Source organism: Oncorhynchus keta, chromosome 35 (assembly GCF_023373465.1).
Source record: "Oncorhynchus keta strain PuntledgeMale-10-30-2019 chromosome 35, Oket_V2, whole genome shotgun sequence".
Classification (NCBI taxonomy): Eukaryota; Metazoa; Chordata; class Actinopteri; order Salmoniformes; family Salmonidae; genus Oncorhynchus; species Oncorhynchus keta.
In genome coordinates, this window is record NC_068455.1 from 36,591,504 (window position 1) to 36,735,682 (window position 144,179).

The following is a 144,179-nucleotide window of genomic DNA, read 5'->3' on the forward strand; positions in this document are numbered from 1 at the left end:
CACCTTGTTTAAACACACACCCAAGCACTGCTCATAACTTTGCTTTCAATTCTAAGTGTCTTTGACGGGTACATCCCTGTTCCAAGTCTGCATGTTTTGTTTTAGTTTTTCTTTAGGGGGTAGATCAGCTTTAATATTGCAGATAGATTGTAGCTTCAATCAATGTAAATGTCTTCATCATTTCTAATCAATATAATCAATATATTTATTTATTTATATACACTACCGGTCAAAAGAACACCGACTCATTTAAGGGTTTTTCTTTATTTTGTACTATTTTATACATTGTAGAATAATAGTGAAGACATCAAAACTATGAAATAACACATATGGAATCATGTAGTAACCAAAAAAGTGTTAAACAAATCAAAACATATTTTGTATTTGAGATTCTTCAAATAGCCACCCTTTGCCTTGATGACAGCTTTGCACACTTTTGGCATTCTCTCAACCAGATTCATGAGGTAGTCACCTGGGATGGATTTAAATTAACAGGTGTGCCTTCTTAAAATGTTATTTGTGGAATTTCTTTCCTTCTTAATGCGTTTGAGACAATCAGTTGTGTTGTAACAAAGTAGGGGTGGTATACAGAAGACAGCCCTATTTGGTAAAAGACCAAGTCCATATTATGGCAAGAACAGCTCAAATAAGCAAGGAGAAATGATAGTCCATCATTACTTTAAGACATGAAGGTCAGTCAATATGGAAAATGTCAAGTTTCTTCAAGTGCAGTTTCAAAAACCATCAAACGCTATGATGAAACTGTCACTCGTGAAGACCGCCACAGGAAAGGAAGACACAGAGTTACCTCTGCTGCCCAGGATAAGTTACCAACCTCAGAAATTGCAGCCCAAATAAATGCTTCACAGAGTTAATTTAAAGCACTCCAAAGCTTTTTTCCATCATACTTTATAGCATTTATTTTAGTTTCATAATCCAGTTTCTTATTTATTTTTTACTCAGTTTAGTCACATAATTTCTCAATGTACAGTAAGTTTGCCAATCAGCTGTACAGCCAGACCTATTAGCCACTTAATTTGCTTCATCTCTCTCAACCTCAAATGTTTTAAATTCCTCATCAATCCATGGTGCTGTAACAGTTCTAACAGTCATTTTCTTAATCGGTGCATGTTGATCAATAACTGGGAAAAAGCAATTTCATAAAGGCATCAAGTGCAGCCACTGCACACTCCTCATTACACACATCTGACCAATAAATATTTTTTACATCTTGAACATAGGAGTCATTACAAAACGTTTTGTATGATTTCTTATAAACTATTTTCGGCCTGGCCTTGGGAACTTTTCTGGATATAGCTATTATAATATGGTCACTACATTTTCTACTCATGTGGTACGGTATGGTATGCCTGTTCTTGTACAGTATGTGTGCCAATCTTAATAGTGCAGTTAATATTGTACAGTTGTGGACCTTCTCCTTCAATTGCATGTTCCATGTGATCTTTTCATATTAAGTGTTCCTGTACCTATAGGCCTATGTGTAGCTATAACCTGGATTTGGGTCTGCTCTTATACCTGCATATTAATACTCACTCTACTAAATACATTTTGGGAGGGATTGGCATCTGCCATGTGATCATACTGTATCTACTGTTTGCAGCTACAGTGCACACCACAGACATGAGACTGAAACAAAATATACATTTTCAGTAGTTTTATTGAAAAATGCCTCTTCTGTTTCAGAAATAAATAAGAAAATAAGGCTGTGGAGTTCACAATGTGCAGTTAAAACATGAGAAAAGCAATTCTATGTCCATAGTCTTGCAAACAAATTCCAACTGCATTTGGTACTGATACAAAACAACTATATATTTTTTTTCTTTTTTTTTCTTTACTAAATATACAACACAGACATGCAATTCCACCTTCGGTAAAAAAAAATCAGCTGTGAGTTGGTATTATAAAAACAGACACACATTCGGTCTAAAGTAACTAATTGAAAGCCGGATTTACCATTCGTTGAGAACCTTAATGGAGCTGGAACCAGTAACCCTCTTTCTGATGAGGAGGGTGGCAAACTATATGATTTCAATAGAACAGACTGCTTGACATTGTGAAATTTACAATGAATTGTGAGGGACAGGGGTAATGTGGATGAGTACAGAAACATACATACAGTGGCAAGAAAAAGTATGTGAACCCTTTGGAATTATCCGGATTTCTGCATAAATTGGTCAAAAATTTTGATCTGATCTTCATCTAAGTCCCAGCAACAGACAAACAGTCAATCTTGCATAAAGCTGGAAAGGGTTACACAAGTATCTCTAAAAGCATTGATGTCCATCAGTCCACGGTAAGACAAATTGTCTATAAATGGAGAAAGTTCAGCACTGTTACCACTCTCCCTAGGAGTGGCTGTCCTGCAAAGATGACTGCTAGAGCACATGCTCAATGAGGTTAAGAAGAATCTTAGAGAGTCAGCTAGACTTAAAGAAATCCCTGGAACATGCTAACATCTCTGTTGACGAGTATACCATACGTTAACACTAAACAAGAATGGTGTTCATGGGAGGACACCACGGAAGAAGCCACTGCTGTCCAAAAAAAACCATTGCTGCACATCTGAAGTTCTCAAAAGAGCATCTGGATGTTCCACAGAGCTACTGGCAAAATATTCTGTGGACAGATGAAACTAAAGTTGAGTTGTTTGGAAGGAACACAAAACACTATGTGTGGAGAAAAAAGGCACAGCACATCAGCATCAAAACCTCATCCCAACTGTAAAGTATGGTGGAGGGAGTGTCATAGTTTGGGACAGCTTGCTATCATCAACAGAAAAATGAATTCCCAGGTTTATCAAGACATTTTTTCAGGAGAATGTTCACCAATTGAACCTCAACAGAAGTTGGGTGATGCAACAGGACAACGACCCAAAACACAGAAGTAAATCAACAACAGAAGGGCAACAACAGAAGAAAATATGCCCTCTGGAGTGGCTCAGTCAGAGTCCTGACCTCAACCCAATTGAGATGCTGTGGCATGACCTCAAAAGAACTGTTCACACCAGACATCCCAAGAATATTGCTGATCTGAAACAGTTTTGTAAAGAGGAATGGTCCAAAATTCCTCCTGACCGTTGTGCAGGTTTGATCCGCAACTACAGAAAACGTTTGGTTGAGGTTATTGCTGCCAAAGGAGGGTCAACCAGTTATTAAATCCAAGGGTTCACATCCTTTTCCACCCTGCACCGTGAATGTTTATATAGTGTGTTCAATAAAGACATGAAAACGCATAGTTGTTTGTGTGTTACTAGTTTAAGTCGACTGTGTTTGTCTATTGTTGTGACTTAGATGAAGATCAGATCACATTTGATGACCAATTTATGCAGAAATCCAGTTAATTCCAAAGGGTTCACATACTTTTTCTTGTCACTGTATACTTCCAACCAATGTATTTGCCGATTGTGACATGATTATTGCATTAAACATTGGACTCTAATAAACACTTAATGCAGTTATATTACAAGCAGAGACACTTAAGGGAACAGTTAGCAAGCACACAGATTTGTAATGAATTAATGTCTAGATTCTTTATATTTTTCACTTAATCTTCCTAAACTTAGCTTGTTTATGCGTAAAGATATGCACAATAAAGCTAGGGGTATCAAACCCATAGATTTCATTATCTGAGTTTCACTGATACTCGCTCATGTAAAAACGTAGATCAATTCAAGATAAGAATTCTTTGTTTTGTTTTTGTTTATTGTGATATCCTCTCTGCATCATCTCTTGATAGTGACCTCTTTCCTCTCTGGGTTCGTGAGTAACCAGGCGACTGCATAGCCTCAGATCCGTCTTCCGATTCTTCCTCGAGTATAGGGACAATGTAGGTTTCAGGATCGAGCTCGTAGCCGTTGGCTAGAAATATTTGTTTGGCCAATCAAACAGGACTTTAGTTGGCAGTCTGAGACTTGATATGCACAATGTACAACCGAAACATCTCCTAAATATGGACCGAAGAACTGGACCTAAGAACTGTTATTTATCTGTTAAATTCTCTGTTTCTAAGAATGTTAGTGATTCCATGCACTCTAGCACTTAATGTTATTGACAACTATCAGCCATATTTAACACAAGAGTAATAAAGCTGGGATGGAATTTGCATCAAAACACTAAGACGACACTGCCACTAGTGTCTAGCTCTTGCCTATATCCCTTTGCCAGTCCTAAAACCCACTGAGGTATTAGACAACACATGTTCTACAGCAAAGGAACTAATATGATGTATATATATATACATGTTTTTTGTTTTAATTGAGGAAAATGGCAAGAAAATCACATTTAGCATAGATTAGGCAAACATACAAAGAACATCATTATTAAATGTACAAATGGCACATGCTTCAGTTTGGATGGGAGTACAAGCTGTGTAAATCACTCAGGCATCATAATAAAACAGAGGGTTATGCTGGAAGTAAGTCAGTAGGAAGCGGGGTTATAAGGCACGAGCTCAATACAGATGTCAACTGATTTTAGTGGATTGTGTGGTTCAAACATAATTTACAAGGCACAATTAGTTTATTTACAGATATCACGTCTCCATGTTAACACTGTTGTTCTTTTGTTATGAGATCCAATTTATGAGTCGTTTTTTTTTGTGTGTTTTTTTTAACATGCTCCTTCCTGCGCAGAGAAGCTCTCTCTCTTTCTCGGTTTGCTGGGGTTTTTGCTCAAGATGCAAACAGGCCAGTAGGGTTGCCATCTCTGCAGCTTGTCTGATAGAAGCTGTGAAGTGGTGTTAGTGCCAGTCCACTCCTTTCTTTCTCGTTTTTGGGTTTTTAATGTTGTTCATTCGTTATGTCCACGATGGTTATCCTTACGGGGTCATTAGCCAGTGAGCTAACATCTCAGAAACAGGACTTCAAAGTGTAAGGCGGCTTAGAAAGTTTACTAGGACCGACCTGGAAACAGTTCAAACAGGGGGTTAGATCTCTCTGTTGGAGAAAGTTATTTGCCATTTCTATTTGTTTTACATGCTATTCTGAAAATTAACTCTATGACAAACATATTGAGAACTTGGAAGTAAAGGGTTTATAATGTTGTGAAAAGCCTGTTGTGGGCACTAAGATAAATCCACTGTTCCATTTGCATATAATTTGTTGGATCAAAAGGAAATGGGTACTTATACTGAATATCAACATTGCACTTTTGTTAAAAACCCTTGAAACCCATGGTCTCCATACATTGAACCAGAGCAGAAAGTTAGCTGTTGAGTACAGTATCTCTCTGTAAGTTGTATATACATTTGTGTGCATACGTTACATTCGTACATTCACTATGTATTCAGCTATCCTGCCATGCAGATAGAGATTCAGTCAGTCGTGGAGACATACCTGGGTAGCCTTGTCCATTGTAAGGAATGCCAACACACTGGGAGGAGTCACAGTAGCCAGGGGGCCCGGGTGGTCCCCTCACTCCTGGGGTTCCCTGGCGACCAGGAGGGCCACGAGGCCCAGCAGAGCCCGTAGTACCTGTGGGGCCAGTCCGAGCCTCACCTGGTGGCCCTGGGATTAGATAAAGGAAGGTAGGGTATGGGAATTAAATAACAAATACTCAGACTCAGAGCGAAACCCCACTGACATTACCCTTAAATCGCAACTGGAAGTGGGGGGGGATTGGTTTCTTACCACTGTAATTTAGATATTTAGACAGCTCAATTAAAAGTCTGAAAAAAAGCAAGCCAGTCAGACTGTGGAGTTACCCCCTGCCCCAGTCTGTCTAGACAGTACAAACCAAGGATGGAATTTCCCCCCACTCTCTCTCGCTCTCTTAAGTGAGCACACATGTGTTGTCAATGAAGGAGCCACCAAAGCAATGCTCAATGTACAAAAATCTGATTCTCCATACTCAACAATGAGTAATCATTGCTAGCTACCTTCCTCCCTCTGCTGCTAGGTTGTCTCACTTCATTCACAGAAACAGACTTGGCAGTGTTCGACTGAAGGGGAAAAGTAGACATCAATGACTGGCCTGATATCTCCACTAGCCCATGATAGGAAAGCTCCTGGGGACTCAGGGCCTTCACATGCTGAATTTCAATTAAAGGGGAATGCTATGTTAAAGGGGCCTCTATGAAGACAGAATAATATCAACATTGAATAAGACGGCTATTAGAGACTAATCCTCAGCCATTTCTAGAATGGGTTTGGGATCACTGGTGAATGATTAGAGGTAGGAGTAAGATTGTTTTGATTAAAGAAAATAGCATCTATAATGCATCAGCACATGTTAAATCCTTCATTCAGAAATAGACCCAGGCCCTCAGTCATTTGATGTATATTACTGTGTGTCGATCTTGCATCGTCAGACTTGTGGTATGTTGATCAAGAGGAACTTTAATTCCCTTGGAAAACGTGTGAACACATCTATGTGGACCGATCCCATGAAGAAGAAACATACATTATCTCTAGAAAGGAGAAGTGTTTTGCTGGAAATACATTTGATCGTTCACTAAGAATTTATGAAGCACAGCAGCCCCAAACAAAGGTTCTTGAGACACACAGCTTGGCAAATCTTGGCCTGCCCCTCAGGTCTGTCATTTAGATCGCACTGGGAGGAGTTCTAAAGGTCACAAAGAGAGGTCCAAGTAAAGGATGTAGAACAAATGGCTGCCATGGTGAAACTAGGTTCAAACTGTAGATCAGGAACTAATGAATGGGAACATATTGTCTCCAGCTGTTGAAAATGACCGTTTAGAGTAAATATGTGTGAATATTCTTATGTTCCATGCCTCGTTGTTAAGGTACATGAGCTGAATTACAGTCAGGGCCTTGCATTAATGGTCCATGACTTCTAGTGAGATGGGTGGGGGGGGGGCCTTGGAAGAGGCATAGTTGTGCAATAGGTTATTGTACATGAGAAGTGATGTCCGAGGTCTTACCAGGCGGACCACTGAGTCCTCTCTGTCCTCTCTGTCCTGTTCCAGGGGATCCTCTCTCGCCCTTCTCTCCTGGCGTCCCTGCAACAACACAATCAGACACAGAGAACGGGTTATTAGGAATGACAAAAGGTCCCAATGTACGGTACAATGTATCTGTAACAGAAAATAACTGCTCTTGAAACCACAAATGAGCACGTTTGAGGATGGAGGAAATTGTAGCATAGATCAGATTTACTGTAGGAAGTGAAGCATGATGTCAGATGACCATCAGGTCTTAGCATGATGTCAGGTTCCAACTTCAACCCTATATGTTCAGCCTACTGTAGATGGGGGTTTTGCACAATCGCTTGCAATCAAAACTGCCATTTGATCTTTGAGCTCGTCATTATTTAATTATACCATCATTGTAAAAGTTTCAATGCTACTCCAGATGATTTGCTATGAGGTTACATGGGATGAACAAGAGCACAGACTGTGTCCTACATGTAAGTCACAACTTGAAGTTCTGCATCTCTGCAGAATTTGTCATTTACAGACAGGAAGTAATACAACAGGCAAACAAAAAACAACACATATCACACTCACCTCTCTCTCCTTGGTTTCCAGGTAAGCCGGAGTTTCCAGGGAAACCGTTTCGGCCAGTCTGTCCAGGTTCTCCAGGGGGACCCGTGTTGCCAGCAGGACCAGCGGGGCCGGGAGGGCCCGGGTTGTTGCTACGGTAACCAGTGGGGATCTGGTTGATCATATTATCAATTCTGCTCATCTGACCTGAGAGGAATGAATAAAGATATGACGTCAGACAATGAATCCAGTGTGTGTTTGTGTACCCAACCAATGCTGGCTTATGAAGTTCGAAACGGCCACTCACTGTTCACAAGCTGTTCGCAAACTTGTCGGGCAATGGAGCGCATCAGATTTTGAGATGCAAAGTCTCCCTGGGAAACAGACACATTTTGGTGAGACAAGGTAATGCTACTCAAACGTTATGAAGTGTCCAAAGATACAGTACTGTACATACCCTCTCTCCCTTTTCTCCCTTTATTCCAGCCAATCCCTGTGAAAGAGAGGAAACATGGATTTTCTCAATAACAGGAATGGCATTCATTTGATTGAGATTTGCAACGTTTTCCAACTGAATCGAATGCAATCAGGGGTAAATGTTCCGAATAAGGTCATCCAGTCAGAACCAGAGTAAAATCCCTTCATGCTTCCACAAATGAAGTTTAGAACTTCATTTCAGGAGTGGGAGGAAATTCTGCCCTGTTTTGGCACATCTTGGCCATTGCCTCCTTGAGGACCCATGCAAATCACCATATGACCACTTGTATTTGTACATACTGGGTTTCCTGTGTCTCCTGGTTTTCCTTGGTTGCCTGTGTTTCCTGTGTTTCCTGGAGATCCTGGGCTTCCCTGGATGATGGAAAGATAACAGCATTATTGTTAGATCCACTTACCAACGTTACCAAGGAGTAAATAGAAGAACAACAACCACTCCCGGTCTCTGTTATATAACATGCTGTATAATACGGTCCAGCCTTATATTGTGTTGTATATCCACAGTCAAGGCACCATACAGTATACTATGCCAAGAACACTAAAGTGGGTGGAAACACTGCCAACAGGGATAGGATGCTTAACGGTCCTCAGATCAGTCCTTATGGTAAAGTAGGCCCTCTTCCTATTGGAATGGTGTGGCCATTCATTAACTGGAGGCAGGCCTCCACCAGAGTATAGGGAATGAGATGCATGCTTGATCGTCAATACTTACTGAAGGACTGAGTTTGTCTGTGGTTTGACCACGTGCTGCAGGCTAACAAACAGACTAACTATCAGGTATTAAAAGACACCCCCAGGAGGTTTTACTTCTCTTGACTGAAATCCAGTACTCACCATCGGTCCCGTTGGGCCTCTAGGTCCCGAGGGTCCTTCCTTCCCTGGTGGTCCCTGGGGAAAAAAGACGGGCAATCACAAACAGGCAACAATAAAAGTTACACTTCATTATAAAGAAGTTGGCAATAAGTTTTAGTTGCAGTCCTTAAGCTGTTGGTATAAAGTTGTTGTTGTTTCCAAGTTATGTTGTCGTTCCAAGAGATGAGTATATAAAGATTTAGTGAAATAAACCAGGACCTCTCTGATCTCCCTAGCGACCAATCTCTGTTGTGTATTTTACTGCACCCATCCTACGGAGCCAAACTACGTCATCTGACAAGGGTAGTAACATCATTAACATGCAACAGAATACTATGAGCACACAACATTTTAACTGCACACTTTGAGTTAAGTAGGTGATCACATGCTTAAGTAGGTGCTGGCTCGATTAATGGCCTTTCAACGGTGCGGGTACACTAAGCATGCTCTGTGTAGAGGTCCAGAGAGGCAGATCTTACCCTCACTCCACCTGGTCCAACAGAACCCATAGGACCAGCAGCACCAGCAGGACCCTGCAGGAACACAACACACTCAATCAAACTGTGATAACCAGTAATAACACACCCACATCGGACTTCTCCCAAATGGCCCATAATTGCATTTTCATATTGCCAGAAAGGTACTCGTTTTCTCTCTGTTTCTCTCTAGGTTCCCTGTGATTTAGTGAGAAAATGATGCACTTAGCTGATGCATCTTAGTGCCAGTACCTTAGGATACGTGTATTGGCTGTTGAAATGCATGTTGTTAACAGGAGCTTTTGACAGATAAGGCTGCTATAGCCATAATCATAACGCAATGAGAAACTCTCAACAAAATGTTTCTTTAGTATTAATAACTTCACAGGGTAATTGTTAGGGTTCAGGGGAGTCTCATATTCCCAACGTAAAGCCGTCCTTGATGGGACGCGAATGACTACGTAAATGATGCTCATTACTGACGTTACAGAATAATCCCTCCGATCATTCCGCACTGGAGTTTTCAGTTTGTAAAGTCCCTGGCCATGGTGGATGTTGTGTGGAGGACCAGTACCAACGAATTATCACAGTATGTTGTGGTCCCCTTCTAAGATGGGCAAGGTGTCCATCTATGAGAAGAAGAAGGATATCTTCCAAGACAACTCATGATCTTTAGTCCCATTGTCTCCAGAAATGGCTCTTTGGGCTTTTGATGCAATGTAGGCTCCACATACACTTTGAGAACATAATCATGTGGTCATTGGCAACCTTGAAGGATTTACTCATCCAATGCTGAGGTTGTTCGTCTTCTCAACACATTCTTTCCCAGCTATTTAAATCCAATTAGTGGTACCCAAGTAGAGCCACGAATAGTCTGCAAATACCTATTTTTGGCCTTGACTACAGGGTTTAGAGTAAGTGCAGTTGCAGGACAGTAGTGTCATTTGTTTTTAAACATGTTTTATTTCTTTATTTAACTGGGAAAGTCAGTTAAGTACAAATTCTTATTTACAATGGCGGCCTACACCAACATGTACAGTTCATATCAATCCTCCACTCCCATTGGCAAGACCATTCTGTTTCCCATAATATCTTAACTGGTGGCCGTCCACTGAGTGTCAAACAGCAGGTTGATTAGAGAGTATACCCCACTCTGGGGACTGTATGGTCTACCTCCTACTTTGAAAGTGGTTGCAGCGTTGCCATGTGGACAGATTCCAGGCTCCAGTAGCAATGTTTCTCTCAGTGAATCACCTCCGGTTTCCTGTTCCAAACCACAGCTAATGAAAAAGAGAGCTGTACTCACTTTCAGCCCAGTCAGGCCTGAGTCTCCGGGATCTCCCTTTGGTCCGGGGCGTCCCTGAGAAGACGAAGAGGGGAGGATTAGAACTATGAGTACAAAGGGAAGTCCAACCCTGAACAACTACAGGGATCTGGTGATTCTCTTTGTCATGTAGTCTGTAACTGAGAGTGAATTTACAGCCCAGCTTTAGGAGACTTTCTAAAGGAAGAACGTTCTAGAATAAATAGGATCTTAACACTCGGTGACTGTGTGTGTAAATCATAAGTCAGGGAGGACGTCGTACAGTCCCCACACACTGTGAATCCAACAGAACATTCCAGATGAAGGATAGCTGCAGTGACGGTTGCAATTGTATTTTTATGTTCACTAAACATAGTTTAGTTTTCCTCGTAATCTAAGGGGGTGTTACTTACAGGTTCTCCTGGCAGAGACAAGCCGTTAGGGCCTTGTGGACCTGGAGGTCCGGATTGTCCTGGAAGTCCTTGTTCTCCACGGGGGCCCATTGAACCCTATGGTAGAAGCGGAATGACAAAACCAAACATAGTCCCATTACTTTTCAACTATTCACACCATATCTCCCTGTAGACCTCTCCACAGCAGGGCTGAGAGAATGAGAATGAACTGTTGGTGAGAAACAAGTTCTATTTCTCATCAGACCTCTCGACACTGGCCACTGTAAATCAAACTGGGGAGAAATACACAGTACAAATCAAGCTGAAGAATATACAGTACGTTCAATAAGTGAGTTCAGATGTGAGCAATCTGTTTTGTCTGATGGGGCATGCAAATGGTGGACTGTACTGTTCAGTGGTAACTGCTTTGAGATCCCTACTGCATTATGCTGAACTCTGCTTTACTGTAAATGAGTTGGGCCTTGGACTGTAGCCGAGTTAGCTCAGTTGGATATGGCTTGATTCAACGTTTGATTGTGGCTCGGACCACACAACACCATAATATCCAATGACTCAGACTCATTAATTCGCTCTGGATCCAAGTGTGTGTTAAATGGCTTGATAATGATCCAAAAATCTTGACTTACAGTTGGGCCTGAGTCTCCTCTTTCTCCTCTGGGTCCTTTAGTACCTGGTCCACCCTGGGAAAGTCAAGACAGAATGAAAGACAGAGTCAGAGATGGAGAATCAGAGCCATCCCCACAACAGGAGCTGCTTCCAGACCTAAACCCCAAGCCTTCAGGAATCCCCTGAAGTAGTGAGGTTGCAAAGTGAAGCATACATATTCCAGACTCCTCTTCAAGGTTTTTCCTGTGTTTTTATTTTGTCAGATGGGCATTTATCTTTTGACACATCTCTAAGCCTGATAGCCCACACCTCATCTCATGCCATTCATCTCATCCCACTCTATTTCGTTTTCCATGGGAAAAACACAGACACTCACATGAGGGATGTCCCCACTCTAATATCCACATGCTTAAACGTTAGAGCACGGCAACAATTATGAAGAAAAAATAATACCCCCGTAACACTATTCCTATATGTCCACATCATCGTAGTGGAGACAGAGTGGTATCATCATCATCATTATATAAGAGAGTAGACAGAGAGCTTTGCTGCCAGGCGAGGACAGACCGAAGTTGAGAGAACCCTGCCCCAAGACAAGGCGAAATGGAGGTATGGAGGGATGGTTAATGTCTTTACCGAGGGGCCGGGTGGCCCCGGAGGGCCGACACTGTCCTGTGCACACGTGCACGCGTGGGGAAGAGCTGGGCACTTGAGCTCATCTCTCTGCAATATGGAAAGGAAGGAGAGGGGGAGGGAGAGGAAGATAATGAGAATGTAAAAAATACTTTACTAAAATACAATATTAATAGTATGACCCATTGGGCATCTCGTGACATATGTGGGCCTTTCTGATAACCCACAAAATACAGATAAGTGCAGATAGGAGTATTTGTATTGAAAATGAGTGCCACTGCTCTGACAACCCAAAACATAAAATGGTGCCTTGAAGTTTTCCTTAAGGAAACCCATTAGAAAAGCTGATCAAGTTTTTATAAAACTGGTGTGCATACTGAAATATGACTAGTGGAATGCATGGCCTACACACAAATACTCTGACAACTGAAACCCAACTGTTTTGTGGAAGGAAATATGTGACACGATATATGAATATATCATGCAAATTACACAGAGAGGGAGAGATGGGTAATTGGCTACAGTCAAGTAAGTAAGTGCACATGCATCTGGTAATAAACATATCACAGATGAGTACTATGATTCATCTGTTCACCACATGATCAAAAGGACCAGTTGTTTTGGTGGGACTGGAATTGTAAAACTGTACACAGATTAATCCAGTTAAAGAGGAATACAATGGTCTATTCAGGCCTGCCAACGCAATCATTTCATTTGAAACTTTTCCCCAGCTAGGCTTCAGACAAAGTCTATACAGCACGTGCACACTTTAGAAATAACACATAACCTCTGACACATGCATGCACGGAAGAATGTAATGGCTCTCTTAACTTATAGTACGTGCTAGAGGGCGAGTCAAAGTGCCAAAGGTTTGATGGTACTGTACAGGTATGAGGCCTTTGCTAGAAGGCCGTCCACGGCGAAACTGCTCTTACCGTGGCCGGGAGGTCACAACATTTGTCTCTGCTGGTCCAGCTCAAGCTGCACACAATGTCAAACATCTGGAGCTGGAACTGCACAACAGAACAGAGAGAGGAGAAGAAGAGAGATTAGAACACAGATGGGCGTTACACATGGCTTCCATTGAGCTCCAGCGCTGAGGACTCAACACGGCACGGCTCCAGACACAGACCAGCACCCACAGAGAGCTGGAGCACAGGTGAGATGAGAGAGAGCAGCGTCTTTCATTCCTCCAGCAATGGCTGAGTTGTAGCTCTTACTTGAGCATCAGCAGATGAGGAGCTAGGAAGTAAAACCTGGGCACTTTGCACTTCACACTTAACACCAATAGCTTGTGTGTGAGTGACGGATGCATTTCCTTAGGGGTTTACCAGTTTGAATAAGGGTTGTACATTTTCCACCCACCGTTGCCGACTCCCTTTTTGATCCTCCTGACTTGGCCATCTTTCCCAGCACCTCATAGCCGTCTGTGGAGATGTTCTTGGCCTCCTTGATGGGTTTCTCTGCCACCTCCTGGCAGTCCACGTTCAGTTTGACCCTCTCGGGAGAAACACTGATGTGAAGCTGTAGCAGGAGGAGGAAGAGGAGAGGATTATTAGTCAAGACCACTCTAATCTCAATATGAACCACGACAGCAACGGGTGGCAGGTAGTCTAACGGTTAGAGCGTTGGGCCAGTAACAAAAAAACACTAGTTTGAATCCCCGAGCCGACAAGGTGAAAAATCAGTCGATGTGCCCTTGAGCAAGGCACTTAACCCTAATTGCTCCAGGGTCACCTTGATAATGGCAGACCCTGGCCGTGACCCTATACTCTCAGAGGGCGTCTCAGGGGGAGTTGGGATATGTAAAAAAAAAACACATTTCCAAAGTGAAGCAGGCCAAATATAAGCACCCACCATGTAATTATTATTATCTCATTACAATGTTTGGACATCCACGCTTGCGTAAGATACTGAGAATGTCCAGAGTTTTTCACATGCCATTTCCCTATTAAAAAAGAGCCTCTCTCTACAATGGAAAGACCTAATAAGGAACACGATTCGATAGTCTCGTAACATACAACTACTTTTTTTGTTGTTGTTTTGATTTGATTTGAAACTAAGAACCCAGTTGAACCCATGTGGAGTCGAAACTGATGTTTATTAAGATGCTGATACTGTATTTCACTAAATCACCACTATTGACATGATTTGTTATTCAGTCCTCCTTATAATTAATTTATTATATATATGTTTTATTTCACCTTTATTTAACCAGGTAGGCCAGTTGAGAACAAGTTCTCATTTACAACTGAGACCTGGCCAAGGTAAAGAAAAGCAGCGCGACAAAAAACAACAACACAGAGTTACACGTGGGATAAACAAAAGTATAGTCTATAACACAATAGAAACATCTATATACAGTGTGTGCAAATGGAGTAAGGAGGTGAGGCAATGGCTTAGAATCACGTAAGAACATTCTGGTTGTAGGTCCCTTGGAAGACAGTTGATGTCAGAACATAAAAAAATCTAAAAGATTAAACAAGCTATGGCTATTTTTGAAACAACACACACTGTCAGAATATGGGCCTTTGAAACGATGTTGTTTGCGGTAACCCATCAAAAGCGCTACACTTTTACACACTTTCCTGTGCAGTTACATTGTCTTTTAACAGTCTGACAAGCTTTCACCCTGACAGAGAGAGCAGGCTATAACATTACTGTCCTATAGAGCAATAACAACTGCACTTGGCAACCACTCACAAAATTACAGTGGACTTTCTTGGCAAGAGAACAGACTATCTGGCCAACCACAGGAGAGGGGTCTGATACCTCAGGATACTGGCATGGACATAGATACTATGATGCACTTGTGGGCTTACCAAAAATAATGCTCAATGATGTACTGCAAGTGCAAAGAATGCGCACTTATACATTACTGGAAAATATTACTGGAAAATTAGGATTCGCCATAAAACGGTCAGTGTTTTCTCTCACCATTTGAAAGCAAAATAGAATTCCATCAACTGAAATAGGCTGATGTTGGTGAACAGGAAGCTTATTCAATTGGAAACCAATCATGGAATCGCACAATGGCCCATTCTCTAACAAAAGCCTGAGAAAACTATCACACTGACACAGATGATTAACATCTTCTGAATGGATCAAAAACCACAGGAGTCAAGTCAGACCAGACCTCGACTTCCACCGTGACCAGCCAAGTCACAATTACACTCAATTAATCCTCCCTTCCTCTGCCCGTAGCTCTTCTGGACATTGACACATCTTGGACACATCTCTTTCACCGCACTCCATTCTCCCATTGGTCTACTGTAGACACCATACTGTAGGCTGTATCAGAGTTTGGTGTCCAGTCCACAGACATAGTACAGAAACAGTTCATATAGTCATATATTGGCTTCTGTTTCCCCCTGATTCCCCTGACATACGTTCATGATTTCTATCGGACTCCATTTTCATAGTATTGGCTGTGTCTTCGCGGCTCCTCCTTTTTCTCCGCCCCGAGCCCTGATCGCCATGAAATCACAGTTCACATCCAGCCTCACTACCTAAGATAGGATTCCTTAATTAGATTGACATATCTGAAATGCTTTGATGCAAAGCTAAATTGCATTCACAGGTCTCAACTTTTTTCAGAAAGAGACAAAATCCTAGTTTAGCTATACTACTGCCACCATATCATTCCAGACATCTATGCTTCCATGTCCAGTCCTGGAGGACAATGGCATATACCCATCCAGGCTTCCGAAGGAGCTTGCTTAGGATTGGTTGTAAAGTCACCATTTCATTTCCGAGTGGCTTCCTCTGGGGGCTGGAATGGTAGTATGCTTCATTAAATCTGCTTGACTACCTCACGGAATGGAAGGCTTTTAAAAGAAGTCATCAGAGAAAACACTGTAGTAACGAGAGTACAAAGAGGGCAGTCAGGGCTATGGCAAAGTATCAGTTAGAGATTGACCAAAGACCAATGTTTTAAACAACTTGGGTTCTTTGGAGCATTCTCTTCTCCCACTCATTCTCAATGAGTGCATGCAAATACTGGCAAAACCTAACCACCCAATCCCCGAATGGAAAGTTTGAGAGAGTTTGGGTCCTCTCAGAGAATAATAGCTGCATTTGTGAAGCTTTAAGTATGGGCAAACTGCAGAGTGGGTGGACTGAATACAATCTAGCTATGACAAAAACCACTAAAAACTTTAATATTTCCACTTGATCGCAACAAAATGCAAAACCCCCCCAATGGCACCAATGATACATACAATATATGAGTTGATGAAAAAAACGTTTACCCTGCTATTAAACTATATGAAGTAGCTACACCCTGCACATTTTACTACACTTGGCAAACATCAGGACTATAGTTCAAATGAGAGCATGGGTCAGACTAGAAATAAAGATGAGGGTTGGTTTGGATTATTGTCTCATATTTTCCCATGGACATGTCTAATCTTAGAATGAACAATTCATTTTGTGAGTGAAATAGTCGAGAGGAGGGGAAAACCTCAACTGCATTATGAGTCTCATAACCATCTATTCTGAGTTCATATCAAAAGATATGAAGTGCTCTGAGGTAGGGTACACTATCCATGCTACGGGCTACATTTGAGCATTTGTGGAACAGCTGTAGGTAAGTCCAGCTGTCCTTTCTGACGTCACTGGTCAGATAGGTTCCAGCGCCACACGCTGAGGTCACTCCAAACCACCCATGGATGAACCATTGGGAAACCACAATACACACAAAAACTCCAGTCAGTAACTACAGTATACACATGCACCAGTCCAGCAATTAATCTGGTAGGTAGACCGCTATAGATTCCTATTCCCTCAGCGCAGTAACCGCAGCACCACATACTAGCCACTCAGAACACTCAGACTGCAGGCACCACCACAGCAATAGACAAGAAACACAGACATGTAGGCTGGTACCCAACAAGAGCTCTGATGATGTCATTGTGCCGATGTCACTGACGTCATCGGATATAGCCCTGACCCAACATTTTCCAGGGTCCCATTCATAACACTGTCCTGTAATTAGCTTTGCTGCTTAGTGGTCTGACTGAAACGACATTCATTTGAGGTTCTATGGGCAAACCATTCTCCCTCATAACTTTTAAGTGTTCAGAGTGGACTCATTGACCTTAGGAAGTACATTTGATGTCAGATCAGAGTAGACTACACTAGAGGGTCCTCACGATTTTGGAGGACCCTCAGAAACATGGATACACTTGAAACATTCTTCAAGTCCATTGGAAACAATAACATCTACATCTTACATGTATCTTACATCTTGAACCGTTCATAAAATAATATGAAAATATACTGACGTTCATTTTTTAAATCCTTCTCATCTGTTGATAGCTGAGCTTAACAGAGGATGTTTTACATTGTGCCCTGCTTTGAGTTGGGCCTAGCGTTTGATGTCCCATGTGAGCTCCTCTACTCCAGCTGTGACTTTGCGGTACCCAAAATGTGGCAGAAACACTGTATATGACGAATTTAAAACTTGGCATGTGACAAAATCATTCTATAGAAACAAGGGCTTTTAAAAATCAATTACGGCATTGTCTGTAGTGTTATTTCAACAGGGTTGAAAAGCCTTGAGTGGCTAATGACTGTAGGTATGTACTCAATGACCCCCACTCAGACTTGACATTGTAGTCCCACCATAGGAAAGTAACAGAGGCGGCAATGGGAATCCAGACTCAGAGGCAGGAAGATGTGAAGTATAGGAGATGCAATATATGTCCAAATATCTCCATTCATGTTTACAGATGTTTGTAAGTCTCTTTGGGCTTGTTGAATTTTTTTGGTCGATTACATCAGTTTATTCCACAGGCTGCAAACATGGCGTGTGATAATACTTTGAGAGGATTTTCTCTGACTTTTAGAAACCATTTGTTGAAGCAGGAAATTAATGTTATTAACATATAATTTGATTCAAGCAGCAAGTAGTCTTGAAAATACTTCATAGGGCACACTCAGCTAGCTTTCTGTTTTGCGTGGTAAAAGTACGACCTGGTGATTTTCCCAATGTATCATGTTTTATTTATTGTAAACGAGGTAAACCACAACAAACACTGATCCAATAACAGCCCACTTCCTCAGAATGTTCAGGAATTCCCACCTGACCGCCGCCAGGACAATGGCCAATCAGCACACTGTAAGCCTCCATCGCTAGGCTAACTGGTTGCACATTGTGCAAGGTGACCATGGGTCACCAAAGTCTCCTCCAACCTTTGGAAAGATATTTATAGTCCTTCCAAACCATTCATCAAAATAACTGCCTAAAGTCTCCGAAAACAAAGCTAAACGCCAGATTGTAAAAAAGGCCTGAACTCCACTTTGGCACCGAATCCATATCGCATTCAATGTCGTGAGAGGTAGGTAACCAGATCCTAGCTAGACCTTAGTCTTGGCATTGATTATCACCTCAGTAGGTGAACTCAATGAGGCAAAACACTAATCCACAGAAACATCAACTATGAACAGACATAACCGCTCATAAAGACTGGAAACAGACAAATACATCTATCATAGGTGGTGACCATTTCAACTGTACACATCCCAGACAGGGATAATCTCCCCTGAACATCAATCTAAACAAATTTACCACAGAAATCCATTATTCATGTGAAAAGGCTTCTTTGGAAGTAATTATCCCAAATTATTGTAGATTATTGCTGATCTGTATGTCCTCAGGAAATTCAACCAGAAAAATAAGACAAGATATGGGATTCCTTTGCCAAGCCAGAATGGTGTTTACCTTGTGGAAGCTTCCGTGGAAAACTCTCTTCACTTGATCCTCATTAAACGTGGCTCTCTGGATCTCCCCTCTGGTGTCCTTGTTGTAGAACGTGATTGTTTTGCTGGAAGCTGAAAAGAGGGAACGATGGTTTCAGATGGCCCCCATACATTACAGGGAGACGTCACGCAACACACATGGAAACAGACACAGAGAGTGAGCTACAGGGGAGATAGCCCTCACAAGTAAACACTTATGGACAACTAAACACTTACGTAACTAGCGAATACTTAGGTACAATACTTGATCACAAACTTAGGCACACAAGGGAACACTTATGGACTTGGAAATACGCACAGAGTGTAAAAGTCAGTGTCAAATCAAAACACTTTCCTATGAGAGAGAACTTGATACAGCCAAGTCTGGGGGTTGATGCTTTTGCATTCAGAGGTCTACATCTCCTTTATCCTTCATTTACCAACAGAGGATCAATGGACCGTAGTGGCCTACAGGTCATTACACTGGTCTACGTTTCTAAACACTGTTATCTGATGCAGTAAGGAGGGGAATCAGACCACAGCTGTTGGGCAGCCACAGCTTTACCCCATAAGAGAAACAAAGCACAGTGGGGGCTTACGGTTGACGGTGATCCCAACCTCAGGGTTGTTGTTGCTGTCAGCAATCTGCCAGACATCAAATGCCTGGTTGGGGGTGTCGGGGAGGAGACGGAAGAGCAGGATTATGGTGTAGGATGGAGGAAGACCCTCTGGGTGGATCTCCCTGGCAGGAACAAAAATACAGGATACAGGTGTCATGGCAGACCTCTTTCATGGAGCTAAAGGATTCTACTTTTGTAAGATGGTCAACTTCATAGACACCAGCCATGAGAATATCTGATCACTAGTTTACCCAGTGGGCACAGATGTCAATTCAAAAGTCTATTCCACTGTGATTCAGCGTAATTTCATTGAAATTACATGGAAACGTTGACTCAACCAGTGTGTGCCCAGTGGGTATAGATCATCAGATAATCATAAATATTTGAGCAACATGAGAGAGTTCACAAAAACCTGTTTGGATTAAGATGGCAAATCGAAACCTATAGAGCCTTTGGCCAGGATGAAAAACTAGATTCTTTGTAACTCCCTGAAGACCAAAGACACAGAGCAACAATGTTGGCACCTTAAAAACCACACCATAAACTAAAAAGACACACAATATCCACCCTGTCACGTTGGCCACACAACCTGAAAATGGTTGCCAGTTTGAGCCCAGCCTTGAAAGATTACTGACATATTGAAATATTTGTCTGTCCCTACATTACGGCTGGAAGTGTTTTCACATGTGCACATTGAGTCAATGGCTAACCCACGCACAAATACAAACCATTATGGACAAATTAACAAAGCATGCTCGTGCCTTAGAGGTTAGAACAGAATTCTTGAGCAGCTCAGCAATTGCTTGAAGACATTTTAATGGGCTCAATAAAGACCTGGGCTTTTGACCTGTGGCTGCTTTGGTTGCTCCCTCTATGACATATGTGGAAGAGGGCCCTACCCCGGGAGCTTTACACTCCGAACCAAAATGATTTTCTCTTACTAACACTTCATATTCTACAAGCTGCAACAACAAACAGAACTGGCAAGGGGCTCTGTAGATGCTGGATGGGCGCTGGGGGGACCGCAGGCTGCCGAGCCTTTGAAGGTCATTAAAAATAATTACACAGGCCAGCATTTACAGTACGCAGGAGAGGAGCAGGCCGCGCACGAAGGAAACAGGCTGCAAGCACGGACACACACTTACTTTGTGGGCGCAGTGAGGAATGCGTCCTTGTGAAGCCTGTAGGTTATAAAACTGTTGAAGGAGCCAGATTCCATGGACACGCCATTCATGGCAGCAAAGGTCCTGTCTGTGATGTTGAAGCCCTCAAGCATTCTGAAGCCTGGAGAATACACATCAGGTCAAATACACAATCATGAGAAAATACAAGTCAATGCAAAGGAAGATTCTGTACAGTACTGACTGGCCCGTAGGTGCTATCAGTATCTGTCAGTTTATTCGGAATATATACTTACCAGGGGACGTAAACCCGTTAATGTAGATCAAAGGACAAGCTGAAGAGGGAGAAATGAAACAACATGACAGGCTGTTAAAGGCTAGAGGACAACAGACAGCGAACGTCAATCTGGTTTAACTTGTGTCTTAAGGCACTGCGTCATGCCGATGCTACTCTTACTGGATGTGGCCGTTTCACAGATGAATGTGATGAGGTTGTCCTGGATCTTGGCGAACGCGTCAAAGTCATCCACAACAAAGACGTGTCTTTCGCTTGGCTTGCTGCCGATGTTCCTCAACTCTGTCATGTCCACATCGGCCACACCGACCACAAACACGCTGTAACCTGGAGTGAGATGAGTGCAAAGACAACCTTTAGAATCCATACGCCATGGCCTAATCAAGCCTTAGTGGCTGTTCACATCTATTTCACAGTAGCTGATTAGATCTGCCAGTACAGCACTCCAATTTGGAAAAAAACTACCCCCCCCAAAAAGAGGTAAACAATGCTATACCTCAAAACAAGTTACGTAGCTAGCTACGCTAAAATGACGTTTAAAGTCTGAAAAAATCCCGTTTCTGACTTCTATAAGGACAAATCCCAACTTTGAACACTTACCAGAGTGTATCAGGTTGGAGGCACTCTTCTGGACCTCGTCTTGGGAGCGACCATCGGTGACGACCACCAGAACCTTAGGCACGTGCTTCCTCATGCCGTTGTCTGAGGTGAACACCTTCTCGCCAACGTGCTTCAGAGCAGCACCTGTACACAGAGGGGTCGGACATCAGTCTCAACCTTTAACTCTGGACTCATTCAACTCCACCAGCACGATGAAGACACTATGATGACATTGTCGCTGAGTGAATGTCTCTCGACTTTTCTATTAACTCAACATTATGCATTGAGGGTTAAGGATGTCAGTCACATTGAGACTGGCAGCCAGTCAGAGTGGTCAGTGGGCGTACCGGTTTTGGTGTTTCCTCCCATGTAGCGGACGAGCTGCAGCGCAGCCAAGGTCCTTCCCTTGTCTTGGTAAGTGTTCAGTTTGAACTCTGTCTTGGCACTGTCACTGTATTGCACAAAAGACACCTGTTTCCAGAAGAAGACAGGAGAGTGAGAGTAAGAGAACATGAAGCATTTACATGAATCCACTCTAAAAAAAGGAAAGGAGAACAGAATATGCTGTAAACAACCAGAGACTCATCACTCGTTTTGAGGCGTTATATCTCAGAGGATAGTCTGCAAGGCGATGTACCTGCATGCCGCCAGGGTGGATGATGTCGAAGGCGCCGATCATGCTGAAGACAAACTGGATCACTTTACTGAAGCTCTCGTCTCCGATACTCCAGGAGCCATCAATCAGGAACACCAGGTCAGCCTTGGCTCCTCTGCACACTGTGGAGCACATAGAGCAAAGTTAACGGACATGTCAGGTAGGAGACGTTTAAAGAGTTTCTCCTCTGTGTTAGCTTCACGTCACTCCACAGCCTGCTGACTTGAAGCCTCTCCTTACCGTCCAAAGCAGGGGGGATGGTGGCAGGTGGAGGAGGGGTGGGGGGCTCAGTTGGGGCCTCTGTGGGCTTGATCACTGTAACAAAGACCAGAACATAAGCTTTACTAGCATGCCATGTTATCCACCTGCAAAGACACTGATGTGTTTTCTTACACCCTGAGTGTGGTGGTGGTGGGGTGGGGGGGGTGTACATGCGTGTGAACACAATGGAAGTGACATGTTACAGGACTGATGGTTAGTGGGGTTTCTTACGCGTCCTCTCCTTGACGCTGACTCCGGGCCCCTCCATGTTGGGGGTCTGTGTGTACACTGTGGCGTTGTAGAGGGCGTCAGGAGTCAGGCCGTCCCAGCAGTAGTGGCTCTCAGACCCAGTAATGGTGGTCTCCTGAGCTCCCTTGTTAGAGGCTGCAGGTAAAGAGGAAAGAGTTACCCACATCGGTAGTGGATCAGGTGATTTATCCCCATACACTCTAAACGTATTCCCTCAGAAGGGTTACAGCCAGTGGTACTGTAGCGCTTGGACTGAGGCAGCAGTGGGCTTACACAGTGATTTCTGTTATTCAACAGATACCCTTTCAAATAAACAAGAATTTACTTAATGTGGCAAAGTGCACTGCTTCCATCAGTAATGGCTGCCATACTGTAAACAGACTTAAATACTCCAACATTTCTTCACATCTTTTTTCCTCTTACATAACTCTAGCGTCGGAGAGTTAATAAGAAACAGATGGATCAGTGGGAATAAGTCATTTTATCAACTACACCTTTGTGATAGGTTGGTAACTTTGGCTACATATCTGATCGACACTAGACATTCTGAAATAAATCTAAAACGAGAGCCAATGTATAGAAACAATCCGTCTGGTGGGAGGAGCTACAGGAGGACGGGCTTGTTGTAATGGCTGGAGCGGAATAATGGAACGGTATCAAACACATAAACATATGGAAACCACATGTTTGACTCTGTTCCATTTATTCCATACCAGCCATTACAATAAACCTGTCCTCCTATAGCTCCTCCCACCAGCCTCGTCTGGCTCCCAACCAGGAATAGTACTTACAGTCGAAGGGATTCAGTTTGAGTCTATAGGAAGTGGCAGCCCTATGCGGGGTCCATCGCATGCAGAAGGTGTCGTAACCAACATTGTAGGTGGTCAGGTCAGTGATGTTCAGGTACACTGTGAAAGACAGGAACAGTCAATCAATCAACTAACCAATCAATCAACCATTTGATCAACCAAAACAATCAAACAACCAATCAATCACTTACGCGTGGTTCCTTGTCCAATGAGAGGTCCGCTAAGGCCAGCGTCATACTGGGCCAACACCTTGAGGTCATAGGTGGTTCCTGGCTGCAGGTTGTGCAGCTGGTAGGTGGTCACATCTCCAACGAAAGTCTCCATGGTCTGATCAGTACCTTCAAGCGCAGACAGGAACACTCCAGGTCAATAACAGCAGGCAAGCAATCACATCTTCAAAAGATCTGTGACTTTCTTCTTCAGCAGGATAGGTATATTAAGCAAGTCAAGTGATTTGTCGTCAGACAATGCTCTTTCACGGCTGAATAGAATAGAACAGTAGCTATCTGACCTGCAGGTGAGTAGACCAGTTTGTAGCCCACCACTCTGGAGGGGGCGGGGTCCCAGGACACTCTGAAGCGAGTGTACCACTCATCTGACACTCTCAGGTTCTGAGGCCCCAGCATGCCAACTGTGGGGCAGGAAACACAGACATTCAAAACATATTAACAACATATTTAAACACTTTGAACATGAATATCATAGCCATGCGATCCTACGCTATGTATTTGCTTTGATGTGGTGTAATTTGTTAGGGGAAATGAGACTGAGTATTGGGCAGCTCCCGTATGAGTTCTCCCATTGGAGGACAGCCAGTTCACGTCTCTGGCATAAACAGGCAGACTGAGCTGAAGCCAAGTCATGCAGTTTCTATTGTTTCTTAGATCTAGGATAATAATCAGTGGCTGAGTTTATAAAACCCCTCTACTGTCTCCATTAACTTTGTGTGTGTGTGTGTGTGTGTGTGTGTGTGTGTGTGTGTGTGTGTGTGTGTGTGTGTGTGTGTGTGTGTGTGTGTGTGTGTGTGTGTGTGTGTGATTATGACTTCCAGTATGTAATAATATATAATAATAATATATGCCATTTAGCAGACGCTTTTATCCAAAGCGACTTACAGTCATGTGTGCATACATTCTACGTATGGGTGGTCCCGGGAATCGAACCCACTACCCTGGCGTTACAAGCGCCATGCTCTACCAACTGAGCTACAGAAGGACCAATAGCTGTGCATTTGTGGAGCACCGTGTGGGTCTGTTATTCTATCATGTTGCATAGAGGACAAAGCATACAATGTCCTAGCATACCTGTGTGTCCGTCTCCATCCAGATCTCCTCCTGGTCCGTCAAGGTAGATGGCCTGCACGTTGATCTTATAGGGAGTGTCTGGATCCAGGTTGGGCAGGATGACAGTATTTCTGTTCCCAGGAACCATAGTCTACAGGACATACAGGCAGGACACTGCATGACTATTTGAAATTACAGGTACTTCAAACAAAGGATAAATAAGGACTTTGGGCCACACGTGCCTTGGGCCACATAAAACTTTGGTGGTGTTTGATGAGAATTTCCTGAGACATATCAGCAATATGGGTGCTTACATGCTCCTCAATGGGGTCTCCAGTGGTGGGGGCGTAGGTGATCTTGTACTGCTGCACTGGACCTTCAGCATGTTCCCATGCCACGGTCAGAGAGCTGGTGGTGGCATCATACACACGCATGTTCCTTGGGCCACTGCGGGGAACTGGAACCGGGATAGTAAGGAAGTTAGCACGATATCAAGCGAATAGGTGGACGTGGATAAACCTGTAAAGGCCACAGGATCTTATGTATGATTTAGTGGATCTTACGTGTTTTGCCCTTGTCTTCGGCCGGTGGTCCTTCTCCGTCAGTATAGATGGCGACCACTCCCACGTTGTAGGACGTGTCTGGGACCAGCTGCTCTAGCAGGGTGGTGGTGGATGTCCCAGGGACCAGGATCTGAATAGGGACAGGGAAGAGAGAGACACAGGGGTCAATGATGAAGGACTGGGGTCAATGATGAAGGACTGGGCCCAATGGGAGGATGAAGCAAACAGCAGGCCTTACAGGGGGATGGATTCAATCAAACTACTACCCTCATACCCACAGAATGAACAGTAATATCAAGGAGATCTGTAGAAGAACAGTTAGGCTAGCCTTCACTGCAATATCCAGATCGGGAAGGAGTACTTCCTGTTTTAAAAATGTGTCATCTGTATGGGGAAAACAACAAGCATGCCATTATGCTGTTATGACCCGCATGGTCCTAGCAGCTATGACCCTCCCAGCCTGACAGCTGTTTCATGTGACAACCCTGACAAGCTCGTCCTCACCTCACTCAACAACCTCTTGTGTTTGTCACTGCTCAGTGCTCACTGAAAGGGGGGAACAAAATGATGCTTTGATGTCAATGTTGTAGGACCCATCCAGACAGTCAGGGAAATAACACACTGAGTAACTAACGTAATGTGCTGACAGTTCCTTACAGCCGCCTGGCTCTTATGACCTATCTGACTGACTATCCGTCATCTGTATGTGTCTGTGTTAGCTCACCCATACTGGATACCAGACACCACTTGCCTGTGTCTTGCCAACATGATCTCAAAGGGAAACTAGTCTCTTCTCATCTACCTGCCATGTCCTAGTCACCTAGAGTCACATACTATACAAAATATACAGGAGTCCTGTCCACAGCCATCTGGTTTCACTCTCACTTCTGACCCAAAGCACCATTGCATCATGCTCAATGTGTGCTTTTTTTATCTCTCTGTTTCACATGACTGTTTCTGACAAGCATCATCAAACCCTTTCTTCAGTCTCTGCTCTGGGTTTAATAGCAACATATTCCTCTCAAGAGGTAAACCCAATATTACAAAGCTGCTTTCCTAATCTGGTTAAAGCATACACCAAATCTCCCAGTGTTTAATTTGATGGTTGGCCGTGACACTGGCCACATGCTGACATGGAAAGCTGGCTCTGGCACTGGAAAAGCCCAACCCTGAGTCCATCATAATATTCCCCAAGAAACAAAATGTGATGAATTTATTTTAAAAACGAGAGCACCTCTAGCTATCAATCAAATGGAACGGCATCACTCTTCAAAGAACTAATGTTCTTTGACTTTAAATAAAAACAGGGTCTCAGTGTCTCAATGCTTCTCACAGATGTGGCTGTTTGCGCAGTGTCAAGTAAAGCTCGACTAGTTGTTTGTGGGGCTTCTCCATACATACTTCATAACTCCAGAGAGGTGGGCACAGCCATGCCAGATAAGGAGGGAAAAAGCCCAGATGGGGTTTCCTGTTTTAATGAACAAACATGAACATCTCGCCTTAAACCAGTACTAGACTGTTAAATAAAACTGCCACCAGAGAGAGAGTCCATGAGGAGCACAGACAGACAGAGCATTCTTTAACTAACATTAAGTCAGGGCGAGGTTGATGTTGCTCCGTTCTGTCCCTTCACAAAGGGCTGTAGTGCTGCAAATTAACTGAAGCGTTGGACTCGGACACCCTTGCACACACCCCAAGTCCCTGGACTCTGACATTTGACCTCTGACCTGGGGCGGGGTCAATCAGAGGCCCTGTGGGTCTCCTTGGTGGTGACTCACCGACTCGGAGGGCTTGGTGCCGCTCAGGGGGGCGTAGACAACCCTGTACTGCACGACCTCGCCAGAGGCGGGCTCCCAGCGTACGTTCAGGGTGTTAGTGGTGGGGCCGAAGACTTGGATGTTCCTCACTGGAATACGCTCCACTATAGAGAGAGACACAGAGATGGAGGGACGGATAGAGGGACAGGGGAGAGGGGGAAAATACGAGAGTTGGGTTGAGAACAGCAGCTGAAAATATAAATTAGAGAGTCTGACTAAAGATTTATTGGTGCCTGAATGAGACACTAGGGAAAGTTCGCCTTGAAGCCATCAAAACTTTCACTGGGCCTGTGTACAATACATACTAGTTGACTCAACCATTAAAACTGCAGCAAAACACAACATAGTTGGCCAGTCTTCAATACCACACAGACTCTGCTCTAAACATACATCAGCTTTACACTGTACACCTTCAGTAAACAACACTAAAATACCTACAGTAGCTAACGGTTGCTCAGAAGAAGAGGAGAGTAGGTCTGAAGCCCCCTGAGAATTGCCTTTAAAACTAAAGCAGATGTTTCCAGGCTTTGTACCACTCAGCAATGTACCCTCATAAAGACAGAGTGGGAAGTACATGGTGAGCCTCTTTACTTAGAGACCGGACAGTATTGGCCAGGGACAAAGAAGGAAAGGACTTCACCATGAAAGCACATCATCAACAGGTAGCCCATATCGATGGCCTCCGTCAGAGCAATACGTCAATCTCTGAAATTGAACGAGATGACCCAAGGCCACCGTAAAATGTATCTGTTAAGTTTGATTAACAACGTTTGTCAGACTGCCTGAAGAGACATAGATTCCACTGAGAATGGAGAATGCAGATGTAGAGTCCCACACTTCTGATAGAGATCAAAAACTTCAACGCTGTCATTGCTCGGTGTCCCCTGGGGTACGTTCTGATGGGGGGGGGGTAAGGTTTCCAGTAACAGTAATGACATAAATATAACCAGTCTAGAGAAGACTGTTGAGTTGAATGTCGAAAAAAGACGTCATGCCAGCCCTCTCCCCCCCGTGGTGCTACCACCACCACAACCAGGCATTACACCCCATAAATGGACCCCGTTACGGTAAGGCTGGAGACACCACTAGTGTTGCCAACGCAGAGGAATTCCTTTGCTGTGCAATCAGACCCCTAAGGACTGAGTCATACTGAGGGGAGGCCCAGCCTTATAACTGTGGGAAAGTGAAAACAGCTAATAAACTAAATATAGTGTCTACAGTGAATCCCTCTATCAAGCATTGAAGTGGATATTTCAGCTGTAAACACATGAGAAGCAAACCATGTTAGATATTTTTGGCATTGCCTTCAGATATGAAAGGGGTTTGGCTTATTTTACCAGGAAAATTCAGGTACAATAAGACTGGGACATATTTTGGACATCTAAGACTTTATTGGCAAAAGGAATAAGCAAGTCAATACAAGGCCTGGGAGTGTATGCTCTACAGATAAGTCAATACAAGGCCCGGGAGTGTATGCTCTACAGATAAGCCAATACAAGGCCCGGGAGTGTATGCTCTACAGATAAGCCAATACAAGGCCCGGGAGTGTATGCTCTACAGATAAGCCAATACAAGGCCCGGGAGTGTATGCTCTACAGATAAGCCAATACAAGGCCCGGGAGTGTATGCTCTACAGATAAGCCAATACAAGGCCCGGGAGTGTATGCTCTACAGATAAGCCAATACAAGGCCCGGGAGTGTATGCTCTACAGATAAGCCAATACAAGGCCCGGGAGTGTATGCTCTACAGATAAGCCAATACAAGGCCCGGGAGTGTATGCTCTACAGATAAGCCAATACAAGGCCCAGATACAGATAAGCCAATACAAGGCCCGGGAGTGTATGCTCTACAGATAAGCCAATACAAGGCCCGGGAGTGTATGCTCTACAGATAAGCCAATACAAGGCCCGGGAGTGTATGCTCTACAGATAAGCCAATACAAGGCCCGGGAGTGTATGCTCTACAGATAAGCCAATACAAGGCCCGGGAGTGTATGCTCTACAGATAAGCCAATACAAGGCCCGGGAGTGTATGCTCTACAGATAAGCCAATACAAGGCCCGGGAGTGTATGCTCTACAGATAAGCCAATACAAGGCCCGGGAGTGTATGCTCTACAGATAAGCCGTATACAAGGCCCGGGAGTGTATGCTCTATAGATAAGCCAATACAAGGCCCGGGAGTGTATGCTCTACAGATAAGCCAATACAAGGCCCAGGAGTGTATGCTCTACAGATAAGCCAATACAAGGCCCGGGAGTGTATGCTCTACAGATAAGCCAATACAAGGCCCGGGAGTGTATGCTCCACAGATAAGCCAGCTCTCAAAGAACGACGAAACGACTCCCAACTCGTAATCTGATATTGTAGCCTTAGCATACTGTACAATCTTCTCCTCAGGAAATTCTGAACTAATAATGGTAGAAATACAATCATGTCGTATTGAACACCGGTTCTTCGTTACATTCCAGAGTGACCATGGTGTAGCGTGACAATTACCATGAGAAAAGGGTTGTTGAAGCTGTACTACAGAACATTAACCATCCTCACAGTAAACCTGTACGTGGACTCACGTGTCTTGCCGTTCTCAGACATGCGTTTGCCCTCTCCAGGGGGGTAGACAGGGACCACAGTGACGGTGTAGAGGGTGTCAGACATCAGGTTCTTCAGCACAGTGCTGGTGGTAGTACCAGAGACCTGGGCCTGTGAATACACATACCCACACAACAGTCATATTAGCTATACAGAGCTGATCTGATATAAAACGTCTGGTTAAAGAACAGTATTTCTGCATGTGTGTTTGACTGTCTGAGTGAATATGCCAAGTATCAGTGTGGTATTCTTTTAGTAGTAGATCATGGATTTGGTAATGGATGTGTGTGCATTCCATAGTGAGATTCAGTAGTGATTGGTTAGAGGTGGCTCAGCCTACCACATCCTCAGCTCCTCCAGCAGCAGGTACATAGTAGATCTTGTACTGGCGGACGTTGCCCTCGGCAGCCTCCCATTGGACGTTCAGGGTGCTGGTGGTGGGGTCAGTGACCTGGAGGTTCCTCACTCCTCCCAGAGGCTCTGGAGAGAGAGAAGGGAGGCCATAGGATTCATACTATGTGGAATGAGAACCCTGAGGTTCTGATGTTCGAATGCACGTGGAGGTACAGACGTGGCATATGGTAGGTGTGCATCTATGTTTTACTAAGACAGTATTTAGGGACCCTTTAACGTCTTCCTCTAGGCATCAAATGTAACCCTGGTTCCCTGAGGGAGGGAAGGTGCAGCTGAGAGGCCAAAAGGGAACATGATGTAATCGCGAAGGCCTTCGACAGGCCACAGCAAGGTCACTCACTTGTCTTTCCGATGCCAGAGATGTCCTTGCTCTCTCCGCTGCCGTAGATGGCTGCCACGGTGATGGAGTAGGGAGTGTCAGGGGTCAGCTTGGGGAGAAGCACCGTGTTCTTCTTCCCTCCGATCTGCGTCTGTTGGGGGGATGAAGACAGATTAAAATGACTGTTCTCACCTGGTCAATGATTGCACTAAGGACCTAAGGGCTGACTCATTTTTAAATTATTGGATCAAACATGAATGGTTCTTATATTCCCTTCAGATTACAAGTGCATCAAATCATTTCTTCAGCGTGGCCTCAGAAGACATGAACAGGAAAAAATATATTTATTTTCTCATTAGATGTGGATGCCTATGATTCTATCCTCTCTCCCTTGACAGTTTTCTGTCAGTGTCGGCAACTTGATCGAAAGAATTCGGGTTGAGCAATAGCAGACTGTCAACATCTTGGTCCGAGGATGCAGCGAGCATTTTTGCACTTTGTTATTGTAAGAGCCAAGGTAAATCTATTCTCCAGTGGGATGTGTTGTCTTAGAGGTATGAGTGGGAATTTAGTGCATTGTTTTTTAAAGTTTTTTATTTATTTGATTATTTTTACCAGGGAGACACTGTATTGAAAGGAACACTTCTGGGTTGCTTCGCCTCACAGAGACGGCTGATTCAGTAAACTCTGTGTGTGTGTGTGCGTGAGTGTGGATTTTCAAGTTATGCTTTGTGTTGCCTGGGGAAAACGCTTATCAGCAGGCAATGGGAAACCGTATGATGGAAGTCATGTTATTTGGCACCAAGACAATTTTCCTTGTACACAAGCATGGAGCGTGTGTCTCCCATTTCCTACACAGACCGGTTGTCACAAATGAAACAAAACGAGGCCTCCTGAGCTCTCCATACTTGTTGAAAAGCTGTCAGTGAACCAGAAACACTTGGCTAAGCTTGGCTCATTAGCTTCAAGCTTTTCAACAATGCCTCAACGTTTAGCGCGTGACATCATCGCAGAAACCGGTGGACGAATGGCCGCTGGACAGAACTAGGTTTCCCCTCCTCTAATTAAAAAATGGAAAACATTCCGTCTCGCATTGCAATGGAAACTCTTAATGGACAAAAAACTCACATTACGCTAGCTACCCTTGAACTCCAACATGTCAGACCTATCATACATTACAGACAAGTCTGATAAGAGAGAGAAAACATCTCAAACGGCCTCCATCCATTTGCTGTATCTCTCTCTCTCTGTGTGTGCCTTTGCATCACGCAAACTCTAAGCGCCTAAACATCTGGCCTGATGAAAAAAGCCTGTCTGACTAAACTACTATCCAGTTCTAGAGTGGAGCAGCAGCAAGGCCAGACAGCATTGTGTAACACTGTAACAGTCTGAGGTCAACGACCCCTGGTCCCACCATCCTGTCCCATCCTGTTACATAAACACACACACACACACACACACACACACACACACACACACACACACACACACACACACACACACACACACACACACACACACACACACACACACACACACACACACACACACACACACACACACACACACACACACACACACACACACACACACGCACACACACACACACACACACACACAGAGAGAGAGAAACACACACTCACAACCCGGCTGAGCCCAGGCATTCCATCTCCACCTCTCCCTCTTTCCTCACTGATAACACTCACTCCCCTGAGGCTCTGGTCAATGTCCCTGACCCACATGTGCTCCTACAATGTACCCTGTCATCTTGATGTTTTACTGGGGGATTTCAGTGGGAGACTCTCATAGGTTTATATGATCTGTCTATCACACGAACAAGGTGATTGTGTGTCGTGCTACAAGGCCTCCATGGACATGATCCTCAAAGAGTTGCTTTTCCTTTCATCATCCGGAGGATGGTTAGAATTAAACAATTAGCACCAGGAAAGGCTTGGGACTTGGGACTGTGATGCTTAAGCTGAGCCATGTGGCGACTGGCTGGTTCTTACCGACTGGGTCTTGCCTCCGGCGGTTGGGACGTATGTGATCTTGTAGTTCTGGACACGACCAGGGGCGTGGTCCCACTTGACGTTCAGAGTGGTGGTGGTGGCATTGAACACCTGCAGGTTCTGGGGAGGGCCTGTGGGGGCTGGGAACAAACACAACAACATAAACAAGCACTTAAACACACATCCAACCAAAATAGATCATCTTCACATTTTACCTTCTGGATTGTGATAACCTGTGTAAAATTGGCTGAACAAAATGGAATGTATTTGATTCAAATGCATGCTCTCTCGGAGTGCTGTATGGGTTTTGCTTGATTGCAAAAAACAAACTTACCAGGCGTGATGATGACCTTGGACACTGGAGAGAGAAACAGAAATATAATGAGCTCTTATTAGTAAATCTCATCAGGCATTGATAGGGAATCTACACCTATGTATCTTGATTGATGTGTTGCGGTGGCATTAGATTAGATGATGGACTTACATGTTCTCTGGCTGCCAAGCAGGTCTTCACTCTCAGACTCGTCGGGGTAGATGGCGGTGACGGACACGTCGTACAGAGTGTCTGGCTCTAGGTTCTCCAACACATTACTCGTCTCATCACTGTTCAGGATGGCCTGGGAGACACAACACAATGGACCTTAAGGAGCTAGAACACCCGTAAGACTTTAAACTACCCAAAGCCATCAATTGCTTTGCTTGTAAGGGTTTGTTGACATTTTGGGCCAAATGTTTTTCCTCATTCGACAGGTTTTGTTGTATATTAAAAGATGAGAACCAGTAATACTAGTGCTCTTACATATTGGAAGTTGGTTTCTCCCTTCTTGGTCCAGCCGATACGGTAGAGGGCCACATCAGGGGCACCATAGTCCCAGTGAGCTCTGAAGCTGGTCTGGGTCACCTCAGAGAAACGCAGGTTCTTGGGAGCAGGAACAACATCTAGACAGGAGAAAGGGAAAATTATATTGGTGAGATTGCCATGCCATCAATGATGTTTTTCCTGGTCAGGCCTTACCTACTATATAGTAGTGAGTGTGACTTCCATGGAGTTTAAACCCAGTGTGTTGACCCTGTACTAAGCTGTGTAACTGTACTGTACCTGTGATCGCTGTGTTGAGCATGGGGTTGCCAGCTCCCTCGTCGTAGATGGGTGTAACAGCAAGGTCATACTCAGTCTGAGAGATGAGGTTGTCCAGGGCTTTGGCGGTCACGCCTCCGCCCACTTCAAGCTGCAGACCAAGAAATCATCCTTGTTAAAATCAAGCTTCTTTGTGTGACAGATATTAGGTTTTAAAGTGTGCTTGTATCAACAGCTTGAATGACTCGTTTTTTTTTGTTGTAAATGAAGGGTTATGGTTAGTAATAATGAGTAATAATGTCATCATCAAGGCCACGTTGAATGGCTTCCAAAGTCTCATTCTGGTCTCGATGATGAGTTCCAAAGAATCTGTGAGAAAACTCTGGGCGACCTTGTAAACATCCGGCGAGACAGTCTGTAAACTTCACTTCCTTCACAGGAAATGTTTAAATCCTCAGCACATCCAGAGGTGGAGAGGGATAAACAATGAACAAAACAAATATTCGGTCAAAGTAGAAGCAGTAGTATGTTTTTGTTTCTTCAAAATGCACCAGTAACTTCTCCATTGCTTTTCATGCCTCTGGAATCCAGTGGTGTAAAGTACTTAAATAAAAATACATTAATGTACAACTTTTTGGGGGCATCTGTACTTTACTTTAGTATTTATATTTTGACATCTTTTACTTCACTGCATTGGTAAAGAAAAGTATGTACTTTTTACTCTATACATATCTGTAAATAAAAAAAATAAAAAAACATTATTGTGCAGTCTGGTTTGCTTAATATAAGGAATTTTAAATTATTCATAGTTTTACTTTTGATACTTAAGTATATTTAAAACCAAATCATTTTAGACTTTAACTCAAGTAGTATTTTACTGGGTGACTGTCACTTTTACTTGAGTCATTTTCTATTAAGATGACAATTGAGAATTGAGTACTTTTTCCACCACTGCAGGAACCTCATGACCACACCATTCCTAATGTTCCTTAGTCCGGAATCTCTGTCTTTCTTTTGGCTTATTGGTTTTGCATTCAGAGTTGTTTGGGGAGAAACTTCTTTGCGAGGGGCTCTGGATCATAAAGCCACAGCAAATGTTCTTTCTTGGATGCAGAAGAAGAGCCCTTCCTGTTTTCTCAGTGTCAGGAACAGTGCTGGAGCTGCTAATCCAGGCCTGCGTCATCATCCATCAGCTAGCCCAGACCGCTGCCACTTTCTGGGCATGAGGTTAGCCACCGCTCCCCTCCCCTCCACCACCGCCACGGCATCCCAATCAGACGCGTAGATGTGCTTTTCATCACTTAAGTCCAATGGAGGGACATGTGATTTGCGTACCACCATGTGATTTATACCCCAGGATGTGGGGCAGGGACCTGCTCTCCCCATCTCCTGCCGACAGTGGTGTGATCATTCCACCAGGTACCTGGTCCAAAAGCAAAGCCCCAGAGGTCCCCTGCATACCCCTCTCACCAGCTGCCTTTCACATTATGCTGTCTAATGTCATACCTCAAATTATCTGTAAAAAGTATCTAGCTCTCTATCCAGGATCACTATCATGGCTTATTATGGCATAAACAGAGAACGGGCTAAGCACAGGAGCTGGATTCTGCTGTCACCAGTAGGTGGGCTAGCTAGGCCTATACCTCAGTCCCAGGGGGAGTATCTATCTAGGGTGCTGAGTATTGCTTTCACTACCGTCTGTATCCAACAGATGTATTGTGACCATTGAGTCTCACCTCTTTGGCTTCTCCCTCGTCAGGCTTGTAGGTGATGATGTATTTGAGGACGGCTCCAGGTGCTGCGTCCCAGTTCATCTTCAGGGCGCTGTGGGTAACGTCTCTGACCCTCAGCTCTCCAGCAGGGGGCATGGGCACTATGGAGGGGACAGAGGGACAGAAAGATGAGGATTACTAAATTCCATATTTTATTCCTTTAATCACTTCAGTTCCATAAACTTGGGAGTGAGGAGCCCGGGTTTACTCTGTAGGAGTAAGGACCTGTCGTCCTTTACCGTCCATGAAGCACAGATAGTAAAACATGAACATGAATGTGCATGTAGAGGAATTCTTCACTGCACGTACGTGTGACTCCTTGCTTGGTGAGGGGGTCGCTGGCTGACTCTCCATGCAGGGCGAAGATGGACAGAGTATAAGCTGTGTTGGGGATCAGCTGCATCAGCTGGACATCAGTCGTGTCCTCTCCAACTCTTATCTGCAGGGGAGGACCATAACGGAACAAACCTTAGAAACAAACCTTTACAAGGCTTACTGTCATTCAGACAGGCAGTTTAGATGAACAGATTACAAACCTTTGGTGGTGTCCAGTGTGCTGAAACGATCTAAGTGTTGCCAATACTACAGACGATCTTACCCTCTGGATTTGACACCTCCGGGACTAATATCCTGTCACAGTAAGCAAATAAATCCTCGCATCTCTCTGAGTCTCAATAATTGTGTGTTTTGTTGACTCGGCGTCCGTAAAACGAGAGTTAAAACACGGCTCACTTTGTAACTGACATCTGCATGCTGTCAGGAGACATTGGCAGGGGACCGGTGTATTTGGTCATTGGCAGCGTGTGTGTGTGTGTGTGTGTGTGTGTGTGTGTGTGTGTGTGTGTGTGTGTGTGTGTGTGTGTGTGTGTGTGTGTGTGTGTGTGTGTGTGTGTGTGTGTGTGTGTGTGTGTGTGTGTGTGTGTGTGTGTGTGTGTGTGTGTGTGTAGTAGAGACTTTGACTGTGTCAGTTCCACAGCTGGTCTGGCCTGGAGTCCCAGCCAGACCTCTCTCTCTCTCTGGCCCGGCCTTCTCACCTCTTTGTCCACAGAGGGCTCGGTGGCATTGATGGCACTGTAGAGCAGCATGTAGCCCGTGGCGCCCACTGCCTCCTCCCACTTCACCCTCATGGTGGTGGGACGCTCCTCGTAGATGGTCATCTTCCTCACCGCGCTGAGGGGCACTGGACAGGGAAACAGGGAGAGGTGAACACTGTGAGATTCTAAACACACATGCACACAAACACACACGCGCCCACAATACCATCCAAAAAGGCATGTTCGCAGTGAGACGCAGTCATGCAGATTTCATATGGTGAGAACTAAACAATGAGTTATTTTATGGCCGCTTTTATGGAGAAATGACTTGCTTCATAAAATCACGCTATTCTAGAGTACAAATAAAGTAAAGCTGAAGAACAATGTTAAAGAAACACTTAATTCTCACTGCAGAGAGTGAGTGGGCGCATATATATATATTTGTTATTACAATGATGCTGTCTTTAAGCCTCACATGGTATCATAAACAAAACAGTTTTGTTTTTTCTTTAATGTTGAACACAGGGACCACACAAGCATCACAGGAACAGGGTGTGCTTAATATACAGGAAGAATGTTTGTTTTACAGTCCCAAAGATGTCCATTAGTTGATCCCACAGGGATTACGTTTGGGACACAGGTATGTTGAAGCACAGTAATGGACAGGTACAGTATAGTGCAGGGTTTCTCAAACTCAGTCCTGGGGCAACCCAGGAACGTTTTTTGCCCGAGCACTATACAGCTGATTCAAATAATCAAAACTTAATGATGAGTTACTTGGATCAGCTGTGTAGTGCTGGAGGGGGGTAGAGGATCAAAGGAGAGCACAGAAAAACAGGTGACTCACAGGTGGTTTCAGTCCCCTTCAGTGGATCACTGCTCTCCTCTCCAATGACAGAGTAGACGTTGACCAGATACTCAGTCAGAGGGTTCAGGTTGGGCAGCATGGCTGTGGTCACTGAGCCATCAACAAACATCTACAACCAGGCAACAAGAGTGCACATGAACCAGGCGAACACAGCATGAATATGGAGAATGACTTGGAATGTCTATTTTACGTAACCCATTCACTTGCATTGGAAAGGTTTGTTTCTATTGGCGGATAAACAAGACAAACAAGACAACAAACTACAGCTATAAGTGTTTCCTGGGTTGATGCATCTGGTTTCAATTGAACCACAAATTAAGTTGTAGAACTCTGACCAAACTCTACCGTTTTCAACCCAGTGTGCGTTTCTATAAGAGCCAAACACAAAAACAACTTAGATCACATACTAGACCACTGCCTCACCAAACCATGAGAGCTGGACTAAAACACTCTTGAAATGAAATTGGAGTCCCAGGAGTGGATCTAGCAGCTAGCCTACCCCATGCTAGTACACTGGAGCCAATACCCTGCAGTCAAAGTTAGGTGTGGGGTAACGATGAATTCTAATGTAATCTCTTTCATCTTTATTCAGCCAAGTAAGTCACAGAACATAGGCTTTACTACAACTTGCTTCCATCCTCAGGCCCAGGGTTGGAGTGACAGAGGGGTCTGGGAGGCTGATAGAGGGGGATTGGCAGAGGAGTTTGGGGTTGGTCGTGTTTACCGCTCGGGTGGACGTTAGGGGTACTAACCTTCTGAGGGCGTCCAGACAAGGTCATGTACTCCACACGGTACTTCTCCACTGGACCTTCAGGGCCTGTCCAGCTGGCACGGAACGAGTAGTGGGTCACCTCCGAGGTCACCAGGTCAGTGGGCGCATCGGGGCCACCACCTATCAGGGAAAAGAGGGGGGTCAAAACAACCCTAAGCATAGGATCTCATGGCATCTTTCGCAGATCTGGAAACAGCTCCCTAGCAGAAAATCCAGGAGACAGACATATAGACAGTCTAAGCCTTTCCTAAAAAATGTACCCTACATAGTATTCAGTTACATCTTTTGGATTTGATTAAGGAGCAGACTATTTCTCATTTTAGAGAGGAAAAATAAACTATCGGTGGGGAAAAGAGGGCTTTAGATTCTAAATGATTTCCAGTGGTTGGCTGACCTTCAGCTCCTTGTGTTGTCTCCCCTGGTGCACCAGACATGCTACTCTACTGAGGGTCTCCTCTAGCCATGACCTAAACCCTGTTTACATAACTACAGCCTCACACAACACAACACAGCTGGCTGCAGAGATCATCCCCCGTATTCACAAAGAGTCTCAAAGTAAAAGTGCTGATCTAGGCTCAGTTTAGCCTTTTAGATCATAATGATTAAGATTATATGGACAGATCCTAGATCAGCACTCCTACTCTAAAATGGTTTGAGAATATGGGCCAAGCCCCCCCCCCCCCCTCTTATTCAATGATTTAAAATGCAAAACTGATCCTAGGTCAGCACTTTTACTCTGAGACACTGTGAATATGAGCCTTGAAAGCATTGGTAATAAGACTGAGGGATAACCTACATAGCCTATTTAGACTGCCACCTTAACTGTCACGGCAGGGAAAGTACAGTAATTCCGGCCTGAATGTACCTGGTCCCTTGACGCTGTTACAGAGGTTGTTGGTCAGGTCGTCCACGATGTCCAACAGGAAGGAGAAGTCAGCCACGTTGTACATGTGGATCTCATCCGGGTCAGTGGCGATGGACCTCAGCTCATTCTCATCAGCGTTCTTCACACCTAGGAGGAGTCAAACAGGGACATCAAGTCAGCTATCCCCTCGGATCAGCAGGTTGAGGATACATTACAGATATTTAATGAGGAAGATAAGTGGAGAATGGCAAAGGTGTGTAAGGAATTATTCTTGGGCAACTTGAGCATTCACACTGTACTTCAAGATGACAAAGATAACTGCCATTATTTGAGTTAAGACAGATACAAGGAGCTTCAGACTCAAACTGCCTAGTGACGATGGCTGAGACTCACCAATGGCATACAGCTCAATGCCCTGGTCACGCAGGTTCTGGGAGTTGGCAATGATGTCATCCTGAGACTTGCCATCAGTGACCAGCACTCCGATCTTACGAGCGTTGGGTCTCATCCCAACATTTTCCTTGAAATTGTTCTGGAGGATGTAGTTTAAAGCGAGACCTGCAACGAGGGACGAAACAATTATTCACACTGATTATATGGTTTAATCATTTCTCAGAGGCATTTCCAACAAGGCAGCTAAAGAGCAAGGAGATTAGGAACAACTCAGTTTTATTCGCATAATGGTGCATACAATTCAGTTTCCTTCACCTTCTGGCTATCACACAAACAGCCCAACCGCCAACAACCAAAGCAGAGGCACAGTTTTCATTTGGAAGTTTATGAACTGGAACTTCCTTCAGTAGCCGTCTAAATAGCCAATAGGAGCTTGAACATGATAGACCTTTAAATGGGACTGACGGTATACAACAGTCTCTGAATGGAGGTTGTGGTTGTAGATTGAGTACAGTACCAGTGAGGGTGTTGCCTCCTTTGTAGGGCAGGTTGGCTACAGCTTCCAGCAGGGAAGCCCTGGTCCTGTGGGCGTTCAGGTGCCACTCAGTCTTGGGGTCACCACTGTACTGGGCCAGACCTAAGAGAAACACACGGAGCCTCTGTCAGATCAGATGCCTTGTATAACCCTCCAACATGATCATGCCTAGAAAATAACTAAAGAGTGGAGACACAATAGTGTTATCTGCAGCAGGTTGCAGGAATGCGCATGTCCTGTGAGACTTCAGGCACACTGAGGTTTAACCTACCAATCTGGACCCTGTCAGGGCTGATGTCGAAGACTCCCACCATGCGAGAGATGAAGGAGCGGATGGTCTTAAAGTTCAGACGGCCAATACTCCAGGAGCCATCGACCAGCAGGACAATATCAGCCCGGGCTTTGGTCTTACACACCACATCTGAGAGGTCAGAGGTTACAGGTCAGAGAGACAGTACAGAACAGTGATGGGGCACTAGTTATTATCATGCAGTTTCAGATATAACACAGCTGGAGTTATGAGGGCAAAGTTGTTCAAAATGCATGAGTGAGAGGGGAAGTGAAGGAGTAGGAAAGAAAAGAGGTCACTGACATGACGTTGTTGACATGGATTCACAGAACATCACACAGAATTCCCAAACACATCTATATCTGTCTCTTTACAAGCAAGCAGTAAAAACACATTTCCATTCCATTTTCAGGGTTACGAGCCATTTTCATCATCACACATTTCATTTCCAGGTGTCAATATAATGGTTGTCTTCTTTTCTTCCGAGATGATCTCTCGCTCCCTATGTCTGAGGAGTGTTCTTCTCTGGCCACTCCTCAGCCTCTCCCGGGGGAACAACAAAAAAGAAGCCCTCCTGATGTGATATATACGAGGGCCTCCTTGGTGAGAGCTACTGTGCATTCCTCACTGGCACATCTCTTCGCTGTGTTCCTGGACACCTGCATGATGAGAAGAAGGACTAGTCCGCAGTCTGTTAAGACCGCAGGTGTGGCAGCAACGCACAGATTGCGCAATCTGCCACTGTTACATGTTTGATTTACAGACTTCTCTTTCCCTCCCCATGCGACCCACAGATAAACAGATGCCCAGCAGAGTGTGAGGGTCCGAGAGTGTCTGAACCGCCGGCCGTTCAGACTACAGTCTGTTTTCGTTAGTCGTAATAAAGAAAATGATCTAAGGCTATCGGACAGAGACAAGAGGGGAAGATTTATTGGCCACGCCAGATGTTTGCCCTTTGACTGCAATGTGCATTTCGCCAAGTCAATAAATTCACGTCCAGTCCCTGTTAATGGCACTATAAATTCAAAGTTAGCTTTACAACTTGTGCATTGCAGCACATACGTACGTATCTGTCACTCAAGAGAAGGTTATCTTTTATTTACAGGGAGAAGAAAGAAACTTTAAAAGTGGAAACCGGGAGACAAAAATGTTCATTACTGTCTCTTGTAAAAATGTGTTCAAAGGAGAGGGAGGCTGATGTACATATTACTTTAAGCACTTTTAGTGCACCTAATCCCCTCTTCTCTCTTACTCTCACTCCTCCCTCAGGATCAGGATGGGGGATTAAATTGAGGAGTACTGGGTGAGGAGAAGGGGGTTATGGGGTGGAGAAGGGGTTTTCTGCCTCCTCTACTAAATTATATTATTGTGGGCGACTGACTGACAGAGTCTTGTCACTGAATCTGCTCTCTATTAGAGGAGGCCTTCCAGGCAGCTGAGGGTCAGGACTGGCCTCTGGAGCCTTCCTTAAAACACATAACATTTTCCTCTCTCTCGTTCCTCTCCTAACACTCACTGCCCTGTGCCGTGCCGCGCGCTCACACCCGTGAGGTTGTAAAACATTTATAATTGCAAACAGATTATATATTTTTGGGTCAATTCTGCTGCTTTTAGCTGCTGCTGGATCCAGAGAAATAAAAAGGAACCCAAAGTGACGAAATGATGAAAAAGCGAGCAGCCAACAGATGGAATAGTAGTTACATCTGTTATTTGGTGAGACAATTAGCTTTGAGGAAAGGCATTTAGGGCAACTCGTCTGTTTTTATGGGGAGAGGGATTAGAACGTATTTTCCTAACGAAAAATGGACAGTGTGATATATGTCCCACACTTCGGTTATGGCCGCAGAAGTCACAGCATATAATATATGTGCTGCATAAGTTCTTAAGTATGATGAGGGAGATTAGAAAATGAATTTCAAATCATATTGGTCATTACCCATTGGGCACATACACTGGTTGAATCAACATTGTTTCAATGTAATTTGTCAACGTGTTGTGACGTGGAATTAACGTGGAAAATACATTGGGTTCGAAACGATGGGGTCCTTTGTTGGGCAAATCAGATGTCAATGTAACCAACATAACCCCAAACTCACTCCAAATGTACAAAACAAAGCTCTTTCCATGACAAAGACTGACCAGGTGAATCCAGGTGAATGCTATGATCCCCTACTGATATAGCCTGTTAAATCCACTTCAATCAGTATAGATGAAGGGGAGGAGACAAGTAAAAAGCTGTGAGACAATTGAGACACGGATTGTGTACAGTATGCGTGCCATTCAGAGGGTGAATGGGCAAGGCAGAAAATGTAAGTGCCTTTGAATGGAGAATGGTAGTAGGTGCTAGGCGCACCAGTTTGAGTGTGTCAAGAACTGCAATGGTGCTGGGTTGTTCACGCTCAACAGCTTCCCGTATGTATCAAGAATGGTCCACCACCCAAAGGACATCTAGCCAACTTGACACAAGTCAGGTTGAGTCAATGTATTTAAGTTGAAGGTAAGCCTTAATTTCAATGTTTACAATGCTGGTTGATTACTTTTTTTCAAATCCAATGTATTTTCCACATTTACTCCACATCACAAAACATTGACAGATTTCGGTGAAACAACGTTGATTCAACCAGTGTGTGCCCAGTGGGTAGGGCTGTTGAGTTCTTTGAGGAAAATGTGTTGTTTCACTTTTGCCTCTATAAAATGGATCACAGCATGTTTATACGATTCCTACAGACTAGTATTCACCTTATGCATGACCTTTTAGTTTTCAACATGGCCGCCGTGCCTATTAATTGGCTGGGCATAAAGTGAATACAGTACTTTACAGTGTAGTCTCTTGTGTAAAAAGTGCTGTGTGGCTGGTGTTGCTGGCTATATGATTAATCATGTTGGAGGAGTTTGAGAGGAGGCATTACCTCCATCATACAGTGGTGGTTCAGGGGCATCAGAGAGAGTGGTCTTCTCCTCACCAGCCAATGGTTGGCTCTCTCCCCCCTCGAACATTCCAAACACACTCACTGTGTACTTGGTACCAGCCCTGTGAGAAAACAACTAAATCAGTTACACTTCATTCATCTCAACAAGTTTGTCAGTTTATCTGAGAGAAATTACTGATAGACGGACCCAACAAACTGGTGAAATAATGAAAAAGCAGCACAGTTCATTCTATCTTTGCAAGGCAATACAGTAACTGTGACAAACCATCTGATATACCGTGCATTCGGAAAGTATTCAGACCCCTTCAATTTTTTCACAGTTTGTTACATTTACAGCCTTATTCTAAAATGGATTAAATAAAAACTATTCCTCAGCAATCTACACAGAATACCCCATAATGACAAAGCAAAAACACATTTGAGAAAAACAGAAATATCTTATTTACATAAGTATTCAGACCCTTTGTTATAAGACTCGAAATTGATCTCAGATTCATCCTGTTTCCATTGATCACCCTTGAAATGTTTCTACAACTTCATTGGAGTCCACCTGTGGTAAATTCAATTGATTGGACATGATTTGGAAAGCCACACACCTGCCTATACAAGCTCCCGCAGTTGATAGTGCATGTCGGAGCAAAAACCAAGCAACGAGGTCGAAGGAATTGTTCGTAGAGCTCCGAGACAGGATTGTGTCAAGGCACAGATCTGGGGAAGGGTGCCAAAATTGAAGGTCCCCAAGAACACAGTGGCCTCCGTGCTTCTTCAATGGAAGAAGTTTGGAACCACCAAGATTCTTCCTAGAGCTAGCCGCCCAGTCAAACTGAGCAATCAGGCGAGAAGGGCCTTGGTCGGGGAGGTGACCAATAACCAATGTTCACTCTGACAGAGCTCTAGAGTTCCTTTGTGGAGATGGGAGAACCTTCCAGAAGGACAACCACCTCTGCAGCACACCACCAAACAGGCCTTTACGGTAGAATGACCAGAAGGAAGCCACTCCTCAGTAAAAGGCACATGACAGTCTGCTTGGAGTTTGCCAAAAGGCACCTAAAGGACTCTCAGACCATGAGAAACAAGATTTTGAGAGGATCTGCAGGGAAGAATGGGAGAAACTCCCCAAATACAGGTGTGCCAAGCTTGTAGCGTCATACCCAACAAGACTGTAATCGCTGGCAATGGTGCTTCAAAAAGGTACTGAGGAAAGGGTCTGAATACTTATGCAAATGTGCTATTTCAGTTTTCTATTTATATAACTAGCTAAAATTTGCGAAACCTGTTTAATTTAATCAATTTTAGAATAAGGCTGTAACCTAACACAATTTGGAAAAAGTCAAGGGAAGGGGTCTGAATACTTTCCGAATGCACTGTACTTTACATTCCAAGGATAGACCTACCTGAGCTCCTCCAGAACCACAGTGTTGTCATAGGGTCCTACCAGCAGCTCTCCCAGGTCTATATCATTTCCAATGGGGTGGAAAGTGACTTTGTAGCCCTTGACTTCCCCTGGAGCGGGGTCCCAGGTCACTCTGAAACTGGTCCTAGCAGGCTCGGAGGTCTGCAGGTTTCTAGGGGCTTTGTACGGTGACACTGGAACAGAGAACATGAAGATTTGATATAAGCAGATGACTATATAAGCAGATGACTATAAAGTGGAAGTAAAATTAGGCTAAACATTAGGCTAAATATTAGATTATTACAGGTAAAATGCTAGTTCTTAGAGGCCTCTGGAGACCCATTTTCTCCTGGACTATCGTAGATTTAGTAGTTGATGATGATTGATGATGAGTACATGATACAAGTCTGCATAACCCTCCAGCAACTAGCTACTGCACAGGACTCCCCTAAGCTAACACAAGCAGCACAGAGCACAGTTTAGTTGTGGTTAATGATGGACCAACGTACGTGTGGTTCCTACTCCTTGCCTTGCTTTTCCTTCTCCCTGCTTGTACACAGGCAGCACCATGATGTCGTAGGTGGTCATGGGCGTTAAGCGTCTCAAGATGGTGTTGGTGGTACCACCAGGCACCTTGGCAGCCAGCTGTCGCCCTCCTGACGCTGGCTTGTACGTCACCCGGTAGTTGACAACGTTTCCGGGTGCAGGCTGCCAAGTCACCTTCATGCTTTTCTCCGTCTCCTCGGAAACCACCACAACTTTTCCGGCTGCAGACACTGGGAGCGCAAAAGAAGGAAAATTAAACACCAATGCTTGATGGATTGATAACGGTATTATGGTGTGTTTGAGTTTGAGCAGAGTGCAGAATTGAAATGCATGTCAAATTGCTGCCTACATTTCCAAATGGTACAAAGCCATAACGGCTTGTTGGCAATCTAAACATTGGCATGCTTGGTTAGCTCTGAGATTTTTCATACGCTTGTGAACACACATCCCCCCCAAACATTGTTTTATATCCCAGTCAGAACATACACTGACCAGACCCACTGTGCAGATTTCCATACTATGACCCCAGTATGTCTTTGGTGCAGGAAGGACAAGTGTGAATTGTCAAAACCCTTAACGAGATCAGGAAAATATTCAGACAGCTAGACTTCAGAGGGAGGAGTTTTATGGGTGGAAAAAAAGCAGCCTGTCCAAGTTTTCAGTGTGTGGCTCAACCCAAATGGACCTCTCCTGTTAGCACAGACAGAGAGAGAGCCTGTGGTTCTGGTGGAGGGACCAGCAGGGCGAAGTGACCACGGATAAAAACCATACAAGCCTCTGGAGGTGCCTGAAGGTTGTTTTTGGTGTAAATTGCACATGTCCTGCTTGCCAGAATCAATAAGCAAAACGATGGAGCGACACAGTTTTCCATTAGCACATTTTGTCTCGCAAAGCAGCGGATAAATTCCCCAATCGGGGTAAGTTTCCGTCAATGTGCTTTTCTCACTTCAGTGGGTTGCTGTATTACAAGGAGAGGGGAAGCACTACTCCTGTGTCTATCTGAATCCACAACCTCCCCTGATAACTGGTAGCAGGTGTGGCGTATTGCGTCATGGCCATATACTATATAATACACACGTCGTCACCCTGATTACAAAAGCATTTCAGTGGCCTTTTAGGTGGATCAGGTGACTGCCCGAAGCGGTGACGTTATCTGCAAGCTCAAAGAATGAGCCGTAACTGTCACCCTATCTCACTTTTTCCACATCACGCCCAAGAATGGGGCTCAAGTTCGGGCCTTCAAAACCCTTGTTTCCGGCATAACTCTAAAGCCTGCGTCACTCCTTTTGAAGGCTGATAGGAGTGAAGTCATTTAATGCTTTTTTCTTACCATGTCTCGGTTCTATTTGTGGATTATACAGGCTAGGAAAGCTACACGTTCATGGTTTATTTAAGGAAATAAGGTCTGTACCCAAATCCAATTTCGTGAACCCAAAAGCTATCTTGCTATCGCTCTTTATTGTCATGAGACAAATATGACTCACTCTGGTCCTCGTCTTCATTCCTGGTGCTCTACATAGGCACATTCCAGTTATATAATGACCTACAGTGCCTTCAGAGAGTATTCACACACCTTTTCCACATGTTGTTGTGTTACAGGCTGGATTTCAAATTAATTCATACGATTCAGATTTTTCTGTCACTGGCCTACACACAATACACCATAATGTCAAATGTCATTTTACAAATCAATTACAAATGAAAAACGGAAATGTCTTGAGTCAATAAGTGTTCAACGCCTTTGTTATGGCAAACCTAAATAAGTTCAGGAGTAAAAATGTGCTTTACAAGTCACATAATAAGTTGAATGGACTCACTCTGTGTGCAATAAGTGTTTAACATAATCTTTGAATGACTACCTCATCTCTGTACCCCACACATACAATCATCTGTAAGGTCCCTCAGTCGAGCAGTACATTTCAAACAGGTTCAACCACAAAGACCAGGGGGGTTTTCCAATGACCGGCGAAGTTATTAACTACACTTTGGATGGTGTATCAATACACCCAGTCAGTACAAAGATAGAGGTGTCCTTGCTAACTCAGTTGCCCGAAGAGGAGGGAAACCACTCAGGGATTTCACCATGAGGCCAATGGTGACTTTAAAACAGTTACAGAGTTGAATGGCTGTGATAGTAGAAAACTGAGGATGGATCAACAACATTATAGTTACTCCACAATAGTAACCTAATTGACAGAGTGAAAAGAAGGGAGCTTGTACAGAATACAAATACTCCAAAACATGCATCATGTAATAAGGAATTAATGTAATACTGCAAAGAATGTGGCAAAGAAATTAACTTTTTGTCCTGAAAACAAAGAAGTGTTGTTATGTTTGGGGCAAATCCAATACAACACATTACTGAGTACCACTCTCCATATTTTCAAGCATAATGGTGGCTGCATCATGTTATGGTTGTCTATAGCAATGATGAACAACCAATTTCACAGAGCTTGAAGATTTTTTAAAGAATAATGCGCAAATGTTGCACAATCCAGGTGTGGAAAGCACTTAGAGATTTACCCAGAAAGACTCATAGCTGTAATCGCTACCAATGGTGCTTCTACATAGTATTGACTCGGGGGTGTGAATTGTAATACATTTGCACAAATTTCTAAAAACATGTTCTCACTGTTGTTATGGGGTTTGTGTGTGAGAGAAAAAATTATATTTAATCAATTTTGAATTCAGGCTGTAACAACAAAATGTGGAATAAGTCAAGGGGCATGAATACTTTCTGAATGCACTGTAGATACAACTCTCTGCGGTCATGGAGTATTTTTACATCCTTTTCCAGCTCTGAGTTCACCTGGGGACGAGAAATCCGGAAATGCATCTTCTCAGGCAGAAAGAGAGAGGGAGAGCTACAGAGGCAAGGAGACAGAGAGTAGAGAGAGAGAGAGAGAGATAGAGCGAGAGACCGAGAGACAGCGAGAGAGAGAAGGGGATAGACAGAGAGAGAGAGACATAGAGAGAGGTCCCACAGTAAGTGTGTGTATGGTGGAAACAGTAGGGAGTGACTTACTATCTGTGGTCTCAGCACCCACGAGCGGCTCTCCCTCTCCCCTGCCGTAGGCTGCGTACACAGAGACCTGGTAGCGCGTCTCCGGACTAAGCCCCTCAAGCACAGTGGTCGTTACGTCCCCGGGGACGGACTTCTCCCCTGTCTCCTCCGTGTACAGCGACTTCCACTTCAACCGGTATGAGCGCACGTTACCGGGCGCCGCCGTCCAAGAGACAGCGAAGCTGTTGTCTGTGACGTCTTTGGTGACCAGGTCTTTAGGGGAGCCAAGGACTGTGAAGGGAAAGGGACAGAGTTAAAACCTTAGGAAGCTGGGAAACTTCACCTCACATATCAGTGTTAGTGCATATAGTCTTTGACAAATGAACCACAGCAGAGTTTGTGTCAGGGGTGCTAGTTGATGTGGTTGCTTGTCTGCATGTGGTTGCTGATGATTTCAAGGCAGACAGATGCAGTCTGGGGGACTGTGTTCTATTGAGCAGGATACATGAGCTGGTATAGCGATAAACCACCAACAATCACTGATCTGTTTCTGTTTAACCCCTTGGGGTGTTTTTAAAACCAGTGATTTACATTGTTCATAATCTGAAGGTTTGGAAAAAGCTCTGCGAAACCAATCACCCGATTCCAGCCCTCAGCTCAGTTTAGGGCGTCGAGCAGCACTTTCATTTTCCATCGAAACAGAAGAAACTTGATCCATTAAAGTGTGTTTGCTACAATCGCAGATGTTGCTCTCTCTCGCTCTCTGTCTCTCTACATCGCTCTCTTTCCTGAGAGACTATTGGGGTGGGTGGGAAGTAGCAGACGCTGAGTTACGGGAGAAAGATTTGCGGTGGCGTTAGCTGTGTCAGCTGTCTGCCAACAGATCTTTGGCTGTTTTGGGCGCCCCTACTGAGATGGGCTCCTTCAACACAGCCTGGCTGCGCAGACAAGTTTCACTCACCACAGGGAGAAAGACCACCTCACATCTCTCTCCCGCACAACCTCAGGACAGGACAGGAGAGGACCAAGCTGTTGCTGTAACCTGCACAGAGCCTGGACCTAACACTGCTAATGAGGGAACAGCTAAGTTTGGCTATGAAGCTAGCATGATTCTCTGTGTTATCAAACGTCATCAATCTAAATGAATAATCCAGGGTTCACTATTCAACCACTATTCACCAACGAGGCAGTTTGGGTTGCACAGAGACAGAAAGAGCTGCTTCAGATATGAGGAGTAATGAATTCAACAAGGAATGAACGGAGAATTACAGATTTTGTCCAGGATAATGTGCTGTGGCCCCTGTAGATGCCAAGTCCCCTCTATCCAGGGTGCAGCGAGCTGCTGTCAAGCGCTGAGGAGCGAGGCCACTGACTTTCCCGGCTGTGCTGCTGCACAAGAGGGACCGCATCACACAATAATCACTTCTGCAGACAATGGCCCACTTTCCCTCAGTACTTTGAGAACAGCACAGTCACAGGGCCCTGTCTGACCATGCACTAAAGCACACAAATGAAACACATGGAACACAGACTTAGACAGCTAGCTGGCGCCATTTTGAGTTCATCATCAAAGTTGAATCAGTCGGAATTAGCTAAACTTGCATTTGAAACTAACAATTGCTAGCAGGACTTAGATTTGTAACTACATAATGGGGCCTAGCCTCTGTGTAGCGAATCAAAGAAAAGCATTAAGGGAGTACTGAGGAAGGAGCCATCAACCAGGGATGACTTAGAGCACATATTCATCAGCAATTTGGCTAAACATTTGTCATGGTAATCTCCCAAATCTCCAATAGCCCGATAAGGAAACGGATCTGACAAACACAATGGGTCTTCACTATATCACTCAGACACAGAGCCTAATCTGTATACTTCACTAACTGACGTATAGGAGTAGACAAACCAGGGGCTTCCTGTAACCAAGGCATGTTTGTTGATGTACCTAACCTTCAAATTGACTGCCAAAAGGCTTGTGAGTTTGGGCTTGAATTGGAATGTGTCAAGAGGATGAGTCAGGTGCTAGGAAAAGTACACCATGTGTGCTACCTGCTATGAGGCTGAGCATTCATAAAAAGCTCACCCTCTCCGCTCACACGTGGACACAAATAGCGGTCTTGTCAATGTAACATAATAGCATGCATTGACTGCATTCATACAGTACATGATTTATTGCCCGACAAACGGCCTACAGACTGTTCTATTTCTTGAGCACACAGGTGAAGAAGAAACGCCACTGGAAATGGAGATATTCACTTAAATGTACAGATCAGCAGTTTAGTTCCGTCTGGTTTGAGATCAGCTCTTTCTAGATGGCTGGTCTAAAGAGGATCCATCAAACCCACTCTTCCTCCAAAGTGCCATTATAGGCCTGGCACTCCCATTTACAGTTCCTTTATGTAACTGCCCTGGAGCCTGGTCCACCTTGAATTTGTCTAGGCCAGACCATGGTAAAGACACAGGGTTCGCCTGCGTGTGAGGGATGCCCTGCTCTGCCCTTTCGCCTCGAAGGACCTTCCATCTGGAGGAAAACAGTCGCTACTGGCTCCACTGCGACACTGAGCCTGGCAAACCACCGCTCCGCCAAGAGCCCAGTTTCCAAAGGGATCGCCATGAAAGGAAATCAACTCAAATGGCTTGGAATTCACCGGGTTTCACGCCACACTCTGTGGCCCATGAAATGCGTACTACTTGCAAATGCTTACTACTTCTCCAGCTACTTGCACACCAGCTAGCTATGTCCTTTCATGGCTGTACTTTGAAGCTTGTATAACCTATTGGGAAAAATGCTAACCTCCCCTGTTATTGTAATGTTGAGAGGTTAGCATGTCTTATATTTGTGCATCTGCAACTTTCTCACTCCTCATTATTCACAATTTATTCAGGACTATCTGTAATCATGGTAGCATCCACATTCATGTAGAAGTGTTTAGAAACATATTCTAGTCTTGGTGACAAAAAAGTGACTCCAAAATGACACAATACATTATTTACCATTAATTTCTGTTTGGGCACCAAATAATCTGAAACACAACCAAAACAAACAGCAAATGCATCCAACAAGTTTATAGAGTAAAAAGCTTGATGAAATCACTGTGTGCTACGAATATGTGACCAAATATTAAACTTTAGACTTAACACACAAACAGTGGATTCTCCAGTCCGAGCTCTGGCTGGGTCACTCAAGGACATTCAGAGACTTGACCCGAAGCCCCTCCTGCATTGTCTTGGTTGTGTGCTTAGGGTTGTTGTCCTGGTGAAGGTGAACCTTCCAACAGGACAACGAGGTTTTCATCAAGGATCTCACTGTACTTTACTCCATTCATCTTTCCCTTGATCCTGACTAGTCTCCCAGTCCCTTCCCCTGTAAAACATCCCCACAGCATGATGCTGCCACCACCATTCTTCACTGTAGGGATGGTGCCAGGGTTCCTCTCAACGTGATCCTTGACATTCAGGCCAAATAGTTCAATCTTCGTTTCATCAGACCAGAGAATCTTATTTCTCATATTCGGAGAGTCCTTAAGGTGCCTTTTGGCAAACTCCAAGCGGGCTGTCATGTGACTTTACTGGAAGCTTCTCCCATCTCCACAGAGAATCTCTGGAGCTCTGTCAGAGTGACCATCGAGTTCTTGGTCACCTCCCTGACCAAGGCCCTTCTCCCACGATTGCTCAGTTTGGCCAGCCACCTCTAGGAATAGTCTTGGTGGTTCCAAACTTCTTCCATTTAAGAATGATGGAGGCCACTGTGTTCTTGGGGACCTTCAATGCTGCTGAAATGTTTTGGTAGCCTCCCCCAGATTTCTACTGACAATTCCTTTGACCTCATGGCAGCTGTGGGACCTTATGTCCAATCAATTGAATTTACTACAGGTGGACTCCAATCAAGTCGTAGAAACATCTCGGGGATGATCAATGGAAAACAGGATGCACCTGAGCTCAATTTCGAGTTTCATAGCAAAGGGTCTGAATACTTGTGTAAATATGTTATTTATTTTATTTTTTAAATAAATGTTGAAAAGTTTCTAAAAACCTGTTTTCACTTTGTCATTATGGGGTATTGTGTGTAGATGGATAAGGAAAATGGTTTATTTGAATCCATTTTAGAATAAGGCTGTAATGTAACAAAATGTTGAAAATGTCAAAGGGGTTTGAATACTTTCTGAATGCACTGTATGTGAATTTGTCCCAATAATTTTGGTCCCATAAGATGGGGGCACTATGTACAAAAGGTGCTGTATTTTCTAAACGGTTCACCCGATATGGATGAAAATACCCTAAAATTAAAGCTGACATTCTGCGCTTTAACCTCATTGTCTCACTTCACATCCAACATTCTGGAGTACAGAGCCAAAATAAAGTTATTGTCACTCTCCCAATACTTTTGGAGCTCACTGTATATATTACAATTTCTCAAGCAATAATTTAGCGAGGACTGTCTGGGAGTTGTCTGAGTGAGGACAGGAAAATGTTAAACTTGCTGTTATTGGTAGAGAGGTTAGGAACTCTCTTTTTTCTTGGACTATGAACTAATTTAGCACCTGGGGATGTCACCAGGCAGGCCAAAACATCCCACCTCAACAGGCTGAAACTTCAGGCAGTCTTTTCAAACAGCTCTTACACTAAAAGGGCATGTTTTCAATAATTATATCGAAAAAATATTTTCGCCATCCTACCCAAAACATAAGTAAAAGTTTAGAGTTGAAGTCGGAAGTTTACATACACCTTAGCCAAATACATTTAAACTCAGTTTTTCACAATTCCTGACACTGAATCCTAGTAAAAATTCTGTGTCTTAGGTCAGTTAGGATCACCACTTTATTTTACGAATGTGAAATGTCAGAATAATAGTAGAGAGAATGATTTATTTCAGCTTTTATTTCTTTCATCACATTCCCAGAAGTTTACATACACTCAATTCGTTTTTGGTAGCATTGCCATTAAATTGTTTAACTTGGGTCAAACTTTTCGGGTAGCCTTCCACAAGCTTCCCACAACAAGTTGGGTGAATTTTGGCCCATTCCTCCTGACAGAGCTGGTGTAACTAAGTCAGGTTTGTAGGCCTCCTTGCTCGCACACGCTTTTTCAGTTCTGCCCACAAATGTTCTATAGGATTGAGGTCAGGGCTTTGTGATGGCCACTCCAATATATTGACTCTGTTGTCCTTAAGCCATTTTGCCACAACTTTGTAAGTATGCTTGGGGTCATTGTCCATTTGGAAGATCCATTTGCGACCAAGCTTTAACTTCCTGATTGATGTCTTGAGATGTTGCTTCAATATATCCACATAATTGTATTTCCTCATGATGCCATCTATTTTGTGAAGTGAACCAGTCCCTCCTGTAGCAAAGCGCCCCCACAACATGATGCTGCCACCCCCATTCTTCACGGTTGGGATGGTGTTCTTCGTCTTGCAAGCATCCCCCTTTTTCCTCCAAACATAACGATGGGCATTATGGCCAAACAGTTCTATTTTTGTTTCATCAGACCAAAGGACATTTCTCCAAGTAGTACGATCTTTGTCCCCATGTGCAGTTGCAAACCGTAGTCTGGCTTATTTATGGTGGTTTTGGAGCAGTGGCTTTGACCTTGCTGAGCAGACTTTTAGGTTGTCGATATAGGACTCGTTTTACTGTGGATATAGATACTTTTGTACCTGTTTCCTCCAGCATCTTCACAAGGTCCTTTGCTGTTGTTCTGGGATTGATTTGCACTTTTCGCCCCAATGTACGTTCATCTCTAGGAGACAGAACGCGTCTCCTTCCTGAGCATTATAATGGCTGCGTGGTCCCTTGGTGTTTATAATTGTTTGTACAGATGAACGTTGTACCTTTAGGTGTTTGGAAATTGCTCGCAAGGATGAACCAGACTTGTGGAGTTCTACAATTTTTTGTCTGTGTGTGGAGGTCTTGGCTGATTTATTTTGATTTTCCCATGATGTCAAGCAAAGAGGCCCTGAGTTTGTAGGCCTTGAAATACATCCACAGGTACACCTCCAACTGGTTCACATTATGTCAATTAGCCTGTCAGAAGCTTCTAAAGCAATCACATCATTTTCTGGAATTTTCCAAGCTGTTTAAAGGCACAGTCAACTTAGTGTATGTAAACTTCTGACCCACTGGAATTGTGATACAGTGAATTCTTAATGAAATAATATGTCGGTAAACAATTTTTTGAAAAATGACTAAATGTAAATGTCCTAACCGACTTGCCAAAACTATAGTTTGTAAACAAGAAATGTGGGGAGTGGTTGAAAAACAAGTTTTAAGGACTCCAACCAAAGTTTATGTAAACTTTCTACTTTAACTTTATTCTTTGTTCTTCAAACTGGGCTTCGCCTAGTGTGGCGTGGGTTCTATCTGCTCTTTCTCTCCCCATGCTCTTTGGGCCCCTCACTGGCCTGGGAGGAAGTGAACCGTCAGTTATCTACTGGAGGAACCAGCCAGTACTCGACTGCTCACAGCTTTGAAGTACAGTACCTCCTAGGTAAAACCTAACACATGTTGAGAAAGACTCTGCGCTTCGATACATATTCTCACCATATTGTTTTCTAAAGGCTCACATTTGGAATATGAATCTCAGCAATTACTCAGCTCCACTTTACATGATTCGGGGCCAGAGTTGACACCATTAATCAAGCCAATCTTTATTGGTCAGGAATCAGGATATGGTAGGCTCAACATACAGTAAGCTTGCCACAGGGGGCGCTATATTGTCTCCTTCATCCTGTTAGCATTCTCTACCATACAGCCTGACTGTGCCTCCGGGTTCTCCAGGTCCGCCTACATAGGCTAACTCACACAGTGGATGACTGGAAGTCTGTGGCCCCCTAAACAACGAGATCAGTGTTGGCCTGTTTTTCTGACGTCAAGCTGTGCTGCTGTAACCAGACCAAATGCTTTGTCATGGAGCCTAGACACTGGTTCTATTCTGGTGGGAGGCTAAGGCTAATGAGTCAGCATAACTGACCATGTCATGGAATCTCAGCATCTGACTTCTGACCTTCTGACCATTCCCAGGCTGGAGGTCCAGAGGTGGACACATGAGGTCAGTTTTGTTGTCAAAGAAGGGGGAGAAGGTTGCCTCAGGCAGGAGAGTCCCATGGGGAAAGAATGAATGTGCACCATTCAGCATGTGAACTGAAAATAGCTACATGATACTTCAGAGCAGGACACCTCTCCATTGTCCTCTAGTGCACGAGAAGGCTTCTGATATTCCCTTGTGTAGAAGCCATTTCATCTGCTAGACATGTTGTCATTTAGGTAGGAGGTGACATTGAGAGACAAGGACTCCACAGTTTGGTCATGATGAATGATATAAGCTTTGATGTGTAGAGGGCGCAAACTGCTTTTAAGAGGAGAGACCATTTGTGACAGGCTCAAATCGGTCTTATGTAACAAAATTTGAAATTATGTTTTTTTTTACATTGGATAAAATTAGAGACTCAGAGCTACAAAATATATATTTTGTATATCATATAATATAATATAATGTATATAATACACTACAGCTGAGGAACAATTGGAAAGTAGTTTTGCTTTGAAAGTTGATAAACTCACTTTTGAGAAAATGTCCTTTGAATGTTTTGGTACTACTACTGGAGAGCCCTTCTTCGTCTACACCCATTCAGCATCGTTCACACCCTCTTAAGCTTTAACCCCACCCATCTCTTTAAGGGTTGATCCGAGCGTTCTGTACTAACAACAGCAGTCAAGCACCCCTGTAAAGACCTTTATTATACACAGATTCAAAATAGCTATTGACAAATGTGTATTTTTCTTCTTTGCAAGAAGATGTAAGTGAGTTAGAAGATTTTATTTTAAAATTAACTACTATTAATGTTAATTTGAAAGAATCCGATATTATGTTTTATTTTGATCCAAATTAAATGGACCCTGATTTAACTTTCATTGTTAATTTGTTTATTTTTCATGGCAGATTTTTTATCCATAAAATGAAGTGGGTGGAGAACAAACTCCTCTTCACATTGTTTAAGATAAAATTGAAATATTATTTTTGAAATAATCAGTAAGTGTAAAAAAAATTAAAACTGCAAATTGAAAACAGATCTCGATCTGATCTACCCCTGTCTGTTAGGTTTCTGTACTCTTGTTTGTATATTTCTGTTTTGTATTTGTTTAGTTCATAATAATAATAACAAAAAAATTAAAAAGCAGTCAGGCACTCAAGCTAACTTGCTAGCTACTTCCAGACACAAATGAAAGAAGAGCTCATTGAACATTACACGCACACTGGATGCTCTGGCCGAGGAGTAGGGTTGATCCAAGTGTTCTGACCTCACAACGGCAGTCAAGCACCCAAGCTAGACTGGTGTTTTCTCCATCTCCTTAGCTATCATCCTTGAATTCCACTGATTTCAAAACTCAGTCCACCAGAAAGTGGAGAACATACACATAACATTAGCTAGCTAACGGTACACCTTAACTTGACATTAGACTTGAGCAGTTTTCCTACGCGATACATTTAAAAAAGCTGCGTTAGAGAGAATTACCTAGACATACTGACCAGCTCAAACAGACAGAAGCATCCTATATGGCAGACCAATCCAAACTCATCTTTCGGCATGTCCAGCCCACTCATTATCTCAGCCAATCATGGCTAGCAGAAAGGTTGCTGATTTTTCTTTGGCTAAACCAACTAGGCTCGTAATTTAACAATGTTATTTATATTTACAAACGGCATACACGTTTGTTATTAAAACTCATTATGGCTGGGGGCAGTATTGAGTAGCTTGGATGAATAAGGTGCCCAGAGGTGCCCAGAGTAAACTGCCTGCTACTCAGTCCCAGTTGCTAATATACGCATATTATTAGTATATTTGGATAGACAACACTCTGAAGTTTCTGAAACCGTTTGAATGATGTTTGTGAGTATAACAGAACTAATATGGCAGGCAAAAACCTGAGAAACAATTCAAACAGGAAGTGGGAAATCTGAGGTTGGTCGTTTTTCAACTCATTCCCTATTGAAGATACAGTGGGATGTTGCACTTCCTAAGGCTTCCACTAGATGTCAACAGTCTTTAGAAACTTGTTTGAGGCTTCTACTGTAAAGGGGAGGCTCATTAGGGTCACAGTGGTCTGGCAGAGTGCCACAAGCTCGTGATGCTCGTTCACGTGAGAGGTAGCTCGCATTCCATTGCTTTTCTACAGACAAAGTAATTCTCTGGTTGGAACATTATTGAAGATTTCTGTTAAAAACATCCTAAAGATTGGTTCTATACATCGTTTGACATGTTTCTATGGACTGTAACGAAACTTTTTGATATTTTATCTGCTCTTAGTGAACGCGCTTCGTGACTTTGGATATGTTTACAAAACCAGCTAACAAAAGTAGCTATTAGGACATAAATGATGGACATTATCGAACAAAAGAAACATTTATTAAGGAACTGGGATTCCTGGGAGTGCATTCTGATGAAGATCATCAAAGGTAAGTGGATATTTATAACGTTATTTTTTACTTCTGTTGACTGCAGAATATGGCGGATATCTTTTTGGCTTGATTGGTCTCTGAGCACCATACAGATTATTGCATGGTTTGCTGTTTCCGTAAAGCTATTTTGAAATCTGACATAGCGGTTGCATTAAGGAGAAGTGTATTTAAAGTTCCATGCATAACACTTGTATTTTCATCAACATGTATTATGAGAATTTCTGTAAATTGATGTGGCTCTCTGCAAAATCACTGGATGTATTTGGAACTACTGAACATAACGTGCCAATGTATACTGAGATTTTTTTTATATAAATATGAACTTTATCGAACAAAATATACATGTATTGTGTAACATGAAGTCCTATGAGTGTCATCTGATGAAGATCATCAAGGTTAGTGATTAATTCTATCTCTATTTCGGATTTTTGTGACTCCTCTCTTTGGCTGGAAAAATAGCTGTGTTTTTCTGTGACTTGGCTCTGACCTAACATAATCGTTTGTGGTGCTTTCGCCGTAAAGCCTATTTGAAATCGGACACTGTGGTGGGATTAACAAATAGTGTATCTTTAAAATGGTGTGAAATTCTTCTATGTTTGAGGAATTGTGATTATGGGATTTCTGTTGTTTTGAATTTGGTGCCCTGCACTTTCACTGGCTGTTGTCATATCGATCCCATTAGCGGGATCTCAGCCCTAAGAAGTGTTTTAAGGCACATGAGAGTTCACATGTTCAAGAATTTCTGCCAAAATAAATGCACCTTTATTAAAAAAATCAAGTTTATGTTCAAGCGGCTCTCCTGTAAAGTAGTGACCTACGACATACACCTAGTTTCCTGAAATGGTTCACATTTGGTATCCACTACCCGCTTTCAACTTGGCCTCTGAATGAGATAGGGGACACAAAAGGGAGAAGGCTGGATTCTGCTCAGAGCCAGTTAGGGTTGAAGTTCTATCACTGCTAAATCTTTTTTTCCTCTCTGCCCTCAATTAATTTCCATTCGAGTGATCTTTAATTCGTCCAGTGACAAGGACTATATATCTCTTGTCCAAACATTACATACTACTGACCCCCAAACCAAACTAAAGCACAGCACATACAGCCTCGTGAGTGCCTGACCCCAGTCCTATTTGAGCCCCCCCCTTCCCAGAGCTTTCTCTCTTAGACCACCCTCAGGATGGAACTCCTCTAATGTCATGAAGCTATCCAGAGACCTGTGATTGGGCTGCAGTGAGCAGAATGGATTGTGGCGTGTAAGTTCTGGCTTGTAGGATACAGGGGTCTTTGTGGTTGTTGGGCGCCCTGGGAACCAAGCTAGCGTGACCCGGACCATAACCTCCTGCTGCCATGGCTTGAAGGTTTTCCTCTAGGCAGAGCTGCCTACTGAAAAGCCTATATAGCACTAACAGATGTCCCCCCACACTAATTCACTACATGTCAGTCCTGAATAATGGTCTGTTTTCTAACACTATCCCCTAGGGTTAGAGAGAGGGGTATAGTCTTCAAAGGGTTTGGTAAATGTTGGCTAATGTTGTTGCTCATTTAGATTCTTGAAGATGTAGGCCTACGCATGCATCAAACTCTATGGTTGAGGATCTTAGTTAGCAGAATAGCTGAGGTAGCCGTCTCTGCTCAGCAGCATTGCTAATCCAAATGGTTTACAAATCGTTAAAGTGATATCGAAGAATTGTTAAACAACTCTCCATGTGCCAAATAAAATAATCTTGAATAAACCTTATGTCCCCGGAGTGTATAAAACTGCATGAGCTAGCCTAGCATGGCATGTGTTGGCTGTTCCAGATTTGATAGGTTTACGAGAGTACCCCCACTCATTTCCATCTCTTCCAGCTTCATGGGCGGTAAAAGCAGAACTAACCTACAGCCTGTCTGTGCCACAGGAATGAAATAAAGCTTCACATTCCAGATTTTGCACAGTTTCCCTTATACACTGAGTCCGAGAAGAGGTATCCTGAGATATCTAGGAAGGATTTCTAGGGCAGTATGTTTTCTAAAGACTTTCACATCGCACTCCGAAAACAAAGAACATTTTTTTTTAAAGAAGACAATTTTCCCTTTACAAAAAATGGAAGGTTAAGAAACAGAGGCATTCACAATTAATGGCACTATACTGCTTTCAGTCTTTAAAAGTGGAGCAGGACACTATGCAGTACACAGAGATGGCCAGTATAGACACTCACTTTGAAGATGGCCTCAAGCTATTTTACACGCTCTCGCTCACATCAGCTGTCAAAGAAACACAACCCCATTCTTCAAAGCAGCTAAAGAGCAGACAGTCATAATAAAGACGGACACAAGAAGGTTGTTCCTGTACCTTCCAGGGTGGTGCCTGTACCCAGGAGGGGGTCTCCCAGCCCAGAAGTGTAGCGGGCACTGACAAACAGCTCATATTCAGTAGCAGGCTGGAGGTTCTTCAGCAGGGCCATGGTGGTGTCTCCCTTCACAGCAATTTCCTTCCTCTCCCCGGTGCCGTCGGCTGGTTTGAAGGCCACGCGGTACTGGAGGACGTTCCCGGGAGCAGCCCGCCATGACACCATCATGCTGGACACGGTCTCGTTGAAGACGCGGAGATCACGGGGAGAACCACGGACTGAGGGGGAAAAGACATAGGGGTCAACCAATTACTGCATCTTCACTTATTTACTGTATAGTAAATAAAAAAACTGCATTAGCTACAGGTAAGGAATTGAAATGTTAGCAGCCATGCTGGCTAACTTACTGACCTTCCTTGGTGGTTCCGTCCACCTGCATCTCGTCTCCCAGGCCGGAGGTGTACTCTGCAGACACAGACACGCGGTAGGTGGTGATAGGGAACAGCTCCTGGAGCACGATGGTGGTGTCAGGTCCGTTGGTCTGTGCCTCCAGCCTCTCTCCTCCCCCCGTCAAGGGGACATAGGACAACCGGTACCTCACCACGGGCCCTGGCGCCGCCAGCCATGACACCCGGAAACTGTCTGTGGTCTCTTCAGACACACTCAGTCCCCGCACAGTCCCTTGCTCTGGAATGGAGAATGTTTAGGTTTTGTTTAGCAGTAGCTTGTCAATATAACTTTTAAGAATAAATATTCTGGATAACCTATTAAATGATTTTGCATCTAAAGAAGCCATGTAGGTTTCTTGGGGAATAAACAAAAGCACTAAAACATAAATCTCTTCACTTGCTTATGCTGTGAAACCCCTGAACGTGTACGCCTTCAACCCCTTACCTTCCAGAGTGGTCTCCTCCCCAGACAGAGGGAAACTGTCTCCTTTGTCATACTGGGCGAACACGTTGACCTCGTAGGTGGTGAGGGGAGTGAGGTGTGGCAAGATTGTGCTGGTGGTGTCGGCTGGCACAGCCAGGGAGATGTAATCCTCAGTGATGTCCTCGGCCTTACGGAAACGCACCAGGTAGGACATGACGTTGGTGGCATCGGTGGCCCAGGTGGCACGGAAGCTTCTGGACGTCACCTCAGAGAACTCCAGGTCCCTGGGTGCAATCAGACCTGACGAGCGGGATAAAACACAGTTAAATGGCTGGTTTGTGTTTTGTCCTCATAGACAATGTCATCATAATGGCTTTTGGTAACATTAAGCCGAGCTGTATATCTCATTCCTTCAGAAAAGCTGGAATGGAACCAACTAGTTGAACTCATTCAACTTTGTTCACAGTTCCATCTCTGAACATTTATTTTTCATGAGTGTCTTAGCCATAGGAAACACTCCTCGTATGCTAGCAGTATGCATTCAGTCGACAGGGTTGCAACACATTTATATTACAAACCCCTGGACATTGCCAATGCCTAAATGTTCTGTGTTCTTGTGACAGGGGGATCATTACCAATATGTGCAGCGGAGAAGCTCATGTCATGCTACCATGGTGTTGAAAACCATCCACAGTCCCGCTGACTTTCAGAGACAGGTGGCCTTTGAATTAGCAGGACAATTAGGTCAGAATAAAAGTATCCAGTCAGTTACTCTAGTGTTTAAAAACAGTAAACAATAACAAATGGTGTAACGGGCTCCTCTGAGATGCAGGCATATGGTTCTGTGGTATTTGAGTCAGCGTGATCAGTCAGGGAAAGTTCAAACAATGAATATGTCTCGCTTGTGCCTGCCTGAAACAGACCCAAGGCATTGGGAAATAAGAGATGAAGACAATTACACAGCCTTTTTGTGTTGTGCAGATGTAGTTACATCGAGACATCACTATTTCAGTAGCACCGCTCAGTTTGACCTGCTGTACCACATCGCAAATAACTGATTACAATAGACTGTCTGGAGTTTGAGGTCATTTAGCGGCTGCCACTAAAGTTAACCAGAACGTATGGTTATATAGCTATAGTTACAGGCACATGTATGGCCCATGGTCAGCATGCTCAACTTCAAACAGGGGTATGTGTTATGAGTAGGCCTAGGACTTACCACATGCCCAGACCAAGAAAACCCTGGCCTTTTGTTACAAGGGTATGTTAAATGGCTACTCACTCCTCTTCTTGATGTTGAGGAGCTCCTGTTCGATCCTCAGGCAGATGGACTGGGTGAGCTCCTTGGAGATCCTCTGGAAAGCATCAAAGTCCTCCACAGTGTACACATGGGTGGCCGCCGGGGTGTTAGCAATGGCTTCCAACTCGGACCTCACAGCATCCTTTACACCCACAGCAAAGATCTCCACATCTATATTCCTCAGGTTGGTTGCAGCGTCCTTGAAGGAGTCAGAGGACTTCCCGTCAGTGATGAGGACCATGACACGCGGGACACTGTTGCGAGATCCTCGGGTGGAGATAAAGATCTTCTCTCTGACGTAGTTCATGGCCTTGCCCGTGTTGGTGGAGCCTCCTCGGTAGGGGAACGTCCGGACAGCCTTGACCACTGAAGCAATGTCATTATAAGTGTTCAGGGCGAACTCTGTGTGGGGGTCTCTGCTGTACTGGACTAAGCTGAGCCGGATCTTGTCGAGCCCGACGTCGAAGGAGTTGACCAGGACCTCCAGGAAAGCTCTGACCTTGGCAAAGTTTTGTAATCCGATACTGTAGGAGCCATCAACCAGCAGGACCACGTCAGCCTGTACGTCCACTCCAAGAGAGCATTCTGGGGAGGGAAGGACATTAGATACCATCTTTATATGGTCGACATCGTGATTTGTTTTTGTTTTTATAGCAACAATGTAATGTTTCACTGAGCGAGTGAGTGAGGGACTGGATCACTGATATGCTGTTACAGAGCTTTATCTCACCCAATGACACCTTGACGGGCTGAGTCTTCTCCATGGCCAGGACAGCGTCGCTGGGGGTCAGGCCATTCAGGGCGAACAGGCTGATCTCGTACTCGGTCTCTGGGGACAGGTCCCGGATGTTGACAGTGGTCTGGGTGGGCCCCACGTATACAACCTGGCGCTTCATCCCAGTCATCATGGGCATCAGGGTCAGCTTGTAGCCCGTGATCTCCCCTAGAGAGGCATCCCAAGTCACCCTCATGGACTTTGAGGAGATCTCAAGCACCTGGAGGTTAGAGGCCGGTTCCACCACTAGAGACACAACAAATAAACAATGTTGAGGTTGGAATGTACTGTAGTATGGTTGGAAAACACTTTAACAATACATTTACAGTTACATAGTTGTTGTCGATTCGTTACACTGACCGCCCATAGACAACTTGAAATATGTGACGATTTAAATCAATCAACGGAAATGTGATGTAATGAATCATCTATAATGTCTTACCATCATCTCCGCTCACTAGAGAGTTGAGCTGGTCTTCCACACCGGAGCACACCTGCATGATGAGCTTCTGCTGCACTGCCTTGATCATATCAAAGTTAGGTACGTTGTAGACATGTGTGCTGTGGGGAGTTGAGGCCATTTCCTTCAGTTCATCCTCATCTGCTCCTTTGATGCCTAAATGGTGAAAAACATCTCAGAAGTTAGCCTGAGAAATGGAGTACTGTGGAAATCAGCCACTACGGAATCTCCAGGATTTCCAGGCATTCAAAAACTAAAAGCATTATAGAGGTGTTCTCAAGAGAGAGTAGCATTCAGAGGTAAAAACACACAGTACCTAAAGCAAATACTTCCACTCCAATGTTCCTGAGTCGTTTAGCGTACTCCTCCACTGGGTCCTGGGATTTTCCATCTGTGATGATCATGGCTATCTTCGGAAAGCCTTTCCTGGTGCCGGCCGCCTCCGTGAAGATGTTTTTCAGCAGGTAGTCCAAGGCGTCCCCTAGACACAGAGTGTAACATATTAAACCTTTAAGAAAATAGCGTTTCTTAAAACATTTTCGCTTATTATAACATTTAATGTCTGTGGGCAAAAGCCTACCGTGAGAACAAGCGCGTAACCAAAACATGTACCTCAATCAACAGAAGACTTGCACCAATGTTCTAGTTACACACACAGATCTCAAGTTAGGATTCAGTCCAGCGAGAATTGACAAAATATCGGCAGTACTGTATATCCATGCTGTCGAGTCCCACCTATCATGTATACCTGTCATGGTGTTTCCTCCCTTGTAGGGCAGGGTGTTGATGGCTCTGAGCAGCTCTCCTCGTTTGGAGTGGCGGTTGAGGAGGAACTCAGTGCGGGTGTCTGTGCTGTACTGGACCACAGCCACCCTGGTCTTATCCTCTCCGATGTCGAAGGCCCCAGCCATAGCACTGATGAAGCTGCGGATGTGCTTGAAGTTTTCCCTGCCAACGCTCCAGGAGCCATCCACCAGGAAGACCAGGTCTGCTATGGCATTGACTGAACACCCTGGAGGGGTGGAGAGGGGGATGGGGTATAGAGCAGGAACACAATCAACTGTCTGGACACAGTCTGGCAAAGACGGAAATGCACAGAGCTGGCACGACAGTGACATCATCACTCTCCTTGGATTATACGCATAACAGAAGACTCTCACTCTTAGATTTTGATGTGAAGACTGTTTTCAATCACAAACTAATTCTCAGCCACTGTTGGAACCCCCTGTCTGCTCAAATATGAACAACTCAGCAGTACAGATGGGGTATTTGAGTCTGAGGAAATGATTCCAGTGAACAATATTATGATTGGATTGGAAAAACACAAAAAAATGGACTGGTAAGATCATAAAGCTATGTGGACAGGCAATGGGCATAGCGCAGATTGGTTGACATTGACGTAAACATACTTACTGATTGCATCTGAAGTCTGCGGCCTCCTTTCTGTTTCACTTGTGTTACTGGACTGAACTGAAACACAAAATCATTTGGACTGTTACCATGACATCCTGTGTGCCATGTAAGGGGAATAAATCCAAGACATTCAAAAAATCATCGAGCCTCTTCAATCACATACATATAAACATATTTGTCCTGGTTAATCGGCGATAAACAGAGTGTGATTTGAGTTTTAAAAACAGATTTATTTGATTCTAATGTCGCTAGAAGCTAACAGACAAGCTGGAGGTTTGAAACCATGTAATGGGTCCTTTGTTCCTTATGACAGAAGAATCTGATCTGAGATTAAACCCTTTTCATATCAGTCCATATCAGCCTTTTGAGAAAGCCATCGGATTTTCCCAAAGTTATGTTTAACCTTGTAATCAGAATCTTGAACACTTACTAGTGAGCTGGCCAAAGATGGGTATACTCTCCTCTGTGTCATCATAGGAGTTGATGGACACTGAGTAGTCCAGATCAGGAGTTAGGTCTGTAATAGACGTCTTTGTAGCAGTGGCTGGGAGGTTAAACTCTTTGGCTGGTTCATCTGGGATATAGAGAATGGGTTGCTATTAGAATTGGTGCAAATGATCATTCGGGTTGGCATGAAAAGCTATAACTAGTCAGGCAAACATCAATGAACTAATGAGATCAATAAATACAAACCTGTATCCGATACAACTTGTATTTTGTAGCCCTGTATCCTATGTGATGGCTTTCTCCATGACATTTGCACCGTGTTCTCATTTAGAATTGTAAATGTCAAGTCTGAGGGGGGCTCCACTGCAAACAAAAGAGGAACTGAGGTTAACTTACATACATGAAAAAGAAAACGTGTGTATGAGTTTAAAAATGTTGATCAAGTATTTCAGCATGACATTTTATATCAAGCATTCACATTTAGCCCAACGATAAACACTTCATGACTGAAGTTGAGACGTTCATTGTTGAGGGAGACAAGAAGAACCAACATCCATGGTAAAAGTGACAAAAAAAGAAGCACACGACAACATTTAAAAAGTGTGAGTAGCCATTTTGGAAAACAAAATGGCATTTGTTTGAGTTGCACAACGAGGTAACCCTAGTCAGCAACTCAAGCACCGGAAGTCTGGAGTACACAACATTAATACAGACCAACTCCACACAAAACTCCCCTGAGTGCAAACATTGAGTGAACCATCCAATACATGCTGAGTGCAGTCCTTACCACGCATGCCCAACCAACCAGCACCAACACGTTGACATGAACAACACATAATTACAGCAACATTTTCCTTCCAAAGTTATTGATTATACAATGGAGTCAAGATTGCCAGGTACTGTTGAGGGTGGCATTTGCTGAATTTAACACCCAATGTTATATATATATACTCTAAAGTTGGATGTTTTGCTAGAGCAGTTCAGACAGCTGGTTGATTACTTTTTTTTACTGAGGAATGTGTTTGTTTTTCATGATGGTGTTTTGTAAGTTACTTATCTTAAATTACTTGTAAATATTGTATGCTTTTATTGTGTTGGAATTGTAAATATTGTGAATTTGTATGATTGTGTGTGGGGCACCCTTGTAAAAGAGGCCTCAATGGGATTTCCCTGTTTAAATAAATAAAAATACAGAGTATTTATACATATTTTGACAAAATTAAGTGTTTATGTATATTTATATATATATATATAGAGAGAGAGAGAGAAAGAGGGAGAGAGAGAGCGAGACTCAAGCACAAGTCTTTGGCATAGATCCATTGCAAACCTTGCAAAAAGAATACACAATGTGTCACAGGAGACTGTTGTGTATGTTCTTTTCATTGACAGAGTGCACAAGATGGCATGAGGTGAAGGCACACTGCGTACACAGTCAAAATGAAGAGAGAGTTAAGATACAGAGGAAAAATAGTGTACACATTCAAAATAAACAAACAAAAACTGCGACAGATGCAGTCCGACAACGCGCGTGTCCACATTGAGCAGGTTCCACGGCACCATGCATGTGTACATGAGAAAGTTGTTCAGGAACAACTTGACAAATTGGGTGAAAGTGTTTCCATGTACACGAGGGACCACACAGAGAGACAATAAATGTATTTTACAATGATATTCTTCCTCACTGGGGTTTCACATGCAACCTATTTAGATCAGTGTTGGATGACCTTTCACCTTTATGTGAGTGCAGTTAAAGGAGAGTGGAAACAAAGTGTTTAAAAGGTATTATTTTTGGTTTTGGACAGACAAGCTTGTACTTAAGGGTAAACAGCATAACAAGCTTTTAACTGCGTAGAATATAAGAAATTCTTAATATCTATGAGGTGATGTATGAGTTTCTATTCTTCCTGTAGCCTATGGCTGTATATGTACTTCTCATAGGCTACATACTATAGTCCAGGATGATGATGAGGATGTGATAAAGACATACATACAAAGGCTGGCCTTTCAGACTATGTCAGCGAGTGGACGGACGGCATGCAAGCTGCTGAGGAGGGGCATTGGGATGGGATGCAAGAATATCACTGTAAAATACCTGCTGAGAAAAGCCACAGCTCAGGACACACTGAATGTACAGGCAGACAACATCTAGGACCTGAGCCAAGCTGGTATTGGTACACAGTAAAGGAGGATCACCAACCTGCTACATCAATTTAGGGGGCCCGGGTAAGCTGCCCTCCTCTCCAACAAAGTCTCTCGAACAAGAATCAATATACCCACTTGGGGGTTGGGAGGGGCAGTGGGGAGGAAAGTTGGGTAGGGAGACTGTCTTCACTCACAAGAGCAAAGAGCTGTGTCACCTCACTCAAGGTGTTTGATCATCGTTGTACAAAAAGTCGCAAATAGTTGGAATCATTCATGACAGAGTTGTTACTTGACACATTTTCTTTTCAGTCTTCTCATGTTGCGTTTTAATGTAATTTTCAAAAACAAGATATTGAAAAAAAATACATTGAAGATATAAAATAATCAAATAAACATTAGCAGATATCTTTTCAGACTCGTTCCCTCTGCCAGGTGTGGAAGCATATCACAGCACCCTGCCCGACCAGAGGACACCTCTGCCTTACCCATGGCCAGACTTTGGCTACTGTCAGTAACCTCAGTCTGCGGCCAGTCAGCCATTCATCCTGGCCTGCTCTACTGCCAGGCCAGCCAGTCAAAGAAAGAGCTCTGACTCTCCCAAAAAGGCAGAACAGATGCCAAACTAATTACGCAACATGTGCTGACATTAAACATTTCTGCATATTAACTTTCTATATGGATTGCAACTCAGCGTTTTTGAGAATGTCCGTAAAAAGCCTAAAAAGGCTCTTTGTCTTTGCCCTGTCTGAGCATTAATTAGCGATTCTCATATTACATCTTTCCATTCCGTTAGTGAAGATATATGGGAGTAGACATTGGACTCCCCCAAAAAGGTTTCAGGGCAAAAAAGGGAACAATTGAATGCTCCAGTTTTTGAACATCAAGGATATTGAAACTATGATGTCACATTTCTACAAATGATCAAGACCACTAATTGTGTTTGGATATTGAAATATGAGAAACAATCAAATCTAGAACAGCTACCGTAACGTCAATGTAACAACATAATTACAGAGGGGAATTGCTAAACCATGAAATAATTGTAGTTTTACTTTACTTAATTTTTGTTTGAGAAAACAAAATTGGAAAGATAAAAAAAAAAATCCTATCCAATTTTTAAAGGACCAACTATTGGGTCCTGGATTCTTCTACTAAACAATAACGTCAATAAGACTAAGGGAACACATTGTTACCTGGCCTTGTGAAGACACTGACATCAATGTAAGAGTCAGATCCAACTGTTACAGTTGACAACATGAGTTTTCTCAAGTTAGGATTCAGTCCAGCGAGAACATGAATTTTCTCATTGGTAAAGTTGGAAACAGTTCCAAAATTTGGGATATTACATTTTAAAAAACGAATTGAAAATATATATATACATATACACACAGTATATGTGTAATATATATATATATATATATATATATATATATATATATATATATATATATATATATATACCAAGATGGACTGAATGTCAAATAAATTAATCAAATTGTAATTATCCTGAAATAACTTCTAGAATGGGACTCCTAGAATGGGACTCCTAGAATGGGACTCCTAGAATGGGACTCCTAGAATGGGGCATCATATTACATCACAGAAGTGTCACGCCCAGGGGCACGTTCCCTCTCAGATTTGTCCTGCTAAAAAAACATAAATTAATAAATTAATTACTAAACTTAATAAAGATTTACCATCTAGTGGCCAAAAGGCAGTTTTAGCATGGGCAGCGCCATTGAGGGCTTCCACCATTTTAATGTAGTCAACTGGGTGGGACTTCCAACTTTATTGGCTGATCCCTCCTGATGACCCTGTTGGAGTCATGCCCAACCAGGTCATTAGGAGGGATCACCTAATCATTAAAAAAAAATTGACGACTTCAAAATGAAGATTGCCTCAATGGCTCTGCCCATGTGCTCACATACACCACAATGGGAACTATATAGAGATGTTTTCTCTATCATTCTCTATAGATGGGTTAGCTGACAACTTCACGAAAGCAATGCGGGCGCTTCATTCGGCCAGAAGTCTGCAAGTTGTTGGAATTCTGGATGGCCAGATAGCTACCAACAATGACAAGAAACTACCATGTGGGGAATCGTGACTTGTTTCAGATAGTTTCGTCTTGTTCTTGATGTCATGTCTTGTTTTGAGGTGTTTTGACTGATTTCATGTCAACGCTAATATGGCAAAAATAAATGCTAGCTAGCTAACCAACAACTGTAACGATGTATTTCAGAGACAAGTGTTCATTGTGCAAATGTATTTGTGTTTTCAACAAACATTGGAGACTAAATATAGTTTACATGTCAACAATCTAAGCCAACCCAGTCTGTTTTGTCCCACGATTGCGCGAGCATCGGTTTTGCTGATAAACAACCAACCTGTTCATTGTTTCAATGGAAGTCTAAGTAGATCAGACCCAGATGCTATTGCATTAGTGTCTATGGGACAGCACCCCCCTTAAGTAGATCGGAACTTACAATTTATTTTCAATGGTAAATGGCCTAAGTATGAGTATACTCTCCACCATCTTTGCTTGTAAACTAGAGTGACACGCTGCACGCACATACACTACATGACCAAAAGTATGCTCATCGAACATCTCATTCCAAAATCATGGGCATTAATATGGAGTTGGTCCCCCCCTTTGCTGCTAGAAAAGACTCCACTCTTCTGGGAAGACTTTACACTAGATGTTGGAACATTGCTGCGGGGACTTGCTTCCATTCAGCGACAAGATCATTAGTGAGGTTGGGCATTGATGTTTGGGCGATCAGGCCTGACTCGCAGTTGTTGTTCAATTCATCCCAAAGGTCTTTGACGGGTTTGAGGTCAAGGCTTTGTGCAGCCCGGTCAATTTCTTGGAAACACAGAAACATTCTGGAATGTCACTGTATGCTGTAATGCTAAGGGAACTAAGGGGTCTAGCTCGAACCACGAAAAACAGCCCCGGATAATTATTCCTCCTCCACCAAACTTTACATTTGGCACTATGCATTGGGGCAGGTAGTGTTTTCCTGGCATCCGCTAAACCCAGATTTGTCCGTCAGACTGCCAGATGGTGAAGCGTGATTCATCACTCCAGAGAACGCATTTCCTCCACTCCAGAGTCCAATGGGGGCGAGCTTTACACCATACCAGCCGATGCTTGGCATTGCACATGGTGATCTTAGGCTTGTGTGGGGCTGCTCGGCCATGGAAACCCATTTCATGAAGCTCCCGATGAACAGTTATTGTACTGCCGTTGCTTCCAGAGGCCGTTTGGAACTCTTAGTGAGTGTTGCAACCGAGGACACGCCGCACGCTTCAGCACTCGGTGGTCCAGTTCTGTGAGATTGTGTGGCCTACCACTTTGCGGCTGTGCCGTTCTTGCTCCTAGATGTTTCCACTTCACAATAACAGCACTTACAGTTGACCAGGGAAGCTCTAGCAGGGCAGAAATTTGACGAACTGACTTGTTGGAAAGGTGGCATCCTATGACGGTGCCACGTTGAAAGTTACTGAGCTCTTCCGTAATGCCATTCTACTGTCATTGTGTGTCTATGGAGATAGCATGGCTGTATGCTCGATTTTATACATCTGTCAGCAACGGGTGTGGCAGAAATCCACTAATTTGAAGGGGTGTCCACATTCCGTTGTATATATAGTGTAGTTTGATTTTATTGGTGGGCAGAACTCACAGGAGGTATGTTTGTAAATGAATTTGATCAAGATATTGATAGCCGATTCCCTCTTGATTCAAAATAAAACAAATGTTTTGCTGTAATTCTAGCCAGGTAGCTAGCAATTTTATCAAGTTGGATTTAGCCACGTGGGTAGCCCATCTATAAATGGGCTACCAATCTCCCAACCTCATAACGAGCTACCAAGAAGCCATTTCAGCCTATCAATCAAGTTTGAGCAAGCTTGGCTAGCTTACCTAGCTATCTTAGCTGGCAATTGCATGCCTGCTGGCAAGGTTGCTAGACTTTAAAAAAGCAAGCAATTACTAAATTACTGAATAAGACTCATTCTATTTTACCCATATTTTAGCAAAGATGCAGGCAGGGGCTGGGGAAATGTAACCACTGAATTTAATAGACAGAGCTCTGCATGCAAAGATTGACAGATATTTAGATTGTATTTTCAAAACTCTAATGACTAATAGATACACAATTGAATAACATTGCTTTAATTATTGGGTAATGATACTATATACCCATGTGGCAGTTGTACTAAAGGCATACAAGTTTATTAAAATGACAATTGAATAAGTGAAGGCAGTATGCTTAGATAGCCTATGCAGAAAATATAGCTTTATTCCTTTCTCTCTTTTTTTTTTACATCAAATTAGGCATAATGATTATGTCTCTTGATTCCAGGAAGAAGCTGTTTCAGCTAAATTCTCCCGACCACCCCCTACAACATGTACTTTGTGCCCTCAGATTTTGGGGGTGCATGGTGCCCCTGGGTGCAGGGCAAGTCATATCAAGTAAAATACACACAATTGGGTATCATTTTATTAATCATACTGTACAATGCATTATGGTTGTTCCATGTGATGGTTCTCACACAATATATACCCTAAATCCTGTAGGTTTATATCAAACAACTAGAGAGAGAGAGAGAAAGCGAGCCAGAGTTGGGGGTGGGGGATGGGGGTATGTGAAAAGGGCAGGAGGGAGGCACATTTACCTTGCGCTTCAACGGAGGCGAATAACACTGCAACGAAAGCCGACACGGCCAATGACAGCCTTATCTTCATTTTTTAGAAGTATTGGGTCAGCAGCAGCACATTAATGAATCTGAGGAGAGAGTTGAGTTCAAACCCATTAGGTTTAGCTTTGAGAAGAGAATGGGCAAAAAATCACGAGCCTTTGAAAGGGAATATATTGACTGAAGAGGCAACATTTGGTTCAAAGGAGTGAAAAGTAACGAGCTAATTTTTGTCACCTCATGCATGCGTTGTCTTTTACATTTTTTCATTTATCCTCTAAGCAAGTCAGTTAATAACACTTTTTTATTTACAATGACGGTCTCAAGAATTATCATAACTATATTCGTTAATAACCATGAGTTTTTTTTTTTAAATCACGTACTTTTAGTAAATAATTTAATCATAATTCGACCTGTCGTATAGGCTCGACATTGAAAACATTTGAGAATTTCGTCAAAAGCAAACCTGCGTGGAATATCAGAAATAGGCTACTGGTCCTACAGGTTGTGCACCCCGCCTAGTGGCACAGAAGCTCATATAGGGCTACTGAAACTGGAAGGACATTTCATTCAGTTATATCCTATCATGTATGCCAACTTAATATACATCAGGCCCATAGATAAAAAAAAAAATGTATATGTAGTATAAATTACTTTTGCCAAAACCTATTAGCAAATTACTAATGATCAACTAATTTATTTGTTACTTTGGCTAGGCTATTCTAATTCAATGTTCATACTCTAATACAGTATACTTATTGATTCCACACATGAGTACCGTCATAATCCAACATATATGTTCCTTTATGGGAAAAAAACAGTCTGAAGAACTAACCAAGCACAAAAAAAATCTTTCACCTGTCTGGCAGTTATTCACAGAAAAATAATAAATCAGTTCTTTCATTAGAAAAAGCTCATAAATATAGCACATACAGCTAAGCTCAATGTTTGAGTAATTGAAAACCATTTATTTTGTATAAATCTTATATTATTTCTAACCCACAGCAAGATAGAAGAAAACAAAATATGTTGCTCACCTGGTCAATCTTAACAGAATAAAATCAGAAAATGTAGATGCACCCGCCTGGAAGACTCCCCCTTCTAGAAACTGATAGAGAACTTTCAGGAGCTCTGGGTGGACACTTCTCTCTAGCTGGCTACTGGAAGATCCAACAGCATGTCTTCCAGAAAGAAAGTCTCTTTCCAAGTGGGAAGAATCTTTCCACAATCTGCTACTTAATAGGGGGCTGTTCCCAACTCTCATTTTACAATAAGCTCTTACGAAACTCCACTGGTAAACCTCGCAATGGTTTGATATATGAAACATCCCCCAAAGTGGGAATACACTTCTGGAAACTGCATTCTTTTCTGAATTCATTTGGCACATTGATCTTATGAGTTACAAGTGCCTAATGGGCAACCCTAAGGAACTTAACATGTAGGCTATATATACATATATATTTACATACATACATACTATATATACAACATCAGTATAAAGCTTGGACACCTACTCATTCAAGGGTTTTTATTTTGACTATTTTCTAAATTGTAGAATAATAGTGAAGACATCAAAACTATGAAATAACACATATGGAATCATGTAGTAACCAAAAAAGGGTCAAACAAATCAAAATATATTTTATATTTGAGATTCTTCAAAGTTGTCACTTTGCCTTGATGACAGCTTTGCACACGCATTCTCTCAAACAGCTTCATGAGGTAGGCACCTGGAATGCATTTCAATTAACGGGTGTGCCTTTTAAAAAGTTAATTTGTGGAATTTCTTTCCTTCTTAATGCATTTGATTGTGTTGTGACAAGGTAGGGTTGGTATACAGAAGATAGCCCTATTTTGTAAAAGACCAAGTCAATATTATGGCAAGCCCAGCTCAAATAAGCAAAGAGAAATGACAGTCTGTCATTACTTTAAGACATGAAGGTCAGTCAATGCAGAATATTTCAAGAACTTTTAAAGTTTCTTCAAGTGCAGTCGCAAAAACCATCAAACGCTATGATGAAACTGGCTCTCATGAGGACCGCCACAGGAAAGGAAGACCCAGAGTTACATCTACTGCAGAGGATAAGTTCATTAGAGTTACCAGCCTCAGAAAATTGCAGACCAACCTAATGCTTCACAGAGTTCAAGTAACGGACACCAACTGTTCAGTGGAGACTGCGTGAATCAGGCCATGGTTGAATTGCTGCAAAGAAACTGCTACTAAAGGACACCAATAAGAAGAAAAGACTTGCTTGGGCCAAGAAACACGAGCAATGGAAATTAGACTGGTGGACATCTGTCCTTTGATTTGACAAGTCTAAATTTTTGATTTTTGGTTCCAACCGCAGTGTCTTTGTGAGAAGCAGAGTAGGTGAACGGATGATCGCCGCATGTGTGGTTCCCACCGTGAAGCATGGAGGAGGTGTGATGGTGCTTTGCTGGTGACACCGTCAGTGATTTATTTAGAATTCAAGGCACACTTCACCAGGATGTCTACCACAGCATTCTGCAGTGATATGCCATCCAATCTGGTCTGCACTTAGTGGGACTATCAACAGTGAAGAGGCAACTCCGGGATGCTGGCCTTCTAGGCAGAGTTCCTCTGTCCAGCGTCTGTTATTGTGCTCATCTTAATCTTTTCTTTTTATTGGCCAGTTTGAGATATGGCCTTTTTTTTTGCAACTCTGCCTAGAAGGCCAGCATCCCGGAGTCACCTCTTCACTGTTGACATTGAAACTGGTATTTTGCGGGTATTATTTAATGAAGCTGCCAGTTGAGGACTTGTGATGCATCTGTTTCTCAAACTAGACACTAATGTACTTGTCCTCTTGCTCAGTTGCGCACTGGGGACTCCCACTCCTCTTTCTATTCTGGTTAGAGCTAGTTTGCGCTGTTCTGTGAAGGGAGTTGTACACAGCATTGTACGAGATCCTCAGTTTCTTGGCAATTTCTTGCATGGAGTAGCCATAATTTCTTAGAACAAGAAAAGACTGACGAGTTTCAGAAGAAAGTAATTCGTTTCTGGCCATTTTGAGCCTGTAATCGAACCCACAAATGCTGATGCTCCAAATACTCAACTAGTCTAAAAAAGACCAGTTTCATTGCTTCTTTAACCAGAACAGCAGTTTTCATAATAACATAATTGCAAAAGGGTTTTCTAATGATCAGTTAGCCTTTTAAAATGATAAACTTGGATTAGCTAACAACGTGTCATTGGAACACAGGAGTGGCGGTTGCTGATAATGGGCCTCTGTACGGCTATGTAGATATTCCATTAAAAAAATCTGCTGCAATAGCAGATTGCAGTTACAATAGTCCTTTACAACATTAACAATGTCTACATTGTATTTCTGATCAATTTGATGTTATTTTAAATGGACAAAAATGTGTTTTTCTTTCAAAAACAAGGACATTTCTAAGTGACCCCAAACTTTTGAACATTAGTGTATATATAAATAAATAATGGTCAAAAAGGTGTCAACTATATTTTTTTATATGTAATTTGAAGTATTTGTTTAATCAATGAACATCTGTTGAATTTGAATTTACCATCCAAAGATCCATCCGTGGATTTTCTTGTGGATCTCGAGGTGTGCTCACTCAGGCAACTTTTACACATTGAAAATTGTAGTAAACCAAGTTGAGCCACCGATGTTGAAACACACTAACAGTCCTACATTTAATGAAAATTACAAACAATAAAATATATTACTTATTTAGTACCATTTTGCTTGATTAAGTAATTACAGGTCAGGTAGGCCATGTGAACAGCCTTGACCAGTTTGGGTATTATTGAGGCAGTGTTGCCTTTCATTGTAAACGTTTTGAATGGATCTTCGCGGAGTAGAAATGGTCAGTCCAGTTTCCTTAAACCAAATCCAGATTATGTCATTCATTTCATGGTCAAGGAGGCCCTCTAGTGTTTAAAAGCAGAACATACATATAGGACAGCACATTGAAAGTCATCACGTGCAGAAGTGTCCACTAGGCTACAGGCCCAGGGGTTTTTCCCATAGAACAGTTAATTTATTGGTTCATGTGCACAATCAAAGCTAAAAACATTATTGTCATATACAAAGGTATACACACACACTGCTAAAAAAAAATAAAGGGAACACTTAAACAACACAATGTAACTCCAAGTCAATCACACTTCTGTGAAATCAAACTGTCCACTTAGGAAGCAACACTGATTGACAAAAAATGTCACATGCTGTTGTGCAAATGGAATAGACAACAGGTGGAAATTAGAGGCAATTAGAAAGACACCCCCAATAAAGGAGTGGTTCTGCAGGTGATAACCACAGACTACTTCTCAGTTCCTATGCTTCCTGGCTGATGTTTTGGTCACTTTTGAATGCTGGCAGTGTTTTCACTCTAGTGGTAGCATGAGACGGAGTCTACAACCCACACAAGTGGCTCAGGTAGTGCAGCTCATCCAGTATGGCACATCAATGCGAGCTGTGGCAAGAAGGTTTGCTGTGTCTGTCAGCGTAGTGTCCAGAGCATGGAGGCGCTTACCAGGAGACAGGCCAGTACATCAGGAGACGTGGAGGAGGCCGTAGGAGGGCAACAACCCAGCAGCAGGACCGCTACCTCCGCCTTTGTGCAAGGAAGAGCACTGCCAGAGCCCTGCAAAATGACCTCCAGCAGGCCACAAATGTGCATGTGTCCGCTCAAACGGTCAGAAACAGACTCCATGAGGGTGGTATGAGGGCCCGACGTCCACAGGTGGGGGTTGTGCTTACAGCCCAACACCGTGCAGGACGTTTGGCATTTGCCAGAGAACACCAAGATTGGCAAATTCGCCAAGGGCACCCTGTGCTCTTCACAGATGAAAGCAGGTTCACACTGAGCACATGTGACAGAGTCTGGAGACGCCGTGGAGAACGTTCTGCTGTCTGCAACATCCTCCAGCATGAACGGTTTGGTGGTGGGTCAGTCATGGTGTGGGGTGGCATTTCTTTGGGGGGCCGCACAGCCCTCCATGTGCTCGCCAGAGCTAGTCTGACTGCCATTAGGTACAGAGATGAGATCCTCAGACCCCTTGTGAGACCATATGCTGGTGCGGTTGGCCCTGGGTTCCTCCTAATGCAAGACAATGCTAGACCTCATGTGGCTGGAGTGTGTCAGCAGTTCCTGCAAGAGGACGGCATTGATGCTATGGACTGGCCCGCCCGTTCCCCAGACCTGAATCCAATTGAGCACATCTGGGACATCATGTCTCGCTCCATCCACCAACGCCACGTTGCACCACAGACTGTCCAGGAGTTGGCGGATGCTTTAGTCCAGGTCGGGGAGGAGATCCCTCAGGAGACCTTCCGCCACCTCATCAGGAACATGCCCAGGCGTTGTAGGGAGGTCATACAGGCACGTGGAGGCCACACACACCACTGAGCCTCATTTTGACTTGTTTTAAGGACATTACATCAAAGTTGGATCAGCCTGTAGTGTGGTTTTCCACTTTAATTTTGAGTGCGACTCCAAATCCAGACCTCCATGGGTTGATAAATTTGATTTCCATTGATAATTTGTGTGATTTTGCTGTCAGCATATTCAACTATGTAAAGAAAAAAGTATTTAATAAGAATATTTCATTCATTCAGATCTATTATGTGTTATTTTAATGTTCCCTTCATCTTTTTGAGCAGTAATATATATATATATTTTTTTAAAGCTGTCTGTTTATGACAACATCAGATGTACTGAGATTTTAAAAAGAAGACATACACATGGATATGACTTCGTATTGTAGTTTTATTATCTATGGTACATTAATTGTACAATCAATAAATATTGATCCCAGGCATGAAACATATTGGCATTATTGACAGGACAAATAATCTCCCAGATCATACATCTGCACAACAGAGAACATTAATGTAGGGATGGACATGGACAAGGGCACTCATGCCTTCTTGGGCATGGCTGCATTGAGGAGTTCATACACGACAAATCCACTTCCTGTGAAGAGATAGGAAAGATTTTTAAAATAACAGGCAAAGCAAGAAATGTGTGTGAAACTGGCATTGGACTCCACTGATTGTGGTTAGACATGACTCTAGTCAAGATTACTTGATCAACTGCCGTAAAGATGCCATTAACACTTCAAGGTGGGTTAAATCAGGGCTGTACAATTTCACATGTCCAATTTCAGGTTAATGCACTTACCAAAGACTGTAAGGGCCATTGTTAGCCTGTACAGAATAGCATCCGTGGCTCCTCCCTTCAGATGGACTGGAATCCCGTTATCTGCCTGCACAAAGAGGAAATTATCATCCGGCATTCAGAAAACTGACAAGCCCTTTATAGAGCAACATACATGAACCAAAAGATAAATGATTCTGCCTGGGTACAGGTCTGTTGGTGGTGGCAGTGGTATTTAAAAAAATGGCACCACCTGAATATGTTTGTTGATGCATTTCATTCATCAGCACAGCACTATAATTAGACCTGGCAAAGCCCCAAATATTCAGTGGGACATACAATGCCTTGCAAAAGTATTCATCCCCCTTGGCATTTTTCCTATTTTGTTGCATTACAACTTGTAATTTAAATGGATTTTTATTTGGATTTCATGTAATGGACATACACAAAATAGTCAAAATTGGCGAAGTGAAATGAAAAAAATTAGAGAAAATTAAAAACAGGAAAGTGGTGAGTGCATATTATTGACCTTTGCTATGAAGCCCTTAAATAAGATCTGGTGCAACCAATTACCTTCAGAAGTCACATAATTAGTCAAATAGATTGCACACAGGTGGACTTTAAGTTTCACATGATCTGTCACATGATCTCAGTATATTACAGAACAACTGCTTTGAAAGGCCCCAGAGACTGCAACACTACTAAGCAAGCAGCACCATGAAGACCAAGGAGTTCTCCAAACAGGTCAGGAACAAAGTTGTGGAGAAGTACAGATCAGGGTTGGGTTATAAAAAAATATCAGGAACTTTGAACATCCCACAGAGCACCATTAAATCCATTATTAAAAAAAAAAAATGGAAAGAATATGGCACCTGGGTACAGGTCTGTTAGTGGTGGCAGTAAAATAGTGCCGGAAGAAAAGGCAGCAGTTTTATGGGCACCCAACTAATTGTGCTATTATGTGGGTTGTTTTCGCATTATTTGTAACTTATTTTGTACATAATGTTTCTGCAACCGTATCTAACGGCAGAAAAGAGCTTCTGGATATCAGGACAGCGATCACTCACCTCGGATTAGATTAAGATTTTTTCTACAACAAGGAGGACGCACAAGACATTCTCCAAACACCCCACAGGGCCGACATCCCCGTTATTTGCAAGAGGAAGCGACGCAGATACAGAGGACAAAGAGCCGGATGCCTGGTCAGGACCGGGAGAAGGCGAGAGGGAAAGCTGCCATTACCATCAATACTACTCGCAAACGTGCAATCATTGGACAATAAATTAGACGAGGTATGATCACGAATATCCTACCAACAGGATATTACAGTTTTTGATGTCCCATGTTTCATGGAATCGCTGCTGAATGACGACATGGATATTCAACTAGCGGGATATACGCTGCACCGGCAAGATTTAACAGCACACTCCGGTAAGACGAGGGGGGGTCTGTGCATATTTGTAAACAACAGTTGGTGCAAGAAATTGAAGGAAGTCTCTAGATTTTGCTCGCCTGAAGTAGAGCATATTGTGATAAATTGCAGGCCACTACTTGCCTAGAGAGTTTTCAGCTACACTTTTCGTGGCTGTTTAATTACCACCACAGTCAGATGCTGGCACTAAGACCACACTCAGTCAGCTGTATAAAGAAATAAGCAAACAGGAAATCACTCACCCAGAGGCAGCACTCCTAGTGGCTGGAGACATTAATGCCAGGAAACGTATCAGTTCTACCTAATTTCTATCAACATGTTAAATGTGCAACCAGAGGGAAAAACATTCTAGATCACCTGTACTCTACACACAGAGACGCGTACAAAGCTATCCCTCGCCATTCATTTGGTAAATGGATGGCAAAAATTAAAGCAGGAAGCACCAGTGGCTCGGTCTATAAAAAAGTGGTCAGATGAAACAGATGCTAAACTACAGGACTGTTTTGCTATCACAGACTGGAACATGTTCTGGGATTCTTCCGATGACATTGAGGAGTACACCACATCAGTCACTGGCTTTATCAATAAGTACATCGAGGACGTCGTCCTCAGTGACTGTACGTACATACCCCAAACAGAAGTCATGGATTACAGGCAACATTCGCACTGAGCTAAAGGGTAGAGCTGCCGCTTTCAAGGTACTGAGGCTTACAAGGCTTACAAGAAGGCTTACAAGAAGCTTACAAGAGGCTTACAAGAAGTCCTGCTATGCCCTGCAACGAACCATCAAACAGGCAAAGCATCAATACAGGGCTAAGGTTGAATCATACTACACTGGCTCCGATGCTTAATGGATGTGGCAGGGCTTGCAAACTATTACAGACTACAAAGGGGAGCACAGCCGCGAGCTGCCCAGTGACACGAGCCTTCCTAGATGAGCTAAATCGCTTCTATGCTCGCTCAGAGGCAAGCATGAGAGCTTCAGCTGTTCCGGGTGACTGTGTGATCACGTAGCTGACGTGAGTAAGACCTTTAAACAGGTCAACATACATAAGACTGCGGGGCCAGATGGATTACCAGGACGTGTACTGTGAGCATGTGCTGACCAACTGGCAGGTGTCTTCACTGACATTTTCAACATGCCCCTGATTGAGTCTAATACCAACATGTTTCAAGCAGACCACCATAGTCCCTGTGCCCAAGAACAAAGGCAACCTGCCTAAATGACTACAACCCGTAGCACTCATGTCCGTAGCCATGAAGTGCTTTGAAAGGTTGGTAATGGCTCACATCAATACCATTATCCCAGAAACCCTAGACCCACTCCAATTTGCATACCGCCCAAACAGATCCACAGATGATGCAATCTCAATTGCACTCCACACTGCCCTTTCTCACCTGGACAAAAGGAACACTTATGCGAGAATGCTATTCATAGACTACAGCTCAGCGTTCAACTCCATAGTACCCTCAATGCTCATCACTAAGCTAAGGATCCTGGGACTAAACACCTCCCTCTGCAACTTGATCCTGGACTTCCTGACAGGCTGCCCCAGGTGGTGAGGGTAGGTAGCAACACATCTGCCACGCTTATCCTCAACACTGGAGCTCCCGTGTTGCTCCCGTGTTGAGGATCATTAAGTTTGCTGACGACACATCATTGGTAGGCCTGATCACCGACAACAATGAGACAGCCTATAGGGAGGTCAGAAACCTGGCGGGTGGTGCCAGAATAACAACCTATCCCTCAATGTAACCAAGACTAAGGAGATGATTGTGGACTACAGGAAAAGGAGGACCGAGCACACCCCCATTCTCATCGACAGGGCTGTAGTGGAGCAGGTTGAGAGCTTCAAGTTCCTTGGCGTCCACAACAACAACAAAATAGAATGGTCCAAACACACCAAGACAGTCGTGAAGAGGGCACGACAAAGCCTATTCCCCCTTAGGAAACTAAAAAGATTTGGCATGGGTCCTGAGATCCTCAAAAGGTTTGACAGTTGCAACATCGAGAGCATCCTGGCTGATTGCATCACTGCCTGGCAATTGCTCGGCCTCTGACCACAAGGCACTACAGATGGTAGTGTGTACGGCCCAGTACATCACTGGGGCTAAGCTGCCTTCCATCCAGGACCTCTACACCAGGCGGTGTCAGAGGAAGGCCCTAAAAAATTGTCAAAGACCCCAGCCACCCCAGTCATAGACTGTTCTCTCTACTACCGCATGGCAAGCAGTACCGGAGTGCCAAGTCTAGGACAAAAGGGCTTCTCAACAGTTTTTACCCACAAGCCATAAGACTCCTGAACAGGTAATCAAATGGCTACCTGGACTATTTGCATTGTGAGTCTCCCCTCCCCCAACCCCTCTTTTTACACCGCTGCTACTCTATTTATCATATATGCATAGTCACTTTAACTATACATTCATGTACATACTACCTCAATTGGGCCGGCCAACCAGTGCTCCCGCACATTAGCTAACCAGGCTATCTGGATTGTGTCCCACCACCCCCTCTTTTACGCTATTGCTACTCTCTGTTCATCATATGCATAGCCACTTTAACCATATCTACATGTACATACTACCTCAATCAGCCTGACTAACCGGTGCCTGTATGTAGCCTCGCTACTTTTTATAGCATGTCTTTTTACTGTTGTTTTATTTCTTTGCTTACCTTTTTGTTCACCTAATACCTTTTTTGCACTATTTGGTTAGAGCCTGTAAGTAAGCACTTTACTAAGGACCTGTTGTATTCGGCGCACGTGACAAATAAACTTTGATTTGATACCACGACAAACCTGCCAAGAGAGGGCCTCCCACCAAAACTCGGACCAGGCAAGGAGGGCATTAATCAAAGAGACCAAAGATAACCCTGAAGGTGCTGAAGCTCCATAGCGGAGATTGGAGTATCTGTTCATAGGACTACTTTATGCCAAGCACTCCACAGAGCTGGGCTTTATGGAAGAATGGCCAGAAAAGTCCTTGCTTAAAGAAAAGAATAAGCAAACACGTTTTGTGTTTGCGAAAAGGAATGTGGGAGCTTCCCTAAACATATGGAAGAAGGTCAGATGAGACTAAAATGGAGCTTTTTGGCCAGCAAGGAAAATGCTAAGTCTGGCGCAAACCCAACACCTCTCATCACCTTGAGAATACCATCCCCACAGTGAAGCATGATGGTGGCAACATCATGCTGTGGGGATGTTTTTCCATCAGCAGGGACTGGGATACTGGTCAGAATTGAAGAACTGATGGATGGTGCTAAATACAGGGAGATTCCTGAGGGAAACCTGTTTCAGTCTTTCAGTCTTCCAGAGATTTGAGACTGGGACGGAGGTTCACCTTCCAGCAGGATAATGACCCTAAGCATAGTGCTGAAGCAACACTCGAGTGGTTTAAGGGGAAACATTTAAATGTCTTGGAATGGCCCAGACCTCAATCCAATTGAAAATCTGTGGTACGACTTAAAGATTACTGTACACCAAAAGGAACCCATCCACCTTGAAGGAGCTGGAGTAGTTTTGCCTTGAAGAATGGGCAAAAACCCCATTGGCTAGATGTGCCAAGCTTATAGAAGCATACCCCAAGAGACTTGCAGCTGTAATTGCTGCAAAAGGTGGCTCTACAAAGTATTAACAGTATTATTATTTCTTGTTTGTTTCAGAAAAATATTTTGCATCTGTAAAATGTAAATGTAAAATAAACGATTCAACCCCCCCCAAAATTAATTTTAATTCCAGGTTGTAAAGCCACAAAATAGGAAATATGCTAAGGGGGTGAAAGCCACTGTATATAACCCCAATTAAAACAACTAAAATGGGTTTTAGCTACTTCTTGGAGAGCAAGGTGCTGCTTGGGAGATGTTATAACTGAACCTAATACAAAAGGGTCAGGAATTTCTTAGGCTAAAATGCATTTCAACAACAAATTGCAGAGAAGCAGTCATTGCTTTAGTTCTATGATTTTTAAGGCAGAGTGAGTGCCAGCTGTGGACACAATAGAGGTTAGACAAGAATCAGAAAAGCATTCAATACCATAAGTCTGATTTTGCTGATGCCCGTTTACGTATCATACTGCATGCAAAAATGTGTTAGTCCAGCCCAAACTATGAGTGAACGTTATGAGCAACCACATACTTATCTTTCAGGCTACAAAGGGGGGGAAGCAAGATTCTGTTTCCAGAACCTGGGAATAAAGTGCCAACTTTAACCTTAGCATTACCGTACCAATACTGGTCAAACAAGATTCAACACATATTGACTGTCAAATTAGGTAAATAAAACTAAACCAGGATAGAATTGTTAACTTCTGAAAACAGTATTTGAGCTTCGGGAGACAGGTGTTCAGTTCCACATTTCTACTTCTGCTCTTCAGGGGAACTTTCGGCTGCATCGGCACCCGTTTGCCTCGACCCAGGCCTTACCTGGAACAGCTTCTGCTTCTCTTTGATCATGTTGTCCACCTGTCTGCGGGCACTACTGGAGATAGTCCGCCTGGACAGCTGCTGAAGACCCTGGAAAAAAAACAGGTGATCAGGAAAAGATACAAATATTTGTTAATGATTACTGAAGTAATATGTGGACCAACTAGTGGCCTATAGCTACTTCTTCTGCTAGATACAGTAGATGAGCCCTGCTTAAAGGATGTATAGTCCTAGACTTATGTTGTTGTTGTTGTTATGGGTTCATTTGTATATATATTCCACTTATTTTGTTTCAAAACATTTTGAAACATTGACCCTAATGTCACACAATGTCCCCATTACTTATAGAAAGACCCATTAACGTTACGAATCAGGTAGAAAAAGCCAGTGAAATACTAGCTCAACAACTACACCGATAAGCCGCATCGCATACAATTGCACAAATAAATGACAGTAATGGTATGGCCACCTGTGACAATGAAATAAACAGTGTTTAAAAACATTAATTTATATCAGAATCTATTGGAAACACTCCCTTAATTTAATAATTCTTAAAAAAATAAAAAAAACTCATTACACACTCTTGATTCTCGAGATAGAGAGACACTTGTCAAAGAGCTAAGTGCCAATGAAAAAAAAGAGAAGCTATTAAATCAAGGCAAACTAATAAGTCACCTGGACCTGACGGGTTCCCATCGGACTTATACAACAACAAAAAATGGTATTACCGCTTTGCAACGTTATGAAAATGTGGATTTGGCTGCAATTTCATTTCCTTTGGTAAAAGTATTGTATGCTTTACCATGTGCTTCAGTAAGAATGAATGGCCACCAATCACAATATTTCCTCACTAAAACGTGGAACTAGGCTAGTGGGCCCACTTTTGGGGCTCCTATTTGCCATCTCAATCCGGGCCAATGAAAATATTAGTGGAGTGAAAAGAGAGGACAAAACAGGCAGTGTATGTGCAGAAGACTTGCTTTTATAAATTTCAGAACCGGATGCTTCCATTCCACTGGTCCTTAACATTTTTACTTAATCTCAGGATACAAACTAAATTAAAGCAAAAGTTAACTGAACCCAATTACAAAGACTACTGTCTAATACTACTCTTAAATGTCCCGTTTAAAATCGTTACAGATCATTTTAGATGCTTAGGAATTACTGTTAAGCCAACCTCATCATACCTCAAGGAAAATCTCATGCGGCAATTGGAAATTACTAAGAAAAACCTGACACAATGGTCAACCCTACCAATATCAGTTATGGGTCGAATACATTTTATAAAAATACAACTCGAATTCCTACATTTTCACGGTGTATCCCAATTGCTATACCCAAAACTATTTTTAAAGGTGCTGGCCACAATGACCTCGGAGCTTATATGGAATAATAAAAAGCCACAAATCCACAAAATCAAAAGAACTAGGGGGTTTGGGGCTCCTTAATTTTCAGAAATAGTATGGGGCTGCAAACATTTGTAATATGTTTTGGATTCGTGACTAACTCCAGAGTGGGCAATCGTAGAATCCAAATCCTGTATGGCCACGTCGTTGAGAGCTATCGTATGCTCTCCCCTTGCAACTGCCTTTGGAAAGAATGACCTGGTCAGACAAACTCTGAAGATATTGAATAACCTAACACGCTGACCTCACCGGCTGCGTTGCGTGGTATGGGCAGGCATAAGCTACGGACAACAAACACAACTGCATTTTAATCTATAGCAATTTGAATGCACAGAAATACCATGACGAGATCCTGAGGCCCATCTTTTTAAAGGTATATGTGATCAACAGATGCATATCTGTATTCCCAGTCGTGAAATCCATAGATTAGGGGCAAATTAATTTCAATTGACTGATTTCCTCATATGATCTTTGAAATTGTTGCATGTTGCATTTAGATTTGTTCAGTATAGTTGGTTCAGAGTTCATTTTGATATTTCAGCCTGCGTGTCCTGATCGCATCTAGTGTGGATGGACAAAAATCCCCATCCACGTGCCCGGTGTAGTCAGCATGTAAGGCTGAACTTAAGAGATTCTTCCCTACTCCCCTTAGGTTTGTAACCATCCATTTCCACCATCCTCTACAGACAAAATTATATATAGAGACAAAATCGTGTGAAATTACTATGACCTCTACAAAGGTGTTACTTTTGCTCAGTGGTGGAAAAGGTACTCAATTAAATGTAATTGCTCAAATTTACTTCGACTTTTGATACTTAAGTAGAAGTATAAATAATTTCACCTTATATTAAGCAAACCACACGGCACCATTCATTTATATATATATATATTTTTTACGGATAGCCAAGGGCACACTCCACTCAGACAATTTACAAACAAAGCATTTGTATTTAGTGAGTCCACAGATCAGAGGCAGTAGGGAGGACCAGGACTGTTGTCTTGATAAATGTGTGAGAACTTTTATTTTATCCCTCATCACGCTTGTTGGCGATGTCATGGCAACGTCGGCGAGCGAAACTCATGCGTATAAACACGTCATCGGGTGTAACGTTCGTTACGCCCCGAACTGCGCATATGCAGGCCGTCATATCAAACGCTCTACTTCGATGCAGTTGTTTTTGACGAGCTTGTCAGTTTTTCACTTTCAAAAAAATAGTGGCCCAGTTCTGGTCTTTTGACCAATAAGAAAAGTTCTGAAAAATATCTGGTGTGGATGGGGACCGATTGGTGGAAGGTATATCAGAATTAGAGTACCGATGTATCTAACTATTTATGTGGATATTGCATACATAGTGATTGTACCTTTATGACCTTGTGATCAAATAAAACGTATTGTTAAAAAAAAACATGGAAATGTGACTATTCTCATGTGACTTTTAGTAGCCCCCTATGCGACCTCTAACATTTGCCCTCACTGTTTTTCACTTCTGTAAATATTTGCTCACTGTAGTTGAGATTAAGGGGCACGCTTTTACTATGTCGACCTGATTGATTTGCTACTAACGTTAGTAGCAAATCAAACTAACAATAAAATACGGTGTGTTTAGATCAGAAGTCTACCTTGATTATCAATCCATTTTAAATTAACCGGTGAGAGCTAGCATTAGCAGCCTAAGAATGCTAGCTAGTTAGCCAACTACCCTGATGTAACTAGCTAGGCTAGCTAGTTAATTGAGATGTCAGGTAATTGCAGTAACGTTAGCCATGAAAAGTAAGAACACATAATATTGAACACTTACCATAAGTTGCTTGTACATTTTGGCAAACGTGTTTATTTCGAGGTGAGTGCGCAAGGACACTTCGAAAACCAAGCCACTGCTTCCGGTGATATCCCAAAATTCTTTGCGGCGAGAAAATTGCTACATTTCCGGTCTTGTTCACTGGCTGCTCATTGGTTGGTGTGCGAAGGCTTGGACTCTGATCTTTATTCGATAGCACAAGGCTCGCAAACGTTTTACATTGAGTGACAATGGGCGAGCTCGTTTTGCATGGTCCGGTGCCCCGGGTAGCGGAGTTTGTATATTTAAGCCATCCATTGGTCGTGAAGTGAAATCTCCACCAATCGGTTCCCATCTATCAGATATCAATATTGGGTCCATCTTGTGTCTGTGTGCATTTGTGTGTTCTACGTGCAGACGTAGAAAAACCTGGCCCGACATTCAGTAGGCTGCTGGCTGGCAGTAACATCTAAAATGTGTAAATTGTGAGAGCAGCCCTGTGTGTGGGAAATTACACTTTGTTATAGGGCAAGACCAAGGACTGGACCTTACATTTAATTGCCTTTGAACACCATTGGTGAGGGAAACAAAAACAATAACATTTATTAACATCTGTAATATCAGTAAATTATCCAACACCATATTAAAGAATAAAAAGGCAGAATTAGCTTTGAAAGAAATGACCAAATGAAAAATGTAGGAACTGCATAACAAAATGTGACACTTGTAAAATGCATAGCATTTGGTCAACATTGAAATGATACATTTGTTTTAAAATAGATGTTGATAGTCAAGCATCATCGTAGAGACAGTCAGTAGCATTGGTCCATAAAAACCTTCAAATAAAATTTGTAAAAAAGGTTTTTGATTATACATTGAACTATTAGACATTGACAAACAAATTGGTGAGAGTCAATACAATCTGTATGTGAACATTTGGTAAAATCTGACTGCTTTTATCCCTTAAAATGGTTGGCCCTCATTACGAACAAAGCAGAGCATCATGGCTATGAGCTTTTGTTCCCCATTTAAGCCTCAATGTATGTAAATTAAATACATTAGTACGTTCACCAGCAGGACATATTACATAATGAGTGTGGAACGTAGTTAAAAATATAAACATCCTTCAGTATCGAGACATTTATGACAAGCATCATGACAAGCATTGCTCAAATAATATACATGTTCTCCTTTGAGACAACATATGGATAAATAGAAATACACAATGTACTTAAGGTACACAGGCAACCATTTCAGCAGTCATGTCATACAAAGACACAGTATCCTAAGCTCCCAGAGCCTTCTTGTGTCTCATCCCATTAGTTTACAGGGTGTCACTCACTCTACAACACACACCTTGAGCCTATTCAGGAGGGCACAACGTTAGAAATATATTTTGTAGAACAGACTATAGTCTCAGGATCAGCAATTGTGTCAGTTCTACACAAAATATATCTGGAATGTGCTGAATGTATCAACCTTCTGAACAAACACCAGACTGCAGCCTTCCCCTGGAGGTGGGGATGAGTGAGCTAACATTACAACACAAAACACAAACATTTGAACAAACAAAGACCAGTGCATCCAGGCTAAATCAGCAAGCAGTCCAGAGCAGAGCAGGGCCAGACCAGTGGTGGCTATACCCAGGCATGCAGAGGGAGGAGGTACGGTCTCCATACTAGGAAGACTTAGCTGGGAATGTCTGCACTGTGGTTACGGTTGCCATATTTGTGGTGGATGATGAGGAGGACGATGCCCAGGAAGAAGCAGACTGAGCCCACGGTGATGTAAGCGATGCCCAGGAAGGGGTTCTTGCCACCCATCCAGGAGATGGTGCTCAGGATCATACGCTTCCTGCCCTCGAAGCTCCGCACGGGATAATCTGAGTACATATGGTTAAAGGAAAGGAAATCTAGAATGATACAGATGGGTCAGTGAATGTTTTGTATCATGTGTAGAACTTGTGATCTATAAAAAAAAAACTATACAGATCAACTATAGTGAACATTGTCAAAGATGGAGTTGGACATAGATATAATTACAATTTAGTAAACCTAAATGGAATAACTGTATAACTGAACACAAACTCATGTCTCTATTCCTTCCATGTGCAATGTTCTCTCAATTACAAACCTATATGCCTGCCATGAACCTCTTGTGATTTATTGCGATAGTTCTCAAAAGGATACTGTAGGTGACCTCCAGGATGTATTGTCCTAGGGGCAGAGTCGGGGTCATGTTGGGCTTCTTATGGATGATGCGGTACAGCTTGCGGAAGGTGGGCAGGGCAGCTGTCCTCATCCACACAATGAAATCCTCATTGATGAAGCCATTGTTGTCAGGGTCTGAAGGGTCCAGCTCATAGACAGATTTCCTCCAGTTGACAGGTTTGCTGGTACCTGAAGGAGGAAAAAGGCCTAGTTAGTCATGATAATTTGATTGCTACTAGGCAGTTGTATCATTTTGCATGGTACGCAAATCACCTTGGAAAACTACAGTGAGGTTGTCGTTTCCACCGGGGTTCCTAAACTTCACATGCTTGTCTGTCCACCATGCAATACCCTTCTTCACCAGAGGAATCGCAGTTCTGGAGCCATTGGGGTCAATGTAATACAGCTCCAGAGTGTCTGATGAGGAAAACCGTACCACACGGCAATCAACAGCAAGACAGGTCTCTTAAGTAGTAGACCAACAGTGATGTGCTACATGGTAAACTAAAGCAAAACCACTTCAACCTGAAAAAATAAAATAAAATAAAAAAGCGGACAAGACTCCATATACAAGGGTTGGCCCAAATTGGCACATATCTAAATAGCATTGTAAGTAAGTACAGGAAAATATAAGATTGTGGTTGAGCATTAGTGTGTATTATTTTTACTTGACTCCTGTACTGGAAATGGGACAACTATTTGCTAAGAGAAAATGCATCCCTCTGGTCTTACCATTGAAGAGGCTGTTGGCGATTGCACCACATGGAGCGATAGGCTTTTCGTCACTGGTGCGGTACGGCTCACATTCCTTGCTGGGGCTCTGTAAAGAGTGTCAAGATGTTTCAGTGCAACTGCACGTTGTTGAAATCAAACAATTAACCATTACATTGAATGGATGTAAGCCTGTGTTCTCTCTACTAAGTGCACCTGTAAACATACCTTCAGAGAAGCTTTGTCTCCATTCAACTGGCTGTCATCTCTGGACTTCACATAGCGTCTGTGATTCTGATAGAAGTTTGACAATCCGTAGTACATGAACACGTTGCTCTAGAGGGGAAGAATTGCAGATTAAGGACCAATGAATTAGTTTAGTTATTCATCGGATGAGAGAGTAGGACTTCATAAGACAATGCAACAACATTGCAACACTAAGATGAAAGAGCAGGGGGTTGGGTGAGTCTAAAGGAATTCCTGCAATCAATAACATCCTCCTATAAAAGCTGTGTTTGTGAAATAACTTTCAACACAATGTTTTAAATAGTAATGATCAATTCTGAGGAAAGAGCCTGACTAATAAAAGGGGAAAAATAACTCATTTTAATTTGTGTTAAAAAAAACACTGCAAACTATTATTTTTCTTCATTTTAGCATTGGGGAAAATAAAAATAAAAATAATCTGTTGCAGCTCTAGTCAACTACAACATCCACAATACAATGCTCTCTCTATGGGCTGGCTGGCTAGCAAGCAAACATAGCTACACACAATAATACCAAAGACAATATAAGCATGTAACGAAGCTAGTTAATGCAGTTTGTTTAGGTGATTTTTACAACGCTCACCCTGTTCAACCTGCAGATCGATGTGCCTAACAGAGGAGTGCATTCTGAGCGTTTCTGGGACAAAGAGCACTCCCCTTTTAAAGAGTGAATAGGAGTCTATTGGGCACTAGCTCAAAAACTCAACAATAGCACAAATCTCATCAAGAAGAAGTACAACATTACAAATATTTCCCAAGATATGAGATAATTAACTTGCCATCTGTAGTATCGTATAGCTTTGGAATCGTGACATAACGTTTAAAATTATTTTTTAAAATACGCGACAAATACACTTTTCTTGACATACAGCGCCTCAGTATTCAGACCTCTTGACCTTCTCCACATTTTATTAAGTTACAGCCTTATTTTACAATATATATATATATATATATTAAATGTTATTTTAACAAAACATTACATTTACATAAAATTTCAGACCCTTTAAATCAGTACTTTGTTGAACCACCTTCTTGGGTATGACCCTACAAGCTTGGCACACCTGTACTTGGGGAGTTTCTCCTTCTCTCCTCTCAAGCTCCACCAGGTTGGATGGGGAGCATAGCTGCACAGCTATTTTCCAGGTCGGGTGGTTCAAAACTTCTTCCATTTAAGAATGATGGAGGCTATTGTGTTCTTGGGGACTTTCAATGCTGCGTACATTTTTTGGTACCCTTCCCCAGATCTGTTCCTCGACACAATCCTGTCTGAGCTCTACGGACAAATCCTTCGACCTCATGGCTTGGTTTTTGCTCTGACATGCACTGTCAACTGTGAGACCTTATATAGACCGGTGTGTGCCTTTCCAAATCATGACCAATCAATTGAATTTATCACAGGTGAACGCCAATGAAGTTCTAGAAATGTTTCAATGATGATCAATGGAACACAGGATGCACCTGAGCTCAATTTCAAGTCTCATAGCAAAGGGTCTGAATACTTTTGGAAATAAGGAATCTGTTTTTTCTTTAATAGATTTGCAAACATTTCTAAAAACCTTTTTTCGTTTCGTCATTATGGGGTACTGTGTGTACCACTGTAGATCGCTGATAATTTTTAGGTTAAGGTTAAGGCTGTAACATAACGTAGATAAAGTCAAGGGGTCTGAATACTTCCCTAAGGCACTTTGTGAAGGGATTGCGTGACGATTATCTTAGCAACCATGTGATGAATAATGACAACATGAACACGATTGGTTAACAGTGCTGGGTGGGGCGTTATGTTCATTCATTGGATTCCTTCATAATCTCCTTTCAATAATATCTTTGGCAATGGCACCATGCAATTCACCCTGGACTAAAGAGGCAGATGATAGGAAAAATGTGCTAGACCCGCTGTTAAATGACCCATTTCTCAAGGTAGGAATATTGCAAAAAATATGATCAATAGGCTCATTCAAGAGAAGACATCCTCCTGAGTTATGACATCAGGCAGTATTAATATCTGACATGTATTATACACATTTTTGTGATCTAAAATTCCTATTCCTTTTAACTTCCAGTGTAGTGAGTAACTTTATCACGGTGCTACGTCATACCGGGCAGTTTCCTGCCTGCTTGAACGTCAATAACTCAGACACACATGAAATGACCCAGTGAATCGACAGAATATTGCTGAGAGATGCACAAAAACAATATAACATTCAAATGGGTGAACCTTTCAAGTATTTCTAAACCGAGCCGATAAAGAGTAACTAAAATGGACAATAAATGTTAGTGTTAGAGATGTCAACGGTGATGAGTATGGAATCCCCGATTTCAAACTCCCATTAGACAGCTCTGCAAGCATTAGAAATGTGAAAATGCATTCGTTACTCACAAAATATGGCGTTTCACTGAGCAACCATCTTAAATTTACTCACATTACACCCGGTATGTACATCCCCAAAAGGTCTAAATAAATAAAAAAATTACAACCAACTGAGAAAATGCATCTTCGGCACCTCCAATGTACGGAGCTGTTGTAGACTTCGACCTGTACGTGGAAGTAATGAGTGGTTTAAAATTAGAGATACAAAATAGGATTTTTCCCAGTTGACTGTACATTCTCTTTTTTGGAAGTCCCCATACTGGCTGTAACGGGAGTAAATTAAGGTAGTTTCTCAGCTATCCATATTTGGTGAGTAATGGGCATATTTTGACAATGTTTGGAGAGCTGTCGAATGAGAGTTTGAGGTGGAGCTTCCTAGGTGTTAAAGGCCCAATGCAGCAGTTTTTAAAAAGCTCAATATCAAATAATTTCTGGGAAACAATTAAGTTAATTACTGTGATTGTTTTAAATTAAAAATGGTCCAAAAAAAGAAAAAAAAAACATTCTTAGCAAAGAGCAATTTCTCAAGCAATCATTTTTCTAGGACTGTTAGGTTGGAGTCATTAAAACTGTTTTTCAACCACTCCACACATTTCTTGTTAACAAACTATAGTTTCGGCAAGTCGGATAGGACATCTACTTTGTGCATGACATGTAATTTTTCCAACAATTGTTTAGACAAATTATTCCACTTACCGTAATTTCTGGACTATAAGCCGCTATTTTTTTCCCACGCTTTGAACCTCATGGTTTATACAATGACATGGCTAATTTATGGATTTGTCCAGCTTTCACAAGATTCATGCTGCCAAAAAAACTGAGCACAGTCACATAATGTGACGTAAATCGCTCAAACTTCCCATCATTCTGATTACGGTAGTCATTTTGTCACCATCATCATGGCAGACACGGAGAAATGCATATGATGCAGCTTTCAAGTTGAAGGCGATCGATCTGGCTGTTGGAAAAGGAAATAGAGCTGTTGCACGGGAGCTTGGCCTTAATGAGTCAACGAAAAGACGTTGGAAACAGCAGGGTGAGGAACTGACAACAAAAGCTTTGAGGGAAGAAAAGCAGATGGCCCGAACTAGAAAATGAGCTTGAAGACTGGGTCAACACAGAGAGAGCAGAGGTGTTTGAACTGTGCAGATCCGACTGAAAGCCAAAACAATCGCCACCGCAATGAAGTTTGAGGATTTTAGAGGTGGACCATCGTGGTGTCTAAGATTTATGAGACGTAAAGGCCTGTCCATCAGGGTACGGATGAGTCTGTGTCAGCAGCTCCCTCCCGACTACGAGGAAAAAGTTTCAAACTTCCGCAAATTCACTGATGCAAAGAGAGGAGCATTCCATCGGCCCGCACGACATCATAAATATGGATGAGGTTCCTCTGACGTTTGACCTGCCTCTCACTCGGACTGTCAACAGGAAAGGCGAATCATCCGTCACGCTGAAAACAACTGGGCATGAAAAAAAAACGCACTTCACCTGTGTTCTGAGCTGCACGGCATCGGGAGAAAAGCTTCCACCGATGTTGATTTTTAAACACATGACGATGCCAAAAGAAAAATTCCCGAGAGGAATTGTTATGAAAGTCAACAAGAAAGGATGGAAGACGGAAGGCCTAATGCATGAATGGCATACGGATTGTTATGGCAAGCGACCGGGAGGATTCTTTCACAAGAACAAGGCATTGCTCGTGTTGGACAGCATGAGGGCCCACATAACAGATTCTGTGAAAGAAGCCATCAAGAAGACAAACTCAATTCCAGCTGTGATTCATGGGGGCACAACAAAGTATTTGCAGCCACTCGACATCAGTGTAAATCGTGCATTTAAGGTGGTGCTCCGTGTTCAGTGGGAGGCTTGGATGACAAGTGGGGAGAAATCCTTCACTAAAAGGGGCCGCATGCGAAGAGCCACTTATGGTCAAGTCTGCCAGTGGGTCCTGATAGCGTGGAGCATTGTCAAAAATCCACTATCATCAACGGGTTTCGAAAGGCTGGACTGCTGCGTGTTGAAGGGGCAGCATGAGCTCAGCGGGGAATTTGCCTCCGGATGAAAGTGACGAGAGCGACAATAAAAACGATCCAACATCGGATGAAGCAATTCTGAGGCTATTCAACTCTGACACCGAAGGAGATGACTTCAGTGGTTTCAGTGCACAGGAGGAGGAAGATGGTGACCAATGACTTACTTGGTAGGCTACTGTTTAATTTTTGTTACAAGCCGTGTTTCGTTTAAAGGCTGTGTAAAGTTCATTTGTTTCAATGTACCGGTAGGCACCTGCGGCTTATTTATGTACAAAATACATATTTTTTAATAATTAAGTAGGTGCGGTTTATATTCAGGTGCGCTTAATAGTCCAGAAATTACGGTACAATTCATTGCATCACAATTCCAGTGGGTCAGATGTTTACATACACTAAGTTGACTGTGCCCTTAAACAGCTTGGAAAATTCCAGAAAATGATGTCAATTAGCCTATCAGAAGCTTCTAAAGCCATGACATCATTTGAGTCAATTGGAGGTGTACCTGTATGATGCACTTCAAGGACTACCTTCAAACTCAGTGCCTCTTTGCTTGACATAATGGGGGGGAAAATAAATAAATACATTTAAAAAATAAAAAAAAATCAGCCATGACCTGTCTGGTTCATCCCTGCAAGCAATTTTCAAACGCATGAAGGTACCACGTTCATTTGTACAAACAATAGTACGCAAGTATAAACACCATGGGCCCACGCAGCCGTCATACCACTCAGGAAGGAGATGCGTTCTGTCTCCTAGAGATGAACATACTTTGGTGCAAATCAATCCCAGAACAACAGCAAAGGACCTTGTGAAGATGCTGGAGAAAACAGGCACAAAAGTATCTATATCCACAGTCAAACGAGTCCTATAATCGACAACCTGAAAGGCCGCTCAGCAAGGAAGAAGCCACTGCTCCAAAAGCGCCATTAAAAAGCCAGACTACGGTTTGCAACTGCACATGGGGACAAAGATCGTACTTTTTGGAGAAATACCCTATGGTCTGATGAAACAAAAGTAGAACTGTTTGGTCATAATGACCATCGTTATGTTTGGAGGAAAAAGGGGGATGCTTGCAAGCTGAAAAACACCATCCCAACTGTGAAGCACACATCATGTTGTGAGGGTGCTTTGCTGCAGGAGGGACAGGTGCACTTCACAGAATAGATGGCATCATGAGGAAATACAATTATGTGGATATATTGAAGCAACATCTCAAGACATGAGTCAGGAAGTTAAAGCTTGGTCGCAAATGTGTCTTCCAAATGGACAATGACCCCAAGCATACTTCCAAAGTTGTGGCAAAATGGTTTAAGGACAACAGAGTCAAGGAATTGGAGTGGCCATCACAAAGCCCTGACCTCAATCCCATAGAACATTTGTGAGCAGAACTGAAAAAGCTTGTGCGAGCAAAGGCCTACAAACCTGACTCAGTTACACCAGCTCTGTCAGGAGGACTGGGTCAAAATTCACCCAACTTATTGTGGGAAGCTTGTGGAAGGCTACCAGAAACATTTGACCCAAGTTAAACAATTTAAAGGCAATGCAACCAAATACTAGTTGAGTGTACGTAAACCTCTGACCCACTGGGAATGTGATGAAAGAAATAAAAGCTGAAATAAATCACTCCACTATAATTCTGACATTTCACATTCTTAAAATAAAGTGGTGATCCTAACTGACCTAAAACAGGGATTTTTTTACTAGGATTAAATGTCAGGAATTGTGAAAAACTGAGTTTAAATGTATTTGGCTAAGGTGTAAACTTCCGACTTCAACTGTATATACAGTGGGGCAAAAAAGTATTTAGTCAGCCACCAATTGTGCAAGTTCTCCCACTTAAAAAGATGAGGCCTGTAATTTTCATCATGGGTACACTTCAACTATGACAGACAAAATAAATAAAAACCAGAAAATCACAGTATGATTTTTAATGAATTTATTTGCAAATTATGGTGGAAAATAAGTATTTGGTCAATAAAAGTTTCTCAATACTTTATTATATACCCTTTGTTGGCAATGACAGAGGTCAAACGTTTTCTGTAAGTCTTCAAAGTTTTCACACACTGTTGCTGGTATTTTGGCCCATCTTCCATGCAGATCTCCTCTAGAGCAGTGATGTTTTAGGGCTGTTGCTGGGCAACACAGACTTTCAACTCCCTCCAAAGATTTTCTATGGGATTGAGATCTGGAGACTGGCTAGGCCACTCCAGGACCTTGAAATGCTTCTTACGAAGCCACTCCTCCGTTGCCCGGGCGGTGTGTTTGGGATCATTGTCATGCTGAAAGACCCAGCCACGTTTCATCTTCAATGCCCTTGCTGATGGAAGGAGGTTTTCACACAAAATCTCATGATACATGGCCCCATTCATTCTTTCCTTTACACGGATCAGTCGTCCTGGTCCCTTTGCTGAAAAACAGCCCCAAAGCATGAGGTTTCCACCCCCATGCTTCACAGTAGGTATGGTGTTCTTTGGATGAAACTCAGCATTCTTTGTCCTCCAAACACGACGAGTTGAGTTTTTACCAAAAAGCTCCATTTTGGTTTCATCTGACCACATGACATTCTCCCAATCTTCTTCTGGATCATCCAAATGCTCTCTAGCAAACTTCAGACGGGCCTGGACATGTACTGGCTAAAGCAGGGGGACACGTCTGGCACTGCAGGATTTGAGTCCCTGGCGGCGTAGTGTGTTACTGATGGTAGGCTTTGTTACTTTGGTCCCAGCTCTCTGCAGGTCATTCACTAGGTCCCCTCGTGTGGTTCTGGGATTTTTGCTCACCATTCTTGTGATCATTTTGACCCCACAGGGTGAGATCTTGCGTGGAGCCCCAGATCGAGGGAGATTATCAGTGGTCTTGTATGTCTTCCATTTCCTAATAATTGCTCCCACAGTTGATTTCTTCAAACCAAGCTGCTTACCTATTGCAGATTCAGTCTTCCCAGCCTGGTGCAGGTCTACAATTTTGTTTCTGGTGTCCTTTGACAGCTCTTTGGTCTTGGCCATAGTGGAGTTTGGAGTGTGACTGTTTGAGGTTGTGGACAGGTGTCTTTTATACTGATAACAAGTTCAAACAGATGCCATCAATACAGGTAACGAGTGGAGGACAGAGGAGCCTCTAAAAGAAGAAGTTACAGGTCTGTGAGAGCCAGAAATCTTTCTTGTTTGTAGGTGACCAAATACTTATTTTCCACCATAATTTGCAAATAAATTCATTAAAAATCCTACAATGTGATTTTTTGGGTTTTTTTTCCTAATTTTGTCTGTCATAGTTGAAGTGTACCTATGATGAAAATGACAGGCCTCTCATCTTTTTAAGTGGGAGAACTTGCACAATTGGTGGCTGACTAAATACTTTTTTGCTCCACTGTAAATCATTACCTATAATGTGGATTATAATACATTTGATGTATTTTTTTTATTAGGGCAAAGCGCAGGCCTGTGATATTGATACATTTCCAACTTTAGTCTTGTATCAGGTGAACTGTTGTGTCCACATTTGGTCTGATAATTGCCCCATAATCTCCAAAGAGTTCTCTTCAATTGCTACTTCTATATCGATCTCTCTAAATAATTAAATTAGTTCAAGCATTTCACTTATAACATTAAAAATAAATGAAGGGGGCCCTTGAATAATTAAACAATAAATGAACCGCAACATGTGAGTGTTCTGTTCATACTGTATTTCACAACCTCTGCGGGTGTTTGGAGTTGCTGCCTATACTGTACGCAATTGAGCAAAGTAGGCTTACTCCTTATTTATTTAGGCTACATTATTCCACAGCCTCATTGTAGCCTAACCAATATCCTGAAGGATATTCAGTGAAAAGAAAAATCTGACATTGACGTCAAGGGTGGATGGCTTCTTTTCGATCGACCAAGGTTTTTTTTTGTTGATCGGGGACAACCCTAAACTCAACATCTAAAATTAGGGAGATGGATTCGCTACCACAAGGACAGACTTTATTAGTGTGTTTTTCACTTTGACATCTGCTGATGTAAAAAGGGCATTATAAATACATTTGATTGATGATGTGTGTCGGGAGAATGTCAATACATAAATGCCATTGTGTAGGCTTATTAAAAGATACATTACTCTTAAAGTGGTAACGCATACTTTTTTGTTGCATACATTTGGGAGGGGGGGGGTTCCTTCTACTGTGAGCTAACTTATTTCTGTACATTGCGCTGTTTTAGCGGCCAAAAAAAACGTAATGCTTTCAGGCCAACTGTAATATGATTACCATTGTAAAGCACAATTTCTCCCCTTTCCAGCAAAATCAATGAGGAGACCTTGACGCTGCCCGCCTCTGCATAATTGAAGAAGGCTATGCGCTCCGTAGGGTCTTTTTCAAAATGGCAGGTGGGGAAGCGAAACCTGCTGCGTGATAGAGAAAGAGGGAGATAAGCCGTGTGGGGATCCCTATCCGTCCAACTATTTCACATCTAAAAAGTAAATAAAACACTATAAAGAGTATATATATATATATATATATACACATACACACGTTCAGGTATATCCCTCTAGTCACCCCCAAAACCAATTCTTTCTTTGGCCGCCTCTCCTTCCAGTTCTCTGCTGCCAATGACTGGAACGAACTACAAAAATCTCTGAAACTGGAAACACTTATCTCCCTCACTAGCTTTAAGCACCAACTGTCAGAGCATCTTACAGATTACTGCACCTGTACATAGCCCACCTATAATTTAGCCCAAACAACTACCTCTTACCCAACTATATTTAATTTATTTATTTATTTTGCTCCCCATTATTTTTATTTCTACTTTGCACATTCTTCCATTGCAAAACTACCATTCCAGTGTTTTACTTGCTATATTGTATTTACTTTGCCACCATGGCCTTTTTTGCCTTTACCTCCCTTCTCACCTCATTTGCTCACATTGTATGTAGACTTGTTTATACTGTATTATTGACTGTATGTTTGTTTTACTCCATGTGTAACTCTGTGTCGTATCTGTCGAACTGCTTTGCTTTATCTTGGCCAGGTCGCAATTGTAAATGAGAACTTGTTCTCAACTTGCCTACCTGGTTAAATAAAGGTGAAATAAAATTTAAAAAAAATATAATGTGTCATTACATACCTATTTGAAGTTGTCAAATTTGAGTCAGATTTTTGGGGCGGCGCTAAAGTTATCTTCAGAAGTAAACGGCGGCTGTTGCGGCTTTTTGAGAGTCATGATGGCTTGCAATGACGCAAAAAATGACTGCATTCAGTGAGAGAAATGCTACACCTGGTGGAGGGAGGCTGTACGACACAGAATGAGTTATACATTACGTCATGACACGCCACAATTTAATGTACAGCGTCGGAAGGGTCAGTTAATTCTACTTTTCTCCAATACTATCGGACCATTACCATGTCGATTAATGCTTGAATAGAAATGTAGTTCACACCCCAGATTTTGATGCCAACACAGTTGCTAGAGTCCCATTAGTTTTCATTGCAGCCTCGTTTGAATGCCACGGTTGCGCAAATTTGTACGGAATGTGGTTCGTCAACAGTATTTGCTATTAAAACAAAAATGTATATAAAAAAATACAAAAAAAGGTAGCCCTGTATAGGCTATTTGATCAACCCGCAAATGAAAGATAAATCACCTGCTATTGAAATGGTGCACATATCATTCGCTTTCCTGTCAGATCTTGACCCATGGCAGGATGGGTCAAGAATATATATTTAGTTTTTTCCTTTCGGGCCAGTAGCTTTCAGTTGGCACTGGCAAATATACCTGAATATCGAACCCTGCTGTGTAAGGTGCGCGTAAGGCCTATACGTCTACCACTGTGTAGTTATTAGCAATGCTAATGATGGCCTTAGCATTTTCAGGTAGATGGAAAGGCAATTAAAAGTAGATTTGCCTACCTGACAGATTCATAATTATTTACAGAAATCCAGTAGCCATTTGTTTTGAGAACATCATCACTAGTGCACTGTGTGGCTGGTACACACCTGAATTAAAGGATAACTATACAAAAAAAAACTACATTTCTCAGATTCTCTCAAAAATGGTTCCCTGATGTAGTTTATGCATTGTTGTGGACTGGGGGAAATCAGTCCTCCTCCCCCCTTATTTGTGTGTGATCAGTAAGGTTTTCCAATTCTGCCCTATAGAGAATTTTGCAGAAGAGAACACATAGCACTTTGAAATCTGCAACAACGGGATCTGGTTATAAGACATCCTGACCAGTTTTCAACCAGTAAAGACGACTTCATCATGTCTTCTGCCAAATGGGTAGTGAGTGTTTGGAACAACAATGGCTGGACATTGGTGGCAGGGCTTGCAAACTACAAAGGGAAGCGCAGCCGCGAGCTGCCCAGTGAAACGAGCCTACCAGACGAGCTAAATCCCTTCTATGCTCGCTTTGAGGCAAGCAATACTGAGGCATGCATGAGAGCATCAGCTGTTCTGGACGACTGTGATCACGCTCTCCGTAGCCGACGCGAGTAGGACCTTTAAACAGGTCAACATTCACAAGGCCATGGGGCCAGACGGATTACCAGGATGTGTGCTCCGGCCATATGCTGACCAACTGGCAGGTGTCCTCACTGACATTTTCAACATGTCCCTGATTGAGTCTGTAATACCAACATGTTTCAAGCAGACCACCATAGTCCCTGTGCCCAAAAACACTAACGCAACCTGCCTAAATGACTACAAACCCATAGCACTAAAGTGCACAGCCATGAAGTGCTTTGAAAGTCTGGTAATGGCTCACATTAACACCATTACCCCAGAAACCCTAGACTCACTCCAATTTGCATACCGCCCAAACAGATCCAGATGATGCAATCTATTGCATCCACACTGCCCTTTCCCACCTGGACAAAAGGAACACCTACGTGAGAATGCTATTCATTGACTACAGCTCAGTGTTCAACACCATAGGACCCTCAAAGCTCATCACTAAGCTAAGGATCCTGGGACTAAACACCTCCCTCTGCAACAGGATCCTAGACTTCCTGACGGGCCGACCCCAGGTGGTGAGGGTAGAGAGCAAAACATCTGCCACTCTGATCCTCATCACTGGAGCCCCTCAGGGGTGCGTGCTCATTCCCCTCCTGTACTCCCTGTTAACCCACAGCTGCATGGTCAGGCACAACTCCAACACCATCATTAAGTTTGCAAAAGACACAACAGTGGTAGGCCTGACCACCGACAAGACAGCCTATAGAATGTTCTCTCTACTACCACATGGCAAGCAGTACCGGAGCGCCAAGTCTAGTACCAAAAGTCTTCGACAGTTTTTACCCCTAAAACATAAGACTCCTGAACAAGTAATCAAATGGCTGCCTGGAATATCTGCATTGTCCCACCCCCCACCCCCCTCTTTTACACTGCTGCTACTCTGTCTATCATATATGCATAGTCACTTTAACCATACCTACATGTACATACTACCTAAATTAGCCCGACTAACCGGTGCCTGTATATAGCATTGCTACTGTTATTTTTCACTGTCTTTTTGCTGTTGTACTTATTTCTTTACTTATCTATTGTTCAACTAATACTTAAAAATCGCACTGTTGGTTAGGGCCTGTAAGTAAGCATTTCACTGTAAGGTCTACACCAGTTGTATTCAGAGCATGGGACAAATAAACTTTGATTTGCTCTGCAAACACTAACATCAATTATTGAATGATTAGCCTACACTTTTAACTGTGATTATACAGTAGTTTGGGGACCGTAAAGGTTGCAGGTTCTGCTCAGCTTACCTCAAATGGTTGATCCAGAGAGAAGGGAACAGAGCAGGTACATGGCTTTGTGCTGTTCCAACTGTAGCTTTGAGAGCAGTTATAACACGGACTTGACATGTCAACACCAGTGTAATCGATCTGTAAAGTAAAATGATCAATGACACTTATGTGTATATAAGTGTTATACACTAAACACAGACAAGAACTGAAAGATAGCTAGCCAAACAGAGCTAACACATACATACACAATCAATTGGCTACTTCCTGTTGTGTTGGCTTGCGAGTTGGTTAACGTTACCTCTAACTCTTTGATGTTGTTTGATGTCACGAATAGGCCAATGCCGATTGGGATAAAGATGAGACCAATGACAAAGAAAGCAGGAAGAACAGTGCCGGCTGTCAAAATAGGTTGCCAAGCGGGCAGTCTTTGTTGTTTGAATGCAGTGTTGTCCGGCTTTTTATTTTTGACAGTTCCTGCTCCTCCATGGCCAATAGCAGCAGGCTGGTGCCCGTCCTCTTCCTTAGCGTTGTAGTTAGACGCCATCATGGCTGCAGTTCTCGTCGAGCAAAATAATCCACACTGTCAACAAGAGTGACAGCTGGCTATGTCGCGAGAAAGCGGATTGATTGATTCCCTTAGAAACGAAAGTTATCTTCTCTATAATGTTACGTAACATTAAATGTAATCACTTAAAACATACAAACATTTTGGATCCGCTTTGGAGAGGATTTCGATCTACTGCGAAAGTAGGCAGCTAAGGATGAGATGGAATCAGGAAGCTCCTAAACCAATGGCGTTGCACGTGATCAGTTGAGTAGCACGTCCGTTTAATGCTAAATTTTTTTAAAAGACACTCACTAGCCAATGAGGCTAAATTCATCCGATTTTTTTTTCTTCCCCGTGTGAGGCAGAGGTTCGAAACTATGAAGTCATTCGAACAGAAAATGTTCAAGGATTGTATAAATCCTATACAACAGTGTAGTCAATCATTTTGAATTGATCACTTCATTGTGTCTCTCCGTGTTTCAGGACATGTCATCATATCATATGAACTGTCCCTCGCCATCTTTGGAGGATACATGCACTCAAAGACTTGGCCTCTATTTTTTAACCTAACTAAAGCTAGGCTACTCATGATGATGTATACATTACTATTGTTATGATTATCCTCATATGATTTCAGTGATGCAGTACATGCAGGGGCTGACTGGGACCAGAAATTGCCTCTGGCATATCTAACAAACAAAAATTCCCCTGAGGCCCATTTTATTCCTTGAAGCCCCCATTAGTATCCAGATAATTATCATTTTGCAAAAAATAAACAAATTAGACAGGCCCACTTGGCAAAAAAATTGACCAGCCAAGATGGTCAGTCTGCCCCCGAATTACATGTAATCTCAATTACTTCCCTGAAGTCCATCTGGGAGAAATTACAATATTATATTCTATTTTATTACATTACATTCTATTTACCCATGTTCACTGTTTGTATTTTGTGAAGTAAAGTGGCCTAATATGATTGTGGCATTATATGGAACCCACGGTATTGTTAAATACTTGATTCTGATTGGCTTAAAAGGCATTTTAGAGTTTACATTATAAATAAGGGTTTGCTTTCATATCATCAGTATGATTCACTTTACAGAGTGTCTGAGGTAAATGGCCCTGTGCTTTTATCTGCCCAACGGTATCTTCATTCAGGATTGGACAGGCCTTTTGTATAAGCATGTGCAAGGTAGGCATATGGGTTAAGCTATAATTACTACGTTTTATGTTTTAGTTCAAAAGGCTCAGTCAAAACAACAAACTTTTGCAATCACTTGACTTGAGTTACTTGAGTTGAACATAATTGCAACTTTACATGCCGACCTGGACAGGTACATTGGACAGGTACATTTACCCAGACACTGACTCATGCATTATACATAGCCTAATGATATCTATGCCTATTACTGGCTCATTCTAAAATAGCCCAGGGTATCATAGTCCAAAATCAGCTTTGGCCATTGGAATGATCATTGACTGAACATTACAAATGACCATGGCAATAATACATCACAATAGTTATTATTTTTCTATGTTTTCCAGGCCTCAAAACACATTGTAGTCTGGAGACGTGTCTTTTCTGATGTAGCAGTCATTACATTGCTGACCCAGATAGGATGGGCATCACATAAAGGATTAGCTTAATCTGGAATCATGGATACCTTTCCTGTATTTAATCAGTCAACAGATTCTTTACTTACCTCAGAAGGACCCCTGAGATTGACTCTGGAATATCTGGAAGCACTGCCTCATGTTGAATTGTTATTGTTCTTTCTCTGAAATATTTACCTGACTGTTTCATTAAGGCCAGCGCATCACAATCAGAAACTATTGGGCAAACGTGGGACAATGTTGTTCAAAATAACAGGGGACAATATTTTCATGGCGGTAAGAACTCAAAAGGGACAAGAAAGAGGATTTTGACACCCACCATCTCAGATAAATTGTTATGAAATGTCTGCTGTTAGAAACGGCTAAGATTAGCATTCCTGCAACATTCTTTTGTTGAAATATAATTTGATCACTGAGAAATTAAGCTATTTGATTGCACCCAAATGTGGCCATTTTAATTTATGGGATTCATATAATATTCAATAAATATAGTACCTAACATCTGATTTGGATCAGACTTTTTTTTTCGAACAGTGAGTTAGACATGAGGAATCCAAATAAATGTTCAAAAGCCCCCCGCGGACCCTTCAGACTCCACGCCAATCACACCCCAACAACTATATAGTATCAGTTTTATACGTCTGAAAAGTAGTATGGAGCTATGGCTCAGGGTATGTGTTTCTTCAACCTATGCAATGTATTCTCAGTGAATTTGGTGATGATTTTTTCCCCCTGTTCAGATAAATTAGTAATTGAAGTTGTTGGGTTTATGTCCCATTCTACATCCTGATATTACCACTAGATGGCGCTGTTTCAGGTGATTTAATCTATGGACAAGGTATTAGAGAAATCCAGGCGTTGGTTTTTTTGTCCACTGTTTCAAATGAAATCTTTTTAGCATTTGAGGCACAAAGCGGAATACGTGGAATGGTGTCAAATACAGTACATCAAACAGGGTTTCCATGTGTTTGAAGCCATTCCATTTGCTTCGTTCCAGCCATTATTATGTGCAGTACTTCCCTCAGCAGCCTCCACTGATAAAAATGTATTTTGTAACTCAATGATATTACTTATATTAATATGGATATGAAGCATACCTAATATAGGTATCATTGATTTACATTGGATTTGTGCAGCAAATGCTAAAAAGTTAGCATTTGAAACAGTCCAAGGCATGGATTTCTGTCCCAGGGGCATAAATTTGGTTTTAGAAGTGATGGGGACAGAATTATTATTAATATTTATTTAAATTTTTTAGGGGGCAATATTGCAGATAGATGGTGGCTTCAATCAATGTAATTGTCTGCATCACTTCCAATCCCCTATATATTTCTTTGTAAATATATTTAAAAATATATAATTTCCTTTTCCCCTAATACCATCTCTCCCCTAATTGGAGTAAACTAACAACACTTAAGCCTCTATTTACAGTTTATACATACTATATACATTTTACAGCCACAGTATATTTTACAATAGTTATCTTTTGTTTGTTTTTAGTCCCAGCTTCACTCAACCCCTCCCATCTTTCTCTGAACACCATCCAGTTTTGATTTCTATTTGTCATATATTTTTCAAATGCGCTGTGATGTTTCACAGAAGTTCTAAACCTTTCTATTCTCATAGATTCTACATATTGTAAATTTAAATTTAAAAAATTAGCTCAGAGTATTATTATATTATTGATCGATTGACTATGACTTTTTAAATCACCCAGCAGTGCTATTTGCAAAGGTGTACATCATTTGCAAAGGTGTACATAACAAGAAGAGGGTCTGGGGTTCCTCCCATTTTGGGGGGCATCTAAAGCACATTTCCTGCATTTCTACACAATTTAATATGACCCATGGCCCTTCTAGCCACCTTTATTTAGAACAGCAAAAAGTAAGCAAAAATGCCCACAGTCATCAAGCTAGGTAAGAGACCTTTAACCTTTAACCAATAGCCTAACAATATCCTAACAATAGCCTAACAATATCCTAACAGTAGCCTAACAAATGAACAACTCTTACAAATAAAGTAAAAATACTTAACTTTTAATGGTTTTTAAGACATCCTCTATATCAAATTTCAGCCAGACCACCCAGCCAACCAGAGCCGCCTTCACGCAACCCCCACCAGTCTAGTCAATAACTGAACTCTCTCACCAACATCCTTACCATTTTCTTTTATGTCTCAGTCTCAATGGAAAGGTTTGGAAAACAAAAGTTGAATGAAAACACACATGCATCTACACATTAACACACAGGAACAGTACACCCTCCATATAATTCATATCATAGGCCTAATAGTACTGTAGACCTCTTTTAATTTGCACACAATATAGCTGGGTCGCCCCGTCTTGCCCTTCGGGGCTCACGGCCCTGTAGCGCCCCAACCCAAGACAACCCAACTCATCTTTAGGATCTTAGTGAAACATTCATTATTGGTTTCAGGTGTGTTAGACCAAGGCCAGAGTGACAAGACTACAGCAGACCCCCAAGGCCAGGACTGAGAAGCCCAGCAGCTAGGGATTGTCTAAATAGGTATCTCCCCTGACGTCGGCATGTTTTCAATACAGACTCCTTTTGTCATACAGAATTCCATATAAGGCATCCAGACCTTATGAAAGATGCAGAGTATACCCTTATTCTTATAACAAATCTAGTGATACTGTACATAACTTGACATTTCTTCCATACATTGTGGGAGGATAGCCATCCTTCCAATTAATGGCAATGCATTTATTAGCTACTATAAATGCTAGGTTACACAGTTTCTTCTGATAACAGTCACCAGTATCAACATTTCCAAGCAAACAAAAACAGGGAGAATGGAGAATCTGTAGACATAATGAGATTAAAGAAAATACTCTTTGCCAGAATTCCTCCAGCCTTCACAAGACCACAACATATGCAAATACAGTGCATTCAAAAAGTATTCAGACCCCTTGACTTTTTCCCCCCAAAATTACATTATAGCCTTATTCTAAAATGGATTAAATATTACATCAACCTACACACAATACCCCAGGATTTTAGAAATACCTTATTTACATCAGTATTCAGACCCTTTGCTATGAGACTCGAAATTGAGATCAGGTGCATCCTGTTTCCATTGACCATCCTTGAGATGTTTCTACAACTTGATTGGAGTCCACCTGGGGTAAATTATAATGATTGGACATGATTTGGAAAGGCGCACACCTGTCTACATAAGGTCTCACAGTTGACAGTGCATGTTAGAGAAAAAACCAAGCCATGAGATCGAAGGAATTGTCTGTATAGTGGTCCGAGACAGTATTGTGTCGAGGCAGAGAACATAGTGGCCTCCTTCATTCTTAAATGGAAGAACTTTGAAACCATCAAGACTCTTCCTAGAGCTGGCCTCCTGGCCAAATTGAGCAATCGGGGAGAAGGGCCTTGGTTAAGGGAGGTGACCAAGAACCTGATGGTCACTCTGATAAAGCTCCAGAGTTCCTCTGTGGAGATGGGAGAACCTTCCAAAAGGACAACCATCTCTGCAGCACTCCACTCATCAGGCTTTATACTAGAGTGGCCAGATGGAAGTCACTCCTCAGTAAAAAGGCACATGACAGCCCGCTTGGAGTTTGCCAAAAGTCACCTGAAGACTTCAAACCATGAGAAACAAGATTCCCTGATCTGATGAAACCAAGATTGAACTAGGGCTACAACTTCAACTTCCGGTGAAATTGGATGGCGCGCAATTCATATAAATAATCATAAAAATGATGGATATTAAACATTCAGGTACATATGAGTGTCTTATCGGTTAAAAGCTTAAAGTCTTGTTCATCTAACTGCATTGTCCGATTTACAATAGGCTTTACAGCGAAAGCATGCCATGCAATTGTCTCGCTCTCGCGACTCCTTGTGGCGGGCCGGGTGCCTGCACGCTGACTCTGGTCGCCAGCTGGACGGTGTTTCCTCCGACACATTGGTGCAGCTGGCTTCCGGGTTAACCGAGCAGTGTGTAAAGAAGCAGTGCGTCTAGGCAGGGTCATGTTTTGAAGGACGAATGGCTCTCGACCTTCGCCTCTCCCAAGTCCGTAGGGGAGTTGCAGTGATGGGACAAGACTGTAACTACCAATTGGGGAGGAAAAGGGTTAAAAAAAATAAAAAAATAAAAAAAGATTGTCTGGGATCCAACTTTGCACAAGTGGGTTGACAAAACTGAACCCAAGGCTGAGATTTTCAATTAAATCTAAATGAGTGAATGACCAATGTATTTAAACTGTGATAATGTTTCTAACAATTTTTAAAATGTGTTGAGTTGTTTTACAGAACAAGCTTGTACCACCACCTCCACCGATGGGGGTGTATGGAAATGTGATGCACACAAAATGTATGGTCGCATTTGTGTTTATGTATTGTTTATTTTTATTTTGGAAGAATGCTTTTACTGAAAGGTCAGTCCTCCAAGGTTTTGCCATTGAGATGCATTTATACTACTGTTGGCCAGTAGGGGGCAGTGAGACGTGTTCGCTTCACACTGGGACCATATGCGATCCTGCACCTGTGTGTTCTCATAATTGAGAAAACCTTTGAAAGAGAAACCACTTTCTCCTATTTTATCATGTATCCTGTGTTACAAGTCAGAAAAGTGCAAAAATACACTGAATACCACAATATAGTTTTGTAACTTGTCTGTTGAAGTGAAAAAATGCACTGAATACCACAATGTAGTTTTGTAACTTGTCTGCTGAAGTGAATGTAATGGTTTTGAACAACATACTAATTGTGTAACTTCGTACTAGACAGAAAATGCATGTCGAGTGTGAAATGAAATGATGGCGGTGCATTCCATTGATCTAGAAAAAAAAAGATTAACTCCTGAACATTTGTATTTTTGAAAAAGACACTTCTGACAATATCCTCAGGGATTAGAGAATTTTATGTTGTAACTGTGATGTTTAAGAACTCTGTAATTGATGTACTGTAAATGTTAGGAATGTTAGTGGTAAGCTTTAGAAAAGTGTCTAGCTCGGGTTAGCTGTTTGCTAGCTCTGGTCAGTTGGTTGCTAGCTTCAGTTAGCGCTATGCTAGCTTGTTCAGTCATTTTCCAATAATTAGCATTAATGTCATAAGTCCTATGTTTTCGATGTTGCGCAGAGGTATAATTTGTTGCCATTATTTTTGTAGCCGGTCCTACTACTTGCAAGAGGCCCGCGGGCATACATATACCCAAAGTATATTCACACTAGGTAAGACCTGGGCGGACCACCCCCTGTATTTTGGTTAGTGCACCAGGTGGTGCTAAATTAGGTAAGTAGTGGGTAGGCAGGTTATTTTTTATTTTTTATTTTAATTTTACCTTTATTTAACCAGGCAAGTCAGTTAAGAACATATTCTTATTTTCAATGACGGGTTAACTGCCTGTTCAGGGGCAGAACGACAGCTCGGGGGTTTGAACTCGCAACCTTCCGGTTACTAGTCCAACGCTCTAACCACTAGGCTACGCTGCCGCCCCAAGTTATTTGGGAGAGGGCTTTGATATTTACTTTCTTTGCTTTGGTTCCGTCCAGCCCCTTTTCCCCGTGTGATGGAATAAATTCCTTATAAACGGTACCACTCTCTGCCTTTGTCATCCTTATTCACACCTACAGTCCCATACCTCTTGGAAGCCATTTCCTGAAAATACACACTCAAATAAACTAACTACAACACAGAAACGGGGGAACGTAACAATTACGTTACAGGTCAGGCAAACGACAGGTCAAGGGCAGGCAAAAGTCAGTAGTCCAGAACAGAGTCCGAAAGGTACAGAACGGCAGACAGGCTCAGGGCAAGCAAAAGTCAGTAATCCAGGGTGGTGAGACGAGGTACAGAACGGCAGGCAGAATGGTCAAAAACGAGGAAAGCTAGAAACCAGGCACTAGCGACAGACACGCACGAGAAGACCGCTGGTAGGCTTGATGAAACAAAATGAACTGGCAAACAAACAAACAGAGAACACAGGCATAAGTACACTGGGGATAATGGGGAAGATGGGCGACACCTGGAGGAGGGTGGAGACAAGCACAAAGACAGGTGAAACTGATCAGGGTGTGACAAATATTATGAACTCAATGCATGAAACTCAAACTCATGTGCATGCTGAAGTTGGGCATCTTTCAAAAAAGTATTTTATTTAAATGACATGTCATTACAAAAACCTTGACATAAAAAGGACACATTTCATTTGCCACAAACCAAATGATTTGGCCTCAGTACTAAATGCTGTAACAAGCAGTACATAACTAATACATACAGCAGTTAGTAGCAGCATTACCTAACAATCCACATGGGCTATATTCCCTTAAAAATGCACACATAACAATTGTTATCTAAGAAAGCAGTGAAGTTGATTTCATCGACATGAAAACAGAATAGAATTTGTTTAAAAAATATATATACATAATTTCAAGTACAACATTCTATCGTATAATGTTTAGATATGTATATTGTTTCAGTTGGACGAAAACACAATGGTCAACTCAGCCTCCTGCTCAATAGAGAGGAGCCAAATGACTTTCTCTTGTCTCAATATCCCCCCTCTCTCTTTCCGCCTCAGGGTACTTAAATTGAACTTTTACACAGAGCACCTCTGACCCATAGAACACTACCATGGTTGGCAGCTTGTTTGATTAATGTTCCCTGTTAGTGTCTCTGGCTCTATCAGCTTTCCCCTCCATTTTGAAAGGCTGTTGTGCTGCTGATTGTGGATTTCTTAAGCTCTATCCTCATGGACTGGCTCTCTGCTCTCATTCCTCCAAACATCCCCAGAACTCCCAGCATGGTTTTGCCCGTCTTCAGGCTCTTGGAGATGGGGATACGGGTGAGCCCTGCCCGGGATGGGTGGGCATCATGCCCAGGCTGGGATATACAGGGATAGGATAGAGAGAGGATAGAAAGTGGCAAGGGTGAGAGGAGAGGAGGCCACAACAGAGAAAAGGGTAGAAGAAAATGAGCAATTACGAAGGGGGAAAATATTTGACAACATTTCCCTTCAAGAACATTTACTATATGACCTGTAAATATTTAGTCCTTCTTTCAAGACCAAGTGAAGGAGTACTGTTTCTGTCAGACTATCCATCCGCCCAACAAAGACGGGACTGCTCAGTGAGACGCCACTGTGTCTCCCATCAATACGCTACGTAACAGAAAGGAAAGTACATGTCCACAATCTTTCAAAATGATTATTTTGCCAGTTCATAAACATAATAATCTCATACATTTCCTTTAATTGGGGGTGAAGAGGGTTAATACAACATCAAAATGTATAAGCTTGAATGAGTGAGTTACAGGTTAACATAACACCCAGGGGTATTATATTACATATATTATTATTATATTATTTGTGTTCTGAGGAGACTCACCACAGCTTGTGTTGACCTGGCAGGGGTGGACGTGACTGGAGTGATAGTGATGCTGCTCATCACTTTACTGGGTGTGGTTTTGAGGGCTGTAGTGCAGTGACGAGGGGAGCGCAACACTGTGCCCGTGGATAACGTCATTTCTCTGTTACACTCCGTTGCCACGCCGACAGGCCTAACCACCACCTTGGGGCCTGTGTTGTCGTTGTTGTTGTGGCCCTCAGAGGGGCTCTTATGGAACTGGGAGCCATGCAGGTGGATGTGGATCTTATTGTCCTCTGTGGTGGTGATGATACTGGTGTTGGAGTTGTACTTCCTGATCTGCGTGGGGACCATCTGTTTCTCAGGGGTGACCTTGAACATTGCCCGGGCCATGGTCATCTCATGGAGCTCTGGGGAGGCGGACATGTTGGACAGCATGGATGTGCTGACCTTCATGATGGATATAGGTGACATGGGCCTGCCTGAGGAGGAAGAGGAGGAGGAAGATGAGGAGGCCCTGCTGCACTCTGGTGACTTGGCCCTGGAGATGGTGGTGATGCTGACTGGGGACTTGGCCATCTCTGGTCCCCCTGGCCTGGCGCTGGCTCTGCCCCTTGAAGAGGTGGTGGTGTGGGTGGGAATGATGGTAATCCGAGACTTCTGGTGGACCTGTAGGGTGGAGCTGGAGTAAAGGTCCTCAGCAGTGGGACTGCTGATCTCCAGGGTAGCCATGCTGTTCTGGTGGTCTGGGGTCACTCTGATGCGTAAAGGCTGCCCTTCCTTTTGGGACATGGTTAGCTCAGAATGCATGGATTCACTGTTGATACCCACAGACCTGTCCACATTACCACCCTGAGGAATATTTTCCCTCTTCCGCATCGAGGGAATCCAAGACTTCTTCATGCTGAGGTCAGTTGCAGCAGACAGTGAGAAGTGTTCTTGATCACCAGCTTTCTCTGTGGGTTTCTTGAGGCACTTCTGTTGAAGGTTACTCATGATGTGATTCTCTTCCTGGACAGACTTCCGGATGAACACAGCTGGGGTGTCCTCTTCTGCCATCTCAGTGGCCAGTGCATCAGTCTGCACTCCAGTGGACGCCATTGCGATGTCCACCATCCTCCTCCCATTCAGGCTGGGTCGTAGAGTGCGGCTGTGGCGCTTGGTCACCTCCAGCTCTTTGGTGAGGTGGAGGACCTCAATGCTCATCTTGTTCTTCTTCTCCTTTTCCTCTATGAACCTCTGCTGGAGGAAGGAGTAGTTCACTTCGAGCTGAGAGAGCTGGTCTTTTTTGTTCATCAGCTCATGGATCTTCTCCTTGAGGGCTACTATGTCATTCTGCAAGTCTCTGGTTTTGGCCTCTTCTGTCTTGTAGCGCTGTCGTAGGTCTACTTCTTGGCTCTCCACCTCTCCTTTCTCTATGCCTTTATTCAGGGCAATCTGACTCTTCATCTCCTCCACCTGCTGGGAGAGAATGTGGGCCTTGTTTTGTTCTGTCAGGAACTTTTTCTCCAGCAGGTCATACTGATCCTCTGTCTTTATCAAATCTCCCTCCACAACTTCCAGCTGCTTGAGGCGGTTTTTTAATTGCTCTATTTCAAATGTTAGCTCCTCCACCCTGTTGTACTCTTTCAAACCCCCATCTGACAATCTTCCCAGTTCCCTCTTTGCTATGTTATGTTTGCCTATATTTCCTTCCTCCTCCAATCCATCCAACCTCTTGTTCATTTGGCTGACTTTGTAGCTAAGATCCTTGCTCTTTTCCATTTCACAAGCAAGCCTAGTACTAAGCTCTCCTTTCTCTCTGGTGAGGGTCCCTACCTTGGCTTCCATCTCTGATTTCAACTTCAGGAGCTTTTTACTCTCCTCTATTAAACTCTCAGTCACTTCCATAACCTTGCCCTGCTCAGCCTTGAACATCTTACTCAAATCACAATTATTGTCCTCGAACTTCATTCTCTCCATCAAATTGTTCCTCTCATCAACCATTACCACAGTGAATGACTTCATCTTCGCCAGGTCATCTTTAAGGCTCTGCTCAGTCTTTTCCAGTCTCAGCTCAGAAGATTCCATCTCTTTCATGCGTATCTTAACTGCTACCAGTTCATCGGTGAGCTCCTTCGACATGCCCTTCCCTCTCTCCAGAGTGGAGTGTAACTGGGAGCACTCTGCCTTGCTGGCGTCGAACTCCCCCTCTAGTCTCTCCAGCTTCACCATCCTTCTCTGGAGCTTCTCCACCTGCAGTTTGAGTTCTTTCCTTTGGCTCTCCTCTTCCTGCAGCCTCTTCCTCATCTCTCTGTACTGGACCTCTGTCTTGGTGATTTCCTCGTCTTGCCCTTTCATCTCAAATACCTGTTTGCGGAAGTTCTCCAGTTCTGTCATTAGGTTAGAGTTCCCACACTTCCCTTTGCTGGTCTTATCCCTCAGCTCGTGTAGCTCCTTTTCTGACCTCCTCAGTGCTACGTTGCTCTCCTCCAGCTCCTCCAGTTTGTGGGTGAGTCCAGACAGCTTGGCATCCAGCTGGCGGTTCTGGAACTCCTGGCTGACCATCTTGGCTGTCATCTCCTCTTGCTCCTGGATGAACTTGGCCTGGTGTTCCTTCAGCTTGCCCTCCGAGCTCAGCGCCCTCTGGCAGTCCTCCTGTGCTCGGCAGCTGGTGTCGTTCAGGGTCTGCTCCCTCTCCTGCAGCTGCTGGTTCAGCTCCTGGACCCTCTGGCTCTGCTGGTCCATCTGCTCCAGGTGGAGTTGCCGCTCATCCACCAGCATCAGGGCAAAGGACTTCAGTTTGACCAGCTCCTCTCTTACCTTCTCCAGACACTTGGCGTGCTCCTTCTCTTTACGCACCTGGCAGGCTTTCTCATCCTCCAGCAACCTCTTCAATCTATGAAGAGAGAACAAAACAATAGATGAAGGATAAGTAAGGATGTGTGTAATGTTTTGCTGCACTGTACATCCTGGAAGTAGCAGTGTTTCATATGGTGTATTACAAAGAAAAATATAATTTCTAAATGTTTCACTTTAGCCGAGCTTGATACTTTGTATCACAAGCATGTTTTGAATTTCTACAGAAACGTCAAACCATAGAACATTTGATTCACATGACAGAAGTGATTGAACTCATCATACAGTAAGCTGCCATGAAAGGTACAGTGTTTAAGATACAATTTATTTGCAATATATAACTACTGGTATTCACTGCTGCAACATACTCTTTGTGATGAATGCATGCATACATCAATCGAAAGATATACATTCTTTTCTCATGCTCCCAATTAATGAACCTGTTAGATGTTAAATGAACACAGAGGAAATCAAGCTCTATTACTGCATAATGGATGGTCAGGATAACGTCTCTGATCTGTTCAGTCTCTGATCGGATCCATCATTGTGGTTCCCTGTGAACATTTTTTAAATGTATCCTGCTTTATCCTGATTCTCTTTGGTTCAGCTCACCATGCCTCTCACACTTCATTTGGCAAATAACTGCAGCACACTGAAAGAGGTAGTACACTAGGAAAAATTGCCCAAAACTCCCTCACTGTTTTCCATCCTTGCTTCTGGAATTAAGACTGAGAACTGAGATTTTGACTAAACCGCCAGTGAGCAATCTCTTTTTCTCTCTGCTTCTTTTTCTGCTGTGCATGTCCATATGAGGAATCTCAGCAGACAGAGAAAGCCAGTAACAAGTTACATACAAAATACACTGAATGCATAGTTGTCTTGGGAACATTCCATCTTTTGCCTGAAGTGCACACTTTATATAAAAATACAGTACATCTCACACTGAGCTGCAATATCAAGCGAGAAACACGTTCCGGCGACAGTACATATCATGTCAGCAGAAACAGCTGAACTCTAAACAACTTAGACACCATTCAAAACTTACCCACTATTCTTGATGCATTACAGGAGAGTCCATGTCTAACATGTTTGCCATAGTAGATGATCCAATCCACAAGTTCAGAGTTGGCATAGACCCCCTTTTACACTGGAACTCTACCATCACATTCCAAGCCTGTCATCAGGACACAATGAAAGGTGAATAAAAATGGTGTGTAGCACCGGACCTTCAGCTAGTCACCTCGCCCATATTCGGCAGGCAGAGCTCTGTGGGGTTCTGGTTTGGACTGTGAGAGGGTGGGAGGGACCCTGGCCAGAGGAGGGCGTTCTCTACACTCCTCCTCAATTTGTTTCCCCCTTTTTTGTGTTCACTTACAGGCATTGCGGAGCTTGTTTCAAGGGAAAGGGCTCCTACACACAGGCTGTCACAATAGCCTATTTACACAAGTAATTCAGACACACAGTACATCTTACTCAGTCATGTCTCCATTATTGAAGTTACTTCTTCTATTAATTAAGGTGGTTTCTATAGAGACAGCTCTGTTTTGGCTAAGCCAAATTATGTTAATGGAAAACAATGCAAAGTACCCACATGAAAAAAATACTATAGTATACTGTGGTCAAAATACTGTAGTATTACTATATGTATACACTATAGTACACTGTTTCTGCAGACTTTACTGTGGTATTCACTGTTGTCTTCTTGCGGACATGACTGTAGAATACTATAGTATTCACTATAGTGTTTTTGCACACTTGACTGTACTATAGTATTCAATATTTTTGCATACATGACTGTAATATACTATAGTATTCACTGAAGTGTTTTTGCAGACATGACTGCAATATATTTTAGTATTTACTGTAGTGTTTTTGCACACTTTACTGTAGTATTCAATGTCATTTTTTTGCGGACATGGTTGTAGTATATTGTCAGGGCCGGCTTTAGCCTTTTGGTGGCCCTAAGCGAGATTTGGTTGACGGCGGAGAGAAAAATGCACATTTTAAAGTTAATTTCCTGCAATTCTACCAGAGAAAGTTTTAAGCAGGTTTTTGTTCCGGTTCTACACATTTTGCCATGACTTATGCAATGTTAATGATATACAATATGAGCAATAGTGAATAACAAAATCAATGGGGGCCCCGTGGAGGTTAGGGACCCTGGGCAATTGCCCTACATTTATTTTTTCTAGTATTTTTTCTATGTTTTGTCATGTTATTTTTGGCTCATTTGATCCCATATTCACTTTTTGCTATTTGTACAGCCGGTCCTGGAATCCCCTGAAGCTTGTCTGTGTGCGTTGTACAGCAGATCAACCGACATCTTCGTGTTCATCAGTCTCCCTTTTAGTTTTTGGTGACATATTGCTTTGTAACGGTTCAGTCTGGACAGTTGGTTTTGTGAGAAGACCTCTTCGGAGTCAGGACGTCCACGACAGAGTCCAGACGACTGCCGTAAAGCGTGTGGATGTCGTAGAGTCAAACAACCGATTCCGTCACGTTCCTGAGAGTCTCCCCTTTTCATATTGGTGATATATTATTCGATATTGGTTTGGGTTTTACAGACCGATTTCATGTCCATTTTCTTGTCCGGATCCTCATGTGTAGAAAAAGTCAGCTTTCGCAAACCCCATGTTATGGAGTGGGCGCAAGTAGAAAGAGGGGATTGAGCTGCTGACTCTAAAAGAAACGGTAAGTCTCTAGCATAAACACACAGGATGCTATTCAAAATGATGCTGAAGAGCATCATTTGACTTTATGGTTAACTGGAGTCCCACAGTAGATGCACATCACCATAACCCTCACTCAAACCTCAATTTTTTACATTTAACCAGGCAAGTCAGTTAAGAACAAATTCTTATTTACAATGACAGCCTAGGAACACTGCCTTGTTCAGGGGTAGAACAACAGATTTTTACATTGTCAGCTCAGGGATTTCATCTAGCAACCTTTTGGTTACTGGCCCAACACTCTAACCACTAGTCTACCTGCCGCTCAATCAGTTAGTCTTGTAACTGAAGAATATTGTGTCACTGGCTAGGAAACAAAGTTTTGGTCAAGGTTTCCCTGGGCACCCTTATTATGGAAGGAAATGTATAAAAGCCCCCCTTGGTCATGTTCCGGTGAGAGCTGTGTGTGTGTGTGTGTGTGTGTGTGTGTGTGTGTGTGTGTGTGTGTGTGTGTGTGTGTGTGTGTGTGTGTGTGTGTGTGTGTGTGTGTGTGTGTGTGTGTGTGTGTGTGTGTGTGTGTGTGTGTGTGTGTTGTATGGTGGGTTACTTCTGTGGGCAATAATTTTGTGCCCATGCTGTCGTGAAGAAATGGTTGGCATGTGGTTCATTTGTTCTGAATAGTATGTGTTGAGTTTTGACCATTCGTGAATGTATTCGTGTGACAATATTCAACATTATGTAAAGCCACTACAATAATGTCCATTTTGTTTTCAATCGGTTTGTTTGGAGTGGCTTTGCTGGTTTGAGGTCCAGGCAGTTTATTGGCAGCTCCCTCCAATTAAGTGACTGTCTTTAAGTAAAGTAATTTGTATTTTAAAAATATCTATTGATGTAAATGCAGTAGTTAATGGTTTATTGTATACCATCAGTAGTGCAGTATTCTTTGTCATCGTTATCAATCATCTTGTGAACTTGGTCAGCTGGATCTCTGTGAAAGCACTGTGGCATTTCAGAAAGCTACCTAGTGGAAATCATTTTGGTGTGTTCCTGTTAATGTTATTTCCGTATCAAACAAGCAAACCCCATCCTCTAAGCTTTAAAAAACCTTGCTTGTTCTTTACCTGCCTATGTACTGTTTCTCTTTTAATGGGCCTAGAACCTGTCTGGTCCGTTGCATTCCTCAACTGTTGAATTAACTCAATAGTTGTCACGCCTTGGTCTTAGTATTTTGTATTTTCTTTAATTATTTGTTCAGGCCAGGGTGTGACATGGGGTTATTGTATTGTCGTATTGGGGTTTTTGTAGGCATTGGGATTGTGGTTGATCAGGGGTGTGTCTGGTATAGGCTTGGCTGCCTGAGGCGGTTCTCAATCAGAGTCAGGTGATTCTCGTTGTCTCTGATGGGGAACCGTATTTAGGTAGCCTGGGTTTCACTTTGTATTTCATGGGTGATTGTTCCTGTCTCTGTGTAGTTTCACCAGATAGGCTGTATTAGGTTTCACGTTCCGTTTGTTGTTTTGTATTTGTAATAGTTATTTCATGTATCGCGATCTCTTCATTAAAGACATGAGTAACCACCACGCTGCATTTCGGTCCGACTCTCTTTCAACAAACAAAGAACGACGTTACAATAGGTGGCATGTCGGGAACCTGTGTCTTATGGTTGAGGTGTTCCCCTCATTAAACGGTAACTGGCATAGTCTTTTAGATGGCAGGTACAATATACTAGTTATGTCAACGAAACACTAGTGAATACTACAGCATAACACAGGCATGTCTGCAAAAACACAACAGTAAATATTACAGGCATGAATACTATGAATATACTACAATACAACATTATTTAGAGCATAGTATTTTTACATGTGAGTAACGAGTTTAAAATGTACACTGAAGAAAAATATAAATACAACATGAAACAATTTCAAAGACCATGTACAGTTTAAATAAATAATTTAGGCCCTAATCTATAATTCACATGACTGGTAATAGATATGCATCTGTTGGTCACAGATACCGTTTTTTAAAAGTAGGGGGCGTGAATCAGATCAGAAGGGGCGTGGATCAGAACCATCTGATGTGACCACCATTTTCCTCACGTAGCGCGACACATCTCCTTCGCATAGAGTTGATCAGGCTGTTGATTGTGGCGTGTGGAATGTTGTCCCACTCCTCTTCAATGGAAGTTTCTGGATGTTGGTGGGAACTGGAACATGCTGTCGTACGCGTCGATCCAGGGCATCCCAAACATGCTCAGTGGGTGACATGTCTGGTGTGTATGCAGGCAGTGGAAGAACTGGGACATTTTTTATTCTTGAAATGTACCCCTTTTTCTCCCCAATTCCGTGGTATCCAATTGTTTTAGTAGCTACTATCTTGTCTCATCGCTACAACTCCCGTATGGCTCAGGAGAGACGAAGGTTGAAAGTCATGCGTCCTCCGATACACAACCCAACCAAGCCGCACTGCTTCTTAACACAGCGCGCATCCAACCCGGAAGCCAGCCGCACCAATGTGTCGGAGGAAACACCGTGCACCTGGCAACCTTGGTTAGCGCGCACTGCGCCCGGCCTGCCACAGGAGTCGCTGGTGCGTGATGAGACAAGGACATCCCTACCGGCCAAGCCCTCCCTAACCCGGACGACGCTAGGCCAATTGTGCGTAGTCCCACGGAAGTCCCGGTCACGGCTGGTTACGACAGAGCCTGGGCGCGAACCCAGAGTCTCTGATGGCAAGCTGACGCTGCAGTACATCACCCTTAACCACTGCGCCACTCGGGAGGCCCTCGAACTGATACATTTTCAGCTTCCAGGAATTGTGTACAGATTCTTGGAACATGGGGCCGTGCATTATCATGCTGAAACATGAGGTTATGGCGGCAGATGAATGGCATGACAATGGGCCTCAGGATCTCACCACGGTACTTCTGTGCATTCAAAATGCCATTGATAAAATGCAATTGTGTTCTTTGTCCGTAGCTTATGCCTGCCCATACTGTAACCCCACCGCCACCATGGGGCAGTCTGTTCACAATGTTGATATCAGCAAACCGCTTGCACACACAACGCTGTATACGTGGTCTGCGGTTGTGAGGCCGGTTGGACGTACTCTGTTTGGAGGCGGTTTAGAGAAATTATCATTAAATTATCTGGCAACAGCTCTGGTGGACATTCCTGCAGTCAGCATGCCAATTGTACGCTCCCTCAACTTGAGACGTGTGGCATTATTGTATGACAAGACTGCACATTTAAGAGTGGCCTTTTATTGTCCCCAGCACAAGGTAAACCTGTGTAATGATCATGTTTTTTTATCAGCTTCTTGATATGTCACACCTGTCACGAGAAATACTCACTAACAAGGATCTAAACACAATTTGTGAAATAATCTTTTTGTGCATATGGAACATTTCTGGGATCTTTTATTTCAGCTCATGAAACATGGGACCAACACTTTACATGTTGTGTTCATATTTTTGTTCAGTGTATTTCCATTGTGGTCCTGTTTCAAACATAGCTGCGTTTACACAGACAACCCAATTCTGTAGTATAGTATTCTACACAGTACACTAGAACATTTTAATGTAAGCACTACATGGTCAAGGATACTAGTGTATAGTATTCTACAGCACAAACTATTATAGTAAGTATTACAAGATCTAGGGATATTACAGTGTGTAGTATAAAATTCTCCAGTATACTTCAACATTCTATAGTAAGCACTACACGATCGAGGGATATTACAGTGTCTAGTATAGAATTCTCCAGTATACTTCAACATTCTATAGTAAGCACTACACGATCGAGGGATATTACAGTGTCTAGTATAGAATTCTCCAGTGTTATTATTATAATAAAACTGGAGTGACACCTCAAGCACTGCAATGTAGCGCCTTAGACTGCTGTGCCACTCGGGAGGCCCCAGTATACTCCAGTATTTCCACAAAATTCTTTAGTAAGCTCTAATCAATCGAGGGATACTACAGTGTATAGTATAGAATTCTACAGTATACTACAAAAGTCTATAGTAAGCACTAAACGATCAAAGGATACTACAGTGTGGAATACAGGATTCTACAGTATATTACAGTTTACTACAGAATTCTATAGAAATCTAGAGTAAGTACTCTAGTATTTAATAATTTATGTGGGTAGCCTGTGGTCAATCTCCTAATACCCCTCCCTATAGACAGGAAATGATCTGGTCAGACAGGAAGCTATAAACTCAGTGGTATAGGAGAGAGGACGGTGAGTCTGTCTGCTGTAGTGTCACCTTGGGAGAAGTGGATCAGTGGTCTGCTCGGTGTAAACTGACGTATAATGGGGAAAACAGATAGGGATGAGCCAGTTCCACTCCCTGGAGGAGACTCTGTAACGAGTCAGATGTACAGACAGACAGGAACCCTGAAAATGCTTTTCTGAGGTGCTGAATGATATGGTGACCAAGTGGATCAGTACAGAGCATGGTTCCCCAACTGAATTTGGCCCACGGGCGGTTTTGTTCCAACCGCCAAATTTTCTGAGCAATTGTATTTATTTTGGGGATTTTTGGAGGGGTGCACATAAAAGACTGTAAAAACACCAGGAAATCAGGCCCAAGTGATCTTCATTTTCTAAATCTGTTGCCAAATATTCCCGCGCATAATAAAGAGAAACGTGATCGTATAAAAATTGTATGCAAATGTAGCCAGGTTGGAAATGATTGTTTTTGTCAAATATTATATCTGTTTGGGCTTCTTGCGGTCAATTTTCAGGCTACAAATGATTTGTAATTATGTTCTGGTCCCCGATCATCTGCTGAAGAAAAAAACGTGGCTGCATCTAGTTGATGATCCCTGGGATATAGACAGTAGGCCTAGTACTCTAAACCTTACAGACAAACAAACGTCCTTCTTCACCACAACAAACACAATTAAGGGCAATGTAATTCACTATCCCTTAGTTGACCTTAGTTGACCTCAATACAGAGGATGTGTTGAATTCAACATTACAGTAGTGAAGATCCTTAGTTTATGCTGTGAGTTTATGAGCATCTGTTCCCCTCAAAACCCGCTGCAAAGTCAGATTACCACCATGGCTGGCTACTGTACAGAGGATCACCCAGCCTCCACTTGATCTTCGTACATACTGTATTAACATGTTCATAAATTATTGACAAAAAAGAATGAGACCTGTATTTAACACATTTACATTTGACATTTTAGTCATTTAGCAGATGCTCTTATCCAGAGTGACTTACAGTAAGTGCATTCATCGAAAGATAGCTACAGTAGGAGAGACAACCACATATCACAGTTAAATAAACTACTAGATACGAACATTCAATTCCAGCTAAACAATGGATATAAAGCCTCGGACATGAAGGCTAAGCAATCATTTCTGATGAAAAACACAAATGTGAAAAATTGGTGTATATACTATAGCATTTGTCCTCACAACCTAAACAGGAGAAACTCCTGAACTCGCTTGACCACTTCTTCAGGAGCAATCAACAGTGGGTCCCTAAGAAAACTGTTTTTCACGGTGGAACAACATTTCAATCATCCCGTGTTTCCCTGAGGAATGTAGTTGGAGGCACAACAGCCTGTATGTGTCAGGGGCCTGTGGATTGAAGCTGACGCTGCCTGTCAAAACAAAGCCTTCGACTGTAATCCCTGCTCTTGAGGGGGAAAAGCATTACAGTAAGTGCTCAGCAGGATCTATACAGTATGGCCCAATCCCAAATCAACCCCTAGACCCTAGGCCCTATGCACTTGTGGATATCAGAGAGGACTTGATGGGTCTTAGCAAATTGCTTACACCTATCAAATCCTCTTAGATATCCACAGGTGAATTGGGCATACTTCTCATTGGCATTGTGTTAACCGAAGGGCACTAGGAGTGAGGCTAAGCAAGGTTGAGCTACTTTAATTTTAGAGCACCCAATGTGTGGAAGACAAGGCGGTGTCGTTTTGATCACAATGGCGGCTAGTGGTATTAAATGCCTATCTTATGAATACTTGTGTCAACCACAGCAACTGGCTTCTATTTCGTCATTCACAACATACTATATGTGTAATAGAGTGAGTGTAAATATAGTGCACTGTATCACTGAAAATCTGTGGTTTTATATAAAGATAACACTCGAGAATCGGATATATTTCTTCCTTTAATCATGCACATACTTTTCTATGCCAAATAAAGATTTTCTCTTCCCCTCTGAGTGAGTGATTAGGGCTGTTGGCTATAAGTCGTGAGTATAGTTCGTAACCCCTTCTCTCCAAATTCCTTCAGTAGTCTGGTGTATGACCCGATAGGTGTTTTCGTTTTTTCTCCTTTCACACTCACACAATTTAGTGAGATATCTGAATGAACAGGTGTGAGATGGATGGACATTCCTCCCACCTCGCACTGACAGACAGAAACATCAAAACAGTGATGACCCTCTACCTGGCATGGGAGTGTGTGCGACTCAAGGCCAGGGGAATGTGGGCTCAGCCAGTGCTGATAGGAGAGTTAAAACACACAGCTGTTGGCACTAAGAGGAGGTTGTGGAGGGCAGGCTGAACACTGGCCAACCAGGACAGCGAAACAACCTGGCAGAGGAGGCCACCGCTAACACCTACAGTAAGATAAACTGGAGGTACAGTAGACCTACCCAGTGAAACCTGTAAACCTGTTAACTCCAACAACCATCTCAGGTTTGGATTAAACCGTTAAAGTTCATATACGCCTTCCATGCTTTTAGAATGAAAGTCTCTGTTCACTCATACTGTGCAAACTGTACCTAGCTAGTACCCGATGAAGCCCCCCCCCCCGCTGACTTTATCTGCTTCCCTAAGGGTGGGTAATGTGTAAGGGCCTTACAGTAAGGCTTTCATCAGACCGTCTGAAGGTTCATTAAAAGGGAGATCCTGGGGTTGTTATCTCTCTCCAACTGAGAATGGAACCTGTTGTCTGGGGTTATGCATGCTTAGGGTCAACCTCAGTCAGGTGTCAATCAAACACAACATGGGCAAATGTCAGGTTCAAGTCCGTTGTAATGAACACAATCAATGTACAGTACTTCATCGCCATCTCCTTTTCTCCTCTTTCTCCCTCCTTCTCTGAGGCTTCTTCCACTGTCTGATGGCGGCTCTTCTGACAGTGATGTAGCCTTCACGGTATGTCTCCTGAGTTGTCCAATAGAAGCGAAGGAGAAAGGGCTGTGAAAGGGGCTGTGGAGTAGTGAGAGTACAGTGGTCTGGGAGATGCTGTTTGATGTTTTATAGCTTATGAAACGCAGCTGGGGCTCCACTCTGGCCTGTGGCCTGCAGATGACTTGGTGTGGGGAACATATACACACACTGGTGCACGCACACACACACGTGCACGCACACAGGTTGACTGTATACAGTAAACACTTGCACACACACACTCACGCAAAAACACAGCTTAGTTCTAGCACATCATTTATAAACCTAAGTAAATGGTCCGTGTCCAGAGGCGGCTGGTACTGCACAGTAACCCTTAGCACAAGAGAACAGTTAACACTGTGCAAGGGCCCTTTATACTGCTGCTGGAGCCAAAGGAACTACGTGGATTTATGGGCATACAGGTTTTCCATGCGTCCATTGAGCAAGTAGCTGCACTGGGAAGCAACAAGTCTGCTAAAGTGAGCTGGCCCTCTGTCTTTACAGGTCCTGGCCATATGATAGGTGTCATACAGTATAGACCATGATGATCAGTGTCCTTGGGAGTCACAGAGTTGGGTCATGGTGAGGTACTGCCTAGCACACACTGGTCAGATGAACTCACTCATCCCTCTGTGTGAGTAGTTTAATCAGCTAGCAGGTCTCACAGGGATGGGGCCTCTCTCTCTCTCATGCATGATTGATCCCTTGGTGATGGGCAATGTTGCCTCATCACTAACTCCGTTTTTTACCTTTATTTAACAAGGCAAGTCAGATAAGAATAAGTTCTTATTTTCAATGATAGCCTAGGATCAGCGGGCTAACTGCCTTATTCAGGGGCAGAACGACAGATTAGTTAGTACCTTGTCAGCTCAGGGATTCGATCTTGCAACCTTTTGGTTACTAGGCCAACACTCTAACCACTAGGCTACCTGCTGCCACTTATGCCTAAAACCTTTTCTTACTTCCATTCTTTCAGTTTTGGGTCCCCCCAAAAATGTACTTATATATAATAATATAGGCCATTTGGCTGACGCTTTTATCCAGAGCGAATTACAATCATGCGTGCATACATCCTCTCACCTCTCTCTCTCCTGCTCCAGTAGGTTGGTGAAGTCCTCACTCTTGCTCATGTAGTCAGTGTGTTTGCGTTTCTCATTGTCCAGCTCGTGCACGGTGCGCCAGTGACACTTCTCAACCAATAGAAGCTGTTCCAGCATGCGCCGGTACGTGTCCTTGTGTTTCTCCTGTAGATGATCCAGCTGAGACACACACACACAACACACAATCTTATGAGACTGTTACTCTGAGAGACTGTTACTCTGAGAGACTGTTACTCTGAGAGACTGTTACTCTGAGAGACAGCCACTGCACTTAAGTCTTGCTGACCTATGCATCCTAACTTTAAAACTAAGAAATTGTTAGAATAATGCAAAAAAATATTAAATAAATAATAATCTTCAACCATATTTGTCTGTATGAAGAAAGAAAGAAACAATACTACAGTCAATAAATGTTATAAGCACTTCCTAAGGTTAATAAGTATCTGTCAGTAGGTGACTAACTTCAGCCATTGGCCTCGGGTAGACATTGTCATTGTGTGTCCGGATGGTGGTGAGAAGGCTGTCTCTCTGTAAGGCCTGGAGGGCTGTGGTAGGAACTGCAGAACCATAGTGGGACTCCAGAGTCTTCTGTGTCTTCTCAGTCTTCAGCACACAGATAACATCCTCCATCGCCTGGGGGTTGCACACAAATAAAAAACGAACAATGTTAGTACTCTGGAAAAAAACGTGCAATTGTTTATTAGGAACTCCTTTAGCCCACCAAAGGACAATTCTTCCAAGTCCTTAATTGCATGTTATAAAACAGCATTTAGACAGGTTTTCTCTGTGTTAGTACCAATATCAGCCACTAGAGAGAGCTGTAATGTAGAGAAATTGTAAATAAATTGTAATTTTGGACTATATTATTGTGAGGGTTTACAATAAAATCATGGCAATACGTTCCACCTAGTGGATAATACAAGTAAACAACATCCCAGCTGACAAGATTTGTGGTCCAACCCACATGTAGCTATAAATCTATGTACAATATGAGCGTATGGTAGTTTATCAAAATGAGTGAGACTCACCTGAACCTCACATTCCATGACACCTAGCAGCCTCAGAAGGTCCTCTTTAGTAAAGTTGATGATTCCCAGTCTTTGGTCACTAGTCCCTGAGCTGTCCTCAGTTGACTTCTCTATGTCAGAGACCACTAACCCCTCCACTTCCTCATTGTTTGGTTGAACTTTGACCTTTAGGCTCTTTATAGGTGCATGCAGATTTACTTCCTCTTCTTGGTTTATGTCATGCATTGCCTGGGGAACCCTCAGTACTCCATTGGCTGGGCTTTCCACCCCACTGCTCTTGGATCTCATCCTCTACCCGTGCAGAGAAAAATAACAGAGGAAATCATATTTTAATCCTGCGCTTTGCTCTACCTGTGCAGCAATGAATACAAATGAAGGAAAATGTCAACTAAATAATCAATTAACTTAATGTCAACAGAATCAGTGCAAACTTAGAGAGAGAGAGATCCTGGACTACATTCTACTCTGATTGTAGACACATCACTTACCACATCACTTTAGTTTAAGGGCCTTGGCCTTGAAAACTCATCTTCATACCCCTCCTCCCCTTCCTCTACCTTTCCCCCTCACTTCTATTCAATGACAGGAGGCACACAGGCTGAATTAGAGCTACATGAGGAAGTGTACAGTATTATCAGGTGTAATATCTCGGTTAACCCAGTGCTAAAATCTCATGTAATTGGTCAGCTGCTCTATGAAGTTCTGCGCCCGTACATGTTAAGAGAAGAGATGAAGAGATGCTGCAACCAGGAGCGGAACCGGAACGAGGCACTCCACCCTCACTCTTTACAAGTTATGGGTAAAGTCTATAGGCCGAAGGCCCTCTCCCTTTCCGAAATTCTTCAGAATCTATACACCTGCGAAATCGGGATTTATTCATATAACCAGTGACGAAAAATCCAAGTGCCGGAACTATTGCTGCTCTTCAGCTATCAGTGCAGATAGTATAAAGACAGATCTATGGTATCATTTATGTTTATGTAGTCTGTACATGAGATTGTCAGGTGTAAAGTCAACCAAAACAATACTCCAAGGCAGCATGTCCTTCATCTGTCATTCCTCTAATCTGTACGAGCTCAGACAAATATTTAACATGCAAAATCACTCAACAGGTTGTGTGTGTTTCTGACAAGCCCTGTTCTTTCACAGAGGCTGTATCTCATGCTGGGTGGTGACACTTTGGATGGGAGGACACTGGAAAATATGCAACACCCCTGGGTGTTTGGCCTGTTTTGTCATACAAATCAGAACGAAATCTGGGATCCCAACTCAAAAAGAAATACAGGCCTATAAACTATGTTGGCATATGCATCATATTATGCAGTAAGACCAGTAGGGTCATCGTTAGAGTTACATTGCATTCATGTTCTGTTGAGTCATCTCTGTGTCCATTGGGGTCAAGTGCACTGCACACAATATAGGTAATCAGTGCATGTGTATGTATGCGTGTGCGTTAAAACTTGTGTGTGTTAAAACTTCATAGAGCTTCTCTCCTCGACCCTGAAGGAGTTGTGATTAATGGAACAACTACAGGCCCCTGATATTGAGATAGTGTTCTTTATGTAATCAAGTTCTGGTACAGTATGACATCAGTACTTTTAATTAGTTACAGATAAGGAACAAATCCCCTGTACCTCCCAGGTGATGTCATACGACCCCTGACCCATGACTCATGCTCTGAGCCCTCCTGAGCTGAGTGAGATCACAGAACTGACACTCATTCTCTCTTCCCTCACCCGCTCCACTGCTGTCTCTGCTCTGAGATCAGTTAGAGGTTCCATTAGATGTGCGACCCGCTTACATCTGCAGACTGCAGACCTTAACTACTTCCCTGGGACCTTTGAAACAACGCAACCTGGCACCAGAACAGCACAACAGTGGGACTGTGAACATCAAGAAAGAACAGTCTAACTCATTGTAACCTCGATGAAAACAAGATGTTCGATAGGAAAGTTATGAGACTGGGAGCAAACCAGGCCTGCACCAATGACTGTCTGTACAGAACCAGTCAAAAGTTTGGACACACCTACTCATTCAAGGGTTTTTTCTTTATTTTTACCATTTTCTACATTGTAGAAGAATAGTGAAGACATCAAAACTATGAAATAACACATGGAATCAAGTAGACACCAAAAATGTCACGTCTGCTCCCGCTCTTCCCTCCCCTGGCGCTTGAGGGCGCCAGGCTGTCCTGCATCACACACTCCTATCGTCCGTTACGCACACCGGCTTTCCCTCGTCACGCGGATCAGCGATAATGGGCTCACCTGAACTCACTCATCACCTGTTTATTACCTCTCCTATATTTGTCAGTTCCCCTGCTCTGTTCCCCACTGCTGTATTAATTTTTTGTTTGTTTGTGTTACTCATTTTCTGACGCTGCTCCTGTCTCGTTCCATGTCCGTTCTATATTAAATGTTTGACTCCCCGTACCTGCTTCGTCTCTCCAGCGTCATCCCATGTGACAAAAAAAGTGTTAAATCAAAATATATGTTATATTTGAGATTCTTCAAAGTAGCCACCCTTTGCCTTGATGACAGCTTTGCACACTCTCTGCATTCTCTCAACCAGCTTCATGAAGTAGTCACCTGGAATGCATTTCAATTAAAAGGTGTGCCTTGTTAAAAGTTAATTTGTGGAATTTCTTTCCTTCTTAATGCGTTTGAGCCAATCAGTTGTGTTGTGACAAGGTAGGGGTGGTATACAGAAGATAGCCCTATTTGGTAAAAGACCAAGTCCATATCATTATCAAGGCTCAGGCTAAGACCCAGATGCAGACACAGGAGGTGGATAGTATGAGTCTCAGAGTTCATTATAGTACAAGGTGCAGGCAAAAGGTAAGTCAAAGCAGGCAAAGAGTCGTAATCCAAATCAGAGTCAGGCAGGTACAGGACGGCAGGCAGGATTAGGGTCAGGACAGGCAGAAAGGTCAGAACTGGGAAGACTAGGCAACACAAAAACTAGAGCCAGAAAACACGGGAACAAGCTGGTAGGACTTGACGGGACAAGGCATACTGGCAACAGAGAAACAGAAGACACAGGTATAAATACACAGGGAGTAATGGGGGAAGATGGGAGATGCCTGGAGGGGGGTGGAGACAAGCACAAAGACAGGTGAAACAGATCAGGGTGTGACAATTATGGCAAGAACATCTCGAATAAGAAAAAAAGAAACAACTGTCCATCATTACTTTAAGACATGAAGGTCAGTCAATACGGAACATTTCAAGAACTTTGAAAGTTTCTTCAAGTGCAGTCACAAAAACCATCAAGCGCTATGATGAGGACTGTCTCTCATGAGGACCGCCACAGGAAAGGAAGACTCTGCTGCAAAGGATAAGTTCATTAGAGTTACCAGCCTCAGAAATTACAGGCCAAATAAATGCTTCACAGAGTTCAAGTAACAGACACATCTCAACATCAACTGTTCAGAGGAGACTGCGTGAATCAGGCCTTCATGGTCGAATTGCTGCAAAGAAACCACTAATAAAGAAGGAGGAGCTGTGATGGTGTGGGGGTGCTTTGCTGGTGACACTGTCAGTGATTTATTTAGAATTCAAGGCACACTTAACCAGCATGGCTACCACAGCATTCTGCAGCTATACGCCATCCCATCTGGTTTGGTCTTAGTGGGACTATCATTTGTAAAGTAAAGCCTCTCTATCCAAACACTGGGGTGAGATGCCCTGCCTTGTTGAGTCACACAGCTTCTGACCAACACTTCTAACACACGCAAATAGTGATCAGCATTGCCGTGCGAACATGAGTGGTAGTGGAAAATGAAGTTGGACTACAGTAGTTGGCTACCAGTAGTTGGCCTACAGTAGTTGGCTACCAGTAGTTGGCCTACAGTAGTTGGCCTACAAAATAGAGTTAAGAGAGGGTGTAAAAGGTCAGAGGGGAATCAGACACAATCAATGCTGACCATATCTTGAGTGCTCATACTTCTACCATAAATTTCAAAACATAACGCTGGATAATGTTTTGAACTCTTGCTCAGGACATGAACTTGAGGGCATTCAATGTGTCACTTGCATTTGTTATTGAAGTACATGCATACTTCCAGTTACGTAACTATGCAACAGCTTTTTAGAGTAAAGTATCACTTCTCCCTAGCTCTCTGGCGTTCATCTTCCATTTAACTTTGGATAAACACTTCAGCTCCAACTTCTGGCTCCTTTGGCTTCCACCTATGATTCCAAACTCCAAGAACACTATTATTTTTCCTCCAGCACAGTTTAATTAAACCGTTTCTTATTCCCACATTTCCGTGGGTATTGTGTAATACTGTCAGCTGGGACATGCATTACTTTGATTCAGTAGTAATGAGCTGATTGAGCCGTGAAAAGCCCAACATTCACAAGGAACTGAGGTTAGATAGATAACAGGCTGGACACTGTTGATTGAAACAGACCAGGATCAGGATATTGATCTATTACTCCAACCTCACCAAGGCGTAATGATAACAAGACCTTCTCTATACCCTTAACTTCCTCCAACAGTGTGTTTTCTATGAACATTTCTATCAGATTCTTACAGGATGACCCTAAATGTCAGCGCAATGGTTTGCAACTGTTGTGATTAAAGTAGATTCTAAGCGGGCAAATAGTGATTCTAAAGCCACCTGGCCTCAAAGCATCACATTCCATTCCTGCATGTTGCAAAAATGATCCACATCACTATAGCCGTGATCAGCAAATTAACACTTGTGTTTTATCTGCGGTGCGTGCAGCAGACTTAGGGGGAGTCCCACCACTTTAGGTTGGGACACAACATACTGGTCAAATGATCATTAAAAAAGTAACTAAGTTTAGCTACAGCTCCACCACATACTGTACATACAATCCAAATTTTGACCACAACGTGTGTGGACATGCCATGAAATATAAACTTAGTTGGATAGCCTGATTGAGCCAGTGGATATGATCTCTTTCCCAGACCTCTCTAGCATTGGTGTTGTTTGTGTGAGGCCTGTATTCATGGCGTGGATACTGCCATTCTGCCAGTGCCAGGGCCAGCGCTCCTCCAGGGGTTCTTCGCAGACTGCATAGCCGAATGGTCCTTATTAGGCCTGTAATGTCAGCAATGGTAAATAGATAGCTCCTAATCCCTGAGACACTAGTGCCAACAGCTGCTGGGATTCCAGGGACCCTCCAAAGTCTTTGGAAAAATCAATAGTTTGATTTGGGGAGTTTGATATATCCACGCTATGAATCCAACGTGACTAAATATGGGCTGGGAACTGTGCCTCAGCACGAAGGAGTTTGGCAATGTACCACGCCTGCAGACACTTATAAAATGAGATCCCAAGGCTCTTCCATCTTAACAAGGAAAACATGACCTCGCCAGAAAATACCAGAATTTCAATGAACGGATATTTCAATCAAACTTGACTCGTGAATGTGGAAGAAATGGTCTAGAATCAAATATTAGTGTTGCAGTTTTTACAAGTCCCACTCCCTATTTCCCATGTAGTGGTACAAATTGGTCTGTCTCGGCTTTCTGCAGACACATTCCTTTGCAGACAAACAATGACCTTTGAGGTCCTAACAGACGTATTCCAGAGACAAATGTAGTTAAACCGAAGAGCGATGACGTCTGTTGTCGGTTGAGACAGCCGATCACACTTACATTACACACATTCCTCGTTGATTGATGTCATAGCATTACATTACACGTGGAAATTCTGTTTATTTCACTTGGAATTTCTTAAACCTTCCGAGATGATGGTCCCTGCTGACATTTTGTAGTTGTATTTATTAAGGATCCCCCTTAGCTGCTGCCAAGGCCACTCTTCCTGGGGTCCAATGAAGATTAACACAAAAAATGTGTATATAATAGAACACATTATTTCACCACTACTATACCACTACATGTCGACAATACAACATGTATAATACATGTATAATACCACAATACAATATTGCAACATTACAATGTATGTTTGTGTAGAGTGCGTGTGTGAGCGTGTGTGCGTATGTGTGTGTGCCTGTGTGTGTGTGTGTGTGTGTCTCTTCACAGTCCGCGTTGTTCCATAACATGTAGTTTTATGTTTTTTAAATCAGATTTTACTGCTCGCTTGAGATACATGATGTGGAATAGAGTTCATTGTAGTCATCGTCCCTGTCTTGTTGGCTACTTTACATACATTTTGAAATGGTACATCTAGTGATCTACTTCTGTTTATACTCTGCATCAATATTTCTTACACCTGACATGTCATCCTGCCAGAGCAATGTAATTTCCCGACCAGGTTCCAACTTATAGTATCAACCTTCATCATCACAGTCTTCTGATTGCATTGGTTAAATTTAGAGGTTCCACCATTAGCAAACACGGTCTCTTCAACATGAGGACCACAGTGTCTCAACAGTGCCATTTGCAGTGCCTTTGGCAAGTATACAGACCCCTTGATTTCTCCCACATTTTGTTAAGTTACAGCCTTATTCTAAAATGGATTAAATAGTTTTATCCCCTTCATAAATCTACACACAATACCCTATAATGACAAAGCAAAACCTGTTTAATTAAAAACCCTGGGAAAATCACATTTACATGAGTGTGCTTAGGGTCGTTGGCCTGTTGGAAGGTGTACGTTCGCCCCAGTCTGAGGTCTAATCGTTCTGTAGATCGTTCTGTCTAATCGTTCTGTTTTCATCAAGGATCTCTCTGCTCCATTCATATTTTCCTCGATCCTGACTAGTCTCCCAGTCCCTGCTGCTGAAAACAACCCCACAGCATGATGCTGCCACCCCCATGCTTCACTGTAGGGATGGTGCCAGGTTTCTTCCAGACCCAACATTGGCGTTCAGGCCAAAAAGTTCAATCTTGGTTTCATCAGACCAGAGAATCTTTTAACTTATGGTTTCAGAGTCTTTAGGTGCCTTTTGACAAACTCCAAGCGGGCTGTCATGTGCCTTTTACTGAGGAGTGGCTTCTGTCTGGACACTCTACCATAAATACCTGGTGGAGTGCTGCAGAGATGGTTGTCCTTATGGAAGGTTCTCCCATCTCCACAAAGGAACTCTGGAGCTCTGTCAGAGTGACCATCGGATTCTTGGTCACCTCCCTGATCAAGGCCTTTCTCCACCGACTTCTCAGTTTGGCCGAGCAGCCAGCTCTATGAGGAGTCTTGGTTCCAAACTTCTTCCATTGAAGAATAATGGAGGTCACTGTGTTTTTGGGGACCTTAAATGCTGCAGACATTTTTTGGTACCCTTCCCCAGATCTGTGCTTCGACAAAATCCTGTCGGACAATTCCTTCGACCTCATGCCTTGGTTTTTGCTCTGACATTCACTGTCAACTGTGGGACCTTATATAGACAGGTGTGTGCCTTTCCAAATCATGTTCAATCAGTTGAATTTACCGCAGGTGGACTCCAATCAAGTTGTAGAAACATCTCAAGGACGAGCCATGGAAACCGGACACACCTGAGCCCAATTTCAGGTCTCTAGGCAAAAGGTCTGAATATTTATGTAAATAAGGTAATAAGGTATTTTATTTTGAACACATTTGCAAAAATGTATAAAAATATGTTTTTGTTATGTCATTATAGGGTGTTGTGTGTAAATTGATGAGGGAAATTTTGAATTTAATCAATTCTAGAATAAGGCAGTAACGTAACAAAATGTGGAAAAAATCAAGTGGTCTGAATACTTTCCGAAGGCACCGTATGACAAAAGGAAGACATGCACTGTATGGATACATGAGTGACAGAAGTTGTACAGGGAAGGACCTTCAGTAGATGAAGATGTGCCAGCTAGTATGCCCTATTACTGTACGCAGTAGGCCTATCAAATCATATGCAATTCACATAGGCCTAAATGTGCACATATAAGTATCTCCATATGTTCTGAACAAAGAACTGTACTGTTGGTTAAGGGCTTGTAAGTAAGCACTTCACAGTAAGGTCTTCACCTGTTGTATTTGGCACGTGTGATTTGATTGATTTGAGGTTTGCATGTGTTGCATCTCACAGCAGATTTACATTTTTTATTTTATTTTTAATTTTACCTTTAACCAGGCAAGTCAGTTAAGAACATATTCTTATTTTCAATGACGGCCTGGGAACAGTGGGTTAACTGCCTGTTCAGGGGCAGAACGACAGATCAGCTCGGGGGTTTGAACTCGCAACCTTCCGGTTACTAGTCCAACGCTCTAACCACTAACCGCTACACTGCCGCCCTACAACTCTACTGTGCTGTGCTGGGTAGCAACCCAATTCATATGATATATTTAGGGAGCAACATGGAGTAGGTTTACAGAAGCTGTAAATGAACACCAACCAATCAAGAACCAAATTCCTTGAGTAACGTGACATGATTGGATATAACGTTTAAAATGAGATTCTGAGAGGCGTGGATCATGGGTCATGTTCAGGATGTTGCACTTAAGGCCATAGAGTCTGCAAATTAGACATCGGTGAAGCACACTCAGATACAGTAGACTTACACACTAAATCATGAAGTCAGTTATTTCTCTGAAGTCTAAAATTAGAATTCCACTGAACCACTCCGGAATTCCACAGACCCAGTCAGGTGGTCTCTGCATGAAATTCCATACAGTTCAAATGGTCTGCACTGATCTGTCCATGTACAACATGACATGACATGATCATTTCACACTCCTGGAAGAAAGCGGTACCTATTTAGTCTAACTTGACTCTCTCCAACTCAAGAGCTCCGACAGTCAGCCAGTGCAGACACTGATAACCCAGAAACCTATCTCAGAATCATGGTGCAGTCAACAATGTGCAAAACCGTCCAAATCGATGACATCAGAGAACAAACGGAACTCTCCAGAAGTCCATCATGATGTCACTCCCTCAACCTGAATGAGGGAGGAAGAGAGGAGCAGCCTGGTTGAGATCACTGATTACTACAGTAAGTCTCTCTTCAGGGGAATTCGAAGTCTCAATACATGAACCTTTCAAAGGTTCAGCAGCCAGTTTCTTTGCATGACTATTTCTAGCTAGAAGAGACAGTGATTTTGGCCAGCAGATGACATCAGTGTATGTGCAACATTTTAGACTGAGCCAATGAACCATTGTATTTCTGTTCAAAATGTTGTATCAACACTGGGCAAATGTGCCTAATTGGTTTATTAATACATTTTCAAGTTCATAACAGTGTGCTCTCAAACAATAGCATGGTATTATTTCACTGTAATAGCTACTGTAAATTGGACAGTGCAGTTAGATTGATAAGAATTTAGGCTTTCTGCCAATATCAGATATGTCTATGTCTTGTTCTTGTTACTTACAACCTCATGCTAATCACATTAGTCTACGTTAACTCAACAGTCCTGTGGGGGACCCACCGATCCTGTAGAAGTTATCTGACTTGTTTAGTTAAATAAAAGTGCCACTCCCACAACACACTATAGGCATATTATAGACACACTATAGGCAGTCTGGCCCAGTGGCGGTCAGTGCAGTTTAAGATGAGGGAGGACCTTGTTTTTATGAGCATGGCCTTATTTCCTTTACAGCATATTGGATGACTCTCATTCATATTCCATTCACCCAGTTCAATGTAACCGTGATAAGTTTAAGGTACTACATGATTCTCAAATTTTCCCTATACCCATCATGAGATTGCTACAACCATTCCTATAAATGAAAATGTACAACTTAGGTGCACACAGGTCGGGAGACAAATTTCAGGTGACATTAGTCCAACAGTTGCAAACGAGAATTTCTATTGGACAATTTCAGGTATGTTTATCCCTGTTTTGTTCTGTTTGCTTCTGTTTAAGAAATGTTTCTCAACAGAATCGGCTAAATTAATACACCCTGATCATGCGTGAACAGAGTTCACTTTCAAAAAAAGACACATTGTATTCCTTTTCCTCCCTTCGCTTGTGGACTTCAACGCACAGCAAATCAGCTCTATGTGACCATGCGAAAAAGCCTTTCCAAGCCAAACCTATACACACAGCCTACATCGTTGTCACCATATTAGCTAAAGTAACGTCATAGTCAGCAAAGCTAATAGAACTAACGCGTTAGTAAACCCGCTACAATCATGCAGTAACATTACAGTGTACTATCAGTAAGCATCCCTCTGTTGGAGCAGAGTGTTTATGTAGGCTAACCTAGCTAGCTGCATTTGTTAGCTAAGTAAGTGAAACTGAAAGTTTAAAAAAAGACAAACTCTCTCTCTATTTCGCTCTTGCTTCTCCTTCATTTTGAAAGAAATGAATTTGTTCAAAACTGTTCAACTATTGTCTTTCTCTCTCTTTGAGTCAACTACTCAGCACATTTTATAAACTGCAGTGCTAGCTATCTGTAGCTTATGCTTTCAGTAATTCTCTGATACTTTGATTGGGTGCACAACATGTCAGTTTATGCTGCAAGAGCTCTGATAGGCTGGAGGACATCCTCCGGAAGTTGTCATAGTCACTGTTTAAGTCTATGGATGGGTAGTGAGATCCGTGAGCCTCCTAGGTTTTGTACTGAAGTCAATATACCCAGAGGAGGACAGAAGCTAGCTGTCATCCGGCTACACCATGGTGCTACCCTACATAGTGCTGTTGAGGCTACTGTAGACCTTCTTTGCAAAGTAGTATGTTTTAATCAAATATTTGGTGACGTGATTATATTCAGTATAGTTTTATCTAAAATAATTGCTTTTTAAATGTTTTAAAATTGACATTTTTATGAAATTCACTGAGGAGGATGGTCCTCCCCTTCTTCCTCTGGCCCACAACCACAACACACTATAGGCAGAAACATGCCTTCTAAATGTCACAGGAGTGATGAGTTGGATCATTGAGTTAGCCATGTGAAGCAGACCTCTGTTTCCATCCATATGAGGAAAAAAATACATTTCAATATACACTGGACAAAAATATTAATGCAACATGTAAAGTGTTGTTCCAATGTTTCATGAGCTGAAATAAAATATCCCAGAAATGTTCTGTATGCACAAAATGCTTACTTCTGTCAAATGTTGTGCAAAATGTGTTTACATCCTTGTTAGTGAGCATTTCTCCTTTGCCAAGATAATCTATCCATCTGACAGGTGTGGCATATCAAGAAGCTGATTAAACAGCATGAACAAGGTGCACCTTGTGCTGGGGACAATAAAAAATAACAACAATGCTACACATGTCTCAAGTTTTGACGGAGTGGCATGCTGATTGCAGGAATATCCACCAGAGCTGTTGCCAGAGAATGTAATGTAAGCCGCCGCCAACATCGTTTTAGAGAATTTGGCAGTACGTCTAATTGGCTTCACATCCGCAGACGCCATATAACCACGCCAGCCCAGGTCTTCCACATCCGGCTTATTCACCTGCGGGAACACCTGAAACCAGCCACCCGGACAGCTGATGAAACTGTGGGTTTGCACAACCAAAAACTGTCTGCAGAAACTGTCAGAAACCATCTCAGGGAAGTACATCTGCGTGCTAGTCTTCCACACCAGGGTCTTGACCTGACTGCAGTTCGGCGTTGTAACTGACTTCAGTGGTCAAATGTTCACCTTCGATGGCCACTGGCACGCTGGAGAAGTGTGCTCTTCACGGATGAATCCCGGTTTCAACTGTACCGGGCAGACAGCGTGTATGGCGTCGTGTGGGCGAACGGTTTGCTGATGCCATTGAAGAAGAGTAGGACAATATTCCACAGTTCACCATCAACAGCCTGATCAACTCTACGCGAAGGAGATGTGTGACGCTGCATGAGGCAAACGGTGGTAACACCAGATTCTGACTGGTTTTCTGATACACAGATGCATATCTGTTTTCCCAGTCATGTGAAATCCATAGATCAGGGCCAAATTAATTAATTTCAATTGGCTGATTTCCTTATATGAACTTTAACTCAGTAAAACCTTGAAATAGTTGCATGTTGCATTTTTATATTTTTTCAATGTCAATGGCAAAAAATCTATTTCAAATACATATAGATACTGTACATTTGCAGCTTTGCTAAAATGCATGTAAAGCCTTAAAATACATTCCAGAGATGTATTGGATTAATTTTTTAAAGGAATAGTTGCACCACATTAAAACGAGAGTTCAGTTCATATAACAGGGTTGACCTGTAAATGAATCACTAATCACCTGAAATAAATCATTATCTTCAGAAATAACAATCAAGCAACAAACTTTACAATGATGGTGTAAACTTGGAGAATTTTTGGGGGATGAGTGGGTTAAAATCTTCCTAGAAGCCACAGAGGGTATATAGCGCTTTGGAACAAAACTCTTCAAATATGACTGTGAGATAGATTGGAATAGTGCAGGAGATTGTGTGTGCTCTATTCATTCTATTTCTATCTGCAACATGCAGTTCCAGATACAGCCCTGTCATTAGTTGAAAGCGGCCAATCCTATAGTTTCAGAAAATTATCCACTTCCTGAGATCTGTATTCAAAAATGTTTTTTAAGTAGTTGCTTTCTCAGATCTGCATTAAAATTGTTTTGAAAAGTAGTTATTTTCTGAGATCTGTATTCAAATCATTTTAAAAAGTAGTACTTTTTGGGATCTGAATTCAAATAGTTGTAGTCACCTCCAAAGTAACTATTTATTCGCCTGGAATAGTTACATTCCACAAAGCGTAGTTAAAACTGTAGTTATCCCAGGTAACTTGCTGATGGCAGTGCACTGGACAGAGGACACATGCCCAGGGGATATAATCACCCCTTATGCACTCTCTATAAGTAGAATATTGGATATGTTCTATCCAACAATCTACACATTCCAAAGCCTAGTGCATGATGTACCCTGCAGTATCAGTACTGGATGTACATTCGCTATTGTGCTGCGTTGTCTTCCACTGCTGATAGAGCTACATTACCTCACAGCTACATTACCTCACAGCTTAGCCATGTCCTTTGTCATCTCAATGATCAGAAGGATGTGATGCAATATCATAATTATGTAGTGACGTGAGATGCTCTGTGACAACGGCATACTCAGTGGAAAGGGAAGCAGTTTGAGTAAGCAAGTGCCCTCTCTGCACCTGTGGCACTTATATGATATAGCTTGGTCTGTCTGACTTAATAACTCTTCAAACATTGTAACACACCGGGCCAGTTTTAATACTGTGTCTGATTCACACAGGTATGTGAATGAACTGTGGTGAACCCTGGAAGCAAAACGCTCACGTGTGTAGAGTAAACTACTGACACAAACATTTGGAAAGGATCTCCTTATCCCTGACCTGGACAAAGTGCCAAAAATGTTAATGGCGGATATCTCTCTCTCTCCCCTCCTCCATGTATCTACCATGATGTCATTAAGTGCTGGAGGACCACATCAGCTCGAGTGGGAACAGCTCAAGTATCTCTCCTCTCTCTCTCCCGGAGCTGGTCTGGATTAGGAGCACGACAAAGACAGATAGGTGCTGAGGAGATGAATGACAGTTAACCTAAAGTATGCCTGTACTGCACTCCCTTTAACCCTTAAAAAGATAGATATGTTGCACATTTCGTTTTGGCTCAGCTAGACAGTGTGATGTATGCCTTGACAAATGGATTACAGTTTGTGAGAACCAAATGTACACGGATGCTCTGTGATTTATGGCATGGTGATAAATGAAATAATTGAACATCACTCAAATGAATTAATGACCAGGTAGAAAGTTGAGCCCCTCTAGACAAGGTCCAGGGAAGAGGTCGAAACAGAGGAATCTGGATTAGCGGTTCCTTATCTTCCAGCCTAAATATCTCAAGAGAACATAATTTGTGGTCAGAAAGTTCTTCTCCCTAGTTAAACACTAGAAGGGCTTCTCACACTGCTTTTACATAACAATGACAGAAGAACAAGTAGTGGTTTATAGGAAATGCTAGATTAATGACTATCTCTTTCCGGTGTGTGCTGTCACAGTGCCTGTGTCTAGCTCCTTGCTAATGACCATTCTACCTCCTGAGAACAGTCAAAACACCTTTACTCTCTTAAAAAACATGTCATCAACTCAAAGTGTTTTAATACACGTGGACATCATGGATTTTAACCCATTCATACTGCACAAAGCAGGCAGCCACAGTCCACTGAAATAGATGGTATTCCGACACACATTACTCCCTAACCTACAGTATATCAGATCAGAACAGCACTGGCAAAGTCCAGCAACAGTAGTAGTCCTCTCTGCATTTCAAACTCATAATACTAGAGCATTTCAGCTGATCACCTTAGCTCCTGCCACGGCACTGGCAAATGGTTTAACTGTTTAGAGAGGAGAGGCGCATGCTTTCACTACTTAATGCGCACTATGTAGAAGACCTGTACTTTCTTACCTGTTCTTTCTGGTCCCCAGGGTTAGGTTTGGAGTGGGGTTGAAGTCAATCCTACAGGAGACTCAGTCTGTCCTTCTGTATGTCGATGTCCTCTGACGACCTCTTCCTATTCCTCTTCTCACTACTACTCATGTTCATCTGCCTTGTTACAGAGTGAATACCATCACACGGACCAGCTCTGCTCTCTCAGTTCTCCTCCTCTAGGATTCCAGGTCAAGAAGAAAATGCTACAGCAAAGAGATCTGGGTCTCTCTCTCTCTCGCTCTACTCCATACTCCCCTCTCTCATACACACATTCTCTTTACACTCCCCCCCTCTCTCTCTCTCTCTCTCTCTCTCTCTCTCTCTCTCTCTCTCTCTCTCTCTCTCTTTCTCTCTCTCTCTTTCTCTCTCTCTCTCTCTCTCTCTCTCTCTCTCTTTCTCTCTCTCTCTCTCTCTCTCTCTCTCTCTCTCTCTCTCTCTCTCTCTCTCTCTCTTTCTCTCTCTCTCTCTCTCTCTCTCTCTCTCTCTCTCTCTCTCTCTCTCTCTCTCTCTCTCTCTCTCTCTCTCTCTCTCTCTTTCTCTGTAAGTCAGCCAAGGAAATACACTCTTTGAGGAGTCAGTGAGTGAGGGAGTGCTTGTGACAGAGAGAGAATGGAAGGGAGTAAGGGTGAGGAAGTCTGTGTTTGAAAGGAGCCATTGCTCAGCAGGGAGATAGAGAAGCAGCAGTATGATGTCCTTTGTCACATGTCCAGGTCTTTTCATCTACTCTTCGTTTGTCCCCAGTCTTTCAGTGTGTAGACGGAGGCTAAAGCATGGGTGTATATTTAACTACTCTGCTGCAGTCACTAGGAGTTGTTAGCAGTTGAAGCTGTTTGTTTGGAGGCTCGCTGCCGGGTTAGCTGGCCCCCTGGCTCCCCTCTCCACTCTTGACAGCTGAGCTATCCCACTGGGCACACCACGTCATTTCAACATGGAAATGTGGGTAATATTTGGTTGAGACGTTGATCAGTGACATTTCAACTTTTATTCACCCACTCAAAAAGACAGCCAGAAGTTTGTTCAATTCCTAATGTGTTACAACTAAAAGCACAAACAAATCCCAACAAAAAAAATATGATTTTTGGTTTAGTTGTCATCAACCATTTAAAAGCACAGAAAAGGCCTAGATCAGATCACACGTTAACCAGCGATAGCCGACACCCGCATAGCTGGTGCTTTGGTGGTGTCTGAGGTAGAGCTGTGAAATCAGATAGGCTGCTCGTGTGGTCATTGTCACAAAGTCACACCCGTCTCACTTTTGTGAGAAGTTCAGAACGAGAATGTGTAGACAAAATAGAAATAAGGCACGGGGTGGTGTGGTATATGGCCAATATACCACGGCTAAGGGCTGTTCTTAGGCAAGACGCATCAAATCAAATCAAATGTATTTATATAGCCCTTCTTACATCAGCTGATATCTCAAAGTGCTGTACAGAAACCCAGCCTAAAACCCCAAACAGCAAGCAATGCAGGTGTAGAAGCACGGTTGCTAGGAAAAACTCCCTGGAAAGGCCAAAACCTAGGAAGAAACCTAGAGAGGAACCAGGCTATGAGGGGTGGCCAGTCCTGTTCTGGCTGTGCCGGGTGGAGATTATAACAGAACATGGCCAAGATGTTCAAATGTTCATAAATGACCAGCATGGTCAAATAATCATAATCCCAGTAGTTGTCGAGGGTGCAGCAAGTCAGCACCTCAGGAGTAAATGTCAGTTGACTTTTCATAGCCGATCATTAGGAGTATCTCTACCGCTCCAACTCTAGAGAGTTGAAAACAGCAGATCTGGGACAGGTAGCACGTCCGGTGAACAGGTCAGGGTTCCATAGCCGCAGGCAGAACAGTTGAAACTGGAGCAGCAGCACGGTGTACCTGGACACAGCCCTTAGCCGTGGTATATTGGCCATATATCACAAACCCTAGAGGTGCCTATTGCTATTATAAACTGGTTACCAACATAATTAGGGCAGTAAAAATATATTTTTTGTCATACCTGTGGTATATGGTCTGATATACCACATTTGTGGTTTGTCTTATTTGTCTTAATGCAACTTTGTGCAGCCAATGGCAATGTCCACTTTAAGTATGAGGTGGCAGGGTAGCCTAGTGGTTAGAGTGTTGGGCTAGTAATTGAAAGGTTGCAAGTTCAAACCCCCAAGCTGACACAGTACAAATCTGTCATTCTGCCCCTGAACAGGCAGTTAACCCACTGTTCCTAGGCCATCATTGAAAATAAGAATTTGTTTTTAACTGACTTGCCTAGTTAAATAAAAATAAAGGTATTTTTTAAATATATTTTTATATTAATTTATATTAATTAATATTTATATATATATTTTTATAATAATATAATAAGTATAATAAGTATAATGCCGAGAGCCGCTTGTGGATTTGACAGCTCTAACGCAAGTCCATCTCAGACACTCGCAAAACAAGCGTGAATCGGCAAACGTGAATCTGATGGAATCTAGTCCAAGGTTAAAATGGGAATAAAATGTGAGATATTTACTATTTATACAACAACTTCATGTGTTGTTACAGTGCTTCATCTAATATCACAACCAAAATGACCTGGATTGCAGTTGAGATTACATTAGAAGTACATACTGTAGTGCAAGTGATCAATGCTGTTCGAGATTTGGGACATATTATTATAACAATGGTGAAGATCTCCACAGACCTGCAACCTTTGCATGCTATCTTGAACATGCACGCTTTCTATCATTACATAAGAAGACATTTATAGTCACAGTCACCTCACAATGTGGCCATGGATGTGTTACTCATTTTAAGGTTGAGTACAGTGCCTTCAGAATGTATTCACACCCCTTGACTGTTTCATAATTTTATTGTGTTACAGCCTGAATTTAAAATGGACTCAATTGTGATTTGTTTTGTCACTGGCCTAAACACAATACCCCACAATGTCAAAGTGGAATTATGTTTTTCAGAATTTGTTTACAAATTAATATACAAATGGAAAGCTGAAAGCTGAAATTTCAATAAGTATTCAACCCCTTTGTTATGACAAGCATACATTTCAGGCGGAATAACCTGTTTAGGGGATCTGCGTAGTTCTGGTACCCGTTCCGACTGACATTTTCACTTATAAATCTGTGGACACCGTAGATCAAAATGAATGATAGCAATGGTTCCCATGGACACAATATTCAAATTACTTTGAAACAAC

At 42.7% G+C, this 144,179-nt stretch overlaps 4 protein-coding genes across 5 annotated transcripts; all 4 read right to left on the bottom strand.

The window, feature by feature from the left end:
• Positions 1-1,660: 1,660 nt before the first annotated feature.
• LOC118368451 (collagen alpha-1(XII) chain-like) lies at positions 1,661-73,178 on the bottom strand. Of its 2 annotated transcripts, XM_035752567.2 has the most exons (66): positions 72,996-73,178; positions 71,938-72,047; positions 65,362-65,478; positions 65,099-65,242; positions 64,669-64,725; positions 64,004-64,267; positions 63,572-63,736; positions 63,238-63,411; positions 62,751-63,041; positions 62,003-62,605; positions 60,742-61,020; positions 60,259-60,534; positions 59,850-60,125; positions 48,086-48,355; positions 45,024-45,290; positions 44,516-44,708; positions 43,101-43,222; positions 40,174-40,323; positions 39,885-40,004; positions 39,368-39,532; positions 38,975-39,121; positions 38,090-38,229; positions 37,317-37,446; positions 36,470-36,615; positions 35,745-35,874; positions 35,400-35,536; positions 33,685-33,814; positions 33,385-33,524; positions 33,070-33,202; positions 32,920-32,943; positions 32,586-32,725; positions 30,598-30,727; positions 30,184-30,323; positions 29,825-29,954; positions 27,215-27,357; positions 25,437-25,566; positions 25,188-25,330; positions 24,895-25,024; positions 24,102-24,221; positions 23,782-23,928; positions 23,573-23,689; positions 22,764-22,916; positions 22,512-22,586; positions 22,254-22,393; positions 21,964-22,087; positions 21,617-21,760; positions 21,179-21,343; positions 21,018-21,056; positions 20,746-20,884; positions 19,580-19,722; positions 18,964-19,073; positions 13,605-13,763; positions 13,175-13,252; positions 12,243-12,329; positions 11,627-11,680; positions 11,001-11,096; positions 10,591-10,644; positions 9,288-9,341; positions 8,791-8,844; positions 8,239-8,310; positions 7,919-7,954; positions 7,769-7,835; positions 7,486-7,668; positions 6,901-6,978; positions 5,354-5,524; positions 1,661-4,921 (listed from the first exon to the last, which is right to left on the bottom strand). In XM_035752567.2, the coding sequence occupies exons 2-66, from the start codon at positions 72,005-72,007 to the stop codon at positions 4,911-4,913; spliced, it is 9,216 nt and encodes a 3,071-aa protein (XP_035608460.2). In that variant the 5' UTR covers positions 72,008-72,047; positions 72,996-73,178; the 3' UTR covers positions 1,661-4,910. The 2 variants fall into 2 exon arrangements, with proteins under 2 accessions (XP_035608460.2, XP_052352900.1); XM_052496940.1 differs by lacking the exons at positions 43,101-43,222; positions 44,516-44,708; positions 45,024-45,290; ... (10 more) ...; positions 65,099-65,242; positions 65,362-65,478 and having other exon boundaries at positions 72,996-73,176.
• A 4,519-nt stretch (positions 73,179-77,697) lies between these two features.
• Positions 77,698-87,328, bottom strand: LOC118368453 (cytochrome c oxidase subunit 7A2, mitochondrial-like). Its single transcript, XM_035752569.2, has 4 exons — positions 87,163-87,328; positions 83,958-84,047; positions 78,130-78,214; positions 77,698-77,922 (listed from the first exon to the last, which is right to left on the bottom strand). The coding sequence occupies exons 1-4, from the start codon at positions 87,178-87,180 to the stop codon at positions 77,867-77,869; spliced, it is 249 nt and encodes an 82-aa protein (XP_035608462.1). The 5' UTR covers positions 87,181-87,328; the 3' UTR covers positions 77,698-77,866.
• Positions 87,329-87,719: 391 nt separating this feature from the next.
• LOC118368452 (cell cycle control protein 50A-like) lies at positions 87,720-103,246 on the bottom strand. Its single transcript, XM_035752568.2, has 7 exons — positions 102,745-103,246; positions 102,465-102,584; positions 90,291-90,398; positions 90,084-90,171; positions 89,625-89,768; positions 89,331-89,540; positions 87,720-89,023 (listed from the first exon to the last, which is right to left on the bottom strand). Exons 1-7 carry the CDS (start codon positions 102,991-102,993, stop codon positions 88,830-88,832), a joined length of 1,113 nt encoding a protein of 370 aa, XP_035608461.1. The 5' UTR covers positions 102,994-103,246; the 3' UTR covers positions 87,720-88,829.
• A 7,465-nt stretch (positions 103,247-110,711) lies between these two features.
• Positions 110,712-141,269, bottom strand: LOC118368454 (filamin-A-interacting protein 1-like). The gene is made up of 6 exons (XM_035752572.2): positions 140,974-141,269; positions 126,726-127,016; positions 126,160-126,330; positions 125,678-125,856; positions 111,962-114,818; positions 110,712-111,458 (listed from the first exon to the last, which is right to left on the bottom strand). The coding sequence occupies exons 2-6, from the start codon at positions 127,011-127,013 to the stop codon at positions 111,261-111,263; spliced, it is 3,693 nt and encodes a 1,230-aa protein (XP_035608465.1). The 5' UTR covers positions 127,014-127,016; positions 140,974-141,269; the 3' UTR covers positions 110,712-111,260.
• Positions 141,270-144,179: the final 2,910 nt, after the last annotated feature.

What these genes read in the sequence shown, in the direction of transcription:
- LOC118368454 (XM_035752572.2), bottom strand. Translation starts at nt 127,013, where the DNA reads ATGAGATCCAAGAGCAGTGGGGTGGAAAGCCCAGCCAATGGAGTACTG. An exon ending in TCATGGAATGTGAGGTTCAG is followed by an intron (nt 126,331 to 126,725) that starts GTGAGTCTCACT and finishes TGCAACCCCCAG; the next exon opens with GCGATGGAGGATGTTATCTG. An exon ending in CCAGGTCAACACAAGCTGTG is followed by an intron (nt 111,459 to 111,961) that starts GTGAGTCTCCTC and finishes TGTATATCCCAG; the next exon opens with CCTGGGCATGATGCCCACCC.
- LOC118368451 (XM_035752567.2), bottom strand. Translation starts at nt 72,007, where the DNA reads ATGAAGATAAGGCTGTCATTGGCCGTGTCGGCTTTCGTTGCAGTGTTA. An exon ending in TTGGACCAGGTGGAGTGAGG is followed by an intron (nt 8,845 to 9,287) that starts GTAAGATCTGCC and finishes TTTTTTCCCCAG; the next exon opens with GGACCACCAGGGAAGGAAGG. An exon ending in TTGCGAACAGCTTGTGAACA is followed by an intron (nt 7,669 to 7,768) that starts GTGAGTGGCCGT and finishes CATTCCTCTCAG; the next exon opens with GTCAGATGAGCAGAATTGAT.
- LOC118368453 (XM_035752569.2), bottom strand. An exon ending in AGAAGCAGAAGCTGTTCCAG is followed by an intron (nt 78,215 to 83,957) that starts GTAAGGCCTGGG and finishes CTCTTTGTGCAG; the next exon opens with GCAGATAACGGGATTCCAGT. An exon ending in AATGGCCCTTACAGTCTTTG is followed by an intron (nt 77,923 to 78,129) that starts GTAAGTGCATTA and finishes ATCTCTTCACAG; the next exon opens with GAAGTGGATTTGTCGTGTAT.
- LOC118368452 (XM_035752568.2), bottom strand. Translation starts at nt 102,993, where the DNA reads ATGATGGCGTCTAACTACAACGCTAAGGAAGAGGACGGGCACCAGCCT. An exon ending in ACAACATCAAAGAGTTAGAG is followed by an intron (nt 102,585 to 102,744) that starts GTAACGTTAACC and finishes TTTACTTTACAG; the next exon opens with ATCGATTACACTGGTGTTGA. An exon ending in GAGACAAAGCTTCTCTGAAG is followed by an intron (nt 90,172 to 90,290) that starts GTATGTTTACAG and finishes CACTCTTTACAG; the next exon opens with AGCCCCAGCAAGGAATGTGA.